Below are 144,179 nucleotides of genomic sequence, written 5' to 3' on the forward strand. Positions count from 1 at the left end.
TTTATTTCTCAGGTTGTAATGTTTGGTTTGCAGATGTCTTCATAATTTTGCAGGATGGCTCAATACTTTTTAAACATTTACTACGTTTAACATTTACTACATCCATTTGATTGTGTCTTGACTGACTATAAAAAACCAAAGTTGATAAAGGTCTGATCATGTTTCCATTTCTTACTTGTGGTTGAGCTTAACTTGTGCCATAAGAAGCAGCAACACCAACAGCATTGAAATCTGTTTTAGGTTTTTCTGTTTTCACTTTTTTCCTGTATCCTCTGCAAGTAACTAGTGATCAATATTTTTAAAAAGATTAGGCCTAATTTTAAAAGAAAGCCCCATGTATCTAGGATGAAGGTGGATTTTGATGGCATGGATTTCTTCCATTGTGATTGTGTGACTGAAGCCACTTAAGCATCCACCTTCCTGTTGCCTGTCTCAGCAAACACAATTCTGTATGTTTACTCGGGAGGAAATACCATTCCATAGTGATTTCAGGCATACATGCATTGCAGCCAAACAGTGTAATCCTACATTTCTTTGCTAATTCTTGTAGAGGGGCTTACTAAGTAGGATAGGATACCCCCTTGAACATTAAACATACTTCTTGGAGATATGCACATACACAGATGAAAGTACCATCTATAATGTGAAACATGATGAGGGAGGGACTCGCCACAATCACTCTTGCAGAATTAGAAATGTTTTTTGGAATTTGAGTAAGACAGGGAGTCAAATTTTGTGTGTTCACACAGGTGGAAATGGAAAGGCAGCTGAACACTTCTTGTGCAGTGCTTTCAGTGCTTTGTAATATACAGCCAGTGTCAAGTTGAGATTGGCTGGCAGAGTGTTAAGAGGTTTCTCCCCGCCTTCCTTGTGGAACACATTCAAGTCTTCTCAGAACCTAGTATGGAAAACCAACCAGATACTAATTGGAACAGATGATAAACTGATAAAGAAATTATATTGTTATATACTAAGTATTAAACTTAATTTTATTTAATTTTTAAAATGTGTTATATAAATTGGGTTTGTTTTTTGGACTGTTTCTAATTTCCTTTTAACTTTTGTACTATGTGTTTTTTAATGCTGTACGCCGCCCTGAGTCCTTGGGAGAAGGGCGGCATATAAATCCAATAAATGCAATCCAATCCAATCCAAACTTGAAAGTGAGCAGGTAAAGGAGACAATGATTGCCTGGGCCAAAAACTTTGGATATGTAATAGAATTAGATAAATGGCAGAAACTATGGGATAGAAACGTTAAATTGACTATTTCAACTGCATATAAAGAAAATCTGTATAAAATGTTTTAGAGATGGCATTTTGCACCAGCAAGATTGGCTAAAATGTATAAAGATAGATCTGCCATATAGTGGAAGTGTAATCAACCATTAAGTTCATACTATCATACTGTATGCGGTGGACTTGGCCAAAAGCTAAAATATATTGGACAAAAATACATACCTGGTTGGAAAAAATGATAAAGCAGCATATTGACTTGAAACCTGAGATATTTTTGTTGGGCATTCTACAGGAAAAATATGATTAAAAGACTACATATCTAGTTTCACATATACTAACTGCAGCCAGAATTGTATTTCTACAACAATGGAAAAATGAGATTCTGTCAGATGAGAATGTAATTGAGAAAATATTAGAATGTGCAGAAATGGACAGATAAGAATAAAGAAGAAACTTAATATTTTTTGATGTGGGATGTATTTTATCAATGGTTAGACAATAGAAACAGAAGTTAGAAAGGAGGAGATATATAAAAGAGGAAATGTTAAATTTGATGTTATGTATTATTGTAATTATAATGGTATATAGTTATATTAATATTATTATGACAAATATAACAAATATGTGGATTATGACTGTTTAAATAATTGCACTTAGGTCACAGTTTGATGGAAATGGAAAGTAATATAAATAAAACAAATAAAACACCGGGGGGGGGGGGGGAGAACCTAGTATGGAAAACCAATTTTATTTAACCATCCAAAACCAAACTACGTTATGGCTTTGGGTAATATGTGAAGCATTTTTGCAATTTGCATAGAAAATCATTGTGGCTCAATGTATTTCTAGGCACTTTTTTCTAGATTGGAACCTACACACCAAAAAGGTGCTTCCAATTCATGTATTTTTAAATTTAGTTCACACTATTATCCAGGCCTGTATTTATTTCCTCCTTTGGCCATACAATCTTTGGAGGCCTTTGAGGGATGGAAGTACCCAAACGAGTTAGATGCTACATGCTGCCCTGGGACCTGTTATGTGCATTTCGTATGCACGTTTCTTGTGCCATTTGAATTTTGCAATTAAGGGATGAAATGTTTAGAATGTTATCATTCTTTACCCCCACCACCTTTGGAAGAACAGAGTTTAGAACGGTTTCAAAATCTCAGGCTGGAGTTGAACAATCTAGGCTTCCAGTAGGAAATTTCAGCATTGCAAATCTGGTGATGAATGTGGAGAAATAAGATATATTAGGCATGTTGTACACACCTTGAGGGTGGATAGCAACTGTTCTAGCTTTCAGATATGACACAGATGAACTTTAGATCCTGCCAAACCAAACTTTATTGCACCAAAAAAATCCTTATGTACAACTGTATATAAACAAGATTTCTTTATTTGAAGACCCTTGTGCATTTGTTTGTTTTTCTTAAGCCTGTTAGGTCTTAATTTTATGTCACTAACTTTTGTCTAGATCAGTCGTCTAGGATTGTCACTTCTTGAAATGGAAGCATTCAGAATACAAATGATTATGGACAGCTACAAAATCAGATTCCTGTGTTGTCTTCCACCCACATGCGAGCCACAGGAGAAAAAAAATCACAAGGCAGTTTTTGTGTTTTGTTTTAAATAAATGTATGTAATGGCTCAACAGCCAGCATGCATATGGAGTTAAGATGTCTTGAAATCAGTGCTCTAACCCAGAAGCACTGCTAGCCCTAGTGAATAGCATGGGGAAGCCCACATTTATTAACTTGGCACAGAGTGCATAAAGCCTAAGTGTCACTGATTCCAGGACTTAATAATTAACTGTGCACCCCTTTGATTTGGGGAGAGGTGAGAAGATAAGTAAATCTGACGTTTGTTAGCTTGTACCTAATGAGATTAAAATAAACATACAATTTGCTCCGCCTCTTGAGGCCTTCCTTTCACAAGGTGTCTCCATGTAAGCCTGCATTTGAATGGCTTTTTCAGATTCCACCAGCTATTCATGTCCCTTGGAGAGACTCTTTTGGGGCAGAGGGAAGACAAAGAACAGTTCCATCCTGTTCTCAGATGTAATCAGTTTTTCCAACACACAAAGCTGCAGGATACTTTGAGCAGCAGACTCCCCTCTTATATCGCAAAGTTAGTGCAAGAACAGCTGGAAAGATAATGCCTATGAGCATAAAGGATCTTTAAAGAGAGAGGTGGGATGAATGGTGGGTACAAGCCACCATGTATATTACTGGTGGTGGGTACAAGCTCCATGTATATTACTAAGAGTTAAACTTTCCACACTTAAAAAAATCAGAAGTCTGGAACCTTTTTCTATATCATTGATGCTATCTGGAATAATGGATTTATGGCAGATTTTATAGAAAGACTCGTCTACTATCGTGCAACAATTTTAGTTTCAACAAACTATTAAAATAAGACCCAATCCTTCGACAGGATAGTTCAATTTACTCCCCAGGCTTAACAGTCTATTAGACACTGGTCATGTTTCTTCTTTCTCTGTCACCAAACTCCTATGTTCCTCTCCCCCCACCCCACCCCCCAAAAAAGCATGGGAGCCAGAGCTACTTCAGATAAGCATGCTAATCTGTTGGTGATGCTGCACTTATTTGTACTTTTCTTCTGCAATCATTATTTCTCCTAAACTATAACCCAACCCCCAAATTATATCCATTTACCAAGGGTGAGAAAAATTCTCCTTTAGAGCCATCAAAGATGGCCATTGAAAGGAGATAAATTTTACTTTTAAAAGCTGAATGAGTTGCACAGTAGGCTGAAAACATGAATTTTAATTATTTTCCTGGGTTGCATTTTATTCCTTTCTTACCAGAACTCTGGATGAAAGTCAGGGAAACAAGAATTTAGTAAAGTTGTGGAAACTTTTTTTAACAAAAAAGAAAACCCAATACAAAGCCCAGTTTCAGTAGAAATTCTTCCTCTTTGGTCAGTCTACGACAGGTAATATCAACCTAACTGGGAAACTAGAATGCACCAGATCTGAAGAAATAGGATGTGATGTACAAATGATCAAAAAGTGTTTTAACAGACTCAATTGCTAGGAGCCTATCAAGGTGTAAAAACAAGCTGGGAGGGAGGTGCTAGGAATATGCAGTACATTTATGAAACAAGAACAATGGAACAAGTAGCCATGTTTTATCTCATGCTTCTTTTGAGAACTGGAGGAAAGGGGGACATAAACCTGCCTACCACAGGTTTTTCCAAAATGCTTTTTTGTGTGTGTCGTTCACTCAAGAGGTCTCTAGCAGAGGGAAGGGTCATTTCCAAAATGCAGCCTGTCTGTCACATGCCCAGATCAGTTTTCGCATCAAATCCTCTTTTAACAGGATGTACCAGAGCACTTGATGGAGATAACAAAAAGCCCTATCTCCACTTGATTGCTCACTCTGGAACCTAAACCAGTTCCTTAGGTCTCTCTGGGGTCCTCCATAAAACCTGGAGTTGAAAGATCCCACCCCCACGTTTTGGATTCCCAAGTGATCAGATGGGAGGTATCTAAATCTTAATGCTCCCCTGAGTGTCCATCTCAGTTTCTGAAGAGCTGCTTTCCGACTCTATGTCTGGATTCTCCTTCTGGTGCTTCTCCTGCACCTTCAGGCGGATTCCTTGCAAACGTGCTAGAAGGGACTGGTAGTCAAAGTGTCCTCGCTTCTCCCCAAAGGGGTCCTGGAAGGAAAAAATGCAAATAAGGTAGATCTCAAGGTCACTGGCAGATCAGTCAATCAGAAAGGAAATTGGACATGCATCAAGTTAATTATTCCAGCAATAAAATAGCTCTTCCCCAGCCACTCTAAATTGTATTAACAAATGAAGAGAGCCTGGAGAAATACCATGTATGTAAATTCTGTGAGCAATATGCAGTTTTGGTACTAAAAAACTAATTGGTGGGTTAAGAATTCTTTCATTCTAATGGTACATCTTCTGTTTTGGGCTTCAATTTAGGGACCAGTTCTGGTTCCTCAGCTGCATTGGCAGTCTTGATGATATCCTTGCTCCTACAGTAGAACACTATCTCTGATATCCTCTATTTATTCACCCAGTGTTTTCTTCTGCATGGACAATTACAATTTGTTATGGACAAAGTGGAGAGCTGGTTTTGGCCATGCTGCCCTGCCTCAAGTATCTTCATCCATCTTCTGCTTTCACCCCAAAAGGGAAAATCCAACTGAAACCCCTGCAGATTTGCTGTTTCTAAATTGGGTTGCATCATACTGTCTCCTTCTGAACCAACGTTTTACTGCAGAGGAGGAGGAAGAGGGAGGAAAGAAACAGATCTGGGAACAGAGCTTTTGGGAGAGGAAAAAAAAAGCTAAACTGTTTTATGGAATTAACTTGCATAACACACTGAACTTCAATGGCATCCTGTAAACCTCAATGGCAACCTGTAAACAAATATAGCTTATCTTATGCACACTGAATCTTTGACTATATATACAGCATGCATTTTAAGATGCTGTTATGGTATAGAAACAGAATTCACCAAAAAATATCTTGTGCTATAAATTTCAGATGAACTTGCATAGAACTCTGAGCTGGACCACAGCCAGTGGATAAAGCTACTAAAAATTGTCAATATCAAAAATATGGAAGCCTTCATTAACACCAATATAGTAAAAATCGTCAGTCTAAATTTCGGAATTTGTACTGAGAAAATAAGGTGGCTCAGTGGCTAAGACGCCGAGCTTGTCGATCAGAAGGTTGGCAGTTCAGCGGTTCAAATCCCTAGTGCCGCATAACGGAGTGAGCTCCCGTTACTTGTCCCAGCTTCTGCCAACCTAGCAGTTCGAAAGCACGTAAAAAATGCAAGTAGAAAAATAGGAACCACCTTGCTGGGAAGGTAACAGTGTTCTGTGTGCCTTCAGCATTGAGTAATGCCGGCCACATGACCACGGATACATTTTCGGACAGTGCTGGCTCTTTGGCTTTGAAATGGAGATGAGCACCACCCCCTAGAGTTGGGAACGACTAGCACATATGTGTGAGGGGAACCCTTTACCTTTACTGAGAAAATGTGTTCAGTAAAAAATTAGTGTAATGAGTGTAATGCCTGTGATGGGTCTTCTGTGAAGAAAATGGGCATCTCTAAACAAACGTCTTACTCCAGAGAAAAGTGCAGCGATCAGGTTCATTTAGGGCTTAGGTTGAGCAACTTTTTTGGAGGGCATACCTACATATTTTACATGTGTGTGGGGGAGCAAAAGCAATAGCCCAAAGTAGGCAGGGTCATCTCACATATATGGGAAGGCCAAGAACCCTGGTTTTTTTTGGGGGGGGGGGGAGGTTCTGATGTTTTTAGGAAGCGGGAGGGTTTCCCTCTTTTTGAAAAAGGATTGTACTAAGGTAAGCTAATTTTTCAGGCAAACCCTACACTTTTGTGTTTCTTCTTCAAAATGGTTTGAAAAGGAACCACTAATTTTCAGCAATCCTGCCACTATAATTTAGCAGCTCAGCCCCAACACCAACAAGAAGGAATCTGGTCCTCCGCATAGGCTTAGACCACATGAAGTTAGAATAGAACAGAAAAACAGAGTTGGAAGGGACCTTGGAGGTCTTCTAGTCCAACACCCTGCCTAGGCAGGAAACCCTACACCACTTCAGACAAATGATTATCCAACATCTTCTTTAAAACTTCCAGTGTTGGACCATTCACAACTTCTGGAGGCAAGTTGTTCCACTGATTAATTGTTCTAACTGTCAGGAAAGTGTCTCCTTAGTTCTAGGTTGCTTCTCTCCTTGATTAGTTTCCATCCACTGCTTCTTGTTCTACCCTCAGGTGCTTTGAAAAATAGTTTGACTCCCTCTTCTTTGTGGCAACCCCTGAGATATTGGAACACTGCTATCATGTCTCCCCTAGTCCTTCTTTTCATTAAACTAGACATACCCAGTTCCTGCAACCGTTCTTCATATGTTTTAGCCTCCAGTCCCCTAATCATCTTTGTTGCTCTTCTCTGCACTCTTTCTAGAGTCTCCACATCTTTTCTACATCGTGGGGGACCAAAACTGAATGCAGTATTTCAAGTGTGGCCTTACTAAGGCATTATAAAGTGGTATTAACACTTCAGGTGATCTTAATTCTATCCCTCTGTTTATGCAGCCTAGAACTGTGTTGGCTTTTTTGGCAGCTGCTGCACACTGCTGGCTCATATTTAAATGGTTGTCCACAAGGATTCCAAGATCCCTCACACAGTTACTACTATTGAGCAAGGTACCACATATACTGTACCTGTGCATTTCGTTTTTCTTGCCTAAATGTAGAACCTTACTTTTTTCACCACTGATTTTCATTTTGTTTGATAGTGCCCAATGTTCAAGTTTGTCAAGATCCTTCTGTATCTTAAGCCCATCTTCTGGAGTGTTGGCTATTCCTGCCAGCTTGGTGTCATCTGCAAATTTGATGAGTTCCCCCATTTATCCCCTTGTCCAAATCATTGATGAAGATGTTGAAGAGTATTGGGCTTAAAACAGAGCCTTGGGGTACTCCACTGCATACTTCCCTCCATGTAGATGCAGTTCCATGGAGGACGTTGAGCGTGGTTGGTCAGCCAGTTACGAATCCATCTGGTGGTGATGCTGTCTAACCCACATTCTTCTACTTTATCTAGTAGTAGGTTATGGTGTACTTTGTCAAATGCCTTACTGAAGTCCAAGTAAATTATATGGACGGCATTCCTCTGGTCCACTAATTTTGTCACTTTGTCAAAGAATGCAATAAGATTAGTCTGGCATGATCTGTTTTTGACAAACCCATGTTGGCTTTTGGTTATTACTTTGTTTGCTTCTAGGTGTTCGCTGATTCGTTGCTTGATTACCTTTTCCAGAATCTTCCCTGGTATTGAGCTCAGGCTGACAGGTCTGTAGTTTCCTGGATCTATTTTTTTTCCTTTTTTAAAGATGAGAACCACATCTGCTCTTTTCCAGTCCTCTGGCAGTTCCCCGGTGTTCCAGGATCTCTGAAAGATATAGTTCAGTGGTTCTGAGATCTCGTCTGCCAGTTCCTTCAGAATCCTGGAGTGTAATCCATCCGGTCCTGGTGATTTGAACTCGTCTAGGGTAGACAGGTGCTCACTTACCATTTTCTTCCCTATTTTAACTTGTGTTCCTAATCTGATTTTTGTGGTGCTGTTTTTGATAGGTTGGACTGTTTTATCCCTTTGTGTAAAGACAGATGCAAAAAATGAGTTAAATAGTTCTGCTTTCTTCCTGTTGCTTGTCACCTTCTTGCCACTTTCTCCCAGCAATGGACTAATTGTTTCCTTGACTTTTTTTTTGTTTTTAACATGTTGGAAGAAGCTTTTTTTTGTTATTTTGTTACTTTTGTGGCAAGCCTTTCTTCATTGTGAGCCTTAGCTTTCCTCACTTCATCTTTACAGGCTCGGGCTATTTGCTGATATTCTGCCTTAGTTATGTCCTCCTCTTTCCACTTTTTATACTTAATCTTTTTTGTCTTTCAATTTGTCAAGAGAGTTCTTTATGCAGCCATGCTGGTTTCTTTTGAGAGCTTGCCCCCAAGGTTCCTGTAGCTTCAACACCTTCCATCATTTCCTATTAGTGAGAATATGGCTGATCCCCTTGTTCCCTTCTCTACTTTTTGAGAAACAAAGTTGTCTCCTAGGTTTGTTAGGAACCTGTTGGACCTTCCATTTGGTGCAGAGTTTGTCTTCCAGTTGATGTCAGGGTAGTTAAAGTCCCCCATTGTGTGTTTCCTTCACACATTAGTTAACTGATTAGCAAAAAGCTCATCTATCTCCTCCGCTTGGTTGGGTGGTCTGTAGTATACACCTATGGCAATGTCATCCCCTCCCCCTTTAATATTGACCCAAATGCATTCAAGATAATTTTCATTGTTGTTGTGCTTTATTTCTGTAGAAATGTAGTTATTTCTTATATATAGTGCAACTCCACCTCCTCTTTTATTTGGTCTATTTCTTTTAAATAATTTAAATCCTTCTAGCTGTATGTTCCATTTGTCAGTTTCATCCCACCAAGTTTCTGTAATGGCAACAATATCATACCTGCCCTCATTTACTTGAATTTCTAATTCACCCGGTTTATTCCTCATACTCTGTGCATTGGTGTATAGACATTTGAGTCCATTTTGATTGACCCTGTGTTTACTGTCTACATAACCTGTGTTATGCCTGACTGCCCCTATTTTCTTGCCACTTGTATGATTCATGCACATGGTATTGCACTCACTATTAAATGCTTGGTTTTGCTTGACAGCGGGAGTGATAATCTTACCCACACAAACATCTGTGTTACATGCACTGATAACCCTATGAATTTTAGATTGCTGGGGACAGAAATGTTCTGTATCAATTAATTCTCTGTCCCCGCTGTTCAGTTTAAATGTTTATCCAGAAAATCTGTGAATTTAATGCCAAGTAACTCAGTCCTTTTCTTGGATGGGTGCAAACCATCTCTTTTGTACAGTTTTTCATTGGACCAGCTGCAGACATCATGACTAATAAAACCAAAGCCTTCCCTTTTACACCACTCCTTTAGCCACACATTAAACTCTGCTACACGCTGGCCCTTCCCTTTTTGTTCCTTATATACTGGTAAAACCTCTGAAAAGATAAGCCTACAACCTATACTACTAAGTTCATACCCCAAGCTCTGGAAACCATTCTTCACAGAAAGTACATCTTTTTGGGACAGATCATTTGTGCCAAGATGTATAATAGCATCAACATCACAGTCCTTACTGGCAATCTTGACTATCTTAACAATATGTCTCTTGTCTCTGCTAGCAGTAGCACCTGGCAGACACCTGACCTCTTTTAAAACCTCCATATCCTTTCCTAAATTTACATCCCTTACGATTGAATCACCAACCAGAAGGTGACTTCTCTTTTTGGATACTTTGCTCTTCTTGTGTGACTGATGTGTGATACCTGGTTCCCCATTTCGCCTTTCCGAAGAAAGTTCTTCATTTTGGACCATGATCCCCTGTTTATTTGAGTTATTATTATCACAACTACCTTGACCTGTCACTTTAGTGTCTCCATTAATGTCAGCAAGGGCAGTATATCTGTTATGCTGGGACACAGCAAAAACTTTGTGTTTATGGTTCACAGCTCTCACCCTGCCAGATCCCACGGTTTTCCATACTGCTCTTCTCCTGCGGGATCTTTGTGGTATTGGGTGTCTGATAGCGTGGCATTTCAATAGAGTGAAATGGCTGAATTGGGCACCCACTCTCAGACTCCCCCCTCACAGTCAATAGCTCCTCCCACCAATCTCAGGGAAGTTCAAATGAAATGGAGGCAATTTTACTCTACCTTTGTCCTCTGTACTCTCTCTGACTCCCCCCTCACAGCCAGCAGGTCCTCCCACCAGCCTCAGGGAAGTTCAAATGAAATGGAGGCAATTTTACTCTACCTTTGTCCTCTGTACTCTCTCTCAGACTCCCCCCTCACAGCCACAATTCTCTTGTGCTTTGAAATTAATTTGTGCTTGTAGAACAGACAACTTTTATAAACTCTGTTTTGGAGAAAAGCTTTCCTGAAATCATGTAATAATTCCTGTTCCACTTGAATGAAACAATCCTGCATTTTAAAATAACATGCTAAATTGTGCCAAATACAGATGGAATCACATGCTTAAACGCTACCCAATTTTCCTTAATATATAAAACCCCCTCTAAACACACAGAATGTTAGGATAGTGGAGAAGGTTACTCTAGACCCCTTCTTTATTGCTTGACTTTTTCTGTCTAGATATTTATATTTTTAAAAAAATCTAAGGAAGCATTGAAACTAAAGTACCATGTTTCAGAAACATGATCATCATTCAGGTTTGTTGATTGAATACCTCAGATCTTGCATCCAAAATTTGTGGCAGTTTTTGAAGTCCTGACATTAAAAAAAAAAAAGGAAACACTTATTTGGTCCCATCTACTTTTCTAACTGGAGGTAGAACATGAACACAATTACACCTCAGGTTTTGTGAGGTTGTCAAATTATTTGTGAGGTTATGATAATGTGGTTTTGATGTCTTTCCGTCTGCCTTCATAGTATTGGGGTGACATTTGAGAGGAATACAATGTGGGCTGCCCTTCCTTCTGGTACACCGTGCTAATTTAGGCTAGCAAAGGCATGTTTATTCAGACAATAAGAGTTATGAAGTTAGTTTTCATTTGGTGAAGTTTTTTATTTCTTACTTATGCATGGAGGAAGATTAATAAGTTGCAGAGGTTTACCTTTTATTATATTATTAGTATTTTATTTTACCCACTGATACATTTGGTAGGTGAAGTGACAGGATTTATTTTAATAAGTATATGAGTTAAAATAATTAAGATTCCCCCAACGTAAAGAGATAAGAATTTTTGTCCAACAAGTCAAGACAGATTCAAATTGCCACCATTCCATTACCTAATAGCCACTTCCTGCTTGCACTAATATACTAGCAGCCCATTCCTCTAACTTCTCTGAACACTTTGAGGGTTTCTAACTCAGGTTTCCATATTCGTATTCAGAAAAAATATCTGCTGAATGAAAAAGTTATTTTCTCAGATCAGAAGATGAGAAATCAATCCCCAATTATTGCAATTGTTTTAACAAGTCTGTGAGTCAACATGTACACATCATCTCATCCTTACCTGCATGGACTGTCCCTGGAGGTGAAGCCTCTCTTTGCACACACCCTCATAAAAATCATAATATTCCATGAAGGACTTCTCCATAACTCCACTAGCAGAAAAGAAACAAAGTGTGAGATCACCCAGCAATAATGCCAAGTTTTTTTCCTATCAAGGAGCGAATGCCTGGTTTTAAAAACTGTATTTTTTAAAACCCACAGAAATAAGTTCAACAAGTACACCCTCATTATACATAATATTCCAAAATCCCTTAATACAAGGGCAGACTAGATTTTCACTTATGTTTATTACATAAAACTAAATATCCATATAGACCACACTATTTTCTTCTCTAAGAGTAAAAATAAGAATTTTTGTCCCTATATGAAAATAATTTCAAACAATATCTCCTTAGCATCTATTTGTAGCTGTGCTTGTACAAATTAAAAAGGCAAAATTCTGAAAATCTTTATCACTCAAAGCAAGTGTGCCACTACATGCTACCCTATTAGTTCGACTTGAGTTGAAGAAACAAAAAAACCCATAGTGTTAGGTCCTCGTATGTTGCTTCTTCAATATACAAAAATCTAAGGTGCTTGTTTGGGAAACAAGAAGTCAGGAGCTGATTTAGACATGTCAAGAGCTAGGTTTGAAGAACTATATGAGTAATAAAATATAAACGAATACATCTCAGAACTCAAAATAACAAAGTTGGAAGGGACCTTGGAGGTCTTCTAGTCCAACCCCCCGCTCAAGCAGGAGACCCTATACAATTTCAGACAAATGGCTTGTCAGGGTGTAAATTCAGCCCTGTATTTAATGAGGGATGAACTGTGGCTTCTCCTTGAAGTATACTTGATAATTAAGCAAAATAAACCTGAGATATATTCTAAGAAACACATTTTATTGTAAAGAAAGTAAAAACAAAACTTACTAGCTAAATGATTACATTTTGGCAGAGTTCCTGTCTACCACCTTGGCAGGTGAACAAAAGACAAAGAACAGTTTGTCTACATGCTGACCTAGATGAAGAGATCTACGTAAGAGGACCTCCAGGATTCCGACAGCAAGAAGGGGAAACCTGGTTTCTAAACAAAAGTCTTTATGGTCTGAAACAGTCAGGTTTGATGTGGTACTTATGTCTTACTGACAAACTAAATTCAATGGGCTTTATTAAGTCCGAAACTGATGAGTGCGTGTTCACGAAAAGATCTAACGATACATATGAGATAGTTCTTGTTTATGTTGATGATATCGTTTATATTGGTCCAAATAAGAAAGTGAAATAATAATGATGAAGGAATGTGTACATGCGCAGTTGGGTTTAGTGATAAGAGTCAGATCAGTCTACCGTATTGAAGCACAGCTGGCAAACAAAAAAAAAAAACACAGTGACATGGCTGTCCAATCTCTTCTTAAAAATCTCTAGTGATGGAGTACCCACAACCTCTGGAGGCAAGCCATTCCACTGGTTAATTGTTCTCACAGTTAGGAAATTTCTTAGTTCTAGGTTGCTTCTCTCCTTGGTTTCCATCCATTGCTCATTGTCTAGCCTTTAGATGCTTTGGAGAACAGGTTCACCCCCTCTTCCTTGTGGCAGCCCCTCAAATATTGGAACACTGTTATCATGTCACCCCTACTCCTTCTTTTCACTAGATTAAAGATACCCAATTCCTGCAACCGTTCTTAATATGTTTTAGCCTCCAAATAATCTTTGTTGCTTTTCTCTGCACTCTTTCTAGAGTCTCAACATCTTTATTATATCATGGTGACCAAAACTGGATGCAGTATTCCAAGTGTGATCTAACCGAAGTATTATAAAGTGGTACTAACACTTTATGTGATCTTGATTCTATCCCTCTGATAATGTAGCCTAGGAGAGCACACTGCTAGCTCATATTTAAGTGGTTGTCCACTAGGACTCCTAGATTCCTCTCGCAGTTATTGCTATTGAACGAGGTACCACCTATTCGGTACCTGTGCATTTTGTTTTTCTTGCCTAAATGTAAAACCTTACTTTTCTCACCACTGATTTTCATTTTGTTAGATAGGGCCCAGTGTTCCAGTCTGTAAAGATCCTTCTGGATCTTGAGCCTATCTTCTGGAGTGTTGGCTATTCCCGCCAGTTTGGTGTCGTCTGCAAATTTGAGGAGTTCACCTCCTATCCCCTCATCTAAATCCATATGAAGATGTTGAAGAGTACTGGGTCTAGGACAGAACCTTGGGGTAACCCACTGAACATTTCCCTCCATATAGGTGCAGTTCCATTGAGGATGTTGAGCGCAGTTGGTCAGCCAGTTACGAATCTGGTGGTTATGTAGTCTATCCCACATTTTTCTATCTTACCAAGAACAAAGGTTGTGGTCTAACTTTGCTGAACGCCTTGCTGAAGTCCTATGTCCACAGCATTTCACTGGTCCACTAATTTAGTCATTTCATCAAAGAATGCAATAAAATTTTGTTTGGCATGATCTGTTTTTGACAAACCCATGTTGGTTTCTGGTTATAACTTTGCTTGCTTCTAGCTGTTCACAGACCTGCTGCTGGATTATACTTTCCAGGATCTTCCCACATATTGATGTCAGGCTGATTGGTCTGTAGTTTCCTGGATCCATTCCCCACCACCACCACCTTTTTTTTAACCTGGGAATGTCAGCTCTTTTCCCAGTCCTCTGGTAGTTCCCTGGTGCACCAGGATCTTTGAATACAGTATATAGTTTAGGGGTTCCAAGATTATGTCTGTCAGCTCCTTCAGAACTCTGGAATGTAATCCATATGGTCCTGGTGATTTTAACTCATCTAGGGTGGACAGGTGTTGTCTTACCATTTTCTTGCTTATTTTAACTTGTATTCCCAGTCTGCATTTTGAGTTTCTGCTTTTGGTAGGTTGGGCTGTTTTTTCGTTTTGCGGGGAAATAGATGCAAATATTGAATTCAGCAGCTCTGCTTTCTCCCTACTAACAGTCACTTCCTTGCCATCAGTAGACCAATAGTTTCCTTGACTTTTTTCTTGTTTCTTACATATTAAAAGAAACATTACTTTTGACATTTGTTGCAAGTCTTTGTTCATTCTGAGCCTTAGCTTTCCTGACTTCATCTTTGCAAATTTGGGCTATATGCTGGTATTCTGTCGTAGTTATATGTCCCTCTTTCCATTTTTTATACTTGTCATTTTTGTCTCTCAGTTTGTCAGATAATTCCTTATGCAACCATGCTGGCTTCTTCTTGGATCCCTTTTCTTTTTCAATGCTATTGTGCTGGACTGGACTTTTATAATCACATTTTTCAGTTTCCCAAGCTTCTTGAGTTGTTTTCCCCTTTAAGATTTTTATCCATGGAATCCTTCCCAAGCTTGAAGTTTGTTGAAGTCAGCTCTTTTAAAGTCTAAGACACTCGTTTGGTTTTGTTCTATTTCTTGTGTTGAATTCCAATATGACATGGTCACCCTCCCCCAAAGTTCCTGCAACTTCAACCCCCTCTGTCAGCCTCGGTTACATGGAGTGCCTGAGCGCATAATTTTGGATAGGGGGGTCCAATTCACCTCCCTCTTTTAGAAGGAGTTTCTGAAGTTGATTGGCTCCACCCAGGGGCTAAGCTCCACCCACCATCCTCAGACTAATGGGGCTTGTGAACGGACTAATTCTGTTTTGGAACAGTGCCTCCGGTGTTTCATCACTTATCAACAAGATAATTGGGCTGAACTTTTACCACATGCTGAGGTGGTGCACAATAACTCTGTGCACAGCAGTACCAGCTTGACCCCTTTTAGAGTTGTGTTTGGCCAGGACTTTGTACCAATTTCTGAGTTACCTCAACAGAGACCACAAAATTTGTCCCTCTGTGAGTGGAGTGATCAACTTCGCCAACTTTGGCCCATGACCCGCAAGGCGTTGGAGGCTGCTCACCAGGCGCACAAGAAACAGGCTGATAAAAAGAGGGTGAAGGCGAAAGAATACAAAGTGGGGGATCAAGTGTTTTTGAGGAATGCCGTCGATATAGTTTACTTGGACTTCAGTAAGGCTTTTGATAAGGTAGACCATAACCTACTACTAGATAAAGTAGAAGAATGTGGATTAGACAGCATCACCACCAGATGGATTCGTAACTGGCTGACCAACCACACGCAACGTGTAGGCCTCCATGGAACTGCATCTACATGGAGGGAAGTATGCAGTGGAGTACCCCAAGGCTCTGTTTTAGGCCCAGTACTCTTCAACATCTTCATCAATGATTTGGATGAGGGAATAAATGGGGAACTTATCAAATTTGCAGATGACACCAAGCTGGCAGGAATAGCCAACACTCCAGAAGATAGACTTAAGATACAGAAGGATCTTGACAAACTTGAACATTGGGCACTATCTACTAAAATGAAATTCAATGGTGAAAAGAGTAAGGTTCTACATTTAGGCAACAAAAACGGAATGCACAGGTACAGTATAGATGATACCTTGCTCAGTAGTAGTAACTGCGAAAGGGATCTTGGAATCCTTGTGGACAACCATTTAAATATGAGCCAGCAGTGTGCAGCAGCTGCCAAAAAAGCTAACACAGTTCTAGGCTGCATAAATAGAGGGATAGAATCAAGATCATGTGAAGTGTTAATACCAGTTTATAATGCCTTGATAAGGCCACACTTGGAATACTGCATTTAGTTCTGGTTGCCACGATGTAAAAAAGATGTGGAGACTCTAGAAAGAGTGCAGAGAAGAGCAACAAAGATGATTCGGGGACTGGAGACTAAAACATATGAAGAACGGTTGCAGGAACTGGGTATGTTTAGCTTAAGAGAAAGAAGGACTAGGGGAGACATGATAGCAGTGTTCCAATATCTCAGGGGTTGCCACAAAGAAGAGGGAGTCAAACTATTCTCCAAGGCACCTGAGGGTAGAACAAGAAGCAATGGGTGGAAACTAATCAAGGAGAGAAGCAACTTAGAACTGAGGAGAAATTTCCTGACAGTTAGAACAATTAATCAGTGGAACATCTTGCCTCCAGAAGTTGTGAATGCCTCAACACTGGAAGTCTTTAAGAAGATGTTGGATAGCCATCTGTCTGAAACGGTATAGGGTTTCCTGCCTAGGCAGAGGGTTGGACCAGAAGACCTCCAAGGTCCCTTCCAACTCTACTATTGTATTGTATTGTATTGCATTATAAACCTGCACACCCAGCTCCTCTTCTTATTGAGGGAGAGCAACATTTTGAAGTTAAAGAAATATTGGACTCCAGGAAACATAGGAGTTGAATTCAGTATCTGGTGTCCTGGAAACATTTCCCCCCCTCCCATACTGAATGGGTTGACAAATCTCATGTTAGGGCTCCTAGACTTTTACAAAAGTTCTACGGCAAGCACCCCGATAAGCCTTGAAATTATTTGAAATGTACATATTTATGTTGTCTTTTCTATTGTTTTCTGTTTTTCCTGCAGGGATGATTTCTCTTCCTGAAGGAGGGCCAGATGTCAGCCTCTGTTTCGCTATTCGCTTTTGGCTGCCATTGAAACAGGGGGGGGGGGGCATGGTATTTGGGAGGGGAATATTTGGTACAGGAGAGATTGTTAAGAGGGAGTTTTGTTTTCACCATCTACTGCGCATGCTGATGGCTGGTGTTTAGAGTTGGTCAAGGCCAACCGTCCTGCATACCAACCTGATGATGCTTCTTGGAGATGCAACCCACATGACACCTGAGGGATTTGCAGATTGGACAATGGGGGTTGCCGGGAGAGGGGGTTGGACAAATATTGATATGTATGATTTCGTGCGCTTCTGCCTCAGACCTTGCTTTACTTTGCTGCTATCTTTTCATAACCAGTAAAAGTACTCTTAATTCTGCAAAATGGAGTTAAGTGGTTTCTTTCTTGGTTGCTGAAGGAGGCCGGCTTGACACCCTCTATCATTTCATCTCTGTTAGTAAGAATTAAGTCCAGTACACCTGACCCTGTAGTTCCCTGCTCTACCTTTTGGATGACAAAGTTGTCAGCTAGGCTCGTCAGGAAACTGTTCGATCTCTCACTTGATGTAGAGTTTGTCTCCCAGTTGATGTCAGGGTAGTTAAAGTCCCCGATTACTACTGTGGTGTGTTTCCTTCACACATTAGTTAAATGATTAGCAAAAAGTTCATCTATCTCCTCCGCTTGGTTGGGTGGCCTGTAGTATACACCTATGGCAATGTAATTCTGTTTTCCTTTCATATTAACCCATATGCATTCGAGGAGGTTTTCATCCTTGATTTTGTGGATTTCTGTAGAGATGTAGTGATCTCTTACATATAATGCAACTCCACCTCCTCTTTTGTTAGGTCTGTTTCTTTTGAACATTTTATATCCTTCCAGCAGTATATTCCAGTCGTGAGTTTCATCCCACCAAGTTTTGGTAATGGTAACATCATACCTGCCCTTGTATACTAGTACTTCAGGTTCACCTTGTTTGTTCCTCAAACTTTGAGCATTTGTGTATAGGCATCAGAGTCCTTTATGGTTGACCCTGGGTTTGCTTCCTACATCTCCTGTTTTTATATCTGTTTTTTCCTTCCTTGTCACCACTCCCTACCTCGTTTGATTGGTTGTCTTGGGGTTTTTGCTTGGAATTACCGTATTTTTCGGACTAATAAGACGCACTGGTGTATAAGACGCACCAAGATTTCGGAAAAAGGGGCTGACGTCGCGAAGGCACGACGTGCGATCTTCGTGCTCCGAGATCGCAGTCTATATTTCTGCCGCTGGACAATCCATTCGGACCTAAACCGTCCCACAGAGACGGTGATTGAGAAGGGCACCTCCTGCTGATCTCAGGGACACAGCAAAGTCCCTGAAAGATCCAGGAATAGCCTTTTTTTCCAGCGACTGAAACGCAGCTAATGAAGCTGCTGAAGTTGGGACAGCTCTGGAATGGGAAGAAAGCAGAAAGCGAAAAGAGAAAGTGTGTCGAATTGGTGAGGAAATTTTATTATTAGAAAAAGAGACTACCCCCCCCCAAAAAAAAAATTAAGTTAAATTAAAATTGAAGATAGAAGACTGTAAGCGGCGAAATTAATCTACATTAAACTTAGTGTGTTATCCTGTTTCTAATTTTTTTTTTCATGGATGGAAATTTTGCAAAGGCTCCCTATTTTTTAAACTGAATGGATTAATTTTTTCTTCTTCTTTTCTCACTTTTGCTTACACCTATGGATTAATTTTTTTCCTTCTTTTTTTTACAATGCTTGATTGGATTGATTGGATTGTTTTTGATCTCCATTTAAGGGTTTTTTTTCTTTCTTAAGCTTGGAATATAAAGAAGATAATAAGAAGGATTATAAAGAGGGTTGTAACAACAGGAGGAAAAGCAGTTACACTGCCACTTAGAGGCTGGAGGCTGGATACATTGTTTTTTCTTCTTTCTCTTTGATCACTTGAGATTCAAGGTTCTTTCAGTTTGTTTACTGACAGTGATAGTAGGAAGAGCACAAGTTGTTTATACAGGTGCTTTTTGGGAGTTCTATCACTAGCTACTGGAGGGAAGACAACATTTTGACTTGAAAGATAATAAATGAACCTATTTGAAGTTTATTAAAATAGCCTTGAATCCTATGGTGGCAGTGCATGTAAAATTGGAAGAATGGCGCAGCAGGAAAAAGAAACTGTAACATTGCAAATGATTATGTTTGAAATTCAAAATCTATTAGTTGTGACAGAGAGAATTGAAAAGAGATTGGAGAATATGGAATACAAAAAATTCATGTAGGTAATGCAGACTATGGTCTAGGAATATGAAGTTCTCTTGATGGCACCATCACTTAAGCCAGTGATTTATTTCTAAAATCCTTTGTTCCCTCATTGGATGTTGACCTTTTGTTGGAAGTACAAATGAAAACACTATCTGCGCTCTTTTACTTTCTTGCCAAGCTGCTTATCGTCTCTTGATATGGTTTACAGGTTCATTGTTGTATCATTTGTCCCCACATGAAAGAGGATACTAATCTGTGGGCTTGATTATTTTACTAAGGCTCTCAGTCACATCTCCGTAGATTGATTGTCTGGTCTACAAACTGCTGATTCCGTTCCCCTGAGAAGTAAATCTCCTACCACCACCACTTTTTCTTCGGAAAGCCTGGGCAACTTTTATTCCTGTCACTGGAACACTGGAACAATGTCCCTTCTCTACAGGGATCTGCATGGTTTCTTCCAGGGGGAGGATATGAAATCAATTGCTCAGCTCCAGAGGGGCTGTACTGACTGCACTAGACAGCAGGGGCACTGCTCTTGGTTATTGTTTTCTTCTATGAGTGACATGTAGGTTGAGTCTCAGAATGGCTAGAGTTGCCTCTAGACCAGAGGTGTCAAACTTGCATCATCACATGACGTATTGGGACTTTTTTCTCCTTTGCTAAACCAAGCGTGGGCATGGCCAGTGTGTGATGCATCTGGGCTGCAGGCTGTGAGTTTGACAGCCCTTCTCTAGACCCTTTTTCTTCCAAGTAATTCATTTAGTTTACATTTGGTACATATACTGTATAATTTGGGTCTTCTATGGGCATGGGCACAGACATGGAACATATTTTGCAAATCACAACAGCATCAAACTCTTTGTCCCTGATTATGTTTCTTTTCTTGACTAGTTCATTTAAAAATTAAACATTTCAAAAATTTTCAAAATGCTCAAAAAATGCAAAATGTTTTTCAAGATGTTTTAAATTCTAAAAGATCATTTTACAAATTTCAAAAAAATCATTTTTAAAAAAGAAATTAAGGTTTTTTCAAACATTAAAAAAATTCTACAAGTTCAATCTAAAAATTAAAAAATTCAAACATTTTCAAAAAAAAATTTAAACTAAAATTTTTTATTCTTAAATGTTAAGTCTTTTGGTCCTCTTGTGGCTAATGTTGAAGTAGAATTTAAATGTAAGTGAGGTTGCCCTCTATATATAGTTTGTAATCCACAGATGTATAAAAGAATAACAGATTAATAAAAAGATGAAAAAAAATCTCAGATGAAAATAAAAAATGAAATATCAGCTTGTAGCTTGTGTAAAAGTTTATAGAAAAATACCCTGTTGAGTTTGATCTGTGCTAATACTACTTTTATTTTGTTTTGATACAATATGTTATATTCATAGTAAGAGAAGTGTTTGTTACTTTAAATTAGCCTAGCATCAGAGGAGCATTTTGCTTTTTCCCATTAGTTGCATTAAATGGTTATCCCTGAAAACAACTTGCACCCATACTCAATTGATGAGCTCCAGATATACTGCAACTCTCAGAATTCCCTGCCAGCATGGCTATGGTGACTACATCTGGAAAGCACTAGTTGGAAAAGACCAACACACTGGCAATGCTATCATCAGTGAAGGATCACAAAATGTATTCCATACAGTATACACATTCCTTACTATCTTGTTCTATAAATTGTTCAAAATCTTTGAAGATAGAAGCACAGTGAAGATCATAAAGTGAAGGTACTGGTGCAGCCATTAGGAAACAAAAAAAATGAACTTAATGATTTTACTACATCTGTATTAGAAGATTGGAGTGTGGGGCAGGGAGTGAACAGCTTGGCTAAAGACCTAAGATTGTGAAGGAGAGATATGAACATGGCCCTTCAAATTCTGTGCCACAGGACATCTGAATTTTTTAACTCATGTGAAAAGGAAAAAAACACACTACCTATTGAAAAGTCAGAGATTAAGTGATGGGATTTCTTTGGTCCCTATCAAACTTTTTGTCTATATCCAATCCTTTGTCCCATCTTGACCAAAAGAAAAAAGAAACAAAATGCCACATCTAAATAGTGCAATCTCATTACTTACCTAAGCCAGGCTTCCTCAGTCTGGTACACTCCAAATATGTTGAACTAGAACACCCATCTTCCTTAGCCAGCCCAGCATTCAACAGAACTGGAAGGTACAAGGCTTGAGAAGCCATATTATAAAACTAAAAAGTTTTTCTAGGGTGGCATGCAGAATCTGCCAGACTATTAACTATGCAGCTATAAAAAGGAGTGAAGATTGAACACTCAAATGATGAAATATACATTGCCAGTTTTCCCAGAAATGGGCAAAGCCTAGCTAAGAAATATATCCAGTTTCTCAATGGAGTACAGAAGGTGAATCTGCAAGTTAAACCATGATGTCTCTCCACACATACCGTAAAGGCTCTGGAGAAGGGTATTTCCCTTCCAGCATGTCACATACAGCGATGCGAATAGTCTCATGTTGAATGCACTCATTGTAATTTTTACTGTCTCCTGGATGTCTTTCCTACAAAACAACAACAGCTGAGTACCTCTCCACTTAAAATGTAGAAACAAACAGAAAAATAATTATTTATAACATACTCCACCACTAATATAGTCCAACTATTCAGCTAAAACCAAAGTAAAAATTGAATACAATAAAATCAATATATTTGAAGATATATTCCCCCATATGTCCAGCTTCCTCCTTTCCCATCTGGTATGAATTATTTGTCAGTGATTTTCTTTGTTGTGTTCTATGGTTGTTGATTTTAATTTTTTTAAAAATATTTTAATGTTTTTATGCTGTAAGCTGCCCAGAGTCATTGGAAACGAGATGGGTGGAAAATAAATTTCATAAATAAATATTTACAATCACCATAAAATAACATACAATCTTTCATACAGCAATATAAAAGCTCACACCTATAACCCATTATCAGCCTTCACAAATACACTTACAACAGGATGGCCCTATCTTCTAATTTTATTAACTGTCAGTCTCAACATCTATTCATGATTGAATAGATCATTGGACTGATCTACCAATCAGTCTAGATTACTAAATAGATACATTTTCAAGTATGTCTCAAATACATCCAACTCTTAGTGGGACCAGAGTAAGAAAGGAACATAATTTCATAATAAATGACCCATGCAAAGGGTATGCCGCATCATAAGAAACAACAGAAAAGAAACCCTGTCCTGCTGATCATATTGTATATTTAGGAGCATGCCAAGATAGGAGCTGAGACAGGTAAATGAATGGCTAGCCACAGGGGCTTAAACACTAGTGTGAAAAGTTTTAGTGGGGTTCCAACCCTAAGAGGAAACTACAGGCAGTCCTCAATTTATGGCCAGTTGTTTAATGACCATTCATAAGTTATGGCAGCCTCTGAAAGGGTTGTAAAGTGTTGCACTGTACCCCCCACTCGCCACGATCTGGATGCTTGGTAACCTGTTCATATTTACAACCAGCTGCCAAGCTCCTTGCAATGTGATCACCCTAACCCTATTTTTTTTAAAAAATGAGACCGTAATATGCTGGAAAAACGAAGCACCATATTTGAATGGCATCCTCCTGCCAAGAGCACCTCTGGATACCACAGGCAATCTTAAAAAATCAGAACAGTAAATGGCTGTAACAATTTTTGCTTGGAAATGTGCCCCCCCCCCCCCAAAAAAAGGAGGATAAAAGTAAGCTAGGATAGTAAGAGTACCTTAGAATTTTAAAGGACATGACAGGGAGCAACATCACCTCTTGGTAAATGGGTATTTTGTAACAGGTTATTCTCACTATGGAGTCCTTGGTGCTTCCTGAACTTGGTTGTTTTCTTGGAGATGTTTCATTACCAAACTATGTAACACAGTGCTAGAAAGGAGTGGGCTTTGCTCTTTTTATAAACTAGTGGCTTGTCCTGTCAGTGCTGGTGGGAATGTTCTTGGTGGTCCCTTGATTAGGCTGTTGTTTACTGTTACCTTGTTTGTCTGAGTTGGTAGTTCCTTTTTTTAAACAAAGTTTTATTGGTTTTTTTAACATTTTACAAGGGAAAAAGGTAAAGGAAAGGTTGCAAATTTTGGCAGTTGCGATGTGCGGTGGGTGCCCCCTCCCTCCATACTCATAGTATACATTTACACAAAATTCATTACTAAGTAGTAACATATAGTCAGCATATAAATTCAGTTAGTAATTTCGATCAGTTTATATCAGGTGGATTTTCTTGCTCATTTTTGTGATCTGAGCTTTCTCGGTATTGCCCCATCTCCCCCCGCCGACAGAGCTCCGGCCCCTCCCGTGTCCTGTATGTCTGTTGAAGGATCATCTGGTTTTTCTAGGAGTACTTTGTTTTTTTCCATAAAAGCCTGCGCCTCTATGGGTGTATTAATTCTAACTCTTGTCTCCTCCCAGAATATTAACATACCTTCAGGCATCAGCCACCTGAACCACACCCCCTTCTGGTATAATTTATTTGCTAATTGCGAATAGCTTTTTCTTTTTTCCCTCACTTTCTTGGGGATCTGCTTCAGAATGGTTATCTCCCTATCTTGGTATGTCAAGGCTTGCCCCCTTTGTGCACTCAGAATTTCATCTCTTGTACTTTTTCTGAGAAATTTAATGTGTACCTCCCTGGGTACATTATGTGTTCTAGCGTAGGCTGAGTTCACTCTATAAACCAGATCTATTTCCCACCCCATCTGTTGTTTCTCTTTCTGGATGTATTCAGCCAAAATACTTGTCATGATGTCCCTTATATTTTCATCATCTGCCTCCATCACGTTTTGAAATCTAAGGTAAAAGGACATTCTCTCAAACTCTATTTTCATCTTACCTTACCTTTACCTTTATTTCGATTTTTATACCGCCCCCTCTCCCCAAAGGGACTCGGGGCGGTGTACAGTCAAATAAAACAGATAAAATGGAATACAAACATACAAACATAAAAACATAGAAGAGGAGTCACTACGACACTGTACAAAGTAAAGTAGATAAAAACAGTATATCAACAATCCTAAAAAATACCCAATTAAAATTACCCAGTTAAAATATATCTGCCAGGAGGTATAATAAGGTTACGAATGGTCCAGGCCGGCTAAACGGAACAGGTGAGTCTTCAGTTTTCGTCGAAAGGAGAGAAAGTCGGTGGTGGTTCTGATATCGGGGGGGAGGTCATTCCAGAGGGTTGGGCCCATCACAGAGAAGGCTCTACTCCTAGGTGCCGCCCGTTGGCACATCTGTTAGGTGTCAAGTTCTTTGTTTCCCTTCTGCACCCCTTCCATCCCCTCCCTCATCTCAGCCGTCCCACCCTCCAAAAGATCCAGTCTCTGTGAGTTCTTATTAATTTGGGCCTGGTTCTCTTTAATTTCTTCTTTCATCTCCTTTAGTTGTTTCTTTATTTCCTCTTGTCCCTGTAGGAGTTGCTGGAACATTTGTTGAAACTCCGTCTCTGTAGTTTTAGGTTGCATCAAAGCTGTTATCGTTGATTGTGTACTAGGACTGGAGGTTGCAGATGTCGGGGCAGAGGCAGCAAAGCCAGGCTTTCCAGGAGGTGGTTTTTTAGGTGACATTGTTTATGGAGTAAAGAGTTCAATCAGTATAGAGAATGGTCAGTCAGAGAGGCAGAACAGCCAGGAGAGTCCAGGAGACAGAAGGTCCAGGCAGAAGAGGATTTTTTTCTAATCACCCTGGCAATAGAGCAAAGTTTTTCACTCCAGGGAGTTCAAAGGAAAGCAATCAACAAGAGGTTTGTCTGAGTAGCACGGAGACAAAGACCGGAAGCCTGAAGTTTTAAAGGTGGAGTCAGATTTCACAGTTCATAAAGACAACAGAAGGGTGCCATCTTGCCCTGCCAGCTTCGGGTTTAGAGGCAAAAACAAAGTTTTCAAAGTTCAAAGTTCCCAAAGTTTCCAGATCATCATTATATTATGGGATTAAATCCGAAAATTCACTTAGTAAGGGCGTGACATCATGGGTTGGTTCTCCCCCTCCTCCTTCCCCTGGGGCTGAGAGAGAATTGTTTCAAACCGCCTGTCCGAGGGGGGGGGGAAATCCCCCTCCCTCCAGCCGCGCCTCTCCAAATCAAGCCGAAAGGAAAAAACTTAAACTGCTGACAGTTTCTTCAACTTGGTAAGGGGAATGGAGGGGAGTTTACGCCTCACCGCACCGCAGCCGCGTCCTTCTGCTCTCTTTTTCTCCGCACAGCCTCATAGCGAAGATGCCGGAGTGTCTCCCCATCGTGCTCCCCAGTGCCTGGAGCGAGGCGGGGGGCCCCCCGCCGGCCGCCGGCGATCCAGGGATCCCCTGCGGTGCCGCCCCTCCGGCAGGAGCCTCTACGGGGCGTCCTGTGCCCCCCAAGGAGTGGGGGAGCCCACCGGGGAAGTGCGGGGCGAGCAAGACTTGCCCGTCGCTGTCAGCCGCCGGAACCGGAAGTCCAAACTGCCCTGAGTTGATAGTTCCTTGATTGGGGTATTGTTTATTTTTTGATTGTTGGTCTAGTATTAATCTTATGAATGAAGGCAAATATATGTGTCCCAGGATAATGTTGCAGGATCCAATCTGGATCGGTCATTGAGACCAGAGGTCTAGTCTTCTGAGTTTTTGGACTCGTGCTGGAACCCATCCTCAGGGAACTTCTCTCTACCAGAATGCACACATTGTACAGATTGGATCTTCGTATTAATCTTAGTGTTGATCTCTGCTTATCTGGGTGTTGATTGTTGTTGAGGTGTTTTGGCTTTTTTGTTTCCTTTTTGACTTGATTACCTTTTTTCAATGGTACCTAGATGTTGTTTATCTCTGTGTGCCTGTTGATGGATGTTTTGTGTGAGTGCCAGGCTTCCAAGAATTCTCTAGAGTTTTTGGACTTGGTCTAGGATGGTGTCTCCCAGTTGAAACTATGGCTAAGTCTGTCTAAGTCTGTGTTGTGAAATTAAGGAGCTTTCATCACGCCTTCTGACAGCTAGTTGGTGTTCATGGATGCACTATGCTAGTCTTCTGCCTGTTTGTCCTACATAGTGGCTGTTACAGTCCTTACATTGTATGTTGTAGATTAGGAGTCCCCAACCCCTGGTTTGCAGCCCGTTAGGAACTGTGCTGCACAAGTGAGTGAAGCTTCATCTACACATGCGTGGGATCTAGGTAGTGCATGAAACTACACCCTCCCCACTCTGTGGAATTCCTCCCCCCTCCCCCGGAACCAGTCCCTGGTGCCCAAAAGGTTGGGGGCTGCTGTTGTAGATGATTTGTTTTTTCCGAGGCTGCTGGGTCTTTGGGTTTACTTAGGATGTTTTGGAGGGCTTTAGTTGGTTTGTGTGCTACAGTGAGGAGGAGGAGGAGCTTCAGGAGGGAATGGCGGCCAGCTTGTGAGCTCCGCATGATTGCGGGGGGCCTCCCTGATGGGAGGGGCGCTGTCGGCCCTCTGTTCCATCCTGAGGGCCGGAAATTTGTCGACGACCACCCCAACTTCGCCCTGGCCTTGGGCTGGACCACCAGGGTGGTCGGATAGCCAGACGGAGAGGCAGAAACGCGCTAGCTGGTGCTGGGGCTGGCGATTGCCAGCTCGTGTGTAGAACGGAACGGAGCAAAGCAGAATGGAGCAGAATGGAGCAGTGCGGCGGCAGCCCGAGGAGGAAAGGAATGCCAGACAACCCATGCAGCCCAGGCGGCGAAGGTTTGGCAACGGCGGTGGTGGAGGTGGTCAGAGACGCTGAACGCCAGACCTTTCGGCCGCCATGAATCCCGGACCAGCGGGGGGGCCGCGAGAGGTGAGAACGAGGCCCGGGGCGCCAAAGAACGCTAGCAGATCAGCGGGAGGACTGCAGGGAAGCTCAGGGAAGCCGAGACGGCCTGCGGGCTCGGGAACAACAGCCCCGGGCAACCGGGTTGCCGAGGAGACAAATGGCCACTCATGTCTGAGACTGGATAGAGACGCTTGGGAGACTGGTGGCCATTTGCTGAAGGTCTGACTTTTTACCCTTCCATCCTTGCTGACAACTTCCCTCCCCTGTTCAAATTACTATCTTGACTATGGCTTACCTTAACGCCCTGCTACAAACTGCTCCCTAGTACCACCTTGTTACAAACTGCTCCCCAGTACTCCTTGAGACTCCACCTGTAGACCATTCTGGCTAGCCGGCTAGCTCACCAACCTACCCTTTCCATCCAGGGTAAGGACAACCATCATCTGCATACCCCTTTTGTGGGGAGCCCTGGCTTACGAACAAACCTATGATTTTAACTACAGCACCCGAAAATGAGCTCGCCCCTATGACAACTTATGAACTCTATACATTCAAGGTCAGACCTACTACTACTGCGAGAGTCCCCCCTCTCGCAGGTATGGCCCTCAGACCTTTCAAGGGCCCACCTTGATGACGGGTTTGTTAACCCAGAGAGGTGGAGGAAGCGGAAATTAAGGGGGCTTTTAATCAATCGTTTTTTAACAGTTTTAAGGGGTTCCAGGGCAGGGAGGAAGGGGATTCAGGCCAGGAGGGAAAGTAGAGCCAGGCAAACAGGTGTGGTCGGGAGGGGAGGGAGCGGAGTGGGGGAGGAGGGGGAAAATAGCATTTCAGTACAGGGCTCTGTCATACCAACGGTCGTGGGGAGGGGTGGGTGCGAGGACAGACTAAGAACCTGCAGTCGGTTGGGAGACCGTGGTTGTTGGTTACACCCGGTCGCTTGTACCAACCCCCGCACTCTAGGTGGCCAGGATCTACAGAGCCAGGGCCTGAGGCTGATGTTATGCAATGCGAGGTCCGTTGTTAACAAGGCCCCCCTCATTAATGATCTGCTCTTGGAGGGGGAGCCGGACCTCGCAGGAATAACAGAGACCTGGTTGGGCCACGAGGGAGGTGTACCCCTCATGGACATGTGCCCACCAGGCTATCGAGCATTCCACCAGCCACGGGCCCAGGGTAGGGGCGGTGGGGTAGTGGTAATTATCCGGGAAGACCTGGAGCCGAGAGAGTTCACTGTGCCACAGACATCCGGGTGTGAATCTCTTGTCGTGAGATGGGGCCCAGGGAGACAATTGGGCCTGCTGATTGTATACCTGGCTCCTCGCTATACATCAGCTGCCCTGCCTGAGCTCCTCGAGCTGATCGCAACGGTGGCAGTTGAGACCCCCAAACTTTTAGTTATGGGGGACTTCAACTTGCCATTGGTGGGAGAAGCATCCGAGGTGGTTCGGGAGTTCATGGCTTCCATGACAGCCATGGACCTGACTCAATTAATTCAGGGTCCCACACACGAGGGAGGCCACACACTGGATCTTGTTTTTGTCTCTGACCAGTGGACGAGTGATCTGGGAATAGGGGACTTAGCCATTACTCCCCTGTCATGGTCAGACCACTCACTTCTCCGACTTGACTTCCCTGGTGCTACCCCCCGCCGCGGGGAGGCGGAACCGGAATATCCTAGATGGTTCCGCCCCAGGCGCCTGATGGAACCGGACAGGTTCCAGACGGAGCTTGGGCCACCTCCTGTAGACCTGACCCACCCCCGGATAGAGGACCTAGTAGCCGCCTGGAATAATGCGGCCGCCGGGGCCTTAGACCGGGTGGCGCCTTTGCGGCCTCTCCTGCGGCAATGAACCACCCTGGCCCCTTGGTTTACCGAGGAGCTAAGGGTGATGAAACGCCACAAGAGACGCCTAGAGAGCCGATGGAGATCCTCCCGTTCCGAACTTGACCGAACACAGGTACGAACCTACTTAAGGACATACCTTGTGGCAATAAGAGCGGCCAAACGTCGACATTGTGCCGCCCTTATTGCGTCCGCAGATCACCGCCCTGCCGCCCTGTTTCGGGTGACCCGCTCTCTTCTATCGCAGAGGCCGCGGGAAGCCCCTCTACAGGGCAGGGCAGTGGAATTTGGGAAATATCTGCAGGATAAAATCGCTCAAATCCGGAGGGAATGGGTCTCCCTCAGTGGGCTAGGGGGGGACGCCCGAGGCGAGTCTTGAGAGACCATCCTGGGAAGAGTTTGACTCTGTTGCCATCGAAGATTTGGACAGGTTGCGTGGGCGACTACGAGCTACCACATGTTCATTGGAACCGTGTCCCTCCTGGCTTGTACTGGCATCCTGGGAGGTTACACGAGACTGGCTCTTGGGACTAGTGAACGCTTCATTGGGTGAGGGGTCCTTACCGTCTGCCTTGAAAGAGGCGGTTGTGAGACCCTTACTCAAGAAGCCTTCCCTGGACCCAACGGAGCTAGCCAATTATCGTCCTGTCTCCAACCTTCCCTTTTTAGCGAAGGTTGTAGAGAGTGTGGTGGCCCAACAGTTCCCACGTCACCTGGAGGAAAATGATTATCTAGACCCGCGCCAGTCCGTCTTCCGACCCGGGCACAGCACAGAGACGGCCTTGGTCGTGTTGGTAGATGATCTCTGGAGGGCCAGGGATAGGGGTTGTTCCTCTATCCTGGTCCTATTAGATCTCTCAGTGGCTTTTGATACCATCGACCATGGTATCCTACTGCACCGGCTGGAGGGGCTGGGAGTAAGGGGCACCGTTGTACGGTGGTTCTGCTCCTACCTCTCCGACCGGACGCAACGTGTGTTGGCAGGGGAGCAGAGGTCGACCCTGAGGCCTCTCACCTGTGGGGTGCCGCAGGGGTCGGTCCTCTCGCCTCTCCTGTTCAACACATATATGAAGCCGCTGGGTGAGATCATTCGTGGTTTTGAGGTGGGATATCATCTGTACGCTGATGATACGCAGCTGTACATTTCCACCCCGAACCACCCCAACGAGGCCGTCGAAATGATGTCCCGGTGTTTGGAAGCCGTACGGGTCTGGATGGGTGACAACAGACTCAAGCTCAACCCCTCCAAGACGGAGTGGCTGTGGCTTCCGGCCCCCCGGTTCAACCAGATGATCCCATCTCTGGCCATTGGGGGCGAGCAACTGGCCCCCATGGAGCGGGCATGCAATTTGGGCGTCCTCCTGGATGCCCGGCTGTCCATGGATGACCATGTGGCAGCCGTGGCAAGGGGGGCGTTCCACCAGGTTCGCCTGGTGTGCCAAATGCGCCCCCTATTGGACCCTTCGCACAGTCACTCACACGCTGGTGACGTCCCGCCTAGACTACTGCAATGCTCTCTACATGGGGCTCCCCTTGAGATGCACCCGAAGACTACAGTTGGTCCAGAATGCGGCCGCGCGGGTGATTATGGGGAGTACTAGATACTCCCATATAACACCTCTCCTGCGCGAGCTGCACTGGCTCCCTGTGGTCTATCGGGTGCGTTTCAAGGTGTTGATTACCATCTTCAAAGCGCTCCATGGCACAGGACCTAGCTACTTGCGGGATCGGTATAGGTATAGAAAATTTTGACAGCTACATCATGCGAAAGGTGGAAATCCCCCCAAATCTCACAACTTTTACAGAAAAGAAAAACATCAAGAATTTAAAGATAAACATTAGCAGATTTGTTTTACATTATATCATCAATATATTCAATCATCTTTTATGTCACTTCCAACAATTACATTATAACAACAATTGCAATAATGTTTCAAACTCATTTTTGCGACCTGAGTCTTTTCACTGTTGCATCCTCCCCCCGTCTCCTGGCGGAGCCACGGCCCCTCCCTCCTTCATGTCTTGTGTACTGTCCCCTATTTCATCTAGGAGGGCACTATGTTTTTTAATGAAGGCCTCCGCCTCCGCAGCTGTATTGATTCTAATTCTTCTGCCCTCCCAGAAAATCAACATTCCTTCTGGCAATAACCATTTAAACCAAATTCCTTTATTATATAATTTCTTTGATAAAGAGGAATATTTCTTCCTCTTATCTCTTACTTTCTTCGGAATTTGTTTAAGAATGGTTATTTCTTTGTCTTTATATTTTAATGGTCCCACCCTAGTCTTTCTAAGAAATTTAACATGTATTTCCCTTGGAACATTGTGTGTTCTAGCGTATGCTGAGTTGATCCTATAAATCAAATCAATATCCCACCATAGCTGTTGTTTATCTCTTTTAATATATTCTGCTAAAATTGTAGTCATAATCTCCTTAAGGTCTTCATTCTCTGTCTCTGGCAAGTTTTGAAATCTAAGAAAAAAAGACATTCTTTCAAATTCCATCTTTATCATATGATTTTCAAATTCTATATTCCCCTTCTGAATTGTCTTAACCTCTTCCCTCATCCCAGTCGCGTCTTCCTCCAACACACCTATTCTCTGTTTATTTTGTGTTGCTTGTTGTTGCGTTTCTCTGAGCTGGTCGTTTAAGTCTGCCAGTTGTTTTTTCAGTTCGTCTTGTCCCTTCATAATAGTTTGAAACATTTGGGCAACAGATAAATCCTTTGAACTGTTTTCAGTTGTTTTAGGTTCTAAAAATGAAGCCAATTGTGTCTGTTGCGTAATCGGGCTGGACGTAGAAGATGTCGGGGCCGAAGATGCCTTACCAGGCGGTGGCTTTTTAGAACCCATATTAAGTTCCGCGATAGCTATAGTCTATACAAGAGAAATGGCGTCTGTGGAGAAATACAGCTGGGAGAGATCGTGAGGCAAGCAAGCCCAGAAGAGAAAGTTAGTCTTCCTATACAGCTCCACGCCAGGTGATAAAAATCAAATGTTCCAAATCCAAGGGAGACACGTGAAATGAGAGGCTCCTGGAGATCTCTAGGGTGTGGAATAATACAAAGCCAGAAATTCTTTCAAAAGGGAAACTTCATTCATAAAAGCAAAGGAGGAGGAGGAAGTTGGCCATCTTGGCACCGCCTTCACAGGAGATCAGAAAGCAACATGTCCAAAGTTTCCATAAAATAGTTTAAAAGAGTCAACTCAGCAGTCATCTCTTGCAATTGTAGCTAAAAGTCATTCTCCCATTGCTTAGAGGAGGTGAAAGTAACTTTTAACTCTCTCTCTCTCCTCCGAGAGAGAGGGATATTCCGAATGCCGCTTTTCCGAGGGGGGTGGTGGAACCCCCCCCTCCAATCTTAATGCTTCGAAGGATTGAAACCAGAATTTAAAGAGGCTGCTGTTCATAAATTGAGTAGCTTAGAAAGAGATTGGGGGAAACTTCCCACCTCACCGCATTTCTGCTGTAACATCCAATTGATTATTTCCTTCCAGGCTCCGCTCGGCGAAGGCGCGCAGCGACATGACAGTGCCGCCGCGCACCCCCCATGCTCTCCAGCTCCTGGGGCAAAGTTGAAGACCCCCCTGTGGCTGCCGCCGATCCAGGGGGTCCCAACGAGCCGCCCTGCGGCAGGGAGCCCCTCCAAGACCCCCTGTGCTCCTAAAAGGAGCCCACCGAGAAGACGAGCAGCGGATGCACACGTCCGTCACCTTCGGGGACCGGAAGTCGTCTCCATGTTTTGTTTTCTTCCCTTGTGAATTTTATTCCTTTGAAGATGTTGATAGTTTCATGTGTCTTCTTTAGTTGTTCCTTTTTTATTATGACAAAGGTGTCATCTACAGACCAGATCCATACTTTGGGTTATATGTGTGGGAACACTACAGGTCAGTGATGGCTAACCTTTTTCTAAAGGCGTGTCAAAATTGTGCATGCACACACTATTGCGTGTGCACACATACCCCACCCCCCCTACGCATGCGAACCCCCCCCCTGCACATGCACACACAACACCCCACACACCGGGGGGGGGGAGTTTTCACCCTCCCCAGGTTCCAGAGGCTTTCCTGAAGCCTCGGGAGGGCGAAAACGGACTCCCCGGCCCTCCGGAGGCCCTCTGGAAGACAGAAACGGATCATTTCCAAACTTCCAGTTGGCCCATTAGGCCCGTTTTTTGCCCTCCCATTACAGTCTTTGCTGTGATTCAGAAGCAGACAATGATGGTGAAAAGGTGGATTTTAATTTGGAACCTAAAAGGAACAGGTTAAGAGATCAAAGTCTACTGTACACCCAGAGGAGAGTGCAAAGCAATTTCCTCCCTCGCAGGAAGTACTGAATGAAAGACATGCAAATCATAACTGTTACTTATAGCCAAATCAGATCACTCTACAAATCCAAATAATAGTGTAAATAGAGGAAAATGGGGATCCACAAATGCAGTCATCTTTTCCCTCAGCCAGCTTCTCCATTGCAAAAGGCAATTGGTGGATTTGCAAAAGGTTGAATGGCTCCCATCCTGGAAAGACTCTAAATGTATCCTTTTCTCTTTCAAAAGTTCTACTATTGCCAGCATGCGGTTCAAAATGAAGCCTTTTTTGTGCAAATGTGAGATCTTCCTATTGTGTGTGTTTGCTGGAGAGAGCAGACATGCACAACTGGGGCTGTCCTGAATAATCTCATTAAAATCCTAAAAAAAAAAAAAAAGCCATGCACAGAATTGCAGCCACAGGGGGAAAAAAGTGAATGGAGGAAAAGACTGGACTTGGAGAGAAGAGACATTATTTGGATGCAAATAAATTGATTCTGATGAGTTCTGCTGTGTAGCGCAAACAGACTGCAATTCCTTTGTTCTCCTGATGACATTGAGAAAATACAAGCATTGGCAAAGTTTTTCAGCATTGAGAAAATTGTCTTTATATAGACCAGGGGTGTCAAACACAAGGCCCATGAGCCGTATCCAGCCCGCGATGTGGTCGGATCTGGCCCATGGGGCTGTCCTGGAAAATGTAAGGGGCCATCCTGTGTCGCTTCAGCCCAGTCTACCCAATGCAAAGAGGAAACATGCAGCACTTTTGGGAGTGGCGTCAAAGTGGACACTCCCACCCAGTTGGCCACTCCCACCCATCCAGCCACGCCCAGTGAATGACATCAAGCTGGCCATGCCCACCCAGTTGGCCACATCCACCCAGTCGGCCATGCCTGCCCGGCCCCCCGAGGTCAACCAGAGCCCTGATGTGGCCCTCAATGAAATTGAGTTTGACACCTCTGATATAGACTGAACTGTTTTTCTTCAATGCTGACTGCATAGTACTTTTTACCATTAACAGAGCATACTTACACAGACATAATTGCAAAATGAATTACACACAGATCTGATTGCATGAGTGTTCTTTTTCCCTCTCTCTTTCTCTAATGAATGAAATGGAGATGTGTTTGCAAGGGTGTTCTTTTTCCTTTGCTTTTTCTCTCTGCATATTCATAAGAATGTATAAGGATTCCAGTCTTTTTTTAATATATAAAGTTTTTTTATTTTTTCATTTTCATAACATATAATCACATGTATACTATTACATAGCCAACATCGTACTGTATTATTAAATGTTTACATCAATTCATCTTACCATCAACTCCCAAAAACAATTATTGGCTCTTCTGCTCTCCATACACCATATTTGTCACTTTCTTCTCCCTCTCTCCTCCCCCTCCCTACCTCCTTTCTTCCCTCTGTCATCCTTCTCTTCTCTACTTCCCTTTCCTCTCTCCTTCTCCTCTCTCCCCTTTCCACTCCTCCTTTCTCTCCTCCTCTTCCCCCTCCTCTCTCCTATCCCTCTCTTCTTCCCTTACTTCTCTCCTCTACTTCACATTCTTCATCTCATTTACTTGGTGTATTTCAGCTTCTGAGCAAGCTCCATTTTATGTTGATGGTATTTATAATTCCTTTTCAATATGCATATTTAATTTTAACATATATCTTCCTCCTTCTTTAAAAAAAAATAGAACAAAAAAGTATACATATATACACACACACACCCAGCCTAATTTTGGCCGAGATGTAGATCTGGTTACAGTCTTTACCAACTAAATCATGAATGAATTGAATACATTTTTAAAAAAATATATTGAATGATCCTGAGACAACTGAGTAAACATTTTAAAAAGTTCTTTATAACTATTGTAAAGTTTTACAGCAAGATCGTAAAATTTTATTACCTAGATCATAAATTGCCCTGAACTGCTTTTATTACCCTGAACTGCAATTATCATTCTACCTTCTTTTGTGGATCACAAATAGCCAGAGTGCAATATTTTTTATTTTTAAATTTCTAATACTTCTAAATATTTTGTGGATTTTTGTGGGCTACCTTGTATTATCATATCATATCATATATCATATATATCATTATATGTTATGTTATGTTACGTTATGATATATTATTACAATCTTTTTTTACACTAACAACAAGCTGACATTTCTTTCTTTTTTTCTTTTACTCTCAGCTGAGATACTATTTTTATATCAAAAGGGCACTATCAAGATTAGCTACAGGAGGGATTAAAAAGAGAACTTTTTTTTTTTAAACAAAGTTTTATTGTTTTTTTAGGAAATAAAAAAGGAAAGGGGTAATGGAAAGGTTACAAATTTTGGCAGTTGCAGTGTGCGGCAGGTGTCCCCTCCCTCCATACTCATAGTGTACATTTACACAAAATTCAGTACTCAATAGCAATGTATAGTCAGCATATAAATTCAGTTAATAATTTCAATCAATTTATGTCAAGCAGATTTCTTACTCATTTTTGTGATCTGAGTTTTCTCGGTATTGCCCCTTCTCCCCCCGCCAGCAGAGCTCCAGCCCCTCCCGTGTCCTGTGTGTCTGTTGTTAGATCATCTGGTTTATCTAGGAGTGCTTTATTTTTTTCCATAAAGGCCTGCGCCTCTATGGGTGTATTAATTCTAACTCTTGTGTCCTCCCAGAATATTAACATACCTTCAGGCATCAGCCATCTGAACCACACCCCCTTCTGGTAAAGTTTCTTCGCTAATTGCTAATAATTTTTCCTTTTCTCCCTCACTTTCTTGGGGATCTGCTTCAGAATGGTTATTTCCCTATCTTGGTATTTCAAAGCTTGCCCCCTTTGTGCACTCAGAATTTCATCTCTTGTGGTTTTTCTGAGAAATTTAATATGTACCTCCCTGGGTACATTATGTGTTCTAGCATATGCTGAGTTCACTCTATAAACCAGATCTAATTCCCACCCCATCTGTTGCTTCTCTTTCTGAGTGTATTCAGCCAAAATGCTTGTCATAATGTCCCTTATGTCTTCATCATCTGTCTCTACCACATTTTGAAATCTAAGATAAAAGGACATTCTCTCAAATTCTGTTTTCATCTGTTGGGTCTCAAGTTCTTTGTTCCCCTTCTGCACCCCTTCCATCTCCCCCCTCATCTCAGCCGTCCCCCCCTCCAAAAGATCCAGTCTCTGTGAGTTTTTGCTGATCTGGTCCTGGTTCTCTTTAATTTCTTCTTTCATCTCTTTTAATTGTCTGGATTAAATTTTTTTACTTTTATTCTCAGCTGAGATACTATTTTTTCCTTTTAAGCTGAGTTTTTGTTTTACTTTGGAAATTTTATTCATCTGCCATTTTGAATACATGTGTGGTTTACAAACTATATCAAAAGGGCACTATCAAGATTAGCTACAGGAGGGATTAAAAAGAGAACTTGAACTCCTTGAAAAAAGAGGTGGCTCAGCAACCCATCTGAGAGAAGGAGAGACAGCCGAGCTGAGAGACAGAGACAGCCCAGCGACCCAGCCTGACACCTGAGCAGAGCCAGTGCAGTGTAAACCAAGGCCACTGAGCAGTGGTGAAAAGGAGCTAGGTGGCAGCAGACCAGCAGCTTTGAGCAACACAGCAGACCTTGAGCAGCAGTAGTGCAGAGTTATGTGGCAGAAGAGCAAAGCGCCACGAGCAGTGAATAAGACCAGCGTGGTGGACCAGCAGTAGCTGAGAGCAGAGCAAAGGACCAACTGAGAAGTGGTGCCCAACTACCAATGCTTATGAAGGCTATAATAGCTACAGAACTTTTTCAATTTTTCAATCTTTTTCAATTTTAAAATTCTTTTTTCAATTTCTTTTTTCAACTAAACATTTGAAAAAAAATTAATTGTTTAGAATTAGGAGCACAAGTGGTGTTTTCATCTATACTTCCAACAAAAGGCCAACATCCAATGAGAGAGCAAAGGATTTTAGAAATGAACCACTGGATTTAAAAAGTGGAGCCATCAACAGAACTTCGGCTTCCTAGACCATGGTATGCATTACCTACATGAAGGGCTACTGGCAAGGAATGGACTGCACCTCACAAGAACTGGAAAGAATATGTTCAGAAAAGACTGGCTCATCTTATCAAAAGGGCCTTACACTAAAATTGAGGTGGAAGGGGGGGGCAATCTTCATGACCTTTAGAAATTAATTCCAAGCAAAAACCACTAGATAACCAATCACATAAGGAGGAAAGGAGGAAAGAGAAAAAAAGAAATAAAAAAGAAAAGAAAAACATAATGAAGTACAAATTGATGGGAAGGATGAAAAACCTACCATATTTTTCGGAGTTTAAGACACACCTTTCCCCCCCCAAAAAGAGGGTGAAAAACTGGGTGCGTCTTATACACTGACTAGAGCATTTTTGGCCTCCCGAAACCCTGTCACCTTCACAAAAATGGATGTGCATAGGGTTTGGGAGGCCTGCAAAGTGCTCCTGGGGGCTGGGGAGGGCAAAAACGGGCTGTTTTGTGCTCTTTTATGCCCCCCCAGCCCCCCAGGAGCGCTCTACAAGCCTCCTAAAGGCTATGCATGCCCTTTTTTTGGCAAAACAGGCCCGTTTTCACGAAAAACTGACATTTTTTTCTCATTTCCCCCCCCCAGCCCCCCCCCCCCCCATGAGGTGTGCAGAGGGTTTGGGAGGTCTGCAGAGTGCAAAAACTAAGGACTAAGGTAGGGGCCCTTTAACTCCATTTCATTTGAACTTTCCTGAGGCTGGTGATTGGAGCTGCTGGATACAAGGGAGAGTCAGAGAGACAAAGAGGACTAAGGTAGGGGCCCTTTTGAACTTTCTGAGGCTGGTGATTGGAGCTGCTGGATACAAGGGGGGAGTCAGAGAGACAAAGAGGACTAAGGTAGGGGCCCTTTTGAACTTTCTGAGGCTGGTGATTGGAGCTGCTGGATACAAGGGAGAGTCAGAGAGACAAAGAGGACTAAGGTAGGGGCCCTTTAACTCCATTTATCATCATATATCTATAAACCAAAATAGCAATAATAAATTCTGGATTAGTATGCTTGAGATTGTGATTTTATTTTATTTCAAAATGACCGGCTTACTTCAATGTAATAGCTGTTTTGCACCTGTCTTTCGCAGTACTCTTTTCAAATTTGGATACTGTCCCCCTTTGTAAACAAATTACTAGTCTACATAGACAAGATTACCTATCTAGAATCTCTAATCTGTGCTCTCCAAGCAGAAATTAGGTGTCCAATTTGGCCATTCCACTCTACGCAGATGCCATGCTACCAGCCCCCTCTACCGCAAAGATCCTGCAGGAGAAGAGCAGTCTGTACAACCGTGGGATCTGGCAGGGTGAGAGCTGTGAACCATAAACACAAAGCTTTTGCTGTGACCCAGCATAACAGATATAGCGCCCTTGCTGACCCTAATGGGGACACTAAAGAGAAAGGTCAAGGTAGTTGTGATAATGATGACTCAAATAAGCAGGAGATCGTGGTCCAAAATGAAGAACTTTCTTCGGAAAGGCGAAATGGGGAACCAGGTATCACACGTCACACAAGAAGAGCAAAGTATCCAAAAAGAGAAGTCACCTTCTGGTTGGTGATTCAATCGTAAGGGATGTAAATTTAGGAAAGGATATGGAGGTTTTAAAAGAGGTCAGGTGTCTGTCAGGTGCTACTGCCAGCAGAGACAAGAGACGTATTGTTAAGATAGTCAAGATTGCCAGTAAGGACTGTGATGTTGATGCTATTATACATCTTGGCACAAATGATCTGTCCCAAAAAGATGTACTTTCTGTGAAGAATGGTTTCCAGAGCTTGGGGTATGAACTTAGTAGTATAGGTTGTAGGCTTATCTTTTCAGAGGTTTTACCAGTATATAAGGAACAAAAAGGGAAGGGCCAGCGTGTAGCAGAGTTTAATGTGTGGCTAAAGGAGTGGTGTAAAAGGGAAGGCTTTGGTTTTATTAGTCATGATGTCTGCAGCTGGTCCAATGAAAAACTGTACAAAAGAGATGGTTTGCACCCATCCAAGAAAAGGACTGAGTTACTTGGCATTAAATTCACAGATTTTCTGGATAAACATTTAAACTGAACAGCGGGGACAGAGAATTAATTGATACAGAACATTTCTGTCCCCAGCAATCTAAAATTCATAGGGTTATCAGTGCATGTAACACAGATGTTTGTGCGGGTAAGATTATCACTCCCGCTGTCAAGCAAAACCAAGCATTTAATAGTGAGTGCAATACCATGTGCATGAATCATACAAGTGGCAAGAAAATAGGGGCAGTCAGGCATAACACAGGTTATGTAGACAGTAAACACAGGGTCAATCAAAATGGACTCAAATGTCTATACACCAATGCACAGAGTATGAGGAATAAACCGGGTGAATTAGAAATTCAAGTAAATGAGGGCAGGTATGATATTGTTGCCATTACAGAAACTTGGTGGGATGAAACTGACAAATGGAACATACAGCTAGAAGGATTTAAATTATTTAAAAGAAATAGACCAAATAAAAGAGGAGGTGGAGTTGCACTATATATAAGAAATAACTACATTTCTACCGAAATAAAGCACAACAACAATGAAAATTATCTTGAATGCATTTGGGTCAATATTAAAGGGGGAGGGGATGACATTGCCATAGGTGTATACTACAGACCACCCAACCAAGCGGAGGAGATAGATGAGCTTTTTGCTAATCAGTTAACTAATGTGTGAAGGAAACACACAATGGGGGACTTTAACTACCCTGACATCAACTGGAAGACAAACTCTGCACCAAATGGAAGGTCCAACAGGTTCCTAACAAACCTAGGAGACAACTTTGTTTCTCAAAAAGTAGAGAAGGGAACAAGGGGATCAGCCATATTCTCACTAATAGGAAATGATGGAAGGTGTTGAAGCTACAGGAACCTTGGGGGCAAGCTCTCAAAAGAAACCAGCATGGCTGCATAAAGAACTCTCTTGACAAATTGAAAGACAAAAAAGATTAAGTATAAAAAGTGGAAAGAGGAGGACATAACTAAGGCAGAATATCAGCAAATAGCCCGAGCCTGTAAAGATGAAGTGAGGAAAGCTAAGGCTCACAATGAAGAAAGGCTTGCCACAAAAGTAACAAAATAACAAAAAAAAAGCTTCTTCCAACATGTTAAAAACAAGAAAAAAGTTAAGGAAACAATTAGTCCATTGCTGGGAGAAAGTGGCAAGAAGGTGACAAGCAACAGGAAGAAAGCAGAACTATTTAACTCATTTTTTGCATCTGTCTTTACACAAAGGGATAAAACAGTCCAACCTATCAAAAACAGCACCACAAAAATCAGATTAGGAACACAAGTTAAAATAGGGAAGAAAATGGTAAGTGAGCACCTGTCTACCCTAGACGAGTTCAAATCACCAGGACCGGATGGATTACACCCCAGGGTTCTGAAGGAACTGGCAGACGAGATCTCAGAACCACTGAACTATATCTTTCAGAGATCCTGGAGCACCGGGGAATTGCCAGAGGACTGGAAAAGAGCTGATGTAGTTCCCATCTTCAAAAAAGGAAAAAAAATAGATCCAGAAAACTATAGACCTATCAGCCTGACCTCAATACCAAGAAAGATTCTGGAAAAGATAATCAAGCAACGAATTAGCGAACACCTAGAAGTAAACAAAGTAATAGCCAAAAGCCAACATGGGTTTGTCAAAAACAGATCATGCCAGACTAATCTTATTGCATTCTTTGACAAAGTGACAAAATTAGTGGACCAGAGGAATGCCGTCAATATAGTTTACTTGGACTTCAGTAAGGCATTTGATAAGGTAGACCATAACCTACTACTAGATAAAGTAGAAGAATGTGGGTTAGACAGCATCACCACCAGATGAATTCGTAACTGGCTGACCAACCACACGCAACGTGTAGGCCTCCATGGAACTGCATCTACATGGAGGGAAGTATGCAGTGGAGTACCCCAAGGCTCTGTTTTAGGCCCAGTATTCTTCAACATCTTCATCAATGATCTGGATGAGGAGATAAATGGGGAACTCATCAAATTTGCAGATGACACCAAGCTGCAGGAATAGCCAACATTTGACAAACTTGAACATTGGCCACTATCTAATAAAATGAAATTCAATGGTGAAAAGAGTAAGGTTCTACATTTAGGCAAGAAAAACGAAATGCACAGGTACAGTATATGTGGTACCTTGCTCAATAGTAGTAACTGTGAGAGGGATCTTGGAATCCTTGTGGACAACCATTTAAATATGACCCAGCAGTGTGCTGCAGCTGCCAAAAAAGCCAACACAGTTCTAGGCTGCATAAACAGAGGGATAGAATCAAGATCACCTGAAGTGTTAATACCACTTTATAATGCTTTGGTAAGGCCACACTTGGAATACTGCATTCAGTTTTGGTCACCACGATGTAGAAAAGATGTGGAGACTCTAGAAAGAGTGCAGAGAAGAGCAACAAAGATGATTAGGGGACTGGAGGCTAAAACATATGAAGAACGGTTGCAATAACTGGGTATGTCTAGTTTAATGAAAAGAAGGACTAGGGGAGACATGATAGCAGTGTTCCAATACCTCAGGGGTTGCCACAAAGTAGAGGGAGTCAAACTATTCTCCAAGGCACCTGAGGGTAGAACAAGCAATGGGTGGAAACTAATCAAGGAGAGAAGCAACTTAGAACTGAGGAGAAATTTCCTGACACTTAGAACAATTAATCAGTGGAACAGCTTGCCTCCAGAAGTTGTGAATGCCCCAACACTGGAAATTTTTAAGAAGATGTTGGATAGCCATTTGTCTGAAACGGTATAGAGTTTCCTGCCTAGGCAGGGGGTTGGACTAGAAGACCTCCAAGGTCCCTTCCAACTCTGCTATTGTATTGTATTGTATTGTAATCCAACCAGTGTCATAAACTTTAAAAGAGCTGATTTTAACAAACTCAGAGAGAGCCTAAGAAAAACTCCATGGATAAAAATCCTTACTCAAATCCAACTCAAGAAGCGTGGGAAACACTGAAAAATATGATCATAAAAGGCCAGTCGATCACAATACCACTGAAAAAGAAAAAAAAGAAATCGAAGAAGAAACCAGCATGGCTGCACAAATACCTCTCTAATAAAGTGAAAGACAAAAAGGATGAGTACAAAAAATGGAAAAAGGAACACATAACTAAGGCAGATTATCAGCAGATAGCCTGAATCTGCAAAGATGAAGTCAGGAAAGCAAAGGCTCAGAATGAACAAAGACTTGCAACAAAAGTCAAAGACAATAAAAAAGTTTCTTTCAACATATAAATAACAGGCAAGGGAAATTTTTAAACAGTGTTCTAGATATTAGTGTTCAAACTGACATGGAATTTATTGACTAAAAATAGATTCCTAGGTTGGTTCGCTAAGAATAAAAATACCTGTCATTGAGTCTGACAAAATTTTTAAGAAGGGCCTACTCTAGAGCAACATTTGAGTTATTGAACTCAATGGTCAAATAGAGGTAGTCCTCGAGTTATGAATGTAATGGGGCCTGTCAGTTAAATTCATAACCTGAGGATTCATAAGTTTGATTCACGTACCTTAAATGTGATCACTCCCGGCTTTCGCCCACGCATTCGCTAATCGAATGCGCAGGTCGTTAAGTGCACTTGAAGCAGGGATGAAATCCTCGCGGTTTGACCCGGTTCGGCCAAACTGGTAGGGATGATTGTCCTTGGTTCTGTGAACTGGTAGTAAAAAGAAAGCTTCCGATGATCATGTGGCTCAGCTGTGAGCCGCATGATCGTTGGAAGCTTTTTTCTGCTTTTTAAAGCATTTTTCCCCTACTGGTTTGCCCGAAAAAATGGGGGGAAAATGGTTTAAAAAGCTTTTAAAAAAGCTGAAAGTGAAAAGAAAGTTGGCCATGCCCACCCAGTCACATGACCCCTCCCCCACCAAGCCACACCCACAGAACTGGTAAGGGGGGAAGGGGAATTAGATTTCACCACTGACTTGAAGTATCTCAGGGTAGGGAAGGCCATGGGGGGGCCTAGTGTTTTCTCCGACCCACTGAGATATCTCATGCTTCCCATCCTGCCTGACCGGGTTCACTTACCTTACATAGATCTTGATGATAAATGGAGCTGTTTCTTCTCCAGTCTCTCTGTCACGTTTTCACCTGGAGCAAATGCTTGCCAAGGCCTACAGGGACGAGAGATGGCGTCCCTGTAGGCTCCGGTTGTTTTCGCAAAAAGCCTTTGCCGACAAGAACAAAGGTCAGGATCGTGTGCGTCCCTCCGGGCCTCTGTTCTCAGCGGCAAAGGCCTCAAGCCCTTTGCTGATGAGAACGGAGGCCGGGAGGGACTCATACATCCCTCCGGAGCTCCATTCTCGGCGGCAAATGGCTTGAGGAGGCCTTTGCTGACGACAACGGAGGCCTGGAAGGATGGGCGTGCCCCTCCCGACCTCCGTTCTCAATGGCAAAGGGTTTTGCAAATACAGCAAAAGACTTTGCAAATGGAGGGAAGGCTTCATTTGAGGCCTTCCCTCCGTTTGCAAAGCCATTTGCTGTAGATCTCATCCAGGCCTCCATTTGCAGAGAAGAAAGGCCTAATGTACTGTTATCTCACGCTACTGATCTGGCATGATGTTGAGGTACTTTAGGCCTCCATTCTCTGCAATCGCACTGAAAGCCTGAAGCACCAAACAGGTCAAGAAACCGAAGGCTCCCTAGATCTTTGCAAGGTAAGTATCCACAGGCCTAGTTCCTGTAGAGACCCAGCCGGGGGGCAGGAAATAAGCAGGGCAAATGTTGCAGAGCCTCTGCGGTCATTCGTAAGTGTGAATGACTGCCATCGTGCTGCAACACTCGTAATTTCAGAACTGTGTCGTAAATACTCCAGAGGGGTTTAGGTCGTAACTTTGAACGGTCACTAAGTGAACTGTCGTAACTTGGGAGCTTCCACCACTTACCATATTACAGTGCTTCTCAATTATTTTCTGTCATGCCCCCCCTAGGAAGAAGAAAACATTCCCCCCCCCCCCCGCGCGACTGTAAATAGTATCATTTGTCTATAAAATTGTTATAAGTACACCTCTGCATAACATAGCACACCGGTCTTTCCTCGTCTCCCACCGTAGTCACATGCTTTCTTTCCTCTTTCCCTCTTACTTGTCTATCCTTCCTTCCACCCTCCCTTCCTCCTTCCCTTCCTTCCTGCCTCCCTTCCAGTTCCCTCCTTCCTCTTTCCCCCTGCCTGCCTGCCTTCTTTCCCTCCTGCTTATCTATGCTTTCTTCCTTCCTTGCACCTCCCTCCCTTCTGCCTGCCTGCCTTCTTTCCTCTTTCCCTATCCTCCTATCCTTCCTTTCTCCCTCCCTCCTTCCCTGCCTCCCTTCCAGTTCCCTCCTTCCTCTTTCCTCCTGCCTGCCTGCCTTCTTTCCCTCCTGCTTATCTATGCTTTCTTCCTTCCTTGCACCTCCCTCCCTTCTGCCTGCCTGCCTGCCTTCTTTCCTCTTTCCCTATCCTCCTATCCTTCCTTTCTCCCTCCCTCCTTCCCTGCCTCCCTTCCAGTTCCCTCCTTCCTCTTTCCTCCTGCCTGCCTGCCTTCTTTCCCTCCTGCTTATCTATGCTTTCTTCCTTCCTTGCACCTCCCTCCCTTCTGCCTGCCTGCCTTCTTTCCTCTTTCCCTATCCTCCTATCCTTCCTTTCTCCCTCCCTCCTTCCCTGCCTCCCTTCCAGTTCCATTCTTCCCTCCTTCCTTCTGCCTCCTTCCTGCCTGCTTGCCTTCTTTCCTCTTTCCCTCCGGCGTGTCTGCTTTTCTTTCCTTCCTTCCACCTCCCTTCTGCCCTTCTTCCCTCCCTCCCTGCCAGCAGCTCCTCCAGCATCCCAGCTGGAAGCAGCAGCACAACAGTCGCCGTTACCAGGGGCGAAGGGGTGGCGGTGGCAAGATCGGGCGACCGCCGCCCCTTTGTCCCTTCCCCAACAGCGGCTGTTGCGGTGGAGCTTCCAGACGGAATGCTGGCGGTGGAGCTGCTGGCGGGGAGGCGAGCTACGCGGTGGCGAAGACGGGCGGTCCCATGCTTCCCTCCCTCCCACCCCCGCCCGAGCAGGCTTCTTGTACAGCTCCAGCCCGCGGCTCCAATGAAAATCCACAGTCCGAAGTGCTGCCACTTCCAGGCGGGATATATTATGCCTCGCCCACGCCTTCGCCGCTGTTGCACCCAGATGGAAAGGGAGCCTTCGCGCCCCCCTTTACGGAGCCTCGCGCCCCCCCAGGGGGGCGCGCCCCACTATTTGAGAACCGCTGCCATATTATAACAGAACCTGTGCTGTCCCGCTCTCTCACACACACACTCCACGGGTGTAAGGAGTTTTTATTAAGGCTTCCAAGCCTGAATTAGTGTAGAATTATAGAAAGAATAGCCCACTGGGATCTGAACCACAGATCGCCATATTTCCTCCTGGGCTCTGTGTACTGCATACAGTTTTTCCTCTGATATATGTTATATGCAGAACTGCTAAGTTTATAACTACCGTGTTTCCCCAAAAATACAACATGTCCTGCTAATAAGTCCAGGCCTGGTTTTTGCCTGGTTTTTGAGGTGGGTGTAAATATACCCCCCCCCCCCGAAAATAAGCCCTAGTGAAAGGGTGTCGTGGCAAGTACAGGAGGAAGCCCTTCCCTTCCCTGGTCACCTCAGCGCTTCTCGGCTCCTTAATTGGATCAGTTGAGCCGATCCGGCTGCCATTCAAAAAACAGCTGATTTGCAGGTGCTGCTCAGGCCATGGCCTCCAGCAAGTGTGGCTGCTTTTGCCATCGATTACAGCCACAAAAGCAGCAGGAGGCCAAGCAATGCACCCCACGGGCCTCGCACCGGCCTTTCGAAGGGTACTGTAGCAGCAGCTATCCACAATTTTTTTATCATTATTTCGTCCCGAACCACGTGGATCGGGACAAAATAAGGGTAAAAAAATTGTGGATAGCTGCTGCTACAGTACCCTTCGGAAGGCCAGCTTGAGTCTCCTGCTGCAAAAGTGGCTGCGCCAGAGACTGCTTTTGGGAGAGGAGGCAAAGGGGAAGCAATCAGCTTCATCTCTCCCTTGCCCTCAGCCCCCCCTTCAGCTGAGCTCAAGCAGAGAAGTGGCCCGCAGGGTTTCAGGAGCAAAGTTGAGGCTGACAGGAGTCAGGGCAGGGGGGAATGTCCAGTGTGGCCCCAGCGCTCTTCTTTCCTTGGAAACGGAAACTTGGGAGTGGGAAACGGCATTCCCAGGAAGGGTGGGTATGTCGGTATGTGTATAAAAAACACAAAGCGAGGGAGCCAGCAGCCGCGGATTAAGGAGCTTTGTGAAACGTTACGCCTACATGCAAAGTTTGGCAAGGAAGGGAGAAGAGATACTTCCCTCTCTTGGCAGTGTTTTCCTTGAAAATATTTGAGAATCAGCCAAAGAGAAGGAAGAATGAGACCTGCGAGGAGATGCTGCCGACACTGCTGCCTGCAGAGACACAGACAGAGCAAAGTTCATTGAAGACTTCTCCGGCCAGCCCACAAGACTATCTGAAGGGGGAGGGGGAGGAGATTTCCTGTACATTGGCAGCGGCGTCTTCTCACAAGGCTTCTTCTGACATCCCCAGTTATATGGATTTCCATGCCTTCCTTTACAGGATGTTGCTTCGCACCTGGGGTATCGGGAGAAGCCCTGTGAGGAGATGCCGCTGCCAATGTGTAGGAAATCCGCCCCCCCTTTGCAGATCATCCTTTCAAAACGTAGTTTCACCAGGATGAAGAGGTGGCTGGAGGCGGCATTTGCATTGGGTTGGGCTTTCTTTGCAAGGCGGACAATCTGGGGAGCAAGAGATTTAGGAAGCCTGTGCTGGCGTGGATCCGTTTCTCCAGTGAAGCATCTGATTCATCCCCAGGGGTGAACGTTTCACCCTTCGTCATCTCTCTGCCCTGGCTTGGAAGCTGCAGAGGAAGCCTGCTATGCCCGGTGAGGGGAGGGAGAAGTGACAGCAAGAGGAGAAGGTGAACTCGCGAGATTTTTTTTTACAGGGTACTTCCCTGGACAAAACAGCGAGGAACACGACGGAGCTGCAAGTCTTGGGTAGGACGCATGTCTCGCAGCCCAACTCCTCCCACCCTGCCCCAATGCTAACAGAATCCAGGCTGCTTCCCTTCCCCACCGTCTCTTTAGCGATAGGGGTGGCAGGTGGGGTGGGGGAGAAGTGAGAGGCGTGGAGCGAGACGTGGCTTCTCTTGCTGTCTCTTCTCCCCCCCTCGCGGGACATGGCAGGCTTCCTCTGCAGCTTCCAAGCCGGGGCAGAGAGGAGGCAAAACGCTCACCCCTGGGGATGAATCAGATGCTTCACTGGAGAAACTGCCCCACGCCAGCCCAGGCTTCCTAAATCTCTCACTCCCCAGATTGTCCCCCTCCCAAAGAAAGCACAACCCGATGCAGGGCGGTGACAGGACACGTCAGAGCAGTGCCGGCCAGCCGCTCGGCCGACACAAATAAGACCCCCCCACCACCGATAATAAGACCAAGGCCATATTTCGTGGGTCAAAATTTTTGGGGAAACACGGTAAAGCAGTGGTCCTAAGAACCCAATATATTGAACAAATTGGGTTAACCTTTAAGGAAGATTCATTTAGCTGATTACTGACTCCTTGTATTACCACATATGTATTTTACCACTCTATTTCCTCCTACCTATTTTATTCTGAAATTTGACTATGTACTATATTTTATTGATAAGGTTGCAAGACTAATCAATTAATAAACTACTACTACTTATGAAGGCTATAATAGCTACAGAACATTTCAATAATACTATATTTCTGTCATAACATAATGTTTAAACATAATTGGGAAGTAGATATGTTTGTGGAAGTCACATTACTTTTTGGGATTGGAATGTTTGTTTAAATGGATATCTAGACACTCAATAGGTCCAGCTGCTTTGCCAGTTTTCTTTGCATTTTTTCCAACCCAATGAAACATTTGAGAAAAATCAGGTAAAAGGACTCAGGACTCCAGTGTATCAGCAGGATAACTCTCTGAAAATAAGAGAATGGGCCCACTTTTTGTGGTAGAGGAAAAGCTAGCAAAAGAAAATGTGTCTGAAAAAGGGACTGAGATATAGAGAAAAAAATACAAGAAATATTTCCCTGCTGCATCTCTATCATATCATAGTCCCAAAGGTGCTTTTTCCAAGAGGCAACTGAACTTTCTGGTTTTTCTTTGAAGAAGTTTCGCTTCTCATCCAAGAATGAGAAGCGAAACATCCTCAAAGAAAAACCAGAAAGTCCAGTTGCCTCTTGAAAAAGCACCTTTGGGATAACCATGACCTGGACGACTGAGAAGCTCCATAGACAGCTATCATATCATAGTTCAGCAGTGGATTACAACATTTATGATTCCTCCATTCTAAACCCTTCTCCATCCTCCTCCTTGGTCATGTAACCCAGAATGGAGCTGTTATAAAGGAAATGAAAAAAAAAATGTAGAATCCATGCTCTGCATGCTTTCTCTCACTTTAAATCTGCATGTTATACCAATCTTTTCAATTACCTAATTGGAGAAAGTGCCATCAGCCATACAATTCAAAATCAGGGTCCTTACCTGTTCAAATCCAGGTTCGTTGTGATAGGGATTCTCAGTCATTAAAGACTGTATAGATATAAGCACCGAAGAAATGCTCTGTGCAGGACTCCAAGCTGGACCAGTCCATGTGCTGCCAGATAGCAAGAAACAGGAGCTTATTTTCATACATGCAAGCAAAAAATAATTTCTTAATGGACACAGATGGACTTCAACATATTTTGATGTAGCTTGTCACATTCAAGATTCCAGTTTTTTAAAAAAAGATGCATCTAGTAGGGAGAAATAGTCCTTGGGATTCAAGGGCAAAAAGGTACTTCAGAGCATTCAGGGACACATAGGTAATACCTGTGTACAAGTCTTTGAGTAGTTGTGCCTTTTCCTGGGATCATGTGGCCCCTGTAAAAGACACCTAACAGATGCTGGGAAAAGATGCAGCTTTATTAAAGAGTTTCAGACGAGTGCCATGTGAATATTCCAAGAGGCTCAACCACCTTTTTCTGCTTGAATCAAAAAGCATTCTATCTAGGTCCATAAAATGGTATGTCAAACTGAAGATTATTGTCAAGACTTAGAAACAAAGAAGAAAAATGTTACATTCATGAAATGTCTAGCTGTATGAAGAAAAACTCCAATGTTATAAAGATCACTATTCATTGTCCAGCAATAATATTCATTGCCCAGGAATAATAAACTTACATTCATCTCTGGGGAAGAGAAGGTATTTTTTGGTCAGGGCTACATTGTTTCAGGTTACTATGTTGATTATTGCAGGCCTATAAGTAAGTTGTCCAAAGTCAGCAACAGGTAAGGCTAGACCTTAATGTGAATTATGCCTCCTGTTCTCTGATTTTTCTAAGCTGTTCAGGAAGGAAACACTACCAGAGATCTGAACTTACTGCAGGAGTCTTCAGAAATTATTTCTAGGTCCATATTCAATCCTAGGATTACAGGTTATCCACCCACTGTAGAGATTAGAATGGATTTGCAATTTCACAAAAGCACTATAGTGCATGCAAATGTTCAGAGCAGTCATAAAATTCAGCATCTTAAGAACTCTTACCTGGAAACTACATTGCAATTGTTGATACAATGAAATGCTTAGAAGTGATACAAAGTAAATGATTGAAGATGTTAAAGAATTTGAGGTAAACTTTAACTGCTAATATGTATGTAATAATGATATTTTGATATATATAAAAGTAAGAGAGAGATATGAGATCCGGGGGGAGCACCACCTTCCGTATGATGTAGCTGTCAAACTTTTCTCCATACTTATGTACCCTTTTCCCCAAAATATTTGTAAAAATCAATAAAAACTTTTTTCCAAAAAAAAAAAAAAAGAACTCTTACCTAGAATGCTCTTAGTTCTTACGATAATACAGAAGCTGGCTGGGGCACCAAAGAAAATACCCAATGGTCAGCACACAAGTCTCCAATGCCCTACTTAGCTCCTTGGCTTCCTGTATTGGCACCATGGAAGACTGCTGAGAAGCTAGTGGTGTGGACTTTTTCCCTTTGTATGTGTAAGAAATAGCTGTGCAGAAAGGGTTATTTAGCAGCAGAGACAATTCGTCTGCATATTGCACATTCCCCCACAGGTGCATTTGGAAGAAATTACTTAGCAAGCTTTGTGGATTCCAGAATTATATTGTTAATCACACTTGCCTGCATCTTATCTCTATTCTTATTTATCACCATTAAGATAAAAGAGGACATCAGCTCCCTCATCTAACACCTACCAAGGGGAAGGGGAACAATAGATGCTAAGAACCAGGGTGGATAAAAATCAATGATTTTTTTTTAAAAAAATCAGATTTTGAAAAAATTAAATCATTTTTTAAAATTGAAACCGGATTTTTTAAATCAAATTTATTTTAATAAAATGCATTTGGAGTAAAAAACTAAAGATAGATTTCTATTTAAGATACATTAATAATTTAGTTTATTCAGCATGAAATGGAGCTTAGTTATGTAGCATGAGGCTGTATATTCTGCAATATTGGGACTGTCCGTGAGTCAACAGTGGGTCAGAGGAGGAGCTGCTGCGGAACAGACATGACAGTTGCTCTTTAAAAATTATGATTTAAATTGAGTTGATTTAAATCAAGCCTTTTTACTAGTGATTGAAATCATGATTTTAATCAACTTGATTTAAAACAAATCCACCCTGCTAAGAGCAATGTTCTCATAAACAAAAGGATTTCTTATTTGGAGTTTCAAGGTATTCACCAGACAAATCATCACACCATCTCCAGATGCTGTTTATTAGAGACCCTGCCTTTCCTAAAAAATATACTTAGTAGGAGTTCCAGTATCTAAAGTTATGATCAAGTTCCTGATGTGTCACCAAACCAACCCAAAGTGCTATTTTTATATCCCCCCCCCCTTTAAGTAAAGTATAAAAAAAGGTACCCAAAGCCCCCAAACAGGGTGAGAATTCGGATTTGGAGAGCCTTGCTGGGAATTATTTTCTGCAACAACCTCCTGTCAAAAGCCATTTCAGTCACAGTAACAGTATATAGGGTTTATTAAAGGTGAACATGGATGATCAGATAGCAGTCCTAGACAGAAGTGTTAAAGGTGGGCAATGCAACCATACCTCTAGGGAAGCAGCCGACAATTCTGAGTGGGGCACGCTTGTTCTATATCTTGATCCATCTGGACACCACAGTAATGTAAGCCTTGCAGCCCAGGTGGAATGCTGAAGTCCTTGTTTTTTTCAGTCAAAACCAAGACCAAAATTCACCAGGGCTATAAAAGTTGGCTCCAGGTATAGAATGAGTATGTCTCACTGGATGATGCACAGCTCCTTCTTGGTAGAGACATCTAATTCTGACATTCCTTTGGCTGAACCTATGGCACAAGGACTGATCTGGGCTCCAGATAGGATTTGGAGATTCGTGAATTGTAACCATACTACAGAAGAGACTTCCCCACAAGGAAAAAGGTTCTACATACTATTTAACATAAAAAGAACAGTTAACGGGGAGGAGGAGCCAATGTCGCAACAAGACGATGTGCAATCTCAATGCTCTGAGATCGCCGTCGATACTTTTGCTGCTGGGTGGTCCAAACGGACCTAACCCATCCCACAGAGACAGTGAACAGGAAGAATACGTCTTGCTGATCTCAGGGACATCGCAAAGTCCCTGATCGATCCAAGAGAAGTTCTTCAAGCTGGTGACAAAAAATCCAGCCCTTAGGCTGGGGGGAGGGACTTGCTGCCAGCATGAATGGCTGCTCGGACAGAGAGCTCTGTAAGTAGCAGCCAAATCTAACGTCCGGAGGAGGTTTGCTGAAAAGATTTTGATAAGCCAAGCCTTCCTGGAGGGAAGACTGAAGAGAGAAGGTTGGTTTGACACGACCATAGGACGGCAATCCATGGTCTGTGCTTGAAATCTTCTTCATATCCCTGGACGTGGAAGAGGGCGACAGTAATGACCGTCCCAAAATGCTGACAAGAGTTCAAAGCAAGCGAGGATTTATTACAGAGAGCTGTCGGAGTTGCGAGTGACCTAACAGCTTCCGGATCTTGGAGAAGGTAATTCTATCCCAAAACAGCTCAAGAGATTAAGGGCTCCAAGAAGAAGGGGGGGGGGGGCTGCTTTCCCTCCATTACCACAGCGGCGAAAAGTAATACGCTGAGTGAAAAATGGAGACTTTATCTTTTTACTCTCTGAACTGTCTGATAAGCTGAACCTAAACATAATCTGTTAACATAACAAAGCCGGCTGTAAATAACTCTGACTATACAATTCCTTCAGGGGGTTTTGAGTTAATTATACAAGTCTGGAAGGCTCGAAGGGAAAAATATATTTTAGCAACATATATAGGTGGAGTGATTGCAGTTGGTCAGCGTTTGGACAAGTGGAAGAGCGACATCTACTGGCGAAATCTGGAATTTCCCCCCTCTCTTAATACCCTAAGAGTAAACAGGATTTTTGCTGACTATATTCTCTGGACAACCTTTGGATACTACTATCTGGAGAGAGAGAAAGAAGATCTATCGGAGCAGGGGAACTTAGAACATTTTCATATAACTATCCAACACAGGAGGGACGCATCTAAGGTTGCACTTAAAACCTAGGAATTAATGTGATAATACTATCATCAAAGGAATATATTGTTTTTGCTATTGTTATTGTTGTAAGATTACTAACCCTAACTTCTTTCGATATTATTGGCACTAGTACTGATTAATCTAGGACAGCGATGGCGAACCTTTTTTGGCTCGCGTGCCATAAGTGGGGGGAGCGCGGGGGGGTCGTGTGCGGGCGTGCCGCACCCATAATGCAACGCGCCCCCCAGTGCGCATGCGCGCACAACGCGCCCATTTTTGCACGCTTTTTTCGCCCTCCCCAGGCTCCAGAGGCTTTATAGGAGCCTGGGGAGGGTGAAAAGAGCCTCCCCCGGCCCCCGGAGGCTTCAGGGAACGTCCGGAGGCTTCCCTGAGGCCTTCAGAACACTTAAAACCACCCTCCGAGCAACCCGGAAGTGACTTCCGGGTTGTTCGGATGGTCGTTTTAAGAGCTCTGAAGGCTTCAGGGAAGCCTCCGGACGGTCCCTGAACAGGCACGAGACGTGCGTCTAGATTGCCCGGGCTCGGATCGCCTCCGCCGTGTGGCGCCTTGGGCCCGGCGTCCTTGTACCGCTCTGCCCAGCCTCTGCGCACTCGCCAGCCGCCTCGATCCCTTGCGCCGCTCCGCCCAGCCTCTGCGCGCTCGCCCGGCCTTCACATCGCTGCCGCCGCAGCCAGGACGGGCTCGGCCGAAGGGAAGTCCGTCAGGCATCGCCGCCGCGGAGGCCTGACGGACTTCCCTTCGGCCGAGCCCATCCTGGTGGCGGCGGCGGCAGCAGCGATGTGAAGGCCGGGCGAGCGCGCAGAGGCTGGGCGGAGCGGCGCAAGGGATCGAGGCGGCTGGCGAGTGCGCGCTCACCCGGCCTTCACATCGCTGCCGCCGCCGCCGCCGCCAGGACGGAGCGGCGCAAGGGATCGAGGCGGCTGGCGAGTGCGCTGGCGAGTGCGCAGAGGCTGGGCGGAGCGGTACAAGGACGCCGGGCCCGAGGCCCACGCGGCGGAGGCGATCCGAGCCCGGGCGATCGAGACGCACATCTCGTGCCTGTTCAGGGACCGTCCCGAGGCTTCCCTGAAGCCTTCAGAGCTCTTAAAAGGACCATCCAATCACCCGGAAGTCGCGCCGCCCTCGCCTCCTCCTCCTCCTCTAGCCGCGCCACGCCAGGCAGGCCGCGCAGCCGCCTCGATCCCAGCCTTAGGCGGCGCCGCGCCACGCTCAATAGTCGCAACTCAGCTGCCTGCCGCTTTTCCCCTCCTTTGTCTCCCAGCCGGGGCGGCCCGCCGCCGAGTTGCGACTATTGCCGCCGCTGCTACCGCCATTCACAGGACCCGCCTCTCACCCTCTTCCTCCAGTCGGCAGGCTCCGATTCATTTGCTGCCTGCCAGGCCCTGGCGCCGCGTTCGAGCCGGAGGGGGAAAGGAGGAGAAGGAGAAGGAGGACAACAAAGCCCCCTTCGCTTTCCCCGTCCCCCCCCCCCTTTCGGCTTAATCCTTGCGACGCCCGCGCAAAGCCCCGAGGGGACGGATTCCTGTGCGGGACACATGGAGCTAATCTCAGAAGTGAAGGAGATAGATATAGAACCCAATCTATGGGCTGACCACAATCTCATTAGGATTATTTGGAAAAAACAAAAGGGCAGTTATCGTTGGTCACTCAATAGGTCAATTCTAAAAGACCAGGAATATATTAAAAGAGTCAACCAAGAATTAATATTCTTCTTCAAAGAAAACGGACCAGGAGACACATCCATACAGAACCTATGGGATACGACTAAGGCATTTATAAGAGTGGTCACAATATCAGCTACAGCCAGGAAGAAAAAAACTGAGAATCTAAAAATAAGAGAGCTGAAAGAAAGGTATAGAAATTTAGAGAGTGAACTGCAAAAGAAACCGCAGAACAGAAGTATAAAAGGAAATATGGAACTGATTAAACATGAATTGGCTATATTTGAAAAAGCAAAATTGGCACAATCTATAAAAAAAGCAAAACAAAACTTTTTTGAGAATGCAAATAAACCGGGGCGATGGCTATCCTATAGGTTGAGGAAGCAAAAACAAGAGAACTAGATCAATAAACTACAAGATGAAAAAGGCAAGATCTGCTACCAAATAGAGGAAAAGAAAAAGATTATCCAAGAGTTTTATGATCAATTATATAAAGAAAACCGAGATTATACAAAGGAAGGAATATTACAGTATTTGGAAAAGTCAGATCTGCCAAAGGTACCAGAGGAGATTAAGGACATGTTCAATGAAGACATTAAAACATCAGAGATAACCGAGGCCATACAAAGACAAAAGAATAATAAAGCTGCAGGGCCGGATGGGTTGCCAGCGGAAATTTATAAAGAATTCCAGGATATACTTGTCCCAACGTTGTTGGAAGTCTACAACGCTGTGTTGAAAGAGGCGAAGACACCATTATCATGGACGGAGGCTAACATTGCACTATTACCTAAGGCGGACACAGACCAGGTGCTTATACAAAACTACAGACCAATATCACTGCTAAATGCAGACTACAAAATCTTTGCCTCAATAATAGCAGAAAGGCTGAAAAAATTTCTTACATCGTTCATCCATACAGATCAAAAGGGATTCCTCCCCAGAAGACAAATTAAAAACAATATGAGAATTATGTTGGACATTCTTGAATATTATGAAGTGCACAATGACAAACAGGTTGCACTAATCTTTCTCGATGCCCAAAAGGCATTTGATAATGTCAACTGGGAATTTTTGCACCAACAATTAGAATATATGGATTGTGGGGATAAATTTATAAACACGATCAGAGCAATTTATACAAACCAAAAAGCCAAAGTAATCATCAATAGTGAACTAACACAAAGCATTGTAATCCAGAAGGGTACAAGACAAGGTTGCCCCCTATCCCCCCTGTTGTTTATACTAACCCTAGAAGTACTAGCCAGGAATATACGTAAAGAGGTACAGATAAAGGTACTAGAAATTAAAAAGGAGCAATTTAAGTTACAGGCCTTTGCGGATGATCTAGTGTTTGTGCTAGAAGACCCTATGAAGTCTGGCACGAAACTCATTGAGGAACTGACAGAGTATGGGAAAATAGCGGGTCTAAAGATAAATATGACAAAGACCAAAATGCTGACTAAAAATATGAAATCAAAAGCAAAAGAGGAGTTAACGAAGAAATTGGGTATCCAAATTGTCAAAAAAGTTACATATCTTGGTATACATTTATCTGCGAGGTGTGTGACCATCAAAGAAGACAATTATACCAATCTGATTAATAAAACTAAGAAGGATCTAGAAAGATGGAAAAACCTACAACTGTCCCTGATGGGCAGGATTGCAGTTATAAAAATGAATATATTACCAAAATTTCTTTTCCTATTTCAGAATATACCCATTAAATTAGAAAAAGGTGTCTTCAAAGATTTGAACCAATTGGTTTCGAAATTTATCTGGCAGGGAAGAAAACCAAAAATAAAACTTAAGGCTATGCAAGACACTAAGGAAAAGGGAGGATTTGGCGTACCAGATTGGGAACTCTATTATACTGCGGCCATATTAACATGGCTAAGGGAATGGATAATGCTGAGAAATAAAAGATTACTCAAATTGGAAGGTCATGACCTCCAAGCAGGCTGGCATGCCTTCCTCTGGTATGAAAAAGGATCTGCACACAAATATTTTAGTAGACATTACATTAGACAATCTCTGTTAATAATATGGAACAAAATTAAACATGACCACTATACCAAAATACCTATTTGGCTATCTACGATGGAAGCATACATACACGCAAATTTAATTAATGTGGAAAATATAGTCACATATAAAGAGCTATTGAACAGGCAGGGGGAGATCAAAACTAGATCAGAATTGACATCACAAGGAATACAATTAGAAAGGTGATCTTATTTACAGATACAATCAAGGTATGCACAGGATAGGAAGAACAAAGGTATTGCCAAAGACTACACAATATTAGATAAACTGTTGATACAGACAGAAAACAGACTGATCAAAGTGCTGTATAGATTTTTCTTGGAATATAAACTAGAGGAAGAACATGTCAAAGAAACCATGGTCGCCTGGGCGAAAAATTTTGGTTACAATGTGGAATTGGCTAAGTGGGAAAAACTTTGGATACTTAATCAGAAATTAACATTGGCTACGGCGTATAAAGAAAACCTTTACAAGATGTTCTACAGATGGCATCTCCCGCCAGCACGGCTTTCTAAAATGTTCAAAAATCTGGCCTCAAATTGTTGGAAGTGTAAAAAAACACCAGGCACTTTCTACCATATGTGGTGGACGTGCAATGAGGCAAAAAAATATTGGAAAATGATCCAATCATGGTTAGAACAAATGGTGGGAGAACAAATTATGTTTAAACCAGAAACTTTTCTCCTAGGCATAATACCGGAGGGTTTTAAGAAAGATACACTCTATCTAATTATACATATACTGACTGCAGCACGCATAACCTATGCACAGCATTGGAAAAAAGAAAATACACCATCAGAACTAGATATAATCATAAAAGTGTTGGCCTGTGCAGAAGCAGATAGGCTCACTTTGGAACTTAAAAATAAAGGGGAATCAGAATATTTTGAGGTATGGAATAGATTTTATGACTGGTATAAGTTAAGATGACAAGACTGGAACAAATGTATATATTGTGATCGAACAGAAGGACAGACAATGTATTAAGTAGAATAACTGTTAATGGTTGAAACTAGCTGTACATAATGTGAATGTATGATCACCCCGACTCCGCGGCATTGCATTGTTTTAAATGTAAAAACAATAAAAATATATATATTTTTTAAAAAAATCCAGCCCTTAGGCTGATGAAGTCGGGGCGGCTCCAAAACGGAAGGATGCGAAAAGAGAAAGTGTTTCCAGCTGGTGAGGAATTTTTACCGTTTTAAAAGAGACTGCCTATAAAAAACTTAAAACTAATTTAAATTGGAGAACAGAAGAAATAAGCGACAGAATTACATTTGGAATGGTTTTGGACAGTGGGTTATCTTACTTTTTAAATGCTATCTTCATGGATGGAATTTATGCAAGCCTTTTAAAATGAATGGATTAAGTTTTCTTCTTCTATTTTTTTTTCTTTTATTATTCTTTGTAACCTATGGACTAAAATTCTCTTTCATTACCGTGGGTGTTCTTCTAACTCATTCAAGAACTTGAAATACAAAAAAGATACAAAAAGTAACAAAGAAGATTGCAACAATAACACTGCTACTCGAAGGCTGAAGGTTTGTGTATTGGAAACGAAACACTCTTACTTTTCTTACTGATTATCCTGGTTTGGCACTCCAAGGTCTTACTGCTTGTTTATAGAGATTGATAAGACCTCCTGTCTAAGCTGCTGGAGACCAGCACTCCTCCCCCACCCCCTTGTCCCGAGGCGATTCACTGAGGGACACTTGTCCCTGGGCGATGTTGTGGCCTGCCAGTTGCCAGCATAGCTGGCATCAGACTCAGATGATGAGGAGGTTGGGGAAGAACTTGGGCCAGTTCTGGAGCCTGGGGAAGGCTTTGATGGATGCTCAGTGTTGGACACAGAGATGCAGCCAGAGCTGTCCGGCATTTCCCAGCCACCGGAGAGGCAGCTGCCTTTGGAGTCAGAGATTAGTGAGGAGAAAGAACACCTGGGGCCTGTTCCAGATGAACGTATGCGCAGAGCAGATAGGAGAAGTGAACAACGGAGGACAAGGAGTCAACTCTGGAAGCAAAACAAATGTGGATGCTGAATGGCCCTTCCCTGGCTGGGGAATAAATAGGAGGAAAGGGGAGTGGTAGTCGTAGCAGACAACCGTTCACATTTCTGGAGATTTTGCTCATTGTTTCGTGCGACAAAGACTGCCTTGCCAGAACTGAGGTTTGTTTATTTGAACTGACTTAATTTGCAGCCTTTTGACTGGGTGCTCCCAACCTTGCAATTATTGTAACAAGTTGATAAGGCTAAATTTGCTGCTTGGGACAATTAGCCACACCTCCTGGCAGCCGGGTGGGGTGTGCAGCAGCCTTGGGACCTGGGCCTGGAGGCACGGTGGTTGCTGTGTGGAGAAACCAGCCATGGAGAACCTCTAGCCAAAGGCCCTTTGAAGCAGCAAAGGGGACAAAGAGTAGGAAGCAGGACAGCTCCCTCCGTCCCAACCAGGCCTTCCAGGGCTCCCTTGCCCGTTGCAGGATGGGGAGAGGAGGGCCTGTCCCTGCCCAAGCCAGACCACTGCAGGAGGCGACATGTGCCTGGCACACCCCCTTAGGCAGAGCGTAGCACCAACAGTGGCAGTAGCAGTAGCCCAGCCAGCGATTGCTCCAGCTGTAAACTGCATTTGTAGCTGTGCAGAGAAATCTATAGTAATAAAGCTTCTCTTGTTCAAGGTCTTATTGAAGAGGAACAAGCCAACCTGGCATGCATTACTGAGACCTGGCTGACCCCAGAAAAAAAAAGGGGGGGTGTTTCCCCTCTCAGAGATGTGTCCAACTGGGTTTCAGGTTTGGCACCAGGCAAGAGTCCAGGGCAGGGGAGGTAGGGTGGCAGTCGTTATCAGAACGTCTTTATTGGCTTTTAAGGGCTTTGCTCCACAAATCTCTAGTTGTGAGTCCCTGTTCCTGAAGTTGGGATCAGATGGGATTGTTAGTAGTATACCGGCCTCCCTGCTGTGTAGCAACCTCCTGTCTAAGCTGCTGGAGACCATCTCGGGGCTGGCGGTGGAGTTTCCCAGACTAATTGTTCTGGGGGACTTCAATCTGCCATCCCTGGGTGCGACCTCAGAAGCAGCCCAGGAGTTCATGGCAACCATGGCAGCTATGGACCTATCTCAAATTATAACTGGCCTGACTCAGGACAGTGGTCACATGCCAGACTTGATTTTTTTTTTTATCAGAGCAATGGCAACATGACCTGGTGGGGGATGTAAGATTATCTTCTTTGTCATGGTCATGCCCTGGTGTCCCCTTGAGGCTCTCGTATGCTGTCTCCCTCCACAGGGAGGCTGGACCCATTTGGATGGTCCGCCCCCAGTGACTGATGGACCCTGATGGGTTCCAGAGGACACTGGGGGATGTCCTGGAGGTGTTGACCACCTGTCAATTAGATCCTTGTCCCTCCTGGATGGTGAAAGCATCCAGGATGGTGTCCAGGGGGGTGTCCAGACAGTGATTACTACATCATTAGAGGAGGGGACATTTCTGGATGTTTTTAAGCAAGACCTGGTTCGCCCCCTCCTTAAAAAAACATCACTGGATCCCACGTGCCTGGACAATTTTCGCTCAGTTTCCAACCTCCCATTGTTAAGGAGGTTGGTGAAAAGGTGGTGGTCTCGCAGCTGCAGAGGGTCCTGGAGGAAATGGATTATCTGGACCCCTTTCAGTCAGTATTCAGGCCTGGATATGGGACGGAGACATCATTGGTTGTGCTTGTCGATGATCTCTGGCAAGAGTGAGATGGGGGTAGTGCAACTTCGTGTTGTGCGCCAGTTGCAGCCTTTCCTGGACCAGGATTCCCTGTGCTCAGTCATTCAGTCTCTAGTTATCCCATGAATGGACTATTGTAATGCGCTCTACATGGGGCTAGCCTTGAAGAGCATTCAGAAGCTACAGCTGGTGTAGAGTGTGGCAGTTCGGGTAGTTTTGGGGAGCCCAAGAATGGCCCCTGTAACACCACTGCTCCACAAGCTGAACTGGTTACCAGTCTGCTTCCGGGTGTAATTCAAGATGTTGGTGATCACCTTTAAAGCCCTTCATGGCATGGGTTCATGTTACTTGAGGGACCATCTTGCCCCACTGGGATTGGCCCGTACCACTTGTGCTGGCAGAGGAGGCATGCTGCGGGTCCCATCAGCATGTTTATTCCATCGGGCAGTGTCCAGAAGGAGGGCCTTCTCTGCTGTTGCTCCTGTCCACTGGAACATCTTGCCCTCCAATGTGAGGTTGGCCCCAACCCTTTTCATAAGGGTCTAAAGACGTGTCTTTGCCAGTCAGATTGGAGCACCAGTGGGGGAACAGCACAATGAAGGTGGTGGTTGATTGAGTAATAACCTCCCCCCACTCCACCCACTCCCCAAGGTTTACCATTTTATGTTTTAACTCAGATGTAGCTGTAACCTGCCCAGAGGTACCCTATGGTAAGATGGGTGGGAATACATTTTATAAATAAATAAATAAGTAAATAAATAAGTAAATAAATAAGTAAATAAATAAGTAAGTAAATAAATAAATAAATAAATAAATAAATAAATAAATAAATAAATAAAAAATACTCAAATGAGGTGTTAGTTCTATATCTCTCCACTGTGCCACCCCTTTTAATACTGACTCAGGGTGGGCTTTTTAACAGCTGTGTCCCAAACAATCATTTGGTCAAGATGGAAATTCAATGAAGTAGTTTAACCTGTTGGATTTCTCTTACCACTTCCTAGGGTGGAGAGGCATGAAGGCAAAACCAGAACACCTGTTCTTGTCTTTGTAGAAGTCACTGGGGAAATGATTGGAAGCAGGCTAAGGTGAAAACCTACTTGGCATCTTCTACAAAAGACTTCTACAAAACTTAGGGAAAAGGCTTTGAAGAGCAAGTAATCCTTTTTTAGTGCTTATAGATACAGCTATCAAAATCAGCTGCGCCATGCGGAGCTGGAGGTGGTCCACCTGGTCATGTGGCTTCCTCTATGCCCCCTGCCCGCATCTCTTTCCTCCCCAGTGGGCACGCCCCATGTGGCACCTCCTGTGACCGTCAGCGATGCCTCTACTAGGCGGTAATTCCCTCTTGATGCCCAAAAAGGTGGTTCTCGCCTGGCAGGGGCATCCCTGGCAGTCGCAGGAGGTGCCACCGTGTGCAGCCCATGCAGCGAGGAGGAAACACGGGCAGGTGGAGGTCCATTGAAGGCAAAATGGGAACATCTGTTCTTCTCTTTGTGGAAGTCACTGGGGAAAGGATTGGAAGCACGCTAGCTGAAAACCTACTTGGCATCTTTGAAAATGCAAGTAGAAATCCAACAGGTTAAAATACTTTATTGAGCTGGACGACTTCCGGCAGCCGAAGGAGACGGACGTCCGCGTCTGCCTTCTCGCTGCTCCGGTGGGCTCCCCTGAAGTCTAGGGGGAGCACAGGGTGCCTTGGAGGGGCGCCCTGCCATAGGGGCGGCTTGCTGGGACCCCCTGGAACGGCGGCGGCCGCGGGGGGGGTCTCCAGCTTTGCCCCAGGAGCCGGGGAGCGTAGGGAGCGTGCGGAATGCCACCGCGCGCTTCTCCGGACGCAGCCTGGAAGAAAATAATCAATTGGAACGAAGCAGCTGAAGAGCGGTGAGCCGAGGGGTCTCCCCAGGTCTTTTACTATTTTTACACTCCTGACTGTTTCGCAGTTTTCCTGCCTTGCTTGTTTCAACTTCTGGAGGAGTTTAGATTGGAGGGGGGGGGGGAAATTCCACCCCCCTCGGAAAAGCGGCGCTTGAAAAATCTCTCCCCTTCATGGGGGAGAGAGAAAGTTTGAACACCACTTTCACTTCCCTTAAATAATGGGGAAATCTTTTTTTGGCTACAATTGCAAGAGAAAGGATGGTTGAACTGATTCTTTTTTAAACTACTTATGGGAACTTGGACTTTGTTGTTTCCTGATCACCTATACTGGCTGAGCCAAGATGGCCAACTTCCTCTTTCTTCTTTGTCTTTATGAATGAGACTCCTCCCTTGGAAAACTTTATGGCTTTCAACTAACTTCCACCCCAGAGACTTCCAGGAGCCTCTTCAAACACATTATTCCCCTGGATTTGGAATATTTTGACCCACCTATCTGCTCTAATTTTTTTGCTAGAGGACTTGTTCTCCTTTGGACCTGCTTGTTTGGTGATCCTTGCCGGCTGTGCTCTCCCACAGACGCCATCTCTTTGTATAGAACAACAACTATCTCTGAGCCTCATGATGGGTCCAAAGAAATTGCCACCTGGTAAGGCCTCGTCGGCCCCAACATCTTCCACGTCCAGCCCTGCACACCAGTCACAAATGGGATCTTTTCTACAACCTAAAGCCTCTGAAGAGAGTGCAAAAGACCCGTCTACTCAACAGATGCTTTAAAACATCTTAAAGGGACAGGACGAAATTAAAAAACAACTGCAGGACTTAAATGAACAGCTCAGAGAAAGGAACCAGCAAACCACACGGAATGAACAGAGGATTGGTGTGCTGGAGGAGGGGGCGGTTGGGATTAGAGACGAGATGAAGACAATCCAGAGGGGGAATGCAGAATTTGGGAATCAGATGTTAAAAATGGAATTTGAAAGGATGTCTTTTTTTCTTAGGTTCCAAAATTTGCCAGAAGTTGAGAATGAAGATCTCAAGGAGATTATGACCACAATACTAGCAGAATATATTAATAGAGATAAACAACAGCTCTGGTGGGACATTGATTTGATTTATAGGGTTAATTCAGCCTATGCAAGAACACACAACGTTCCAAGGGAAGTTCATATCAAATTTCTTAGAAAAACTACAAGAGATGAGGTTCTAGGAGCTCAAAGGGGAGGACCACTAAAATATAAAGATAAAGAAATAACCATTCTTAAACAGATCCCAAAGAAAGTAAGAGATAATAGAAGGAAATATTCCTTCTTAGCAAAACAATATATATAATAATGGGGTCTGGTTTAGATGGCTATTTCCAGAAGGCATGCTGATTTTTTGGGAGGGCAGCAGAATTAAAATTCACACACCAGTGGAAGCAGAGGCTTTCGCTAAAAAACACAGTGCTCTTTTAGGTGAAATGGGGGATGTTACACAAGAAACAAAGGAGGGAGGGGCTGAGGCTCAGCCAGTGGATGGGAGAGAGGATGCAACAGCTAGAAGACTCAGATCACAAAAGTGATTTGGAACACTATTGCAATTGTTGCTACAATGTACTTTCATGGAAGTGACATAAAACAAATGATTGAAACATACTGATGATTTTGTGTTAAATTTAAAACTGCTAATACTTAGGTAAACGTTGATACTTTTCTATCATTGTTTGTAAAAGTTGCAAGACCTGGGGGGGGGGGGGGGCTTCTCCCACCCGCACGATGTAGCTGTCAAAATGTTTTATAACCCTATAACCCTTTTTCCTTGGAAAATTTTTAAAATCAATAAAAATTTGAACAACAACAAAAAATACTTTATTGAATTTCCACCTTCACCCAAATGATTGTTTGGGACACAGCTGTTAAAAAGCCCACCCTGAGTCAGTATTGCATGTCACCTCCTCCAGTGGGCTGGCTCAGCAAAGGGATGGGGTGTACCCTCTTCTTCCCATCTTGTGAATGGTAAGGGAGCCCCAGAGGGCTGGGCTGGGAGGGACGGAGCTGCCCTGCTTCCCACCCCTTTGTCCCATTTGCTGCTTCAAAGGGCCCTTGGCTGGAGGAGCTGCATAGCTGGTTGCCCCGCACAGCAACCACTGCATCTCCCGCCTCAACACCAAAGGCCACTGCCCACCTTACTCGGCTGCAAGGAGGTGTGGCTATTTGTCCCACACAGCGAATCACTCGGGACAAGGGGGCAGGGGAGGAGTGCTGGCAGAGGGCCAGCCAAAGATGAAAGCCCGCAGTGGGTCAGCTGCAGTGGGGGGCCTAGAGTGAAGTGGGTGCAGCAATGTGGCAGCTGCCAATTGTCATACACCCTTACAGGTAGCCCTCATTCAGCAACCATTCAAAGTTACAATGGTGCTGAATGAGACTTATGACCAGTTGCTGAAGTCACAAGTGTGCCTATGGTCACATAATCATGATTTGGGCACTTGGCAACAAGCTCAAAATCACATCATAACATCTTGCAGTCACATGATCACCATCTGAAAACTTCACTGCTGGCTTCTCACAAGCAAAGGCAATGTAAGCCACCAGGGCATCACAAATGGTGATCAATGACTTCACACCTAACAACCATGCAGGATTCACCTAACAACAGCAAATGGAACTGCTGTTGTGTGGTCATGTGATGTGGTGCTTTACGACCTTGTTGCTTAGCAATGGAGTTCCCAGTTCCAATTACAGTCTTTCAACAGGGACTACCTGTAATTACCTTTAGAACATTCAAACCCTTCCTCTCCAGATATACCTTTCAAACAAGCAAGTTTGTTTGACATAATATTGCTAGAAGGGATCACAAACTTAATGGTTACAAGGATGACCACTTTTGATTCCTGGTCTCATTTTTGTCAAGGACACTGATATACTATCTATATTCAACTAGTTATTTTTTTCTTTATAAAAAATAAGAAAAAGAAAAAAATCAGAATTGGATTTATAATACAAAGAAGAGGTTTCTTCAGCCTTTCTCCTCTACTGGCCCCACACAACCCTAAGTAACTGGAATTAAACTGGATGGCACACAGGAACAATCTTTCAAAGGAATTGCTTTGTGGTTTCAAAAAATGCAATACATGTGCATTCTTTCTAAATGTATACACCAAACAGATGCACACACTTTCACATACCTACAGAAAAGTTACATAATATTCATTGCTGAGTTGGAAAAAAAACAGCTTAGAAAGTTAAAAGAAGCCCCACTGACCACATGCACAGCTGTCTCTAGCATAGAACTGGGGGTGGGGGGGGGGTGTATTCCTTCTTTTAATGCTCAAAACCTAAAAGTTTGTAGAGAAAAAGTATGGGAATTTAATTGTCCCAAGCTTGCCTCTATATTACAAGCTGGTAAACAGCAGATTCTGGCCATGCATGGCTTGCAGTTATGTGGCTGGTTTTGCCCTAGTGTGTTGTAGATCTCATGCTTTCCCTCTGCCCTATTCTGTTGAAAAACACACATCCACACACGATTCTTGAGAAAAGAACTACATATAAGCCTTTCCAAAGCACCCACCTGGGCTTCCCCTGCAAAAGAACTTGAGCTGAGCTACTCCTTACCCTAGAATACTGAGGCAGACCTTCCCATTTCGGTAGAAGTTAGGGTTAAACCTCACTGTATTATTCCCAGTTGTCATCAGTTTGACCCGCGGCGGATGGATAGGATAATCTGGAGGACAGCGAAACAGGAACAAGAAGAAACCCCCTTCGTAAGGCGTATCAAAGGGACCTGTGATCAACGCATGAATCTGCAAGAGAAAAGCCCAGGCTTGCGCAAACACGTCTGACTGGAAGCATCACTGGAAGCACCTGCTCAAATGCCAATGGCTGCTGACATGAGTCAGGGGAGGCAGAGAAGGCTTTCTCCAAGCAGTTAGAGAAAACTCACAACACTTCTTAAACAGTTCAAGACTCAGAATTCATTCCTACCTATTGAGTTGAAGCAGTAAAAATATTACTGCTTTGCAATGCAGTGGAAAACTCCATAATAGCTTTTCCTGTTTTATTTTTCTTAGAGATAATCCTTGACTTATGATCATTTGTTCAGCAACAGTTTGAAGTTACAGCAGCACTATATGAAGGGACTTGTGAACCATGCCAGAAGTTACGGCTGTTGTTGTTTCCCCATGGTTACATGATCAAAACTGGGGCACTCCCACTAGAGCAGGGAGGCAAGGAAAGTTGCAGGCCCTAAGGCAGCGGTCCCCAACCTTTCCGGCTTGGTGGACTGGTGCGTGTGAGTGGCAGGTGCACACATGAGTACATGCAACTCCATTTGCAAGAGCAGTGGGCATGTCACTCATGCAAATAGAGCTTCATACGTGAGCACGAGTGCCCATTGCTTGTGCAAGTGGAGCTGCGCACAAACTCACCACTTGTGCGGCCCTGGGTTTGGGGACCCCTGCTCTAAGGAGGTACATCTGTTGAGACCCAGAAAAGGGCCTTCTCTGTAGTGGCTCCCTCTCTTTGGAATATCATCCCTGCAGAAATTAGACTGGTCCCCACTTTGACAATCTTTGGTAAGGCCCTGAAGACTTGGGTCTGCCAACAGGCCTGGGGAACCCAGAGTGGGATGGAGCCAATCAAGTGACTCATTTGACTGTGTGTTCTTACAAAGGGGGTAGGGGCCATTTATTTTTTACACTGGGTTTTTACTGTTTGTAAGCCACCCAGAGTCACTGTGAGTGAGCAGTCATATAAATCTTCCAAATAAATAAATACATAAACTTGGCAGCCCACCTATACTTACAACCAAAAGGGTGCTGCAACTTCCCCATCTATTGTTCTCCCCCATCTATGCCCTTTTGGCCCTCTGCTACCCTGCAGTCTGCTGTCCCTGCTGACCTTTGCCATCTTCTTGTTCTCACTGCTGGGCCAGGCTGCGACTGGCTTCATGTTGCAAAAAAGGGGGGGAAAGCCTTCTTCCTTCTTTGCAGTGTGAAGCCAGTCCCAGCCTAGCAAGGCGGTCAAGCCTTAACAGCAGTAGAAGCAAGAAGATGGTGAAAGTGAGATGGGGCAGCAAACCGTAGGGTGGCAGGGGTCTCAGAGTGCAGAGTGGCAAAGGTAACTGAGACTGGGCTAGGGTGGCTGTGGCTTTCTGGGGCATGGCATGCACCTGTAGAGCCATGCAGTTCTGGGGCTGCTTGCCACCCTGCAAGACAGAGTGCAGGGTGACCAAAAGGGCTGAGATGGAGAATAGGTGGGTGTGGGGAGTGGAGGCAGTACCTTACCTTACTGAGACTCAGGAGTGGGAGGGACCAAGCCTGAAATGGTTTGAATTGGGATGGGTCCTTGGCTAACAATGGTAAAATTTCCTTAATGACAGTAATGGGAACTACTGGGATTGCGGTTGCTTAGCAATGCGGTCACATGACATCTCATTTTACGATTGTACTGCTTAGTGACTGAAATTCCAGTCCCAAGTGTGGTTGTAAGTCAAGGACTACCTGTAATTAAACTGAACCAGTAGTTTTGAATGTGTAGTTGCCTCACAGGGCTGTCTACTGGACCCTAACTAAGACCTGATTTTGAAGTGTGAAAGGCTCATTTCCATCCCTGCTGGTTAATACAGCAAGTGTTTACCATAAAGAAGCAATGTTTTAATTCTTGTTAAGTTGCAGTGAAAGACTTTCTAAATGAAAAATGGGACAATAGTCTTTTAAAGTAAGTAAAAATTTCCTTAAATTCCAAATTTGCTTGAAAATCTGAATGCTTACTAAAATGTCACAAACTCATGTGTGTGTGGGGGGGGGGGGGGTTCTCAATGAGAATTTCAATTTCCAAGAGAGCCTTGGGGCTATATATTAACCTTGGATTGACACACTATTCAGCTGAAATATCAATTATTGTAACTGACTGATGAAGTGATCATTATTTGACTCTAACTAAATGTACTAAAAATATCATGTGAATGACAACTTTTAAAAATATAGTTAGCAAAGCTTACACTGAGGCTTGCTGCATGCCCTTAGTCCTACAGCATTTAGGAGAAAATCCAGAGATGCAGCAAAAAAATTTTTTTTACTAGCCATCTGTTATAACTGCAGGCATGCCCAGACAAAAATACTGTCACCAGAGCTGAAACTCAATGTCCAGTGCTTAAAACAATGGACTGTAACAATTTTTCAATTCTCATTCAACCATGATCTTGTTAGAAAATATAGGTTCATTAAACACTGTTAGCCAAATTTCCCTCATAGGGCAGTTTTGAGAGGGGAAATGGGAGGGAGACTATGCACCCTGAAGAGCTTTTGAAGTGAAAGACAGAATACAATTGCACTAAATCAATGATATTGGCTCATATTTACCACTACCTGGTTTATTTTATTTTATGTATTTATTATTCCAAGTTAACCAGATTCACAGATTATTTTTTTTGCAGTTCCAATGGCTGTGGTTAGAACACTTGATAAAATTTGATCAGTCAAATGGCTTAACCTAGCTAACCCACAGCTAAAATAAGAGAACTAGGTAAACAGACCCAAATATATGCATATATGAATAACATACAACTTAGATGAGATGTAGAATTTTCTTCTCTTCTGTAAGGGACTCAAATCAAAGGAAGTCTCTGTAAGTTTGACACATTCATGCATTAAAAAATGCTATGTTCACACCTGTCTTTTCTTTAATAAACACAATATTTTCTAACTGAAAAATCAAGTCTACAGGACTAAAGATGTCTGCCTAAAGATCCAATAGCAAAGGAAAAATTAGCCCAGTTCTATTTCTATGTGAACAACTTTTAACAATTTCATCTCCTCATCATCAATTTCCTAACCTGCTTCTGTCTTTTTGACTGCAAGCCTGAAAGGCAGAGCCTGTGTCTTATATTTTATACAGCAATCCACAGAACATAAACATTAGGAATAACAATCCAATGGTTATATACTGCTTTTTAAAATATCATCACTCCCTTTGTTTTTTCTCATTTCAACTAATTTCACCAACCAAGTTATTATATTATGAACTACTTCTTTCTAAAATGGTTAGAAAAACCTCTTGGTAGAACTACAGAGCAAACATTTGAATACCACCTACCTTGGTCATATCATGGGGGTCAGGCACAACAAACATTCCAGGAGGTGGCTCCTTATAAATTGACATGATGTCTCTGGGAAAGAAAAAACACAAATACATTTCTGTACTTCGCATCCCATTAAGTTTCCTCTTAAATTGCTGACAAATAAACTTGCTTAAAAATGCAAAAAGAAATTTAAAACATGTCCAAAGTCTGCCCTAAACAGTGCTGAAAATAAATATCCTTGACCTAAATTTAAGAATCATCTGTATTGTTAGGTAAATATTTCCTCTGGTCACACAGTACCTCATGTTAATCATTATACTAATACTATACTATTTCTTATTTGCAACTTGTTACTCACATCTCTTTTTATATCGTGTACACCTATGGATAGCCACAAAACACAATAAGAGAAAAAGGGACCTCCCCCCCCCCCAAAAGGGGGGGACAACACATGAGGAATCTAACATGAAAGGACTTATCACTGTCCACACCTGTCCATAAAGAACTGTTCCTTCATGCTTTCCTCAATCTGACAGCATACATTTATCAACAAAAATGTCTATGCTGAACAACCTACAGAGAATATAAAAAGTCTACACAAAATTTAACCCCCGTTAAAATGCCAGGTTTTTGAGATGTAAAAAACAAAAATCAGACCAAGATAAATCACTTTGGAATTTTTTCTACCTTTAATATAAATTATAAGCATTACAATTAAATTGAAATACAATCTAAAATCTTTTAGGGGGAAAATAACAATAAAAACATACATGATTGCATAGGTGTGCACACCCTTTTATAACTAGGGATATGGCTGTGTTCAGAATTAACCAAGCACATTCAGACCAATGTTCAATAGTACTCAGTACACACCTGCCATCAATTAAAGTGACTCTGATCAAGCCTATATAAAGTCCAGCTGCTCTAGTAGGATTGTTCTGACATTTACTCAGTTGCCTTTTACAGCAAAAGACAGTCTGCAAATAGCTTATAAACCATGAAAGGAATCTAAAGCATCAGGGTAGAGAACATGTAACCCCTCCTGCGCTTCATGCCAAAACCTCAGAAAACTGGCTTTTCTTCTCTTTTTTTCATAAAGAGTTTTTTATTTTTGGACATAGACAAAAAGACATAAAACACAAAACCATCTTCAATTACATACAGTGTGTCGATTGGTTACAATTTTTTTTGCATCCTTTCCATAGTCCTCACATTTGAAATCACATGGAGGAAGCGGAGACTCGGGGTTTTTATGTAAATGTTTTTTAACTGTTTTACGGGGATCCAGGGTAGGGGGAAGGGTTAACCAAGCCAGGAATGGGGGCAGGGCCAGGCGAACAGGTGGGGTCGGGAGGGAAGTGAGCGGAGTGGGGGAGGGGAAGGAGAATGACATTCCTTTAGAGGGTTCCTTTATTCCAACGGTCGTAGGAAGGGGTGGATGCGAGGACAGACGGAGATCCTGCAGTCAGTTGGGAGACCATGGTCGCTGGACACGCCCGGTCATTTGTACCAACCCCCGCATTGTAGGTGGCCAGGGCCTACAGAACCAGGGCCTGAGGCTGATGTTGTGCAACACAAGGTCCGTTGTCAATAAGGCCCCCCTCATCTACAATTTGATTTCTGAGGGGGAGCCGGACCTTGCAGGGATTACGGAAACAGAACGTTGGTCTTACCTGAACGTTTTTTTCGGTTGAGTGGAGGGAGGGGTCACAGAAGGGTTAACACAGCCTGATTGGTCCATTTGACTGAGAGAAAACTTCTTAACCTTCGCCTTCTCCCGTTGGTTCCCAGTTTCCGCGATGTCGTGGTATGCACCTGTAACAACAAACACAGACAAGGGCAAGCCCCCCCGGGGCCCCCCGATCCTACGCCACCCGGACCCTGTCTATCTAACTAGGGCGGGAATGTGACCCCTCCCTCCACTCAACCGAAAAAAACGTTCAGGTAAGACCAACGTTCTTTTTCCAGTAGAGTGGAGGGAGGGGTCACAGAAGGGACATACCCAAGCTACGTCCCCGGGAGGGCAGACTGGGTCCCAGGTGAAGGATCGGCCACCACCCTCTGGAGGACCCTCCGCCCAAAGGATGCTTCAGCAGAGGCATAGGCATCCAAACGGTAATGCCTAATAAAAGGTGTAGGGGAGGCCCATGTGGCCGCTCTGCAAATATCCTCGAAGGGTGCCTTGGTAGCCCAGGCCGCAGTGGTAGTGGCACTGCGGGTGGAGTGGGCAGTAATCCCAGACGGGGGAACCTTCCCCGAGGCCCCGTAGGCCTCAACTATGGCCAACCTAATCCATCTTCCAATAGTGGAAGAGGACACCTTACGTCCTAACGAGCCCGGCTGAAAGGAGATGAACAATGCCTCAGTTCTCCTAACGCCTTCTGTCCGCTTCAGGTATATGCGGACGGCGCGGCGGACATCTAGCCTGTGCCACACAAACTCCTGATCCCGTGAAGGATTTGGACAGAAATTAGGAAGTACAACCTCCTGGGCCCTATGGAATTGAGAATTCACCTTCGGAATAAACGAAGGATCCAAACGCAGGACCACCCTGCCCTGGTGGATAATACACAAATCACTGCGAGAAGAAAGAGCCCCCAATTCTGAGATGCGCCTGGCCGATGTAATGGCCACTAAAAACACCACTTTAAGAGTGAGAAGACGCATGTGCACTGTCCTGAGCGGTTCAAACGGGGGGCCCGTCAGAGCCTTGAGGACCAGGGTAAGATCCCAGGTCGGGAATCTATGAACCGGAGGCGGACGGATGTTAGCCGTCCCCTTCAGAAAACGCTTAATCAGGGGAGAACGGGAAAGGGTGGGGGAACCCTCCCCCCCCAGAATGGTGGCCAAAGCCGCCACTTGACGTCGGAGCGTATTATGCAACAAACCGTCCTCCAACCCCCTCTGGAGGAACTCCAAAACATTCGGGACGGTAGCCCTAGAGGGATCCAACCCCAAGGGAATACACCACTTCGCAAACGCCTTCCATGTGGCATTGTAAATCCTAACCGTGGACGGCCTCCTGGACGCCTCTAAGGTGGCTATAACTCCCGACGATAGTCTCTTCCCCCTCAGGATCCCCCGTTCAAGAGCCAGGCGGTCAGATGAAGCCACTGAGGCCCTGGGTGATGCAAAGCCCCCTGACTCAGAACGACCTCCCCCGGGGGAATCCTCCAGGGGTCTGCTACCGACAGCTGGACCAGGTCCGCGAACCAGGGTCTCCTCGGCCAGTACGGGGCTAACAGGATAACGAGAGCCCTCTCTGTGACTATCTTCCCTATCGTACGGGGAACGAGGGGAAGAGGAGGAAAGGCCTAAAGAAGGCCCGGGGGCCACCGGCTCCTGAGAGCATCCGCTCCTTCCGCCGACGGAGACTGGAACCGGGTAAAGAACCGCGGCAGCTGAGCGTTGTCGGGGGAGGCCAACAGATCCACCCGGGGCGTGCCGAATCTGCTGCATATCTTCCGAAACAACTCCGGGCCCAGTTGCCACTCGCCATCGTCCAGGGTTGTGCGACTCAGCCAATCCGCCTGAAGATTGGACACTCCTGAGATGTGCTCCGCCACTATCGATGCTAAGTGTCTCTCCGCCCACAAGCCCAACAACTGCGCCTCTCGCCAGAGGGAACGGGAGTGGGTGCCCCCCTGGCGATTGATATGGGCCTTCGTCGCCACATTGTACATGAGCAGGAGGACATGGCACCCCCGCAGGTGATGACGAAAAGTCCGAAGGGCAAGTCGCGCGGCTTTCAGCTCCAGCCAATTGATGTTGTGGCGGAGGTCCGAGGCAGACCAACGCCCCTGGGTCATGTCGGAGTCCATCACGGCCCCCCAGCCGAAGAGGCTGGCATCCGTCGTCACGGTGACTCTCTCGGGCTCCCAAAAGCAAGCCCCCTGTTGTAGCGCTGGGGACAACCACCACCGAAGAGAGAGTCTCACCTCCGCTGGTAGAGGAACTGGCCGCAAGGAGTTGCTCATCATCCTTCTCTGGACTGGAATCAAGGCCCACTGGAGAGGTCGCAGGTGGAGCCGGGCCCAGGGTACTATCCCTATACAAGAGACCATCTTCCCCAGGTGTTGAGACAAGGTCAGGATGGAAACAGACCTTCTTTTTTGTACGGAGGAGACCAGCTGGCGTAGGCTGGACAAGCGGTCTGGGGATAGGCGGACCCTCCCTGACTCGGAGTCTATCACTGTCCCTAGGTGTAGGATCTGCCTGGATGGGGACAGGTGGCTCTTGGGAAAGTTCACGGAAAACCCCAACGCCTGAAGCCAACGGATCGTCAGCCGAAGATCCGACGTGGCTCTGGGGAGGGACTCCGCCTGAACGAGGACGTCGTCCAAGTAGCACTGAAGTCTCACCGGGATGGAACGCAGGTAAGCCGCCAGTGCTGCCAGGACCTTGGTGAACGTCCGCGGAGCTGAGGCCAGACCAAACGGGAGAGCCCGGTACTGGTAATGCCTGCCCCGGTGAGAGAACCTGAGATAACGCCGGTGAGACTGAAGGATGGGGACGTGGAGATAGGCCTCCGTCAAATCTACTGAGGCCATGTAATCCCCCTTCCGAATGCCCTGCAGGATTGATTTTAGGGACGCCATCTTGAACCGCCTGTATACTAGGTAGCGGTTCAGGCGTTTCAGGTTGAGGATCGCCCTCCAACCCCCCGAGGATTTTGGGACTACGAACAGATGTGAATAGTAGCCCAGACCCCTCTCCGGCTCCGGAACGACCTCCACAGCCCTGATTTCTAGAAGATGGGCGACCGCGAGGTCCATGAGACGACGTCGCTCCGGATCCTGAGCTGGGGGAAAGACTTTGAAAAAACTTGGGGGTTTGGAGAGGAATTCTAACCTTAGGCCGTGGCGAACGGTCGCCCTGACCCAACCGTCTGACGTGATCCGATCCCACTCGTCCGCATACAGTGCCAGGCGGCCTCCGATGGGATGACTCGGGTTCGAGTCATTTCCCTCTGCGGAAGGGACGGCCGCCCCCCCCTCGAAAGGGCCGCTTGGACTGCGGCTGATACCTAGAACGGTCCTGAAAGTTCTGCCTATTGAACGACCTGTCCTGCCTGTACGGTTGGTATCGCTGATCCTGATCCCTGTCATAGGACTTGAACTGGGGCCTGCGATAGGGGTGACTACGGGACTCCGCCTTCTTGGTGGATGTAGGCATAACCTTCTTTTTATCTTTGTTTTCCACCAAAATCGGGTCTAAGGAAGCCCCGAACAAATTTGGACCTGCAAAGGGGGCAGCCACCAGGTCCCACTTGGCTTTATAGTCCATCTGCCAGTTCCTGAGCCACAGGAGCCGACGGGAGGCCACAGAGGTGGCCAAAGCACTCGAACCAAATCTAACAGCGTCTAGGGTCGCATCAGCCGAATACTGACACACTGCCATTATTTTAGCCAAATCCTGGTGTACGCGCTCATCTTGGATCGGAATGCGATCCTGAAGCTGGCGGAGCCACATGATCGTTGTGCGGTTGAAGTACGAGGCGGCAGCCGCCGCCCGCACCGCCCATGCTGAGGCCTTATAATTTTTACTTCCCAGACAAAATTTGATTTATTTGTAATTAGAAATAAGTATTTCACAATATATAATTACATATTGTTTTTGTGATTAATCACTATGCTTTAATTATGTTCAATTTATAACAATAAAAATACATCCTGCATATCAGATATTTACATTATGATTCATACGTCCGGCTCTCCCTCCGAAACCAAATCATTAATGAGGGGGGCCTTGCGTTGCACAACATCAACCTCAGGCCCTGGCTCTGTAGGTCCTGGCCACCTAGAGTGCGGGGGTTGGGACAGATGACCGGTCGTGTCCAACGACCACGGTCTCCCAACCGGCAACAAAATCTTTGTCTGCCCTCGCACCTACCCCTCCCCACGACCGTTGGGATGACAAGACCCTCTACTGGAATATCGTTATTCCCCCTCCCCTCCGTAGCTCCGCTCACTCCCCTACCAACCTCACCTGTTAGCCTGGCACTAGCCCCTCCCTCGGCCTGACTAACCCCACCCCCCACCCTGGGACCCACTAAAATATGTAAATAACATTTCATTAAAAACCCCCTAAGTTTTCGCTTCCTCCACCTCTCTGGATTGATAAATCCCTCATCAAGGTGGGCCCTTGAAAGGGCGGAGAGCCATACTTGCGAGAGGGGGGACTCCCGCAGTACGATCAGGTCTGCCCTCGAGAATATGATAGTCCATAATTCAGCAGGGCCTCAGATCGATTAAGGGTGCTACAGATGTTAAAATATATAGTACATAATGCACTGAATCCAGTAAGATGCCTGAATCCTGCCTGAACTCCTCGAGCTGATCGCATCGGTGGCGGTTGAGACCTCCAAACTCTTAGTGATGGGGGATTTTAACCTGCCATCGGTGGGAGAAGCATCTAAGGGGGTTCGGGAGTTCATGGCTTCCATGACAGCCATGGACCTGACTCAATTGATTCAGGGCCCGACACACGAGGGAGGTCACACCATGGACCTTGTTTTTGTCTCTGGCCAGTGGTTGAGTGATCTGGGAGGAGGGGACTTAACCATCACTCCCCTGTCATGGTCAGATCACTCACTCCTCCGACTTGACTTCCCTGGTGCTACCCCCCGCTGCGGGGAGGCGGAACCAGAAAACACTAGATGGTTCCGCCCCAGGCGCCTAATGGAACCAGAGAGGTTCCAGATGGAGCTTGGGCCACCTTCTGTAGCCCTGACCCGCCCTCGGGTAGAGGACCTGGTGGTCGCGTGGAACAATGCGACTACCGGGGCCTTGAACCGGGTGGCGCCTTTGCGGCCTCTCCAGTGGCAACGATCCACCCTGGCCCCTTGGTTTACCGAGGAGCTAAGGGTGATGAAGCGCCGCAAGAGATGCCTAGAGAGTCGTTGGAGATCCTCCCGTTCCGAATTTGACCGAACACAGGTACGAGCCCATTTAAGGACGTACCTTGTGGCACTGAGAGCGGCCAAACGTCAATATTGTGCCGCTCTCATTGCATCCGCAGAAAACCGCCCTGCCGCCCTGTTTCGGGTGTCCTGCTCCCTCTTGTTTCACAGGCCGCGGGAGGCCCCTTTACAGGGTAGGGCAGAGGAATTTGGGAAATACCTGCAGGATAAAATCGCTCAAATCCGGAAGGATTGGGTCCCTTTCAGTGGCCCAGTGGAGACGTCCGTGGCGAGTCTTGAGAAATCAATCTGGGAGGAGTTTGACTTGGTTGCCATCGAGGATTTGGACAGAATGCGTGGACGACTGCGACCTACCACATGTTTACTGGACCCGTGCCCCTCCTAGCTTGTACTGGCATCCTGGGAGGTTACACGTGACTGGCTCCTGGGCCTAGTGAACGCTTCGTTGAGTGAGGGGTCTCTTCCGGCCGCCTTGAAAGAGGCGGTGGTGAGGCCCTTGCTCAAGAAGCCTTCCCTGGACCCTACGGAGCTGGCCAATTATCGTCCTGTCTCCAACCTTCCCTTTTTGGCGAAGGTTGTAGAGAGTGTGGTGGCTTATCAGTTTCCACGACATCTGGAGGAAAATGATTATCTAGACCCGCACCAGTCCGGCTTTCGCCCCGGGCACAGCACGGAGACGGCCTTGGTCGCGTTGGTGGATGATCTCTGGAGGGCCAGAGATAGGGGTTGTTCCTCTATCCTGGTCCTATTAGACCTCTCGGCGGCTTTTGATACCATCGACCATGGTATCCTGTTGCACCGGCTGGAGGGGTTGGGGGTCCGGGGCACCGTTTTGCGGTGGTTCACCTCCTACCTTTCCGGCCGGACGCAACGTGTGTTGGCAGGGGAGCAGAGGTCGACCCTAACCCCCCTTACTTGTGGGGTGCCACAGGGGTCGGTCCTCTCGCCACTCCTGTTCAACACATACATGAAGCCGCTGGGTGAGATCATCCGTGGGTTCGGGGTGGGATACCATCTGTACGCTGATGATACTCAGCTGTACATTTCCACCCCGAACCACCCCAACGAGGCCGTCGAAGTGATGTCCCGGTGTGTGGAAGCCGTACGGGTCTGGATGGATGACAACCGACTCAAGCTCAACCCTTCCAAGACGGAGTGGCTGTGGGTTCCGGGCCCCCGGTTCAACCAGCTAATCCCATCCCTGGCCATCGGGGGTGTACAACTTGCCCCCGTGGAGCGGGCGCGCAATTTGGGCGTCCTCCTGGATGCCCGGCTGTCCATGGATGACCATGTGACAGCCGTGGCAAGGGGGGCGTTCCACCAGGTTCGCCTGGTGCGCCAATTGCGCCCCCTACTGGACCGGGACGCCTTGCGCACAGTCACTCATGCACTGGTGACGTCTCGCCTGGACTACTGTAACGCTCTCTACATGGGGCTTCCCTTGAAATGCACTCGGAGACTGTAGTTGGTCCAGAATGCAGCCGCGCGGGTAATTATGGGGAGTACAAGGTACTCCCATGTGACACCTTTCCTGCGCGAGCTGCACTGGCTTCCTGTGGTCTATCGGGTGCGTTTCAAGGTCTTGATAACGATCTTTAAAGCGCTCCATGGCTCAGGACCTAGATACCTGCGGGATCGTATTCTGCTCCATACATCCCTGCGACCAATTCGCTCACACAGAGAGGGACTTCTCCAGGTGCCATCCACCAGACAGTGCCGGGGGGCGGCGCCTAGGAGCAGAGCCTTCTCTGTGGCGGGCCCAGCCCTGTGGAATGACCTCCCCCCGGATATTAGGATTACCTCTGACCTCCGCGCCTTCCGTGTAAAGCTCAAGACCCACCTATTCCAAGTAGCTGGCCTGGCTCAACCATAGTTTGATGATATCGCTCCTGACGGGTTTTTTAATTTTGTGATTTTATTTAGGGGATTTTAAACTGTGATTTTAATTGTTTCCATCCATCTGTCTACCTCCTCCACATATATGTCTATTTTGTGTATGTATTGTCCATATTTGTATTTTATATGTTTTTATTGTACGCCGCCCCGAGTCCTTCGGGAGAGGGTGCGGCTAACAAATAAAATTTTTTTATTATTATTATTATTATTATTATTATTATTATTATTATTATTATTATTATTATTATTATTATTATTATTATTATTATTATTATTATTATTAAGATGCAGAAAACCAGAGCTTGGGTACAGGTGGTAAGCTGGACCAGTCAGGTGCCGAAAGGCCAAAGTCCTAGGTGGGGATGGTGAGCTAGTCAGATAGTCTGCAGATGGTAAATGGTAGGTGGTCAGTAGGTGGTCAGCAGGGGGCAGATGGTCAATAGGTGGTAGCAGTGTTCCAATATCTCAGGGGTTGCCACAAAGAAGAGGGAGTCAAGCTATTCTCCAAGGCACCTGAGGACAGAACAAGAAGCAATGATGGAAACTAATCAAGGAGAGAAGCAACTTAGAACTGAGGAGAAACTTCCTGACAGTTAGAACAATTAATCAGTGGAACAGCTTGCCTCCAGAAGTTGTGAATGCCCCAACGCTGGAAGTCTTTAAGAAGATGTTGGATAGCCATTTGTCTGGAACGGTATAGGGTTTCCTGCCTAGGCAGGGGGTTGGACTAGAAGACCTCCAAGGTCCCTTCCAACTCTACTATTGTATTGTATTGTATTATTGTATAGTATGCCTTTTCATTAAGGGGGGGAATAGCAAGGGGTAGAATGTGTTGTTTTCAAAACAAAAAATTCATTTCTAGAAGCTCAAGGTTATTCTTTGTCTCCGCACCTCGACACCTGACCGGAACCAGCGGGGTGGAGATGCCAGCGTGGAAGAAGAAGATTGGACCATGTGATGGATTGGTGGGTGGGGGACAAGATCATGAACTTTCAACTGGGTGAGAATCCCAGGTAACTTCCAGAATTGGGATTCCCACAGATGTGCCAACATGTCTGTATTATTAAATTGGAACTTTAGAGATAGCTCTGGCGTGGACTCTGATTTAATTCTGCATGATATTTGGAATGCTGACATTATCCCAATTCTCCCTTAAAAATTATTTTTTCAGCTATCCCAAGCTGGGAAGCTGTTAGAGGTATTGAATCCCAGTTCTGACCCAACCCTGGGCAGTACGAAATTTCAGTGAAGATGGAGGAAGAAAAGAATGCAGCAGAGAAGGCCAAAGCTATCGCATCGCCTGTATTTGTCGATACTATGTATGTGCCTTCTAAAGAGATAGTCGAGGCTGCAGAAGCTAAAGAAAAGGAGTTTCAGCTGGGAGCCCGGCGAAAGGAACCAACCCCCAGACTTCCCTCGCAGACGGAATTAGACCTGCAAGATGAAGCCTCAGGATTTATGGCTTCTAAAGAATGCCTGCTAGAAGGAGAGAGGGCCGCCAGGGAAACTCCAACAAATGACTGGATGATGGCCAGAAGGTCTGAGGAATGGAGATCCCAGCCACCCTCACGCAGTCATTCTCTGATGGGCCTCCCAGACCAATTCGGATGGCTAAACGTGAGTGGAATCAACCCCCTCGCCCCTTCAGGACCACCTAAGTGGAATCTGGCACAGTCCACATTCTCCTTTCCTAGCAGAGAATCTGCTACGCAGTGGAGTGGAGATCTTGGCTCCTTCCACACAGCGACCAGCGAATCAAACCAACCCCTTGCTGCTGGGGTAAAGCCAACATTAGTCACATCAGCACCCCTCCCTCCTGGAGTGCAGCCAGGCCCCCCACCAAATTGGGGAATTCAATCCAACCAGCAGAAAGGGGCCTGAAACACATTCACCTCCCCCCAGCTGCAAAGGGGTGGCTCCGAGCCCATGAATCAAGCAACCCCAGGGTGGGCTTTCTTCCCGGGTCATGGATGGGCTCAATACCAATGGACGCCTCCCCCTCCCAGCAGATGGCGCCATTCCAGATATCTGCCCCTGGGCAGAACCAGGGACTGGGACCGCCACCGGGTCCAGCCCCCGTCCAGCAATGCCTCAACAGGCTTTGGCCCAACCGATGGGTGTGGCCCAACAAAGGGGCTTACCACTCCAGGGGGCCAGCCAACAGGGTGCCCCTGTTCAACCACCACCGGCCTCTCCTCCCACACCACCACGGTTTCGAGCAACATTCAACGGGACCCCAGATAAGCTGGCTTATTTCCTGAATCGAGTATGGGCGTACGTTGATCAAGTAGGCCCACAATACCCGTCTGATCGAGAGTTGATCCAAGAAATAGGGGATGAATGAAGGGGAGGCTGCACAATGGAAAGCGGAGCTCCATGAGGAAGCGGATCCTGAGCTAGATGATGTAACTGGGTTCATCCAACTGATGCACGCCCAATTTAGCGATGTGGCCCAACACGTGGATGCTGAAGACCAGATTCAGGCATTGCGACAGGCTGGTCGTCCCGTGAAGGAATTAGTTTCGCAGTTCCGGAAATCATTACCAACAAAACAGCTCTTGCCTTAAAACAACTTGCCAAAGAAAGTGCTCTTTCCCGCACATACATTATGCAAAATCGTCTTGCCTTAGACTATTTATTAGCCAAAGAAGGGGGAGTATGTGGAAAGTTTAATCTATCCAATTGTTGTATCCAGATAGACAACAGTGGAAAAGTAATTGAACAAATAACATCAGACATGGTAAAAATTGCCCATGTTCCCATCCAGACATGGTCTGGGTTAGATTTCAGAGATATGTTTGGTTCATGGTTCCCCAAATTGCCTGGCCTTCAGGCCATTGTTGCGCTCATTGGTATGATTGCTTTAGGATGTATTGTATTGCCTTGTGTCTTGCCAATTTTTGTAAAAACTATTTCCAATAGTCTATCACTGATTGCTGAAAAGCGTGCTGTCGCTCAGGTAAATGCATTATGGCACAACAAGGGATATTCTTTGATACCTCAGGATGAATCTATCCAAAGTGAGCTCCCGGATGCCTTTAAAGGCAGCGAGGAAGAAATAGACAATAATATCATCACCATTAACTATGATAAAAAACCTCCCATCACCTTAAGTAGTGATGAGGAGACCATTTCAACATGTCCCACCTTTTAGCAACAAGTCTAAATATTCTGCCTTTTAAAACAAAAAACAGAGGAGATGTTGCAGTAGTATCTGATCCACCATTAAGGGCTAAACAAAAAACATGTGCTCAGAAGAACTATCTCTGGTAATTTTCCACTACGTGCAGGCCCCTGAAGGAGGCTGAACCACTTTAGGAGGAAAAACAAAGGAGACAAAAGGATCCCATCAACACAATGCCAGGATGAGCAGCCAATGTAATCATGACCAAATATGGTAGTGATAAACCTATGTATGTACCCTTTACTCCGCCCTTCATTGTTTACCAATAAAAGAGGTCCCCAGAGGCAACTCTGGGCGCGGCTTCATCCCGAGGAATCCTGTGTGGTGTCTTCACTCTCCATCTCATGAAATCGGCCCCCGGAGAAGGCCTCTGGCCTAACCGGGAAGATTGAGCCCGTTTTCCACAGCCTAGAACTGTGTTGGCTTTTTTGGCAGCTGCTGCACACTGCTGGCTCATATTTAAATGGTTGTCCACTAGGACTCCAAGATCCCTTTCACAGTTAGTACTGTTGAGCAAGGTACCACCTATACTGTACCTGTGCATTTCGTGTTTTTTTTTGGGGGGGGGGGGGAAAGTTTTTATTGATTTTTACAAATATTTTGGGGAAAAGGGTACATAAGTACGGAGAAAAATTTTGACAGCTACATCATACGGAAGGTGGTGCTCCCCCCGGATCTCATATCTCTCTCTTACTTTTATATATATCAAAATATCATTATTACATACATATTAGCAGTTAAAGTTTACCTCAAATTCTTTAACATCTTCAATCATTTACTTTGTATCACTTCTAACCATTTCTTTGTATCAACAATTGCAATGTAGTTTCAATTCACTTCTGTGACCTGAGTCTCATTGCTGCCTCCTCTCCCCTGTCTGCTGGCAGAGCCATGGTCCCTCCCCCTTTCATGTCTTGCGTACTGTCTCTTGTTCCATCTAGGAGAGTCTTGTGTTTTTCCATGAAGGCTTCCGCCTCCGTCACTGTATTAATTCTCACTCTACCACCCTCCCAGAAAATCAACAGCCCTTCTGGTAATAGCCATCTGAACCAGATATTTTTTTCATACATTTTTTTAGCTAAAGAGGAAATTTTTTTCCTCTTATCTCTTACTTTCTTTGGTATCTGTTTCAAGATGGCTATTTCTTTATGCTTATATCTTAAAGATACCCCCCTTGGAAACCTCAGAATCTCAACTCTTGTAGACATTCTAAAAAATTTAACATGAACTTCCCTTGGAACATTGTGTGTTCTAGACCGTGCTGGTGACGTCTCGCCTGGACTACTGTAACGCTCTCTACATGGGGCTTCCCTTGAAATGCACCCGGAGGCTACAGCTGGTCCAGAACGCAGCCGCGCGGGTAATTATGGGGAGTACTAGGTACTCCCATGTGACACCTTTCCTGCGCGAGCTGCACTGGCTTCCTGTGGTCTATCGGGTGCGTTTCAAGGTTTTGATAACTATCTTTAAAGCGCTCCATGGCTCAGGACCTAGTTACTTGCGAGATCGTATTCTGCCCCATACATCCCTGCGACCAATTCGCTCGCACAGAGAGGGACTCCTCCAGGTGCCGTCCACCAGACAGTGTCGAGGGGCGGCGCCTAGGAGTAGAGCCTTCTCTGTGGCGGGCCCAGCCCTGTGGAATGACCTCCCTCCGGATATTAGGACTACGTCTGACCTCCGCTCCTTCCGAGTTAAGCTCAAGACCCACCTATTCCAAGTAGCTGGCCTGGCTCAACCATGATCTAACTATATCGCTCCTGACGGGTTTTTATTAGTGTAATTCAACTGAATTTATTTATTGGGGCTTTTAAATATTGTGACTTTTTAATTGTTTTTTATCTATCAGCCTACCTCCTCCTTGTATACGTCTTATATACGTCTTTGTTATATGTATGTCCTGTCCAGATTTGTATTTGTATTTTGTATTTTATTTGTTTTATTGTACGCCGCCCCGAGTCCTTCGGGAGAGGGTGCGGCTAAGAAATAAATATTCTATTCTATTCTATTCTATTCTATTCATTCTCCGTCTGCCTCGTTTGGGCTTTCTCGCACACCACTAAACCGCCCGCTCGCCCACATTCAAACCAGCCCGCCCCCTCCTGTCTTTCGGCATAGGCTCTCTGGAGGGGGAGGGAGGTTCTTTTTAAAGACTGGCTTCTTTCCTTCCCTCCTGCGGCTGGAAAACAGACATTTTTACAGCGGCGCAAAAACAGTCCCGGGCAGTCAGTTCCGGCTCTCCCTTCCCCAAGCATGTCCCGTTGCTGCTTGAGCCACTTTGCTGAATCCGGTGTGGCAGCGGGACTCTTGCCATCGCTGAGAGCTTCGCTGGCAGCCGCTTCTTGTCTTCGGAGAGCTTTGGAAAGCCTCGGAGAGCAGCTTCTGCAGAAGCCCGGGCGACTGAGAAGAATTTCCCGCCATTACGAAGTCTCCAAGGCTGTAATTGTATGGGGTGTGCGCGCGCAGCTATGTTTTCCACGGCGTGGAGCCGCAGCAACGCTCTGCGCAGCCAGCGATGACTCCGGAGCCCATCCGTGGGGGATTTCGAGGAACGCGAGTCTAAAGAGTCTAAAGTTTAGAGTTCCGATGGTCTTAGCGACCCCTGTGAAAAGGTCGTTCGACCCTCAAAGGGGTCGCGACCCACAGGTTGAGAACCGCTGGCATAAACTATATCAATAGTGCAGTAAAATTGAAGGGACATAATAATAGAATAGCAGAGGTGGGATTCTGCTGGTTCACCCCAAATCAGGCGAACTGGTAGTGGCGGAAGACTACGCCCACCCACCCAGATGCTTCTACACATGCGCAGAAGCATCGTGCGAGCGCGCAAGTGAACCAGTAGTAAAATAAATGGAAACCCACCACTGTAGAATAGGTAGAATTAATGCTAAGCACTCAGCCCCCGTTCCTTGCTACACTGCCAAAGGCAGGCCTGGACTGGAGGGAGGGGGGAGAATTGGGTGCCATGCTGATGTCTCTGAAGGTATAAAAGGATGCCATACCTTCCCCAAGGGGTGGCCTTTCACTGCATGCTCTGTGGAATGGTCTACCCAGCTCTTCTTTGGACAAATAAAAGCTGTTATTTTTTCCAAGCCTCTTCTTGGGTCTCTCTCTTTGGCATTCTGGTGAATCAAGTACATTTTGGGACCTTACAAAATGATAGTTTTGGTTGAAAAGAAGAGCTTCCCTGGCATGAAAGCACTATGCCCTCCCAGGAGGCATTCACTCACACTTCTGAGAAATACTGTAAATAAAACTCCTGCAAGTTGCTTTTCACTTTGATGTTCTTGTATTTGTCCCAACAATAACACTTTTGTTGCTGGGGTTATATAAAACTCGTGTTAACCACTCCTGAAGAATTTGTGTGTTTAATTATGGGAATAACCTCAAACTGTCCCTTATAGCTAGTCCTCACTTTTCTGTTTTAAAGCAAAGTCAGTGTGTATTTGAATTATAGGAAGACACACAAAATCATCTGTCTAGCAAACTTTGTTTAGGAGCATTTCTGGTTTTCATCATCTTCCCTGCAAGTCTCACCTAGTTGCCCAAACAGGAAACAGGCAAAGATTCAACTTGTGGCCTTGTTTGTACTAAGGAATCTGTTAACCACTACATAAGCAAATAACAGAAGAGCCTCCCCTTCTACTGTGCTTTTTGACAAGATCTAGTAAGATTAAGAGACTATATGCACAAAAAAATCCTTGTTTACCTATACCAGTGGTCGGCAAGACGCGGCTCGCGAGCCACATGCGGCTCTTTACACATTTTAATGCGGCTCTTCTGTGTGCCGGGCGCCCGCTCCCCTCCCTCCCACTGTTCCCTCTAAGGTGCGCGGCTGCGCGCCCGCGCAGGTGGCAAGAAAACACCGTGCAGCAGTTTCCAACTGCCGCGCAGTGCTTTCTGCTGTCACAGGCGCCGGAGGCTGGGGAGGTCCTTTGCAGACGGCTAGAACTGGCCGCCCGCAAAGGACCTCCCCGGACTTGTTTTGGTGAGCGCGGGGCGACTGACGCCAGGAAAGCAAGCCCGGGGAGGAGGTCCTTTGTGGGTGGCCAATCCTAGCTGCTTGCGCCCGGCGCTGCAGCTAAAGTAAAGCCCCTGCCGCTACAGGTTTTAAGGAGGAAGACATGGGGGGGGGAGTGATTCGCTAACAAACTGTACTTTCGCTTTATCTCCTTCGGCCTTAATCTGTTTAAATCGCCCTCAGTATTGGGGGGGGGGGGGAGAAGACACAGAAGATATTGCATTTCAATGACACTTTGTGGCAAGGACACGTGTTAGTTGCTCCCTTTCAGCCTCAAAACGACTCCGAAAGCGGCAAGCGGGGAACGGCAGCCACTTCCCTCTTCCAACAGCCCCCCCACTCTGGGAAAGTGTCTTTTGTCGGTTGCCTTTTGAGCGGCCAATCCTAGCTGCTTGCGCCCGGCGCTGCAGCTAAAGTAAAGCCCCTGCCGCTACCGGAATATCTGCTGCCGCCTCCTCCTCCTCTAACAGCACCCGACGCTGCGGCAGAGGTGAAGCCGCCAAAGCTCCCGCCGGCGTCCCCGCCTATGGCAGCGGCGCCTCCCCCTCCGTTCCGAGCACCTGAGCTGGGCCCCGCGTTACCCTGCCCCCTCCTCCTCTGCTGTGCTTTTGAGGAGCCATGAGGCCCCGGGAGGCAGTAGGAAGGCGGCGGGGGGGGGGGGGGCGGGAGCAGGGAAAAAAGGCCTCATGGCTTCTCAAAAGCATGGCGGCGGCGGAGAAGGCAGCAGGGGTAATGCGGTGCTCCGAGTGGAGGGGGGCGCCAGCGGGAGCTTTGGCGGCTTCACTCCAAATGTAGTGGTGCTGTTGGAGGAGGAGGAGGAGGCAGCTGTTGTTCTGGTGGCAGCAGGGGCTCGTCGACATCTTCAGCAGCAGCCCTGCCCCCTGTGAAAAAAGCCGAAGATGGATCCACGCAGATGACGTCGCCGCAACATGACTGGAGGAGGAATTCTGGGAGTTGAAGTCCACAAGTCTTCAAGCTGTCAGGTTTGAAGACCCTGGGTTTTTTCTTTTTTCTAAAGGGTTAGGGGTGCAAGTGTCTTGCAACTTGACAGCTTTAAGACTTGCATGCTTCAATGCCAGAGTTCCTGAGCCAACATGACTGGAGGAGGAATTCTGGGAGTTGAACTCCACAAGTCTTAAAGCTGTCAGGTTTGAAGACCCCTGGGTTTTTTTTTTTCTAAAGGGTTAGGGGTGCAAGGGTCTTGCAACTTGACAGCTTTAAGACTTGCATGCTTCAATGCCAGAGTTTCTGAGCCAACATGACTGGAGGAGGAATTCTGGGAGTTGAAGTCCACAAGTCTTAAAGCTGTCAGGTTTGAAGACCCCTTGGGGTTTTTTTCCTAAAGGGTTAGGGATGCAAGGATCTTGTAACTTGACAGCTTTAAGACTTGCGTGCTTCAAATGCCAGAGTTTATTGAAACTAAAAACAGTGTACCATCCTATGTATTTTCGGTTTTAAAAATGTGGCTCTCAAAATAAATTTCAATCGTGGTTTTGGCGAGATTTGGCTCAGTTGAAAAAAAAGGTTGCCCACCACTGACCTATACCTTTCACCTACACCTGGATATGTACGTTGTATGTACTTTTAAACAGATACATCTGTTTTCTATTAAGAGTTCTGAAATATTTGAGTAAGAACTCCACCAAAACAAAAAGCACACAAAAGAAATGAACTGAAGGCTAGAATCCAGATCTATCTCTACCATCAATTCAACATATGCCTTTGGTCAATAACCTCCACAACAAAATAATGCTGATTGGCTTGGCTTTAAAAAGGCTTTTGAGCCAAGATGATATGCATACACAAAAGACTACAAAATGATATGCAATTGAAGAAAGATATAGCACTGTTTATAACTGTACTTCCCTGGACAGCTATAAATACACAGAACATATTCTACTCATTAGTATAAATTTAACTCTAGATTGAAATATGTTAAATACCAATTTCTTTTTGATGCAAAATAAGAAAGTTAGCTTTAGAATGGCAGTAGTCTTTGTTCAGTGTCTTCATTAAGGTTCAATTGACAATGGATTTGTGTATTCAGGGACTCTGGGTATTGCCTGGTGTAGGGAAGTAAGAAGGCATTTATAATCAGAAGCGCATTACATTTGTATTTAACACATGTTTAGAGACCTGTATTTTTACAAGAAAATGCAGGAATGAAAGAGATGAAGCTGTCCCCACCCTATAATCTATCACCAGCAAGAATATAAAATAATGCTTCATAAAGGGTTGAACTTTGGAAGCCTGATCCCACCTCATGCCGAAATACTAGGGACAGAGGGAAATGCCTGGGTGTAGAACGGAACTACACTCTGCACATGCTCAGAAACACCGCGCCCATTCTTAATAACTCGCGTTTTGCCAGGTACTGGCTAAATTCTTTAATGGTAAAACGGGATATCTACTTCCTTCTTCCATTTTCCGGAGCTCCTTACCGTTTGATGCGGAGAAGGCAGGCAGCGCTCGGCCTCTCTTCGTCCCAGTCCCCACTAGTCGTGGGGTCCCAAAAGGCCGAATGTGAAAGTACTCCGCCGGCGGCCGGAGGAATTCCTGGCACCGAGTCTCCCGCAGACCCGACTCCGTATCCCGCTCCAGATTCACCCCCCGCCGAACCCAACCCCGCCACCGCCCACAGGTTGGCTGGCAGGAAGACGCCCGCGCCTCCGCCACCCGCTTCAGATCCTGGCCCGCCGCCTGTCGAGGCCGCCAGCATCGCGGCCGAAGCTACCTCCTCAGCACCCTGACTCTCCGCCATCATCACCAATAGTCCCGGCTATGCTTCCGGGACCTCCCACCCCATCGCCATAGAGGCGGGCAGAGCAGATCACGACGCACCACCCACTATCAACAGCGGTGCCGGAGACATCAACCATTGAGGTGGAGAGTCCCAGAGCGCCTTACGTTGTTCGTTCCTGCAGTCGCAACTAGTGGAACTTTGATTGCATAAGAATGCTAGAGCATTGTCCTTCACTTCCGATTCTGAATATGTATTAAATTCCAATAAAGGAGAATATTTGTAGCTCAGGGTTAAAATGAGGGGTCCTTGGTGTTCTCTTGAGTTTGGTTGTTTTCTTGCAGACGGTTCATTACCCAACTAGGTAACACCATCTGTGTTAGATGACATCACTAGCACTGATGTTACCTAGTTTGGGTAATGAATCGTCTGCAAAAAAACAACCAAGTTCAGGGAGCACCACAGTAAGTTCTTTCTACTTGGGGTGGGTGAAAGTTCTTCGGAAAATACTAAGAGAAAGCTTAGAGAAATGCAACATGCGTGTGGTGTTATTGCCAAAAACAAAAGCAAGACTAGCTAACAGCTATGGTATTTCCTCGTGGTCATCTGTCCAAATACTAAACGACTCTGATCCTTCTTAGTTTTGATGAAAAAAATATCCTTCTGGGTTCGGCTCCAAGTGGGGGAAAAGACACTGGAGAGATGGAGGCTGCTTGGAAAGATGGTTTATTGGTGGACAGGACCACATGGCTTGAGTCCTGGACAGAAAAGGTGATCACATGCTTCAATGTTTGGGAGAAGAAGAGAAGGCAGGACTGAGATGCTGAGTCCCTGGTTTTATGCCCTCTCTGGCCTTTCATCTTGAGCTTGTATTCTGATTTGTTGTCAGACTCCCATGGGGCCATGCAGGGGCAACTCTCTAGGCTGCGTTTTGAATCCAGGTTTGTTTGAGTGCTCAGATGCCATGTAGCGAGTTGGGTAAAGGGCCAATATTATCATGCCTTAATCCCATCACTCTGGAGCTGAAGGGGAGAACTCTTTATTATGTAAAGTGAACTAGCTCAGGCTTTAATGGCTCATTGACAAAAGGGGATGGGCAGGAAGCTACAGGGAGCTAGTCTGTCTTTATAATGTTTCTTCCTTTTTTTACATCCAGAGAAAATTTCTGCCTTTTCAGTATTTCCTAGGATATTTCATTTTTTTCCTGGGAGAGGGCTGGGTGATAACTTCCTACAATAACTACAGATGTCAGAGCAACTGGTCTGTAGTCATTCAGCTCCTTGATGGTTTCTTGGGCACTGGGATGATAATAGAGCATTTGAAGCAAGAAGGGACATACTATAACACCTCTCCAGTGATTTATTAAAAATGTGGGTGAAGATGAGGGCTGGTTGATCAGCACAGACTTTCAAGCAAGGAGTTACCCTATCTGGGCCTGGTGCTTTTTCAGGTTTTTGTCTGTGAAATAGACCATTTCGAAAAAGAGAAGTTCATTTTGGAATGTTACAAACAGAGAAGTACATAGGAAAAATACAAAAAGAGAAGTTCCTGTCATGTCTTAAGCTATCGGCAATTTCACCTCTGTTCTATCTTACACTCGCACTTGGCTTCCTGTGCCCCTCCTTTACAGTGTCTTACCACACTGTTCCAGTAAAATTTGTAACAATTTTGAGGAAGAAAGAGATCAGAGTTTAATCAAAGTGCTTATTAAGGACATATTACTGATTTAAAGTATAGAGTCTGGGGGCTCCTATACCCAGGTGATATGGTGAGATTTTGGCCGTTCTCTCCCAGCTGCCTCATTCCCCCCTTTTGAAACTTCACCCTAATCAAAGGATTAATGTGTAGTTTCATAAATGTTAGGGTTTTGTTCATACCTACTCCCTTTCAACCAATATTTCCTTTTTTGGACCTCATAGAGAGTTAATTAAGTAGGGGTATTATGCAAAGGAGAAAGGCTTAGCTTGCGATCCCACATACCAAAAGAAACAGCCTTTGTTTAATCCAACCTGTTCCCGGTAGCCAAGAGAACCATTCATCTGTCCCTTGCATACTTTGACCAACTGAGGAAGCTCGGTCTCGTAGTTCTTTAACCACCACCCCGGACTGCCCCTGATTTATTCATATAGATACAGCAATTTTCTCCCAGGAATACACATAGCCCACCCTCAATGGCCATTTTTAGGATAAGATGTACCAAAGTGCATGTCCCCGTCCAGTTCCCTGGTAGGCATAAATATGGATCTTTCCCACATAAGAAGAAGACTCCATTCTCCCCTACACACACTCCTATGTCAGGGGCTGTAATGGAACTTCTTGGTTAGGGTCCATTTGCCTATCCCTGAGAACTGGTCCTTCAACGAGATAGTGGGAACTGGTGTTTCCCGGGGGAAACTGAACACAAAATGCCATGGTGGATTGTATTGAAAGCCATACGGGAAGGCAGGGTGGCTGGAATGGCCTTGGGCACCTTCCAGTAGTCAGATTCCCCTCCCAATGGTTAAAAATAAGTAGGGGGCAGGAGCGAGAAAGTGACCTCCTGTTGGAAGAGCTTGTGAGCAGAGGGACACATGCTGCGAGTTAATTTCATATCCACAAGGGTTTTCCTAGAGGCAAGGTACATTTCAGATGGGCATTGTTCTCTGACAGTGACCCGACAGGAATGCCAGGTTCTGATAGTGTTTGATACACAAGGAGGGTGACCCTATGATTTCTACACCAATGGCTATGGGCCAACGATGGGGAGACGACTCATCCCCAGTCTTTTGAGTGCCTCATACAGATCACCATGCAGCTGTGCTTCTGCCATTCTGGTTCCCCATCTACCTCCCTTGTCAAAGATTATCACAGCTTTGGTCTTTTCCCAAAAATGTAGCTCAACTTGAACAGCATTGTAAGATGAAGGGGTTGCAGACAAGCACAACCAGCATTTTTGGCCTAGGCCAGGATCAGTCTGATTAATTAGGCTTTGACCTAACTCCAGCACTCTTAACATATAGTTCCCTTTTCTCAATTGTTGCAGGGGCCCGTTTTCCCTATGCTCTGCCCTGTTTCTTACAGGGTTTGTCAGATAATTGACTTTAGGTGGTGGGATTGGCTTACAGTTCCATCCCCAAGCATAAATGACGCGCTGTTGACAGGAGTGGACCTGTTCCACATCCTGTAACTTGATTCCACCCTGTTCTCCAGGATTTTTGACATCCTCGGATCTTTCTTCAGGAGCAAGGGGGGTTGCTCGGGTATTTTTGCAACATTGGGAACTACTATTCAGGATGTTATCACTTAGCAAGTCCTTTACCAATAACAGCCAGAGCCACAAAAAGCTCATAATCATCCCTCCCGCAAAACTTCTCCTAACACAATTATTTTAGTCTAGTGAATCACCACGTCAGGGAGAAGGCAGGGGTTATGTATAGTTTGAGGAAGGGCAATATCAGCTTTGGGCAATCCACAAAACCAAATCTTATTTGCTAAACATATCACCCACAACCCAAAAACTCCTATTATACTGCAAAGAACCCATTCTCACGGTTTCTCAAACATAAGTCCTCACAGGATTCACACTCCTCTGAGGTTTCTCACTCCTCTTTGTCACAGTCAATGATTTTAGCCTCAGCACCTGTCTTTTTCTGAAGGGGGCAATTCCTGAGGGATGAATATGCAATACAATAAATAAGTACATTCACTAAAGTGGGAGATAGTGCAGTTATGACTATGACTATGAATACTTAGCTTGCCATTTCCTGACAGGTGCTCAAACTTTCTAATACCTCTTATATCTAATAAATAGAACGTTGTCTTCCTCCTCCAAATCTTCAGCCTTACGTCGAGAAGTCAGCTTCCAGGGGGTGACTTCAGTAGGGCCTCTTCTGCCCCGAATATCCTGCCCGTTGCCGGTAGGGCAGTTTTTAGGGGGCATTTCTTTAAGCATATCACTAGAGGATGGGCTTCATCCTGGTCTGCCTCCCAATACTCAGCAGCAGCTGGGTTAACTCGAGTCCAGTGAATCCAAAACTGGGATTCCACACTTTTACTGCAAGTGGAGAACACATGACCACAGTATACGGGCCTTTCCATCTAGGTTTCAAATTCTTCTTCTTTCCAGTGTTTTACCTATACTTTTCTCCCACCTGAATATTATGACTAGGGGTGGTCAGAAATAGAAGACCTCCAAGGCCACTTCCAGTCCTAGGATTCCATGAGAAAGAACCAGAGGTCAACACCCACTTCCTATAGAGAAAGTCCAAGGACCAATGCTCAGGAGATCTCCAGCTCAAGGATTCACCACCAATGATGAGAAAGAGTCCCAAAGGTGCTTTTCCAAAAGGCAACTGGACATTCCTTGAAGACATTTTTCTTCTGACCCAAGAAGCTTCATCCGTTCCAAGAAACTTTTTTGCTTCCCATCTAAGAAGCTTCTTCAGGTGTGAAGAAGCTGAGGGACACACAGTATTGCTGGATTTCTTGTATTTGCTTGTTTAATTCTCTCACCATCTGACTTACCCATGAGGCCCCTATTTGGCCTAGGTCCCCTACATGGTTTCTCAAATTAGTACTTATAACTGGGGGGGTCTCCCAAACATCATTTCAAAAGGAGATAACCTAATTCCCTTTCGTGTAGTGGATCACACAGACCGAAGTGCCAGTGGCAATGCATTCACCCATTTATGACTTGTTAATAGAGTAATTAGCTGCCTAAAAGTCAATTTGCTAAGCTGTGGGGTGTTGCCACTTCCCTTTTCTGGAGTCAGGACTCCAAGTGCTGCATTACTCCACATACAAATTGAAAGATTTCTCAAGGTTGGTAAGTTGAGACAATGCTTACTTTAAAATTTCAAATGCCTGTTTTTGTTAATGCTTGTAGTAGAAAATATGACTGCTTGTTCTTTTATTCTATCTATGTCTCTTTTGTGGATTCATACAGTGGTTTAGCTAGAAGGGCAAAATTCGGTATCCATATTCTACAATACCTTGCTACAACCAAAACCCCTCATAATTGTCTCCTATGAGTTGGTTTTGTCGTTAAATCAAATCATTAAATTTTTCAACACCACTACTCTGTGGAGAATAGACAGCATGAAGTTTCCACTTAATTCCAAAAGCCTAGGAAACAGTTTGTGTCACCTGAGCTGTGAAGTATGGGTTCACATGCTTCAGGAGCGAAATCAACACCTAAAATCATTTAAACACACAATAACTGCAAGGATGAAACTTTTCTCGTAAATGAACTTAAAACATTTCCTGAGTTATTACTTTAAGGTGTAGGGAAGGAAGGAAGGGAAAACAAACACAAAGTAAAGACTCCCCTCCCCCTTCACTCAGTTTTCTGGGCCCGACAAACTGAGCAAAGGCAATTTCTGCCAGTTTAAAATTCTTGTCTTTTTGGATTGGAGACATCTCAGTTACAATTAGCTTGAGGGTGCACCAAGACTTAGACCAGGGACGTGCGGTCAGGAGAGGCAGAGGAGGCAGAGCCTCACCTCTCTTCATGAAATAATAGTATATAATATTATATACTATATATATATATATATATATATATATATATATATATATATATATATATATAAAATAAATATTATATATATATTATAATATATTATAATATATAATATAATATATATATATTATATTATATATATAATATTATAATATTATATACATCCGTCCGGCTGCGCCCGGGAGCTGGGGAGGGCGGAGGCAGAAATGTTGACGGCGCTGCCGGATGACGAAGGCACGAAAGCGACTGTCAACATTTCTGCCTCCGCCCTCCGCAGCTCCCGGGCGCAGCCGGACGGATGTATATAATATTATAATATATATATAGTATATCCAGCAGAGGCAGGAAGGTTCTCGTCGTTCCCCAGTCGCTTTTGTGCCTTCGTCATCCGGCAGCGCCGACAACATTTCTGCCTCCGCCCTCTGCAGCTCCCGGGCGCAGACGGACGGATGTAGCCACAGCGATGCCGAGGTGGTCCGGGCGGACGAAAGAGCGAGCGAGGCAGCCTGATCCTCGGTCGCTCGCCCGACGGACTGCCTAGGTGCCATTCTGGCTACCTCCGTCCGGGCGCGCCCGGGAGCTGCGGAGGGCGGAGGCAGAAATGTTGTCGGCGCTCCCGGATGACGAAGGCACGAAAGCAACTGGGGAATGACGAGAACCTTCCTGCCTCTGCTGGATTTCACGAGCTCCTCCGCGACTGCAATATGCAGTCGCGAGGAGCGCGCAAAGTCCAGCAGAGGCAGGAAGGTTCTCGTCGTTCCCCAGTCGCTTTCGAGGACTGCGGAGTGCGAGCCGGCGGAGCACGCTCAGGAAGGCGGGGAATGGGATCACGTGTGCTGGAGGCTGAGGCAGCCTGAGCCTCCAGCACACGTGGTCCCATTCCCCGCCTTCCTGATGACGTCACCAGCCTCACCAGCCATAAACCTCACCGCACGTCACTGACTTAGACACACATATACACAAGGACAAGGAGCAAGAAACTTTTTTTCCCCCACAAGCCATCAGGTTTGGAAATGATAACACATATGCATACACACACATACCATTAAACAACCTTGCAACTTACTGTTTCTTTATATGAAAGGTAATCAAAGTACATTCACATACATCAACTTTTACCATCAACATACTCACATTTGCACCGCAATCAGACTGCTTGTGTAAATTAATTTCACTTACAAAAATCCCATTTCATTCTTTCTTCATACAAAGCAATTATTACAATTATTTCAGGGAGCTATACATTAAGCCAATGAGCTCTATTTTCTATTATTAAAGGATCTCAACCTCCCTCCAGGTCTGGAAATGATTACACCCACCCACATACATGAACAAATACCATGAACCAACACTTTCAGGCCTGGGGGAGGTTCTGTCTCTTTAAATCTTCAATTTTCTTTCCTTGGGAAACATGTGGGTCATTCTCCAAGCATGGGAAAACTTAGAGAGCAGTTTAAATCCTAACTACACTACCGTTCCCCACAACTTCAAGTCCAAGCTGAGAAGCGTACTTATTTTGCCCATGGTCAAACATATCAAAATCAATTCAATGCCATTCAATTTTACACGTAATTAGTATAAATACACACCTAAGAATTTCAACAGACATCAAATTAATCAAGTCCAATTACCTAGGTCTTCCCATGCAATAGGCTTGACCTTTTTATTATGACCTGCTAAATTTCTTACTTTTGCTCTAAGTTATGCCCGTTGTTCTATCTCTTTAAGCACTAGATTGTTAATACCTGTCTCTGCCCTAGGGTGTTCCATTTCTAATTTGGATATGCCAGCTGGCTAATTTTTAAAGACCTAAACTCTTCTATCTTGAACTGGGAGAAATGGAACACCCCAGGGCAGAGACAGGCTGGGAGCATGTGCTGGCATATTTTTAAAGATCCAGATGTATGGAGACTTTCATTAACACATCGTTTGCATCTGGGTGGGGCTCTTGATTCATTTGATGGTGGCCAGAATCTGAGGCCCTATTCAAAGGCACCCCAAATCTTGGCACCATGCCTTTTAGTACACACAAAACCAAGAGATCTCTAAGTCCCAATTTCTGGGAAAATTGTGGGGAAATCTATTTGCCACACAGCACCTGGGAGCCCTGTAGAAGGACTTCCAAAGGATGTTTCCATCCTGTCTTTGGGTTGTTTTGTCACAACAGAGACAGGCTGCAGTAACCTGATTAACAACAGCATATGTGCCTCTAACTACCGATCCCCACAAACAACCTCCTCGACAATTCTTCCGGCAGGTCCCCTTGCCTCCCACTCTGTCTAAGAGCCTTGGTGAGAAAAAAATGTGTTTCCTCTTGCCTTTTGAAGTTCCTTCTTCTCTGAGGTTTTGAGCCCTAAGTAATCTATGCTTTTTATGCTCATTCCTGTCAGGCCTGTAATTCTGTTCCTTTTAGGATCTTTGGCCTGCCACATAATTAAAACATATATATATTATGCTGTTTCATTGGTATAGTAGTTGGGAGGGGGAATAGAAAGGAGTAGGATTGTGGAATGTATTGTTATGAATTTCTTAGAAGCTCAAGGTCGTCTTTTGTCTCCGCACCTCGACACCTGGCCGGAAGAAGAGGGGTGTACATGCCAGCGTGGAAGATGAAGATTGGACCATGTGATGAATTATGGGGTGTGGGGAAAAATGATGAACTTTTAACTGGGTGAATTCACCGGATGTACATTAGAGTTGAAATTCACCAGCTTAATGCCAACATGCCTGTCTTATTAAATTGGAGTTTTAAGGACTACTTTGCCTTGGACAATGATTTAATTCTGCATGATATTTGGAACGCTGACATTATTTCAACTCTCCCTTAAACATTTTTTTTCTTTCATCGGGGTACTGAATCCCAGCTCTGACCCAACCTTGGGCAGGACGAAATTTCAGTGAAGATGGAGGAAGGAAAGAATGCAGCAGAGAAAGCTAAGGATGATGGATCGCTTATTTTTGTCGAAACCATCTATGCACCTTCTAAAGAAATGGTTCAACAAGCAGAGGCGAAGCAAAGGGAGCTTCAGCAGGGCGCCCGGCGAAAGGAACCGAAACCAAGATATCCCTCACAGACAGAGTTTGATCTGCGGGAGGAAGTTTCGGGATTTATTGCTTCTCAGGAATGCTTGCTAGAAGGAGGGGGCCCCCCCAAGGGGGCTCTGACAGACGGCTGGAGCATGGGGAGAAGAGCAAATGAATGGAGATCTCAGTCGCTCTCAAGCAGCCAGTCTTTGATGGGCCTTCCGGACCAATTCCGACGCCTAAATGTGAGTGAACAAAAACCCCTGGGGCCCCCAGAACCACCCGGGTAGAGCCTAGCAAAGCCCACATTATCCTTTCCCAGCAGAGAAACTGCTGCGCAGTGGAGCGGAGACCTTGGGTCTTTCCACACAGCCATCAGCGAATCAGCACCCCCCCCTCCTGGAGTGAAAAAAAGTTGGGAAGTAAAACTTAACCAGCCGAAAGGGGCCTGGAACACTTTCACCTCCCCCCCTCTGCAAAGCGATGGCTCTGGACCCATCAATCAAGCCAATTCAGGTTGGGCTTTCTTCCCGGGTCATGGATGGGCTCAATGCCAGTGGACGCCTGCCCCTTCCCAACTAATGGCGCCACCCCAAATAGCTGCTCAGAGGCAGAGCCAGGGACTGGGACCACCACAGGGCCCAGCCCCCCCACCAATGCCTCAGCAGGCTTTTGCCCAACCGATGGGTGTGGCCCCACAAAGAAGCTTACCACCCCAAGCAGCAGGCCGACAGGTTGCTCCGGTTCAACCACCAGCACCCCCTCCTCCTCCCACACCCCCAAGGTTCCGTGCAACCTATGATGGCAGCCGAGACAAACTAGCTTACTTTATGAATCGAGTGTTGGCATACGTTGACCAAGTAGGCCCACAATACCTGACGGATCGAGAACTGATCCAAGAAATAGCAGAGGGGATGAATGAAGGAGAGGCAGCACAATGGATAGCGGAACTCCATGAAGAAGCAGCTCCTGAGTTAGATGACATAACGGGGTTCATCCAACTGATGCGGCCCGATTTTACGATGTGGCCCAACAGGTAGATGCTGAAGACCAGATCCAGGAATTACGACAGGGGGGTCGGCCGGTCAAGGAATTAGTTTGGGAATTCCGGAGAATAGCTGGAAGACTACGTTACTGGCCAGAGAGACTATTGGTCTATACGTTCAAAAAGGCCTTAGATCCCAAACTGAAACAAGCTTGTGCCGTAAGGGGGACCCCAGATCGTATCCAAGAATGGTACACCACTGCAATCATACTGGACCACGAGATTAACACCTATCCAAAGCCAGGTACCAGAACCCCTGAAAAAAAACCGTTAGCCCACCGAACGCAGAGGCAGCAAACTGAAAAGCTCCCGCCAACCCCGCGTTCCTGGGGCCCCAAAATAAAGTGCTACCGTTGTGGTCAGCTTGGCCACCGGGCATCTACATGCTGGGCTCCAGCCCCAGTTCCACAACCACGCCAACCACCTGCCAGCACAGTCAAGAAAACCCCCAGAAAACCACCAGAAAAAAGTCGTCTGGCACAACAGCCAGCAGGGGCAGAGAGCGGAGCCACTGAAAACGCCCTGGCCACCTCAGAGGAGGAAGAGGAAGGAAACCCAGAAGACGACCCAATGGTGAGTGCACCTATCCGCCCCTTCCAAATAAAAGCCAAACTCCAAATACCGAAAACGGGGGTAGAAGGGGAAGTTGGGGTGATTATAGATACCGGCTGCACCCGATGCTTAATCAGCATGTCAATAGTGGAGCAACTAGGTATACGCACCAGACCCCTGAAACAACCCATTCCGTTTGAGCAAGTGGATGGAACCCTAATTGGGGGAGCTCCAGCTACAAAGATCACTGAGTTAGTAAAACTGGTGATAGGCCGCCACTATGAGTTCCTCAGATTCATTGTGGCCCCCGGAATGCAGGAGTCAGTTATCCTAGGGCTTGCATGGTTGGACAAGTGGGAACCTACAATAAAGTGGGAGGATGGTGTTAGAAAGGTGACTATTGGACTTGGGCCGTTACCACCGGTGGAACCAAAAGGCCACCCAGGAACATTGGAACCTAACAGCCCAACCCATCCAGAACCTGCAGCAACCGCAGCAGACACTAAACTTCCGGGAATCCAACAAGTCCCAAAGATCTATTGGGATCTGGCGGAGGTGTTCAGTGAGGAAGACGGAAACTACCTTCCACCTCACCGCGCCACAGATTGTGCCATAGAGTTCAAACCTGGGGTAACCTTACCAAAGCCCAAAATGTACTCTATGACGCCTAAAGAGATGATAGAATTGAGGAAGTACATCGACACCAATTTGAAAAGAGGGTTTATTGAACCAGCAAAATCAAAAGTAGCGGCCCCAGTGCTCTTCAGGGAAAAGAAAGATGGGGGGGGGGGTTCGCCTCTGTGTGGACTTACGAGCTTTGAATGCGGTATGCGAAAAGAATACCTATCCCCTCCCTCTCATGAAAGATATGTTGAACCACTTGGCTAAGGGCAAGATCTTCACCAAGCTGGATTTGAGAGAGGCGTATTACCGTATACGAATCCGGAAAGGGGATGAGTGGAAGACCGCTTTTAATACTCCCTTAGGCAGCTTCCAATATAAAGTCATGCCTTTCGGACTACAAGGAGCACCCGCAGTATTCATGCAGTACATAAATGAAGTGCTACACGACCACCTGTACCGCGGAGTACTCGTTTATTTAGATGACATCTTGATCTTCTCTGAGACCATGGAAGAACATGTGAAACTGGTACGGCAAGTCCTGAAAAAACTTCTAGCTGCCAAACTTTATGCAAAATTGTCAAAGTGCGAATTCCACAAGACCTCGCTAGATTATCTGGGATATCGTATCTCCAATGAAGGAGTAGAAATGGACCCAGAAAAAGTGAAAGCGGTGTTAGATTGGAAACCTCCAAGCACTCGCAAACAATTACAAAGCTTCCTTGGATTTGCAAACTTTTATAGGCAGTTTATTCCAACCTTTGCTGAAATTGCCCTACCATTGACTGACCTATTAAGAACGGGGCCTTCTCCTACTAAACCAAAAGCAAACCAACCATTAAAATGGACAATCGACTGTCAAAAGGCTTTTGAGAAATTAAAACAGCTCTTTGTCCAAGAACCCATATTGCAACACCCCGATCCAGAGCGACCTTTCATAATCCAAACGGATGCCAGTGATGTCGCGATAGCCGCGGTGCTACTACAAAAGAATAAAGAAGGCCACCTCTTACCATGCGCTTACATCTCCAAGAAACTCACCACTACGGAAAGAAGGTGGCCCATTTGGGAGAAGGAGGCATTCGCGATCAGGTGGAGCATGCTCACCTGGAGGCATCTCCTGGAGGGGGGGGATATACCGTTCGAGGTATGGACTGATCATAAAAACCTCGAAACTCTCCTTGCCCATCGAAAGTTATCCCCCAAACAGGTCCGTTGGGCCCAATATTTCCAAAGGTTCAAATGTGAAATTAAACACATCCCCGCAGGGAAGAACTTGTTAGCAGATGCACTGTCGAGAAAACCCCAGTTTGACAGTAAGAAGGAAGAAATTTTCCACCCCATCATATCTCCTTCTCACCAAAAGGCAGCTCAAGTCACCAGTCGAAGCCAAGATAAACTGAGAACCGAACTGAAAGCAGCCCTCCAGACAGACCCATGGTTCAACAACAACAAAGACATCCTAACGATTAATGATGGCGTAGCCTGGAAGGGATCCAAACTGTACGTCCCTGCAGAAATGAGATTGCAAGTGCTACAGCGGAGTCATGATGCGAAACTAGGAGGTCATTTCGGATTCCTGAAAACTCTCCACCTCGCTAGACGTCAATTTTGGTGGCCAAAGATGAGGTCGGAGGTGGAAGATTATGTAAGAAGCTGTGCTACTTGTGCAACAATGAAAACCCGTCCGGGAAAGCCCCCTGGACTACTACAACAAGTGGCCAACCCTAGCCGACCATGGGAAGAGATAGCAATGGACTTCATCGTCGAACTTTCAGATAGCAGTGGTAATAAAGTAATCTGGACAGTTATTGATTTGTTTTCCAAGCAAGCACACTTTATCGCTTGTTCAGGCCTACCATCCGCAAAGAAATTAGCGAAAATGTTTGTGAAACACATTTATCGCCTACATGGGGTACCAAAAAGGATCATTTCAGATCGCGGAGTTCAATTCACCTCCAAGTTCTGGAGAGAATTCCTAAAATCGATCGGGTCCACGCAGGGACTCAGCTCAGCATTTCATCCCAGCACAAATGGGGCAGCAGAGAGGGCCAATGCAATGGTGGAACAGTATATCCGGTGTTATGTGGACTATCAGCAAGACAATTGGTCGGGCTTGCTACCTTTCGCTGAGGTAGCATATAATAATGCGGTTCACAGCAGTACCGGATTAACTCCTTTCCAGATTACCAGTGGCATGGAATTCGTTCCCATGCCTGAACTACCTAAGGAACCTCCCTCATCCATGTCCCTGAATGAATGGCTGGAGGCACTAAAGAGGGATGGGAGAATACCAAAAAGGCGCTAACAGATGCGGCAGAAGCCTACAAGAAGCAAGCTGATAAACATCGTTCCCTACAACCCCCCTTTCGAGTGGGGGACAAAGTTTTTTTGTCTACTAAATACATAAGATTAAAGATGCCTAGTAAGAAATTAGGTCCAAAATTTCTAGGTCCTTTCCCAATAGAAAAGATAATTAACCCAGTTACAGTTCGACTCAGCCTACCCAGACTCTTAGGGAAAATTTACCCGGTATTCCATTGTAGCTTATTGAAGCCGGTAAGGGAGTCTAGCACGAGACCATCCACCCAAACTCCACCTCCTCCCGTAGTGGTAGAAGGGGAAACACATTATGAAGTGAAAAAAATATTAGATTCCAGGCTGTATAGAGGTCGTTTACAATATTTAGTGCATTGGAAGGGATACCCTTTGTCAGAAGCTACGTGGGTGAAAAGTTGGGATCTGAAAGCAGATAAATTAGTGAAGCAATTCCATGAGAAATTCCCTGATAAGCCAAAGGGTCCCCCTGGGGGAGGAAGAGGTGGTTAAAATTTGATGGTTAACATTTATGTTATTCTCTTTTCAGGAAACGTTTTTCTCTTGAGGAGAGGCCGCCTGTCAGGCCTGTAATTCTGTTCCTTTTAGGATCTTTGGCCTGCCACATAATTAAAACATATATATATTATGCTGTTTCATTGGTATAGTAGTTGGGAGGGGGGAATAGAAAGGAGTAGGATTGTGGAATGTATTGTTATGAATTTCTTAGAAGCTCAAGGTCGTCTTTTGTCTCCGCACCTCGACACCTGGCCGGAAGAAGAGGGGTGTACATTGCAGCGTGGAAGATGAAGATTGGACCATGTGATGAATTATGGGGTGTGGGGAAAAATGATGAACTTTTAACTGGGTGAATTCACCGGATGTACATTAGAGTTGAAATTCACCAGCTTAATGCCAACATGCCTGTCTTATTAAATTGGAGTTTTAAGGACTACTTTGCCTTGGACAATGATTTAATTCTGCATGATATTTGGAACGCTGACAATTCCACAAGTTCAGAGATGCCTTTCCTGGGGCATACATCCTGCCTTAAAATTCTTTAACATACATTGTAGGGGGGTAAGGGGAACATTTCCACCCATACTCCTCCCGGGGCACCAGACACAACAAATAACTGTTCAATCAAACACACGTTCGACCCACCACGGTCTCTGATGAGAACTGCGAACCCCACAAACACACCTTTATTTATTCCATGCACTTGCTACTGGCCCAGGGTGCCGGATAACCACGGCCACCGTAGGGAGCCACAATAGCCTCACAGAGTACTCGTGCTTAAACAACCCTCACAGAGGTTCAGTAAGCGTCAGGGGATCAGGCTGCGCCTCCGGCTCGACAAGGAGTCCGGGTCTACTGGTCCGGCTCACGAATGAGTCCAGATCTACTTTGGGGGTCCCACAATACTTGCCTGTCTGGGTCCCTTAGTCTCGGCCGGCCGGCTTTCTGAGTTCCTGGTCTCTGGTCCTTCTTCAGTGGTTCTTGGACTTGTCAGCCGCTGCTGCCAGAGCCCTTGGTCCCCAGGAAGTCCCTCGGAACAAGGGTCCGTTGGCGCCAGGGAAATTCCTTTGGACCAGCTGGGCCCCGACACCGGGGTGGACACTCCAGAGGGTCCCAAGACCCCTCAACATCCCATCTGGAGTCGCCAGAAATGTTGCAGCAGGTTGAGGCTTGTACCACAATGCTCAATAAAAATGGGACATGAGACCACGAAGGTGAAAGAGAAACAGGTTTATTGATGCATCGAGTTCAGCGTGTTCACACACCAAAATCTGAACTGCCTTGTTTCCGCCCAGGACGCTACTTTTATGCCGTGTTCCACACTGAGCATTCTCAAAGCGTTTCCATACACAAGACAAACATGACATTTCGAAAAGGAGAAGTTCATTTTGGAATGTTACAAACAGAGAAGTAGATAGGAAAAATACAAAAAGAGAAGTTCCTATCATGTCTTAAGCTATCGGCAATTTCACCTCTGTTCTATCTTACACTCGCACTTGGCTTCCTCTGCCCCTCCTTTACAGCGTCTTACCACACTGTTCCAGTAAAATTTGTAACAATTTTGAGGAAGAAAGAGATCAGAGTTTAATCAAAGTGCTTATTAAGGACATATTACTGATTTAAAGTATAGAGTCTGGGGGCTCCTATACCCAGGTGATATGGGGAGATTTTGGCCGTTCTCTCCCAGCTGCCTCATTGGAATAAATGTCCTTCTGGGTTCAGCTCCAAGTTAGTAAAAAGACACTGGAAACATGGAGGCTGGTTGGAAAGATGTTTTAATGGTGGACAGGATCACATGGCTTGAGTTTCTGAACAGAAAAGGGGGGTCTCATGCTTCCACAATTTGGGTAAAGAAGAAAAGAGGAAGAAGCTGAAAGTTCCTGGCTTTATACTCTCTGTTCAGCCCCACCTCTCTGTTTCCTGTTCCTGTGTAAGAAATGTATTGTGATTGGTTGTCAGACTCCCACGGGGCCATGCAGGGGCAACTCTCTAGGCTGTGTTTTGAGTTCAAGTTTGGTTGATCATTGATTCTTCCCAGGTGCCCTGTAGTGAGATGGGTAAAGGGTTAATACTATCATGCCTATCAAGCCTGAAAAATATTACTGGCTACAGCAGACCTCGCTCCCTTGCTCTGAAGGGAAATGGCAACTGGAATGAGAAGGAATGGAAAGTTTCCCTTCCACCTTCGATTGAGGTCCGGACCGTCGCCCCTCCTTGTTAGCATATCTCCAGATAAGAAATAAAATAAGACCCGAGAACATGTTCTAATGAAAACAAAATTTAATATGAAAATGAAAAATAAAACAAATCTTACTATCTAAATTAATTACATCTCTGCAGAGCTATGTGCCTGCCTTGGCAGGCGAACAGAAGATCAGAAGTCTCTGGAATGTGTGATGTATTAAGAACTGTGTTAAGAAGCATGCACAGTAAATCACTTGCTGATAAGGCCAGTGACCTGCGCAATAACTCTTCAGCTCGGCTAGCAAACAATTAACGCAGTGACACCCCTTCTTTTGCTAGTTGGGCTGATGTCATCAAATCATCAAATAAGGCACATCTTCTTTCGCAGATACTCGTGTTGAGCTGCTGGAAGTGGTTTGTTGAGCATGTCAGCAATCTGATCATGTGTAGAAACATATTGCAATTTAACAAAACCTTGCTTAACTAATTGCTTTGTGTTTTGATAACGAATGTCAATGTGTCTGGACCTAGAACCTGTGAAATGTGACTCAGAAATATAAACCAGCGATTCATTATCTTCCATCACTGTGATTGGTCGAATTGGACGTGTCCAGATATCTGTGATCAAAGCATGCATCTGAAACACAAGCATATTCAGCTTCAGTAGATGAACATGAAACAAAACTCTGTTTTCTCACTTGCCAGTAAACAGGACATCCATTCAGGAACATCATGTAACCTGAAGTACTTTTGTGTGATTTCTTATCACTTGCCGAATCAGAATCAGCATAACAACATAATTCTGTATAATGAGTGTGTGTTGGTTTTAGCAATAACTTCATGTGTTTTGTGTGTTTCAGGTATTTCAATAACTTCTTAATGCATGTCCAATGAAATTGTGTTGCCTTACCTACGTGTCGCGATAAAAGATTAACACTAAGTGCAATGTCGGGTCTGGTCCAACTACTAATGTATAATAGTGAACCAATGACTGAACGATAAAGTGTTTGGTCCTCGAACTCAGGACTTGGTTCATGTGTTAAGTTGTGAAAATCTGTTTGCATGGGTGTCTTTGTTGTGTTAGCATCTTTCATGTTGCAATGATGCAAAATATGGTCAATTTTCTCCTCTTGTGAAAGACTAAACCCCTTCTGTGTTTTTTCAATCTGAACACCTAAATAAGTGCTAATGTGTCCTAAAGATTTCAGTGTGAAGTATCTCTGCAAACTTTTAGCAAAAATCTCACTCATTTTCTTATTTGGACCAATATAAACAATATCATCAACATAAACAAGAATTATCTCATATGCATTGTTAGATCTTTTTGTGAACACGCAGTCATCAGTTTCGGACTTAATAAAGCCCATTGAATTTAGTTTGTCAGTAAGACATAAGTACCAAATTAAACCTGACTGTTTCAGACCATAAAGACTTTTGTTCAGGAACCAGGTATCCCCTTCTTGCTGTCGGAATCCTGGAGGGCCTTTCACGTAGATCTCTTCATCTAGGTCTGCATGTAGATAAGCTGTGTCCACATCAAATTGGAAAACTTCTAAACCAAGAATAGTTGCAGTGGTTAAAGCAATTTTTACACTTTCAGTTCTGACTGTTGGTGAGTAAGTGTTTGTGTAGTCCTCAGGATAACGTTGAGCGAAACCCTGAGCTACAAGTCGGGCTTTGTACAAAGACTCACCATTCGGTTTCTTCTTGATTCTGTAGACCCATCGAGTGCCAATGACTTTCTTGTTTGCTGGAGGTTTTGCAGGTGTAAATACATTAAGTTTCTTTAAACTGTCCATTTCATCCTGCATTGCATCATACCATTTGTCTTGCTCCAAATCAGGAAGCTGTTTGATTTGTGTGAATGTCTCAGGAGGAAGAGTAACATTGCAAATCAAAGGCAAGGGTGTTTTTGTCAGTTGCCACGAATATCGTTGTGGAGGGATTCCTTTTGTGACCCTCTTGGAACGTCTCGGAACAACAGTCCATTCTTCTTCTCCTTCATCCTCGTCCTCACGTTCGTCGCTAGCATCAGCATCTGCGGCTTGCGAAGACGGAACATCAGGTTGTGAAGAACTGGTAGAAGGAATATCTGCCTGTGAATCTTGGTCATCAGGCTGCGTGGCATCTGCAACATCATCTCTAGGAAAATAAACTCCAGGATCATTGGAATGAATTCTGGACCAGTCAATATCTTCCTCAAAATTAGCAGATTGTGAAATCACAATTACATGTTTAGGTTCAATAAATTTGCTCCATTTCGAGTTATCATCAATACCCATAAATCTCAGTCTCTTTGCTACTGGACCTCCCTTTCTTCTTTGAGCTAAGGGAATGTTCACCATAGCGTATGAACCAAAAATGTGGAGGTTCTTGAGATCATGCTTGTAGCCATACATCATGTAGAAAGGAGTTTGATTGATTACACTGCTCCAAGTACGGTTGACAATGTAATTTGCATATTTGATTGCTTCACCCCAGTATATGCTACTGAGATTGGCATCTTCTAGGAGACAACGCATCATGGTTTGTAGAACTCCTTGTCTTCTTTCTACGACTCCATTATGAGCCGGTGTATATGGAGCGGATGTCTGATGAAGAATTCCATTCTTACGCATCCAGTCCTGGAAACGCTGAGACATGAATTCTGCACCACGGTTGCTCTGTATTCTGGCGATGCGAACTTGGTATTGTGTAGAAACAAAAGCTGCAAAGTCTTTAAAGATCTGAAAGGTTTCACATTTCTCTCTCATAGGATATACAAATCCATATCTAGAATGATTATCTACAATTGTTAGAAAATACTTTCTACCACCAAATGATGGTGGGAAAGGACCGGCTATGTCAGTGTATACCAAATCAAAAATGTGTGTTGACAGGCTTGTAGCATGTTTGGAAATTGCAGCTGCTTTGGATTTAGCTTTCCTGCAAACTGCACAATCCAAAAACACCTTACACCCCTTTAGATCCAAACCTTTTGCGAACTCTGGCATCTTTCTAAGAACACGGAAACTGGCATGCCCCAATCTTCTATGCCACTTGTGGATACACCTGGAATGCAAAGGTTTACCAGTTAGTGAATTCTCAACATTAACAGTTTCATGAGGAACCTCAGGCTTGCTCTGAGCAACCTGCTTCCTTTTTCTCTGTTTGTTGGCTTTAGGAGCCTTTGGAACAGTAACGGGTTCTCTCTCTGAACCAACTCTCTCTGGGCCCGTGCTGTCCCTTTTTGGAGTTTGCATACTTGCCTGTGCTTTTGGCTTTAAGTAATAAACACCACCAATCAGCATGGTTTCAGCAACAATATCTCCATCTTTAACTATGTAACTTGCTTTCTCGAGGTGGTGAACCTGGAACTTTAACTCTCTAGACAAGTGACTTTGACTAAGCAAATTACTGGTTGCTGAAGTTATGTAATAAACATCAGGGATGAATGTATCGAGCTCTTCAATGTAAACAGTTCCTTTTCCCACGACCTTACAAGTGTGGTGGGAGAAGGAGTACAATTCTCGATATTCGGGCTCCGGCTCGCCCATCTCTGTGAAAAGTTCCTTTCTGTAGGTAACGTGTACAGCTGCTCCACTATCTAAAGTCCACAAAAGACGTCTGTCGTACTTTGGATCAGGTTGTGGAACATTGGTTATGGCCAATGTTGCGAGTGGAGCTTGTGGATCATGCCTTGGACCACGACGACCTTGTCTTCCGCCTCTACCTCTGCCTCTGGAGTCTGTTCCTCTGGGCTGGTATGTGACGGGAGCTGGAACTCGTTGGGGACAATCCCGGGTGTCATGTCCCATACGGTTGCAGATGTAGCATCTTGGCATCCTTGGAGCGTAGCCTCTTCCTCGGAAGGGACGTCTAGCTGGAGCTTTTGACGCTGGTGGTCGTTGCAGATGTGGTGTAGCTAATTTGATAGCTTCCTCCTCAATTAAAAGTCTGCATACATTATTAACAGTGTGTTGAACAATAGGCACGTGGTTAATCTTTGCAATGGCATCTTTCCATTCATAATTCAATGAGTTAATGATAATGCTGATCATTTGGATATCATCAATAACATGGCCTCTTTCTCTCAATTCACTTCTCATTCCTTTCAGTTTGGTCAAATGTCCACCAATTTGTTCACCAGGTTTCAACTTCGAACCATGGAACTCAGACATGAGCAAACATGAAGATTCAATTGAAATGGGCCTGTAGCAATCTCCCAAAATGGCCCAAATTTGTTGGGCTGTTGCATCAGGTGGAAAGGTAACCTGCAATTCAGTATCCATGGACATCAACAATGTTGTGCAAGCCCTAGTCTCTAGGTCTCTTATTGCAGGAGTCCATGGTTGGGCAGGAGGATTAAACACCATACAATGGGTACCTTCTCTGCGAAGCAAGAGTGCAATTTCACTGACCCAGGCTTTATAATTCTGTCCTGACATCTTTAATTTTGACTCACCAGTCAAAGGAGTGACAGAAAATGCCTGTTGAGGGATATGCATTTGAACAACTTGCTGTGCAGGTTGAAAAGCTGGTTGTTGAATCAGGGGTCTCTGTGTTACAGATGCAGTTGGACCTTGAGCAGTAAAATTAAATTGGCTTGCTTGAGAGGCTGGCATTTGCTGGATGAAGTTTTGCCTTGTTCCATCTAGGGAAAATCCAACACCACCAGGGGGAGTTGAAGATTTAACCTTTGGAGGCATTTGCATTGTTGCTTGGCCATCTGGACGGGCTACAGATAAATTCAGCCAAGTCTGTTGCAATTCCTTTAATTGTTGCTCTAATAAATTACTTCCGCCATGAGATGGCAGTGCAGCATCACTTTTCAGCTGTAACAGACCTGTGTGCGTGGCAAAATCTGAAGAACAAAGAAGATCACGTGGCCTCTGTGACGTGTACATATCTCTCTGTTCTGATTTGCCTGACACTTTATCCTCCAGGGGGTGTGTCTTAGGTTGTGGAGAAGAAGGCAAGATGGCGTCCTCAGACATTTTGGAAATGGGGAAACCCCTCCTACTTGCCTCTAATCTATCATAGTGTTTTCTAGCTTGAAAAAGCTGTTTTTCAAAAGAGTCTATCTGGTCACGATAGTTTTTCATATCTTCCCCAGGGCCTGGGAAGGATTCATAAGTTTCTCTTTCTGCGTGGGGGTGAATTTGCTGAGCTGGCGAGGGCTTTGGCCAAGCATCAAGCATTTCATAATCTTTAAGAGATATTTGAGGGTGAATTTGCTCTGGCAAGGAACGCTTTGGTTTAGCCCCGAGCATTTCATAATCTCTTGGAGATATTTGGGAACATGCATAATCAGAAGGAAGATTGACTGACCTCAGTCTGTTTGTTCCATTCTTGAAAGCATCTTTATCTCCTGTGTGAGATGTTCCTCCCATGGCAGATTATCCTTTCGGCCCGGCTGTTGAAGAAATTCGGAGATTTGGAAGCCAGCTTGAGAAATCTTCCAATTCTGTGTCAGAGGGAAGGGACCCCTCAGAACGTGCTTCATTTCTGCCTTTTTTCTTTTTCTTCGTCGGCATGGTTAGGAAGTTATCTCTGTTAGAGATAGCTTAACAAGGAAGAAGGCTGTTAATTAAAAGAGCCATCCGTCTGCTGCCAAATATGAGAAGGAATGGAAAGTTTCCCTTCCACCTTCGATTGAGGTGCGGACCGTCGCCCCTCCTTGTTAGCATATCTCCAGATAAGAAATAAAATAAGACCCGAGAACATGTTCTAATGAAAACAAAATTTAATATGAAAATAAAAAATAAAACAAATCTTACTATCTAAATTAATTACATCTCTGCAGAGCTATGTGCCTGCCTTGGCAGGCGAACAGAAGATCAGAAGTCTCTGGAATGTGTGATGTATTAAGAACCGTGTTAAGAAGCATGCGCAGTAAATCACTTGCTGATAAGGCCAGTGACCTGCGCAATAACTCTTCAGCTCGGCTAGCAAACAATTAACGCAGTGACATGGCAGATGACCTGAATGTGTTCTACTGTAGGTTTGAGAGGAAACCACTGTCAGCTACTGCTACCCTTTCCATCTCAGATATACCAACAATAGCCAAATCTACACCTGACTCCATCCCTCTGGCCCCCACCTCTGGTCATCACAGAAAAATATGTGTGAGGTCTATTTCACAGACAAAAACCTGAAAAAGCACCAGGCCCAGATAGGGTAACTCCTTGCTTGAAAGTCTGTGCTGATCAACCAGCCCCCATCTTCACCCACATTTTTAATAAATCACTGGAGATGTGTTATAGTATGTCCCTTCTTGCTTCAAATGCTCTGTTATCATCCCAGTGCCCAAGAAACCATCAAGGAGCTGAATGACTACAGACCAGTTGCTCTGACATCTGTAGTTATTGTAGGAAGTTATCACCCAGCCCTCTCCCAGGAAAAAAATGAAATATCCTAGGAAATACTGAAAAGGCAGAAATTTTCTCTGGATGTAAAAAAAGGAAGAAACATTATAAAGACAGAATAGCTCCCTGTAGCTTCCTGCCCATCCCCTTTTGTCAATGAGCCATTAAACACTGAGCTAGTTCACTTTACATAATAAAGAGTTCTCCCCTTCAGCTCCAGAGTGATGGGATTAAGGCATGATAATATTGGCCCTTTACCCAACTTGCTACATGGCATCTGAGAACTCAACCAAACCTGGATTCAAAACGCAGCCTAGAGAGTTGCCCCTGCATGGCCCCATGGGAGTCTGACAACCAATCAGAATATAAGATCAAGATCAAAGGCCAGAGAGGGCATAAAACCAGGGACTCAGCATCTCAGTCCTTCCCTTCTCTTCTTCTTCCCAACATTGAAGCATGTGATCACCTTTTCTGTTCAGGACTCAGGCCATGTGGTCCTGTCCACCATTAAAACCATCTTTCCATGCAGCCTCCATGTCTCCAGTGTCTTTTTCCCCACTTGGAGCCGAACCCAGAAGGACATTTCTTCCAATAATTGGCACCCCCCAGATGGGACTCCAAGCTAGCCTAACCAATGGATATGGTCCAGGTAAGCCTCCCATGCCGGCACAGACCCCATTGAGTCTGTGGGTGGACTTTATCTTGGCCTTAACCATTTGGATGTAGGTTTTAAAGGGGTTTTGAGTTTGAGCTCAAAGGCTGCTTGGAAAGAAGGTGAGTACCTCTAAATTTTAATTCTCTAAAATTTAATTTTAAAGCGTGGGAAATGTGTGTATGCCTGCATGTGTGTGACTAGTGTGTGTGAAAATAGATGGAAAGTGAATGAATTTTTTTTAATTTTGTTGTTGCTGTTTTTGTCCTGTGAGAGAAAAAAGCAAATACCCATTGTGTGTAAAGAGAGAGGAAAAGAGGAGGTGCGCATACCCGCTGACGATAGGACCCCTCCTGGGTAGCTGTGCAGCTGGTCCTCTCTCCCCAAGACTTGAAAACTGTCAGAAAGTCCCTGCGAGTAAGGGCGCGAAAGAAGGTTCCCGCGGTGAGGAACGCGAAAAGTCCCTCTGAAGGGCGTGAAAAGTCCCTCCGAAGGGCGCAAAGAGTCCCTCCAAAGGGCGAGAAAAAGTCCCTTTAAAAGGGCGTGAAAGGTCCTCTAAGGACACAAATTTGAAGCAGGGAATACGAAGCGGCAAGCCCGGCTAGGACGAAGTGAGCCCCACATCTGAGCGGGATCATGGGAAGCGGTAGCTCACGGGTGGCCATGGAAACCCCCCTAGGGAAGCTGTTGGGGGCCTGGGATGAAAAGCAGATGCCCGTCCTGGCCGGAATGAAAAAAAAAGGAAAGCAAAACAGATATGTAGAGAAATGGGCTTTGCTGAAAGATGATGCAGGAAAACTTATTTGGCTACATAAAGGTACTTAAAAGAAAAGGGGAAATGGTGGGGTTTCTTTTTTTCTCTTGTCTGTCTCTTTCTCTGTCTTCTATGCAACCACGTGGTTTGTTAAGATTTGTGCCTTCCCTAATTTAACAGATTTGTGCTGGGAATGACTAGGATGTGTAAACCTGAGAGTTCTCCTCCCCCCCCCCTCTTATTTTCTCCTTGTCCTTGTGTAAATCTGTGTCCAAAAGACAAGAATTTTAAATTGTTCAATGAAAGAGAAGAGTAAACTGGCAGAAATTGCCTTCGCTCAGTTTGTCGGGCCCAGAAAACTGAGTGAAGGGGGAGGGGAGTCTTTACTTTGTGTTTGCTTTCCCTTCCTTCCTTCCCTACACCTTAAAGTAATAACTCAGGAAATGTTTTAAGTTCATTTACAAGAAAAGTTTCATCCTTGCATTTATTGTGTGTTTAAATGTGTGGAAAACCGGGGCTCAATCTTTCCGGTTGGGCCAGAAGCCTTCTCCGGGGGGCGATTTCATGAGATGGAGAGTGAAAAAACACCACGCAGGGTTCCTCGGGATGAAGCCACACCCAGAGTTGCCTCTGGGGACCTCTTTTATTGGTAAACAAGGAAGGGCGGAGTAAAAGGTACATACATAGGTTTAACACTACCATATTTGGTCATACTTCCTGTAATAGGTTTGCTACCATATTTGGTCATGCTTCCTGTAATAGGTTTACTACCATATTTGGTCATGCTTCCTGTACTAGGTTTAACACTACCATATTTGGTCATGTTTGCATTGGCTGCTCATCCTGGCATTGTGGTGATGAGATCCTTTTGTCTCCTTTGTTTTTCCTCCTAACGTGGTTCAGCCTCCTTCCAGAGGCCTACACGTAGTGGAAAATTACCAGAGATAGTTTTTCTGAGCACATGTTTTTTGTTTAGCCCTTAATGGTGGATCAAATACTACTGCAACATCTCCTCTGTTTTTTGTTTTAAAAGGCAGAATATTTAGACTTGTTGCTAAAAAAATGGGAGATGTTGAAATGGTCTCCTCATCACAACTGAAGGTGATAGGAGGTTTTTTATCATAGTTAATGGTGATGATATCATTGTCTATTTCTTCCTCGCTGCCTTTAAAGGCATCCGGGAGCTCGCTTTGGATAGATTCATCTTGAGGTATCCAGGAATATCCCTTGTTGTGCCATAATGCATTCACCTGAGCGACAGCACGCTTTTCAGCAATCAGTGATAGACTGTTGGAAATAGTTTTTACAAAAATTGGTAAGACACAAGGCAATACAATACATCCTAAAGCAATCATACCAATGAGCGCAACAATGGCCTGAAGGCCAGGCAATTTGGGGAACCATGAACCAAACATATCTCTGAAATCTAACCCAGACCATGTCTGGATGGGAACATGGGCAATTTTTACCATATCCGATGTTATTTGTTCAATTACTTTTCCACTGTTGTCTATCTGGATACAACAATTGGATAGATTAAACTTTCCACATACTCCCCCTTCTTTGGCTAATAAATAGTCTAAGGCAAGACGATTTTGCATAATGTATGTGCGGGAAAGAGCACTTTCTTTGGCGAGTTGTTTTAAGGCAAGAGCTGTTTTGTTGGTAATGATTTCTACCACTGCTTGGAGTCTTATGATGCGATTAAGCATATAAATGGGTGTGCGATAGCCCCAAGTGCCATCTTGGGCCCATGTAGCAGGGTCATAATAATTGATAATGCGCTCGGGGGGCCAATCATTATCTTTCCAGTGACATCAATACCAAGACCAAATCCATAATAATGGGTTGAAGGGGAGTGCGTAGTAGGGGCTGATAAACAAACAGTGTTACAGTGGCCGGTGGAACACGTGGTGGCAGCCGGGCCTAAGGTAAAGTTAAAACCCTCAGGGCCAGATTGGATGGTTCCAATCGGGCCTGTGTACCAATAGTTATAAGCCTCTTGAAAACTAGCGTGCCCAGTGGATTGCACCTTGCGAAGAGTAAAAAGATATTTTTGTACAGTTAAGTATGATTGCTCCCATGAAAAGGAGCCACAGGTGACCCCCACAGCCCCATCACCCTGCCCCTTAGTTATGGCTGTGCAAGCGTCAAAACAGAAACTGAGCCCTTTTGGTTATTTGAGGGGCGATTCCGGGAGGTATTGTGAGCAACATACCCCGATCGTTGTTGGGCAAGTGAAAAGAGAGTTGAGGGTATTTGAAATTTGGCATTCGGATGCCAACTACCCCCTTTATACCCATATATGTGAATAGAAGCATGAACAGGGCCCAGGGCATGTGGGTGATAACACTGAGTTCCTGACGAAGTGGTGCAGCGGGCATACACAGTGTTGTTTCGGGTGCAAGAGTCTAGGTCTTTCGTACAGTCTGGCTTCAGTGTGTGGTAGATTAATGTCTGACGAGTGCGAGTGCCTGATTTTGTGGTCTGGATGCATTCCACACAATCCTGAGAAAGGGTGGTTGCTCGCTTTCGTCTTGGCAGGTGAGAAACTTTAAGAAAAGCGTCAAGTGAAGATATGACTTGGCGAGTGGGAAGGCAAGTACGAAGCAGCCGGCACCGGTAAACACCAGAGTCTGAGAGTTGGGCATGATGAAAGGTCAGCATAGATGAGGTAGGGTTGACACGAGAGGTAATTGTGATGGTAGAAGAGTTGGACAGCTGATGTTCCTCCTTGCCTTTCCGGGCCCACATTAAGATCATTGGTCCAGGGCCACTCATGGTAAGGATGCAGGTGAAAGATGTGGTCCCATTAACTGGAGCGGTGGCAGTCCGCGGCATCAACATCAATGGAGGTGGTGGTTGGTTGATCGTGGCGGCCGACACATTTCGATTGTGTTTTGCAGTCCAGATTGCCATCAGGGCGAGGATCATAAGCAATTAATCCCCAATAAAAGATAGTCTTATAGTTCGAACCAATGAAGTGTTGAATTACTGCAGGCAAGATTCAAACAGGATCCAAACATGTAGAAAGCAAATGTTTCATGTACAGTTCAGGTCAGTGTGTGTGATGTTAGTTGCACCCATAGATTTTTACTTCAGTCACTGTTCAAATGAGTTTTTGGGTGAGATGACAGAACAAGTAAACATAAACAAATAATGACTAGGGAATTGGCAAAAATGGCAGCGCATTAGTTCCACGTCAGCACTGCTTTGGTGGTTTTGGTTTTTCACATCACTGGACAGCTGTTTTGGCAAGATCGTATTGGCCACTGTGCTGTCTGTAAAGTCATCTTGGTCATCTCTGGAACTGGATTTGGGAACTGGTACGACAATATTTTTGGCTGGACAAGCATCACATGCTAGAATCCACAAAGATCTGTAGAAGCAAGCACAGCATATCCTCGTCCCCCTTGCGGGGGAGGCAAACAAACTTTTTTTTTAATCTATTATGTTACCTATGCCAAATTAGCCAAATTGGGGTACACCAAATTGTTAGGTACCCAAAATCCCTCCATTTTTATTTGTTTGAGAAAACAGTCCCTAAAGGACCAATTAACACATTCCACAATGGCTTAACCTGTGGAATTGTAAGGGAAAAAAACCCCAAAAATTAAAACAATGTTCCAATTAGTACAAGATTACAAAAAGGCCAATGAAAAATAGGCCAAGCCATTATCAGTCTTTAGAAAGAAAAGTTTGCCCAAGGCAGTAAAGGCTGAAAAAAGGTGAGAAAAAAGCATGATTAGCTGTTTCTTCTCATTAAAATGTGGCCAAAAAAAAATTAGATAAATGAATTTACTTCTAAGGAGCCAAAAAAAAGGAAACATAGGTGACATCCATTTGCCATAGTAATTAGAGGCCAAATCATGGGGATTAACTTCCGTGTCCCCAGAGGGGGATGCCCAGAACACTGGGGGCAAGATGAAACAATTTGCTTGACCTGGTTGAGTGGCATATGGCAAAATTGTGCCAGTCCCCAGACATTTTGATGAAAAAATTATCAAAAAAAATAAATCTGAAGAAAAAACGTAGTTAAAAAAAATACCTAGAAAATTAAAAATAAGTTGACACACATAATGAAAGTCAGAAATGTAGTTAAAAGGTTTGTTAAAAAAAGATGTGAAAAGTTAAAGAAGCAACAGACAATTTTTAGTGTTGCAAGAACAACGGTATTGCAAGGTAGGAAAAGAGAAGTCGTTAAACAAGCAAGCCAAAGATCTTTAAGCAAATGATAAGAAATACAGACCACATAGTCAGTTAAAGCACACTGAAGAAAGAAGTTATTCTGAAAACAAAATTAAAATTCAGATTTTGGAATAGGAAAAATAATATTAATTAAATCAGTCCAATTTCTACAACTGCCTAAAAAAAATAATAGCAAAACATTTTAAAACGGAGTCTGTTTATCTTAAAAAAAAATCAAAAGGGTTAGCTTAGAAGTTACGCAAACCACAAATGGAATGCTCAAAATCTCATTAATCTTTTCAACTGTGGCAAGGGCACGAAAAAGAAAAAAAAATAAATCAAATAAAAAACTTTAAGTACCGGCAGACACAGACGGACGAACCCAAACAAAGGTTCCCCGATAGCTGCCATAAATTAATTAGCAAAATACCTCCGTGTTCATTTAAACAAAGAAATTTGGAGCAAAAAAGATTGTAACATTTCATGCAGTTATGCTTTTTTTCTGGAACAATCTGCAATACAATACAATACAATACAATAGTAGAGTTGGAAGGGACCCTGGACACAAACTCATTCAAAAGAAAAAAAAATGTGTTTGTGTGTGTGTGTGGGAAGCAGCTAGCAGAAGCCAACACAGAGTCTTTCTAAAGAGGGAAAAGTGGGGGGGGGGGGGGGAAGCAACAGACATCCTGGTGGGGGGGAGGGGGGGAGGAGATAAGAAGCAGACCCACAAAAAATGGACTTTTCTTGCAAAGCAGGGTAAGGAAGGATAGAAAAAAAGTAATCCTTTAAACCAATTACTTCATGATCTTGTGGAATCAATTTAGGTGGAGAGACAGAAAACATATGTTCATTCCCCTCCTCTTTTGCTAATTGTTACTCTAACCGTGGAGGAGAAGAAAAATTAACCTCTCCATGAGACCAATTGAAGATAATTTTGGAGAAAGAATTTTTAATTCCTTCTTTTTTAATTGGGGAAGAGTTTTACCCCCTAGAGAAGCTATTTTTATAGAAGATTCGGTTAATTCCCTTAGCTCACGCAAATGTCCAACTTGCTGCTGAGAGAATATTCTACCCATACTTACGGAATAACCACGTCGTGTTTCAGACAGGTCGAATGCGCAGGCCTCTTCCAGGCGGGTAAGCATGGGCAGTCCGAGACGTATTCCGCGGAATCACATCGGGGTCACCAGTTGTGGAAAACCGGGGCTCAATCTTCCCGGTTGGGCCAGAGGCCTTCTCCGGGGGGGGCGATTTCATGAGATGGAGAGTGAAAAAACACCACGCAGGGTTCCTCGGGATGAAGCCGCACCCAGAGTTGCCTCTGGGGACCTTTTTTATTGGTAAACAAGGAAGGGCGGAGTAAAGGGTACATACATAGGTTTAACACTAACATATTTGGTCACACTTCCTGTAATAGGTTTAACACTACCATATTTGGTCATACTTCCTGTAATAGGTTTGCTACCATATTTGGTCATGCTTCCTGTAATAGGTTTACTACCATATTTGGTCATGCTTCCTGTAATAGGTTTACTACCATATTTGGTCATGCTTCCTGTACTAGGTTTAACACTACCATATTTGGTCATGTTTGCATTGGCTGCTCATCCTGGCATTGTGGTGATGAGATCCTTTTGTCTCCTTTGTTTTTCCTCCTAACGTGGTTCAGCCTCCTTCCAGAGGCCTACACGTAGTGGAAAATTACCAGAGATAGTTTTTCTGAGCACATGTTTTTTGTTTAGCCCTTAATGGTGGATCAGATACTACTGCAACATCAATGATTTTACGTGTTCATTTCTTTCCTGGAGCATGTGAATCCAGACCCCATTTCTCATCTGTGATATCCCCATAATGTTACCAGTTTATCTGTTTGGTAACTGATGGTTTTATTTTTCAAACTCTACCTGCAAGCTATCTACCCTCCCACGCCCCTCCCTTACCTCTAATCCTCCAACAATGCCTTTTCTGTGGGGGAGGGAACCTTGTTCTCATGTCTTTCAGCCCTGGAAGATTGTACTCTTCAGGTGAGCATAGATTTTTTTTCCTTTGGGGGGGGGGAGGAGAGTGTTGCCTTGTGTGTGCATGTATGAGATGAAGGAAATTCCTATTAAAGGTTTGCCTTCAACCTGAGTAAAAAACCCTCTGCACATTTGTCTGGCCAACCTACTCTATTGGTCCTAAAGTAGAAACCTGGCCTCCAGAAGGCAGTTTTGATTTAGATTTTGTCAACAAAATTGCTAATTTCTGGCCACCATCAGATGAATCAAGAGCCCCACCCAGATGCAAACGATGTGTTAATGAAAGTCTCCATACAGCTGGATCTTTAAAAATGTGCCAGCGAATGCTGGGAGGTCCAACCTAGAACCCTGGCCGAATGCAAACAATGTGTGGACAAACATCTCTATACATTGTCTCTATACATCTTGATCTTTAAAAATATGCCTGCGCTCGCTGGGAGATCAATATAGAAGAGTTTGGATCTTTAAAAATTAGTCAGCGTCCACTGGCAGATCCAAATTAGAAATGGAACACCCCAGGGCAGAGACAGGTATTAACAATCTAGTGCTTAAGGAGATAGAACAACATCGAGCAAAAGTAAGAAATTTAGCAGATAATAAAAGGTAAAGCCTGTCTGAATGGGAAGACCTAGGTAATTGGACTTGATTAATTTGATGTAATATCTGTTAAAATTCTTAGGTGTGCATCTATACTAATAAAATGTAGAATTGAATGGCATTGAATTGATTGTGATATCTTTGACCAGCTGGCAAAATAAGTAAGCTTCTCAGCTTGGGCTTGATGCTGTGGGGAAGGGGAGGGTAGTTAGGATTTAAACTGCTCTCTGAGTTTTCCCATGCTTGGAGAATGAGCCACATGTTCCCCAAGGAAAGAAAATTGAAGATTTAAAGGGACAGGACCTCCCCCAGGCCTGAAAGTGTTGTTCCATGGTATTTGTGCATGTATGTGTGTGTGTGTAATCATTTCCAGACATGGAGGGAAGTTGAGATCCCCTAATAATAGAAAATGGAGCTCATTGGCTTATGTACAGCTCCCTGAAATAATTGTAATAACTGCTTTGCATGAAGAAAGAATAAAATGGGATTTTTGTATGTGAAATTAATTTACACAAGCAGTCTGATTGCAGTGCAAATGTGAGTATGTTGATGGTAAAAGTTGGTATGAATGTACTTTGATTCCCTTTCATATAAAGAAACAGTAAGTTGCAAGGTTGTTTAATGGTATGTGTGTGTATACATGTGTGTTATCATTTCCAAACCTGAAGGGAGGGTGAGATCCTCTAATAAAAGAAAATGAAACTTGGTGGCTTGTGAAAAAAAAAAGAAGCTCCCTGAAATACTTATAATGATTGGTTGGCATGAGCAAGCATGAAGGTCTGATTGCAGTATGAATGTGAGTGTGTGTCCCCGATGCCCCAGGGAGTGATAAGTGATGGGATCCAGAGACCTGTGATTGCCTCCTGTATTTCCCCCCTCTTCCTTCTGGGTCATTCCTTGCAGGGAAGCAGGAAAGGCGGGAGAGTGTGTCTGCTCATTTTTATCATGAGTGTGTGTATGACAGTGACGTGCGGTGAGGTTTATGGCTGGTGAGGCTGGTGACGTCATCAGGAAGGTGGGGAATGGGACCACGTGTGCTGGAGGATCAGGCTGCCTCAGCCTCCAGCACACGTGATCCCATTCCCCGCCTACCTGAGCGTGCTCCGCCGGCTCGCACTCCGCAGTCCTCGAAAGCGACTGGGGAACGACGAGAACCTTCCTGCCTCTGCTGGACTTTGCGCGCTCCTCGCGACTGCATATTGCAGTCGCGGAGGAGCGCGCGAAATCCAGCAGAGGCAGGAAGGTTCTCGTCGTTCCCCAGTTGCTTTCGTGCCTTCGTCATCCGGGAGCGACGACAACATTTCTGCCTCCGCCCTCCGCAGCTCCCGGGCGCGCCCTGACGGAGGTAGCCAGAATGGTGCCGAGGCAGTCCGGCGGGCGAGCGACCGAGGATCAGGCTGCCTCGCTCGCTCTTTCCTCCGCCCGGACCGCCTCTGCATCGCTGTGGATACATCCGTCCGTCCGCGCCCGGGAGCTGTGGAGGGCGGAGGCAGAAATGTTGTCGGCGCTGCCGGATGACGAAGGCAACGACTGGGGAACGACGAGAACCTTCCTGCCTCTGCTGGATATATATATATATATATATATAATATTATAATAATTTATATTTATATTATTATAAAATCTACGAAAACAAATATTATAATATTATATACATCCGTCCGGCCGCGCCCGAGAGCTGCGGAGGGCGGAGGCAGAAATGTTGACAGTCGTTTTCGTGCCTTCGTCATCCGGCAGTGCCGACAACATTTCTGCCTCCGCCCTCCACAGCTCCCGGGCGTGGCCGGACGGATGTATATAATATTATAATATTTGTTTTCGTAGATTTTATAATAATATAAATATAAATTATTATAATATTATATATATATATATATATATATATATATATATATATATATATATATATATATATATATATATATATATATATATATATATGGTATATAATATTATATACTATTATTTCATGAAGAGAGGTGAGGCTCTGCCTCCCCTGCCTCCCCTGACCGCACGTCCCTGGTGTATGAGATGCCCCCAGTGATACCTGTGAATGCTTCTGTGCATTTTGGCCTCACTAAAATAAGAGCTAGGTCAAGTTCAACAACCATCCCTTGGAAATGGGCAGCCTGTAGGTATTTAAAAGGCAAAACCTGTCTGGAAGTTCACAGAAAGTGATATCTGATATTAATTGGCATGGAAAATTGGATACTGTAAATCTCTTTCCAGAAATTGTGCCCTGGTTGCTAGACCTTCATGGTTGAAAGCTCTCTGGGAACCACTGAAGGGATTGTTTGCTGTCTCTCTCAATGCCTTTCCATCAGAAAAAATTAAATCTCCCTGATCTAACCAATTTTGATCTTTTGTCAAGAACATGTGCATTCCACTCACATGTTTTGAAAAAAAAAAGGAGGGATTGTAGGAAGTTATCACCCAGCCCTCTCCCAGAAAAAAATGAAATATCCTAGGAAATACTGAAAAGGCAGAAATTTTCTCTGGATGTAAAAAAAGGAAGAAACATATTATAGAGACAGAATAGCTCCCTGTAGCTTCCTGCCCATCCCTCTTTGTCAATGAGCCATTAAAGCCTGAGCTAGTTCACTTTACATAATAAAGAGTTCTCCCCTTCAGCTCCAGAGTGATGGGATTAAGGCATGATAATATTGGCCCTTTACCCAACTCGCTACATGGCATCTGAGAACTCAACCAAACCTGGATTCAAAACGCAGCCTAGAGAGTTGCCCCTGCATGGCCCCATGGGAGTCTGACATCCAATCAGAATACAAGATCAATATTAAAGGCCAGAGAGGGCATAAAACCAGGGACTCAGCATCTCAGTCCTCCCTTCTCTTCTTCTCACCAACATTGAAGCATGTGATCACCTTTTCTGTTCAGGACTCAAGCCATGTGGTCCTGTCCACCAATAAACCATCTTTCCAAGCAGTCTCCATGTCTCCAGTGTCTTTTTCCCCACTTGGAGCCGAACCCAGAAGGACATTTCTTCCAACATTATGAAAACTTTTGAAAGGTTAGTGCTGGTGAAGGATCAGATGATGGAATGTATGTCCAGATGAGGCCCTGGGGATCAGAGGAAGGGTCATATGTGGCGATAAGACCCAGGTGTGGATGGAATGGACATGAGAGTGAGGAATATGAATTCTGATAAAATATTTTTCTTTTATATTCATTTCTTTGCCATGACAATTGAGAGTTTTGCTCCTTTTCTGTCTCTCACTGAAGAGGGAGGGGGGGTCGCGGGGGAGCTGCCTCAGAAAAAACTTTGTTCTTTTATTCTGGTCTGCAATAGGAAGGGGGGCTGCACATTAACAGCAAGACAAAAGTTAGCACCTTAATGGGATGGCATGCTTTTCTATGGTACAAGGGAACTAAAATGCAGGGGTATTTTAGAAGACATTACATACGTGAGGCTTTGTTATTAAACTGGGAAAAGATTAAAAGGCAACATTATTTTAAAATTCCAGTCTGGTTATCAACTATTGAGGCATTTTCATATCCAATAACATACAAAAAGGAACAAACAGTTAGATATGGTGAAATATTGAATGCAAAGGGTGAACTTAAATCTATGCAAGAATTGGAACAGCAAGGTATAAAGATGAATTGGTTTTCATATGTACAAATACATTCTAGATATGATAAAGATCTAAAAATGGAAGGTTTCTGTTAAGTAATTAAGCTCCCCGGTAGGAGAGCGAGTATACAGAGAAGCGTAATGAGAGTGATATGGAGTAACACGCACAAACCAGCATATAGAGACACTGAATAGTATAAAAATATAGTAGTTTACTATGTAGAAATATAGAAGTATTCAGAGTCCGATTAACAGTCCAAGTCATACGCGGTTCAGTAATTCAGTTCTCAAATAGTCAGTCTAACACACAAAATATAGCTAACAGTTGCAAACCACAATACCTCAGTATCTACCGATCAGCTTCTAACAAAACAGAGAGCTAACAGCCATTCTGGCTCCCTCTTATAGCTGCTTGAGGTAACAAACCAATTACATCTCTTAAGCATTTAAAGTAACAGTAAAGTAATCATAGCTTATATACATTGCCAAGCCAAGCCTAGGGTTACATCCCTAACAATCTCCCCTCTTGGGTTGTCAATGTATTTACACACAACTTCACATTCTCAATCCATAATCATCACAATAATGATTTATGTTTTTCTTTAACACACAATACAGTACATAATGTAGTTTCAAGATACAATGCATAATGCATCCCTTATCAAACATAGAACCTTTTATATCAACATCATCTAACTCATCGGGGTTTACATAATTTCCATCCATAATGGTTTACATAATTCCCATTCACTCCAGTTTTACGCTTATATACCCGTTTGCTTCCCCTTGCATATTTACTTGAAGGTAAATCAGTCTTGTCAAGCACTCCCAAATCCTGCAATGACTTAAACTCTCTATTCATTGCGGCTTGCCCTACTTTATTATCCTCAGTTGGATACGTAGTCAGCTCATGGTATGCAGCAGGTACCTTATCCACCTTACATGCAACAGATGCCTGACACCTATCAGGTGGCCGCGTTACACGGGTTGACCTTCTGGGTAAACTCAGGGCTCACTATTGGACTCTCTTGTTGCATCTGTTCCCGTTCTTCTAATTCCTCCTGACTTTGCACGTCATCCTGACTTTGCACTTCCTCCTTAATTTTTACTTCCTCTTTAATCTTTATAGCTGGTCTTTCTATTTCACTACTAGGAACTACCTGGGTTTCAATAACTACGTCTGTCAGGCCTGCAGAGGTTCCTTTAAGAATCTTTGGCCTGCCACACTTTCTTATAATTTCCTATGCTGTTTCATTAGTGTAGTAGTTGGGAGGGGGGAATAGAAAGGAGTAGAATTGTGGAATGTGTGTTGTCATTCCTTTCTAGAAGCCAAAGTCATCTTTTGTCTCCGCACCTCGACATTTGACCGGAAGAAGCTGGGTGGAGATGCCAGCGTGGAAGAAGAAGATTGGGCCATGTGATTGATTTATGGGTGTGGGGATAGATCATGAACTTTCAACTGGGTGGAATTCCAGGATGTAAATCAGAGTTGGAATTCCACAGATGTGCCAACATACCTGTATTATTAAATTGGAACTTTAAGGATGATTCTGCCTGGGACTTTGATTTATTCCTGCATGGTATTTGGAACGGTGACAACGTCATTGTTTAATTCCAGTTTATCCCAACCAACATGCTCTAAAAACTTCGCATTTGCACTGTGATAGATCTTAATTGTCCCTAGTTCCCAGAACCTATAAGATCTATGGTTTGAGTCATAACCTACAAATATTAACTGCCTTGCCCGAGTTTGTCCCTTTAATCTGATCTGTGCTGGAATATGCACCCATGCAGGAACTCCAAACATGTGCAAGTAGCTCAAATCAGGTTTCATACCATGCCAACGAGTAAATGGTACCTCTCCAGTAGAAGCATTTACAACGTTGTTCAGTAAATGATTAGCACACATCATGGCTTCACCCCATAGATTATCCGGTAAACCTGAATCGGATAACATGGTTCTAGTCATGGCTTGTAACGTTTGCCCCCTTTGTTCTACAAACGAATTATGTTGAGGTCTATAAGGAGCAGAACGTTTATGCTCAATACCAGCTGTTTTAACATAATTTGGAACTTATAATTTGTAAACTCCGTCCCGTTATCAGTAACTACAGTAATAACCTTGGCTTTTATCTTTCTTTCCGCAAATCTCAGCCAATTAAAAAATTGTTGAAATGTTTCTGTCTTGTCTTTCATTAAGTAGCAGACACCGTATCTTGTGTAATGATCCATGATACTCAAAACATAACAGGCACCTCCCAAACTGGGTTTTATAGGTCCAATTAGATCAGCAAAAACAACTTCTAAAAGTTCCTTCGTTATAAACCCATTAAGTCTGTTTGCTGGAGTAACCCTGCTCTTTTCCTTACTACATACATTTGTCAGCGTTCTAAATACCATGCATGAAATCAATCAGAGACCAAGGCAGAATCATCCTTAAAGTTCCAATTTAATCATACAGGCAAGTTAGCACGTCTATGGAATTCCAACTCTGATCTTCTTCCTGGAATTCCACCCAGTTGAAAGTTCATGATCTTATCCCCACACCCACAAATCCATCACATGTTCCAATCATCATCTTCCACGCTGGCATCTACACCGCTCTGCTTCCGGTCAGGTGTCGAGGTGCGGAGACAAAAGATGACCTTGAGCTTCTAGAAAGAATGACAACAAAACATTCCACAATTCTACTCCTTTCTATTCCCCCCTCCCAACTACTACACTAATGAAACAGCATAGGAAAATTAATAGAAAGTGTGGCAAGCCAAAGATCCTAAAAAGAACATAACTACAGGCCTGACAACATTACAATTTAAATACTTACTGCAAGGTTTTAATTTCACTCCCTCTGACAACTTTACAGTTTGTTGCAGCGTCTTGAAATTAATGTGCCCCATACGCCTATGTAGCAGATGTATGCATTCATCATGTGGCTTCACATTATCATACACTGAATTAGCAGTATGGTCATCAGTTATAATATATAAACCATTTGTTAATTTTGCAGTAATCCTATTACCTTCCTTTTCTATGATACATTTATCTCCCCTAAAGGTTACTACGTAGCCAATGTTAACTAGAGCTCTTACTGATAATAAATTAAATTTCAGTTTAGGTATATACAACATGGATAAATGCTCATTTACAAATGAACACCTTGCCATACCTTCACCAGATGCTTTCACCCTCCAACCATTTGCCAAAGATACATGTTGCTTGCTGGCAGACATTTTTATAAAACAATTCTTATTTCTAGTAATGCACTGTGATGCTCCACTATCAACAACCCATGAATCATGGCTTATTGGTGCATTTCTAGAGATAGTCAAAGTAGACATACCTAAGTTGACATTATCATTTTTCTTAGCCTTTCTAATATTCTGTCGTTTTGCATTTTTACAGAATCTAGCTATATGCCCCTTTGCCCCACAAGAAAAACATTTTCTAACAGTATAGGCAGTTGAAGACTCTTCATGTTGTGGTGGTTTCTCTCTCAGTTGCTCTCTTTCCAACCTTCTTCTGGACTCTTCAAACAGTCGTGCAGTTATGTCAGTCAATGTTAGTTCAATTCGGGTTAGGACCTCGAGGGACAATACAAAATCATCATAACTCTCATCCAGTGATGACAGAATGATGTAAATTTGATGTAACTCTGAGAAAATAAGTTCCTTTTCATGTAGCTCTTGGAAAACTCCTTTTATAAAGTTTAAATGAGCTAACATATCTCCACCCTTCAGAAGACGTGCCCTAAACAGTTTGCGGATAAGATGTATATGTGCACCTACAGTGTCACGTACATATATCTTCTTCAAATTCTCCCAACATCTTGCTGCAGAATTCTCCCCACGAATATGAACTAACTGTTGGTCAGTCAACGTTAGACCAATTATACACAATGCTCGTTCATTGCATCTCTGAAACTCTGCTATCTTCTTGGCATCATCCTCGTCATCTGGATCCCAAGAAGTCACGTCCGGTGGATTCTGTACTGCATCCCACAATCCTTCAGTACGCAGAAGTAAGCTGCACTTCATTGACCAGGAAACATAGTTTGTTCCATCCAACTGGGTTATCAGTGATAAATTTGCTGATGGTGCGTGTGCCATCTTCTCCATAATAGTAAACACTTATAAACTAAACAGCTATCTGTATACGGTATTGCGTATCAACGCCAACTCTCTCTTCAGCTACGTCTGGTACAATCTGGGCCCATAACCAGTGTTAAGTAATTAAGCTCCCCGTTAGAAGAGCGAGTATGCAGAGAAGCGTAATGAGAGTGATATGGAATAACACGCACAAACCAGCATACAGAGACACTGAATAGTATAAAAATATAGCAGTTTACTATGTAGAAATATAGAAGTATTCAGACTCCGGTTAACAGTCCAAGTCATACACGGTTCAGTAATTCAAAATAGTCAGTCTAACACACAAAGTATAGCTAAACAGTAGCAAACCACAATACCTCAAAATACACCGACCAGCTTCTAACAAAACAGAGATCTAACAGCCATTCTGGCTCCCTCTTATAGCTGCTTGAGGTAACAAACCAATTACATCTCTTAAGCATTTAAAGTAACAGTAAAGTAATCATAGCTTATATACATTGCCAAGCCAAGCCTAGGGTTACATCCCTAACAGTTTCCATGATAAAATGACCGTGTGAGATAAACCTTTGACAGGTACTGATGAAAAGGTGATTAAAAAACTATACGGATATTTATTAGAAGTTAAATTAGAAGAAGAACAAGTTAAAGAATCTATTATTGCTTGGGGGGAAAATTTTGGATGTGGGATTGACTTAGAGAATTGGCAGAAATTGTGGTCTCAAAATTATAAAATGAGAATGTCAACTGCATGTAAAGAAAATTTGTATAAGATGTTTTACATGTGGCATCTATCCCCGACGAGAATAGCAAGAATGTTCAAGAATAAATCGGAAAAGTGTTGGAAATGTCATCAGATACCGGGTTCATATTACCATATGTGGTGGAGTTGCATAGAAGCTAAAAGATATTGGACTAAAATCCATACTTGGTTGGAAAAAATGATACAAAAACATATTGACTTTAAACCAGAGATCTTTTTGATGGGAATCATGCCGGAAACATACAATACAGAACTGAAATACTTGATTGTAAATGTGTTAACAGCAGCTAGAATTGTATTTGCTAAAAACTGGAAGAATGAGAAAACACCAACACAGGAGGAAGTTATTCATAAAATAATGGAATGTGCTGAAATGAGTAAGTTGACATTTGAAATTGAGAACAGGAAGATAAACGATTTTATAAGATATGGGATCTATTTTATCAGTGGTTAGATAAAAAAAACATGGAAATGAAAATTATTGAAGAATGTCACCAATATTAGAATAATAGAATGATTTAGAATAAGACATAAAAATACTTTATTATTGGATACTGTATATTGAACATGATGTAATGAATTATTATAATATAAATGAACCCACACTCAGCATATCTTGTTTAAGATGAAGAAATAATAGTGATAGTCAAACAAATGCAGTATTATAATAGTGATGTATATAAATATATTTGACTGAAAATATGTAATTCTATATAAAATGTAAGTGATGACTATGGAAAGGATGCACAAAAACTCTGTGACCAATCGACACACTGTATAATGGAAGATACTTTTATGTTACATGTCTTGTCTGTCTATGTTTGTTGAAAAATAAAAAATGTGTGTATATCTATATCTATATCTATATCTATATCTATATCTATATCTATATCTATATCTATATCTATATCTATATCTATATCTATATCTATATCTATATCTATATCTATATCTATATCTATATCTATATCTATATCTATATCTATGTTGTATTTGTACTGATAAATAAATAAAGGGAGACTAGTATAGATCTATTTCAAGCTAATTAGCTCTCATCAGCTAGCCATACCCTTACTGGGATTTGAACCCGGGCTGTATATATCTTAGGCAGGAGTTTTAGCCACTAAGCCATCTATATCTATCTCTATCTCTATCTCTATCTCTATCTCTATCTCTATCTCTATCTCTATCTCTATCTCTATCTCTATCTCTATCTCTATCTATCTATCTATCTATCTATCTATCTATCTATCTATGTTGTATTTGCTGATAAATAAATAAAGGGAGACTAGTATGGATCCATTTCAAGCTATTTAGCTCTCATCAGCTAGCCATACCATTACTGGGATTCGAACCAGGGCTGTATTGCATGTTAGGCCGATGTAATTGCCACTAAGCCACAGGCTCTCCTCCTTTATCAGCTAAGCCAGGGAAATAGGTATGTATTTGTGTTACAACCCCTGGTATGCCCAAATATGGGAGGGAGCTCACTACTCCCTCTTTCTGTCATTCGGCTCATCACAGAAAACCATCCAGACAGAAACCCATATTTTTATTTTTAATGTTGCCTTTTTATATTTGTGTTGTATTTGTGCTGATAAATAAATAAAGGGAGACTAGTATGGATCCATTTCAAGCTATTTAGCTCTCATCAGCTAGCCATACCCTTACTGGGATTCGAACCAGGGCTGTATTGCATATATATATAAAGTTAGCACCTTAAAACCACTAGCCAGGATGTTAGGAACAAGAATAGCTCGCTTATAAGAAAAACCCCAAAACCCACATAGAGGTGGCACACTTTGCAAGATCCCCGTGACCTGGGGTGAAAAACAAGTGACGTGAAATTCAAATAACCAATCAATATTATCTGTTATGCATGCATTATTAGGGCAAGGGCAAAGGGTTGAATGCGACCATCCCTTCACTATAAAAACTGCTGTAAGATTCTACTCTTGGCCCTTGGTTAGCTTTTCAAACCAGGGTCCTTATATCTCGGTACCAAAATAAAACTACAATTCTATATCACACCTTGTGTCCAGTGACTTATCGGCTTCGACACCAAGCAAGAGCCCAGTTTTGGGGACAACAGTGGCCCACCAGAAAGCCATCACAGATCCACTGTTAGATCCCTTGCAATTTGCTTACCTTGCAAATAGATCGGCAGATGCTACTGCCAATATGGCACTGCACTACATCATACAATACCTTGAATCCCCAAAGGCCTATGCAAGGGTTCTTTTTGTAGACTTCAGCTTGGCATTCAATACCATCATTCCAGAAATCCTTCCCTCCAAACTGACTCAACTAGCTGTGTCTGACCACACTTGCAGATGGATCATAAGCTTTCTAACAGACAGGAAGCAGCAGGTTCACATTGAATACCTGTTCAATTCTCCATTACTCTGTTCTCTCTGTAACAATGACTGCATCTCAAAGGATCCCTTTGTAAAAGTATTGAAGTTTGCAGATGACACAATAGTCATTGGTCTCATTCAAGATGATGACACGTGGTGCAGCTGGAACAATCTGGAGCTGAACACTCTTAAAACTGTAGAGGTGATAGTAAACTTTAGAAGATGCTCTCCTATTCTAACAATTTCTAACAATATTAGACAACACAATCTTTTTTTTATTGTCCAAATTTTATTGATTTTAAAAGTTTTACAGGGAAAAAGGGGTTAAAAGGTTATAGAACATTTTGACAGCTACATCGTGCAGGGGGGAGAAGCCCCCCCAGGTCTCGCAACTTTTACAAAAAAAAAAAAATAGAAAATTATCATTTACATAGATATTAGCAGTTTTAAGTTGAACACAAAATCATCAGTATGTTTCAATCATTTTGTTTTTTATCACTTCCATAAAGGTACATTGTAACAACATTTGCAATAATGTTTCAAATCACTTTTGTGATCTGAGTCTTCTAGTTGTCGCATCCTCCCCCCCCCCCGTCCACTGGCAGAGCCTCAGCCCCTCCCTCCTTTGTTTCTTGTGTACCATCCCCCATGTCACCTAAGAGAGCACTGTGTTTTTTAGTGAAAGCCTCTGCTTCCACAACTGTGTTGATTCTAATTCTACTGCCCTCCCAAAAAATCAACATGCCTTCTGGTAACAACCACCTAAACCAAACCCCATTATTGTATAATTTTTTTGCTAAGAAGGAATATTTCCTCCTCTTATCTCTTACTTTCTTTGGGATCTGTTTAAGAATGGTTATTTCTTTATCCTTATATTTTAATGGTCCTCCCCTTTGAGCTCCAAGAACCTCATCTCTTGTGGTTTTTCTAAGAAATTTAACATGAACTTCCCTTGGAACATTGTGTGTTCTTGCATAGGCTGAATTAATCCTATAGATCAGGTCAATATCCCACCAAAGCTGTTGTTTGTTAATATATTCTGCTAACATTGTGGTGATAATCTCCTTAAGATCTTCATTCTCAACTTCTGGCAAGTTTTGGAACCTAAGGAAAAAAGACATCCTTTCAAATTCCATTTTTATCACATGATTCTCAAATTCTACATTCCCCTTTTGGATTGTCTTCAGGTCATCTCTCATCCCAACCGCACCCTCCTCCAGTACCCCTATCCTCTGTTCATTCCGTGTGGTTTCTTGTTTCGTCTCTCTGAGCTGATCATTTAAGTCCTGCAATTGTTTTTTCGTTTCATCCTGTCCCTTTAAGATGGATTGAAGCATCTGATGACTGGACAAATCCTTTGAACTCTCCTCAGGGGCTTTAGGTTGTAAAAAAGATCCCAGTTGTGACTGGTGAGCAATGGGGCTGGATGTAGAAGATGTCGGGGCCGATGAGGCCTTTCCAGGCAGTAACTTCTTTGGACCCATCATGAAGCTCAGAGATAGTTATTGTTTTGTACAGAGAAATGGTGTCTATGGAAAGCACAGCCGGTAGGTATCACCAGACAGGCAGGTCCAAAGGAGAATAAATCGTTTAATACAAAACTAGAGCAGATAGGTGGATCAAAATATTCCAAATCCAGGGGAAAAACGTATTTGAAGTGGCTCCTGGAGGTCTCTGGGGTGGAAATTAGTTCAAAGCCATAAAGTTTTTCAAGGGAGGAGTCTCATTCACAAAGACAAAGAAGAAGGAGGAAGTTGGCCATATTGGCTCAGCCAGTACAGGTGGTCAGGAAACAACAAAATCAAAGTTCCCATGCATAGTTTAGAGAAGAATCAGTTCAACCATCCTTTCTCTTGCAGTTGTGGTCAAAAGAGAAAAAAGAAATTTTCCCCATTATTTAAGGGAAGTGAAAGTAGATTTTAAACTTTCTCTCTCTCCCATACAAGGGAGAGATTTTTCAAGTGCCGCTTTTCCAAGGGGGGTGGAAATTTCCCCCCCCCCTCCAATCTTAACTCCTCCAAAGGTTGAAACAAAGTCCCAAAAAACTGCAGATCAGTCAATAGAGTAAAGAACAGTAAAAGACCTGGGGAGATCCCCACCTCACCGCACTTCAGCTGTTTCATTCAGATTGATCATTTCCTCCCAGGCTGTGTTCGGCGAAGCGCACGGTGGCATTCCGTGCACTCCCTACGCTTTCCGGCTCCTGGGGCAAAGCTGGAGATCCCCCACGGCCACCGCAGCTCCAGGGGGTCCCAGCAAGCCGCCCCTACGGCAGGGCACCCCTCCAAGGCACCCTGTGCTCCCCCTAGGATTCAGCGGAGCCCACCAAAACAGCGAGAAGGCGGACGCACGTGACCGTCGCCTTCAGCTGCTGGAAGTCGTCCTCCTAGACAACACAATATTAACAGTAGAGACCTTCACGTTTCTGGGTTCTATCATCTCCCAGGACTTGAAATGGACAGCTAACATTAGAACCATCATTTAAAAGGCACAACAAAGAATGTTCTTCATCTCAGATTGCCCAATGATCTGATACAGTTCTAACCTAACCCACCCTAACCTCTATAACTATCTGGTTTGGCACAGCAACCAAACAGGACAGGTACAGACTATAATGGATAGTTAGGACTGCAGAAAAAACAATTGCAACCAGCCTGCCTTCCATTGAAAACCAGTATACTGCATGAACCAGAAAGAGGGCTGAGAAAATATCTACAGACCCCTCACATCCTGGATATAAACTGTTTCAACTTCCCCCCTCAAGATGCTGCTATAGGGCATTACATACCAAAACAACTAGATACAAAGATCCCCCATGCCATCACTCTGCTAAAAACAGCACTGTCTTATGCCTAAATATATTTACCCATGTACAAGGCTGTATTTCTATTATCCTTCCTATTGTCTCATCTTCTCACCTCTCATTTTTCGTTCTCCTGGGAAGTGTGATTGGAGGGAGGGGGATCCCCCCCCCTCAGAAAAGCGGCTTTGGACTTATCTCCTCTCTCTCGGAGGAGAGAGAGAGAGTTTTAAAAGGAATCACACTCGTTATAAGCAATGGCAAAATGACTTTCTTAATGCAATTGTGAAAGAAAAGTGATGATCTGACTTCTTTAAAAATTTTGAAAAATTTTGACTTGTTGCTTCCTGATCTCCGGGGCTGGCGAAGCAAGATGGCATACTTCCTCCGTCTTTATGCTCTTTGAAATTAGACTCCTCCTATGAAAATTGCTGGCATTATACTTTTGCCTCCGTGACTCTCAGAAACATCTCTTGCTACATAATATCTTGGATTTGGAACAACTGAGTTAATTGACCGGACTTGAACTATATAGAAGGTCTCTATTCTTGTCTGGACTGCCTGCCTCGTGGTCTCTCTTGGTTGTGCTTTTCCACAGTCGCCATTTCTTTGTATGGACATAAATATCTCTGAGCTTTTTTTTTTTATGATGCCTCCGAAGAAACCACCTGGGAAACCAGGATCTGCCCCAGCATCTTCAACATCCAGCCCATTTGGACAGCAGTCACTAACACCGTTTCTACAACCTAAAGCCCCTGAAGAGGAATCAGTAACTCATCAGCTGCTCCAAAAGATTTTAAAAGGGCAGGATGAACTGAAAAATCAATTGAGAGAAATGAATGAACAACTCAGAGAAAATCAAAACCAAACTGCACAAAACAAACAAAGATTGGACGTTCTGGAGGAGGGCACAACTGAGATGAGGGGGGAGGTGAGGGTGGTCCAGAGAGGAAATTTAGAACTTGAGAACCACATGATAAAAATGGAATTTGAAAGGATGTCTTTTTTCCTTAGATTTCAAAACGTAATTGAGACTGACAATGAAGACTTGAAGGAGATCATGACAACAATGTTAGCTGAATATATTAAAAAAGACAAACAGCAGTTAGGATGGGATATTGACTTGGTTTATAGAGTTAATTCAGCTTATGCTAGAACACACAATGTTCCAAGAGAGGTTCATATTACATTTCTTAGAAAGGCTACAAGAGATGAGATTCTGGGGGCACAAAGGGGGCAAACATTAAAATATAAGGACAAAGAGATAGCCATCCGGAAACAAATCCCGAAGAAAGTAAGAGATAAGAGGAAAAAATATTCACTACTAGCAAAAAAATCATTTGATAAGGGATTTTGGTTCCGGTGGTTTTTGCCAGAAGGTATGTTGATTTTCTGGGAGGGCACCAGAGTTAGAATTAATACAATTATGGAGGCGGAGGCCTTCATGGAAAAAAACAAAGCTCTCCTAGACAAAGCGGACAATACACAAGAGACGAAGGAGGGAGGGGCCGAGGCTTTGCTGGCAGGCGGGGGGGAGGAGGCAACAATGAGAAAACTCAGATCACAAAAGTAAGTTAGAAAAAACATTGCAATTGCTGATACAATGAATCCTTTTGTTAGATACAAAGTAAATGATTGAAATTATTGAAATATTTAATGTAAAAATAAGCTGTCAATATCTAGTTAAGCAATAACATTTTGTTTATCATTTTGTAAAAGTTATGAGACTTGGGGGGAATACCATTTCCTGCACGATGTAGCTGTCAAAATATGTACCCATACCCATTACCCTTTTCCTTAAAATTTTGTAAAACCAATAAAAAAATTTTTTTTTAAAAAAAGGAAAAAATAAACTCCAAAGCAGTCTACTTGGATGAAGAAGGCAGGATGCTAATGATTGAATTAGAGATAACAGAAAAACCGATATTATTAATAGTCATATATGCACCAAATCAGAAACAATAGGAATTCTATAGGAAATTACACAACAAAATAAACGAATTGGAATATGAAAATATTTGCTTAATTGGGGATTATAATGCAATAGTGGATAAAAAATGGACCATGAAAGCAAAAAGAAAAATAAAAAAAAATGTTACCCAAATCCTTTTTTGAGATAGCAATGGAATATAAACTACGATGTCAGCCTCTGCTTTGCTGCTTCCTTTCGGCTGCCATTGAAATGGGGAGGGGGGGGGATGACATGGTATTTGGGAGGGGAAGCTTTAGCACAGAAGTGAATGAAGAAGGGAGTGTTTTTCTCACCATCTACTGCGCATGCTGCAGATAGTGGAATTGCCGGCAAGGCCAACCGTCCGGCATACCAACCTGATGATGGGTTTTGAAGATGCAGCCCACGTGACACCTGTGGGGTGTGTGGATTGGACTGGGTGATGGGGTTACTAGGGGGAGGGAGTTGGGTCACATATTGATATCTATGATTACGCGCGCTTTTGCCTCAGATCTTGCTTTTGCCTCAGATCTTGCTTTGCCTAGCTGCTATCTACTCATAACCAGTAAAAGTACTCTTAATTCTGAAAAATGGAGTTGAGTGGTTTCTTTCTTGGTTACTGATGGAGGCTGCCCTGACATACATGATATTTGGAGAGAAAGGCACAAAACAAGAAAGCAATATACCTTTTATTCGAACCCCCATCAGTCCCTATCAAGAATTGACATGTCTTGGATTTCATCTGGTCTATGTAATAAATTAGACGAAATTGAGATAGAAGAAATGAGTGGGAAGATCATAATCCAATAAAATTAAGATGGAAAGGTCAAAGAAGAAGAAAAAGATGGATGATGAATTCAAATATTGTAAATGAAATAGAATACACTCAAATGCTGGAGAAAGAATTAAAACTATTTTTTAGAATAAATAAAAAAGAAGACACCTCAATTCAAAATCTCTGGGACACTATGAAAGCATTCACAAGAGGCCTCACGATTGCCTACATGATGAGAAAAACTAGAAAACAAAAAGAGCAACAAGAATGTATGCAAAAAAACTTATGGAAGCCGAAGCTGAACTACAGAAAGACCCAAAGAATAAAATTTAAAAAGAAAAAAGAGAGATGATAAAACATAAGATCAACTTAATAACTCAAAAGGAATTAGCACAGAAAATTAAAGCGGCGAGACAAAATTACTTTGAACAAGCCAACAAACCTGGATGATGGCTGGCATACAGATTGAAGAATGAAAAAGAAAAAGGATGATATACCAATTAAAAGATGATGAGGGAAGAATTCAATACAAAGCAGAAGAAAAGAAGCATATTGTTCATAAATACTTCGCATAATTATACGCGCAAGATAGTATGGAGGAAATCAAGATAAAACATTATTTAAACACAGAAAAGATAACACCAATCTCAAAAGAACAAAGGGAGGCGATAGGCCAATAACGTCAGCCGAAGTGGAATTAGTCTTGAAAAACCAGAAAAATAATAAAACCCCAGGACCAGACGGAATACCGGTGGAGCTATACAAATATAATAAAATAATATTGGAAGAACTAGGAGTGGAAATGTTTAATGAAGTTTTAGGAAAAGCCAAGATGCCTGAATCATGGACGGAAGCAATAATATCGCTAATCCCGAAAGAAGAAACCAATCTACAAGAAATCCAAAACTACAGACCAATTTCATTACTAAATTCTGATTATAAAATATTTGGAGCAATTATGGCAGGAAGAATTAAACAGGTTTCAAATGAACGAATACACCCGGACCAAAATGGATTTTTACCTCACAGACACATTAAAAATAATACGAGAGTCATCTTAGACATAATAGAATATTACGAGGCGCATCCAGAAAAACAAATGGTACTGGTTTTCCTTGATGCACAAAAAGCATTTGACAACGTAATTTGGAAATTTATAATAACACTATTAGACAGGATGAAATTCGGAGGAAAATTTCCAAAAATGATAGAAAAACTTTATAACAGTCAGACAGCCAACGTTCCCCTCGTTCGCTAGCATCGCACTCCCAATTACAAATCTCCTAAAATCAAAGGGGGAGGCTAAACCTAGGCCGGGTAAGCCTCTCAACTGGACTATGGAATGTCAAGCAGCTTTCGAGAAATTAAAGTGACTTTTCGCAGCTGATCCTGTTTTGAAACACCCAGACATGGATACACCATTGGTGGTTCAAGCTGATGCCAGTGATGTGGCAGTGGGGGCAGTATTACTCCAAACAAACGCAGCGGGGAAATTACAACCTTGCGCTTACACCTCATGTAAACTTACAGAAACTGAAAGGAGATGGGCCATATGGGAAAAAGAAGCTTTCGCTGTCAGATGGGCCTTGATGACCTGGTGACATTTCCTAGAGGGAGCGAAACACCCTTTTGAAGTATGGATTGATCATAAAAATCTGGAAGCATTGAAGTCCCCACGTAAGTTATCTGTCAGCGTTCCAAATATCATGCAGAATTAAATCATTGTCCAAGTCAAAGTTATCCTTAAAACTCCAATTTAATAAGACAGACATTTTGGCATTGTGCTGTGAAATTTCAACTCTGATGTACATCCTGTGGGTTCACCCAGTTGAAAGTCCATCATCTTCCCCACACCCCATAATTCATCACATGGTCCAATCTTCATCTTCCACGCTGGCATGTACACCCCTCTCCTTCCGGTCAGGTGTCGAGGTACGGAGACAAAAGACGACCTTGAGCTTCTAAGAAAATCCATAACAATACATTCCACAATCCTACTCCTTTCTATTCCCCCCTCCCAACTACTATACCAATGAAACAGCATGAGAATTTATTAAAAAGTGTGGCAGGCCAAAGATCCTAAAAGGAACAGAATTACAGGCCTGACAGGCGGCCTCTCCTCAGGAGAAAACATTTCCTGAAAAGAGAATAACATGAAAGTTAACATATTAAAATTTAACCACCTCTTCCTCCCCCAGGGGGACCCTTTGGCTTATCAGGGAACTTCTCATGGAATTGTTTCACTAATTTATCGGCTTTCAGATCCCAACTTTTCACCCACGTAGCTTCGGACAAAGGGTATCCCTTCCAATGCACTAAATATTGTAAGCGACCTCTATACAGCGTGGAATCTAATATTTTTTTCACCTCATAATGTGTTTCCCCTTCTACCACTACGGGAGGAGGTGGAGTTTGGGTGGATGGTCTTATGCTAGACCCTCTTACCGGCTTCAATAAGCTACAATGGAATACCGGGTAAATTTTCTGGTCTGGGTAGGCTGAGTCGAACTGTAACTGGGTTAATTATCTTTTCTATTGGGAAAGGACCTAGAAATTTTGGACCTAATTTCTTACTAGGCATCTTTAATCTTATGTATTTAGTAGACACAAAAACTTTGTCCCCCACTCGAAAGGGGGGTTGTAGGGAACAATGTTTATCAGCTTGCTTCTTGTAGGCTTCTGCTGCATCTGTTAGCGCCTTTTTCGTATTCTCCCATCCCTACTTTAGTGCCTCCAGCCATTCATTCAGGGACATGGAGGAGGGAGGTTCCTTAGGTAGTTCAGGCATGGGAACGAATTCCATGCCTCTGGTAATCTGGAAAGGAGTTAATCCTGTACTGCTGTGAACCGCATTATTATATGCTACTTCGGCGAAGGGTAGCAAGTCCGACCAATTGTCTTGTTGATAGTCCACATAACACCGGATGCACTGTTCCACCATCGCATTGGCCCTCTCTGCTGCCCCATTTGTGCTGGGATGAAATGCTGAGCTGAGTCCCTGCGTGGACCCGATCGATTTTAGGAATTCTCTCCAGAACTTGGAGGTGAATTGAACTCCGCGATCTGAAATGATCCTTTTTGGTACCCCATGTAGGCGATAAATGTGTTTCACAAACATTTTCGCTAATTTCTTTGCGGATGGTAGGCCTGAACAAGCGATAAAGTGTGCTTGCTTGGAAAACAAATCAATAACTGTCCAGATTACTTTATTACCACTGCTATCTGAAAGTTCGACGATGAAGTCCATTGCTATCTCTTCCCATGGTCGGCTAGGGTTGGCCACTTGTTGTAGTAGTCCAGGGGGCTTTCCCGGACGGGTTTTCATTGTTGCACAAGTAGCACAGCTTTTTACATAATCTTCCACCTCCGACCTCATCTTTGGCCACCAAAATTGACGTCTAGCGAGGTGGAGAGTTTTCAGGAATCCGAAATGACCACCTAGTTTCGCATCATGACTCCGCTGTAGCACTTGCAATTTCATCTCTGCAGGGACGTACAGTTTGGATCCCTTCCAGGCTACGCCATCATTCATCGTTAGGATGTCCTTGTTGTTGTTGAACCATGGGTCTGTCTGGAGGGCCGCTTTCAGTTCGGTTTTCAGCTTATCTTGGCTTCGAGTGGTGACTTGAGCTGCCTTTTGGTGGGAAGGAGTTATGATGGAGTGGACAACTTCTTCCCTTTTACTCTCAAACTGGGGTTTTCTCGACAGCGCATCTCCTAACAAGTTCTTTCCTGCGGGGATGTGTTTTATTTCAAATTTGAACCTTTGGAAATATTGGGCCCAACGAACTTGTTTAGGGGATAACTTCCGATGGGCAAGGAGAGCTTCGAGGTTTTTATGATCAGTCCATACCTCGAACGGTATATCCCCCTCTTCCAGGAGATGTCTCCAGGTGAGCATGCTCCACCTAATCGCGAATGCCTCCTTCTCCCAAATGGGCCACCTTCTTTCCGTAGTGGTGAGTTTCTTGGAGATGTAAGCGCAAGGTAAGAGGTGGCCTTTTTTTTTCTTTTGCAGTAGCACCGCGGCTATCACAACATCACTGGCATCTGTTTGGATTATGAAAGGTCGCTCTGGATCGGGGTGTTGCAATATGGGTTCTTGGGCAAAGAGCCGTTTTAATTTCTCAAAAGCCTTTTGACAATCCATTGTCCATTTTAACGGTTGGTTTGCTTTCGGTTTAGTTTGGGAAGGCCCCGTTTTTAAGAGTTCAGTCAATGGTAGGGCAATTTCAGTGAAGGTCGGAATAAACTGCCTATAAAAGTTTGCAAATCCAAGGAAGCTTTGTAATTGTTTGCGAGTGCTTGGAGGTTTCCAATCTAACACCGCTTTAACTTTTCCTGGATCCATTTCTACTCCTTCATTGGAGATACAATACCCCAGGTAATCTAGCGAGGTCTTGAGGAACTCACACTTTGACAACTTTGCGTACAGTTTGGCAGCCAGAAGTTTTTTCAGGACTTGCCGTACCAGTTTCACATGTTCTTCCAGGGTCTCAGAGAAGATCAAGATGTCATCTAAATAGACGAGTACTCCGTGGTATAGGTGGTCGTGTAGCACTTCATTTATGTACTGCATGAATACTGCGGGTGCTCCTTGTAGTCCGAAAGGCATGACTTTATATTGGAAGCTGCCTAAGGGAGTGTTGAAAGCGGTCTTCCACTCATCCCCTTTCCGGATTCGTATACGGTAATACGCCTCTCTCAAATCCAGCTTGGTGAAGATCTTGCCCTTAGCCAAGTGGTTCAACATATCTTTCATGAGAGGGAGGGGATAGGTATTCTTTTCGCATACCGCATTCAAAGCTCGTAAGTCCACACAGAGGCGAACTCACCCATCTTTCTTTTCTCTGAAAAGCACTGGGGCCGCTACTTTCGATTTGGCTGGTTCAATAAAGCCTCTTTTCAAATTGGTGTCGATGTACTTCCTCAATTCTATCATCTCCTTAGGAGTCATAGAGTACATTTTTGGCTTTGGTAAGGTTACCCCATGTTTGAACTCTATTGCACAGTCTGTGGGGCGGTGAGGTGGAAGGTGGTTTCCGTCTTCCTCACTGAACACCTCCGCCAGATCCCAATAGCTCTTTGGGACTCGTTGGATACCCAGAGGTTTAGTGTCTGCTGCGGTTGCCGCAGGTTCCGGACGGTCTGGGCTGCTGGGTTCCAACGTTCCTGGGTGCCCTTTTGGCTCCACTGGTGGCAGTGGCCCGCAGCCGATAGTCAGTTTTCTAACGCCATCATCCCACTTTATTGTAGGTGCCCACTTGTCCAGCCATGCAAGCCCCAATATAATAGCTTCCTGCATTCTTGGAGCTACAATGAATCTGAGGAATTCATAGTGGCGCCCTATCACCAACTTTACCAACTCAGTAACTTTAGTGGCTGGGGCCCCTCCAATCAGTGTTCCATCCACTTGTTCGAACCGAATGGAATGGGTTAGGGGTCTTGTACGTATGCCTAGTTGCTCCACAATCGACATGCTGATTAAGCATCGGGTGCAACCGTGTCCACAACTGCCACAACTTCCCCTTCCACTCCAGTTTCTGGCACTTGGAGTTTGCCTTTTATTTGAAAGGGGCGGATGGGTGCACTAACCATTGGGTCGTCTTCAGCATTTCCCTCCTCCGAGGCCTCCCCCTTGGTAGGACTCTTTGTCACCTTAAGTTGGGGATCCTTTTCTGGAGGTTGTTGGCCCAGAAGGCTCCTCTGTGGTAGCTTCTGGATCCTTCCTTTTATCGCTCTGGCAGTTGGTGCACACGGTTGTGATATTGGGGCTGGAGCCAAGCACTTTGACGCTCTGTGGCCAAATTGATAGCAACGCTGGCATTCTATTGGCTTCCCTGAGGGACGGAACCTAGTTGCATCTCTAGCCTTTGGAACTGCCTCATCACATTGTTCTGTTACCCATCCTGCAGTAATCCCCTCATTCACCTCTTCTTCCACTTTTGAGAACTCTTCTCTGTAGGAAGGTGGGGCAAGAACCTGTTGGGGCATTGCAGGGGAGACTAGAACTGGTGGAGAGGTCAATCCCTCAGTTGGCCACTGCCCAGTTATCTGCCATGGTGCCATCTGCTGAGGGAGGGCAGGTGCCCACTGGCATTCCTCCCATCCATGACCTGGGGTTAAGACCCATCCAGGGGTTGCCTGCTTCACAGGTTGCAGCTGGACCAATGATGGCTGGCTAGGGGGGGTTATGTGCCAAGGATCCTCCTGCTGGCTTGAAGGAGTTATGGGCCAAGTAGGTGCCCTCTGTTGGCTTGGTGCATTTTCCCATGCTGATGGCAAAGGAGGTGGCCAGTGGCATCTCATCCATCCAAACTCTGGGAAGAAAACCCAATCTGATTTTGCTTCATTTACTGGTTGCAGCCCAATTTGTGGTGGCTGGCAAGTGAAAGATGCTGGCCAAATTCTTTCTTGCTGCCAATGTTGAAATTCCCATTTTGAAAGGGAATCTGTCTCCCACTTAGTTGCTGGGTAATAAGTCATTTCATTTATTGCCGTTTGGAAGGAGTAATTATCTCCATTCAAGTCCTCCAGCTCATTGCAGCTTTTACTAGTGAAGGGGGGGGAAAGATTGACTCACGTTTGGTTGAAGAAGTCGGTCTGAGAGGCCCCTCCAGCCATCCCCCTCCAGCTGTGCGTGCATCTTCCCAGAGGCTATACAAGTGAAAATTTCCTCCCACGCAAATTCTTTTGCACTTCGGAAGAACTTCAGAGAAGCAACTCATCATTAGCTGCTTTATCTTAATTGTTCACTGATATTTTACGCTGATGTGGTCAGCATTGGGAGATCAGTACCCCTCACCAGCCCCCCCGTACGATGGGGGGGGGTGTCTGGTGGTTTATTTTAAAGGGAGAGTTGAAATAATGTCAGCGTTCCAAATATCATGCAGAATTAAATCATTGTCCAAGTCAAAGTTATCCTTAAAACTCCAATTTAATAAGACAGACATTTTGGCATTGTGCTGTGAAATTTCAACTCTGATGTACATCCTGTGGGTTCACCCAGTTGAAAGTTCATCATCTTCCCCACACCCCATAATTCATCACATGGTCCAATCTTCATCTTCCACGCTGGCATGTACACCCCTCTCCTTCCGGTCAGGTGTCGAGGTACTGAGACAAAAGACGACCTTGAGCTTCTAAGAAAATCCATAACAATACATTCCACAATCCTACTCCTTTCTATTCCCCCCTCCCAACTACTATACCAATTAAACAGCATGAGAATTTATTAAAAAGTGTGGCAGGCCAAAGATCCTAAAAGGAACAGAATTACAGGCCTGACATTATCACCTAAACAAGTACGCTGGGCACAGCATTTCAACTGTTTCAACTTTACCCTCAAATACATCCCAGGAGGGAAGAACTTTATGGCTGATGCCTTGTCCAGGCTTCCCCAGTACAATAGTTCCAGGCCTACCGTGGTTCATCCAGTCATCCCAGCTAAGAATCTGGCTGCCCCAATGGTTACTAGGAGCCAGCACCCAGTAGACTTGGATGTGACCACTGACTTGATGGACAAACTTAAGGAAGATCTTGGGTCCGATTTCTGGTTCAAAAAACATTCTGATGAATGCACCATGAAAGATGGACTGGCTGGGGTAGGAGCGAAATTGTATGTTCCTGCCAGCCTGAAACCTGTTGTTCTTCAACGAGCCCATGATTCAAGAATGGTAGGCCATTTTGGATTTGTAAAAACTTTGCATTTGATTAAGAGGCAATTTTGGTGGCCTTCCTTAAAAAAAAACATTGAGTCCTACATAGCCAGTTGTCCCGTCTGGCAAGCAGGTCCATTTTGTGCCTTGTTCCAAGATCCCATCAGCGAAGTCATTGGCTAAATTGTTTATTTTACATGTATATAGGTTGCATGGAGTGCCTCAACGCATTATTTCGGACAGGGGGGGTCGAATTCACCTTCCACTTTTGGAAAGTGTTCTTGAAATTGATTGGCTCTGCCTAGGGACTAAGCTCCGCCCATCATTCACAGACTAATGGGGCTTGTGAACGGGCTAACTCGGTTCTAGAGCAGTACCTTTGATGTTTTATCAATTATCAACAGGATAATTGGGCTGAACTTTTACCACATGCAGAGGTGGCGTACAATAATTCAGTGCACAGCAGGACTGGAATGACCCCTTTTAAAGTTGTGTTTGGTCAGGACTTTGTGCCGATTCCTGAATTGCCTCAAGAAAAACCACAAATTTTATCCTTATCCGAGTGGAGTAATCAACTTTGGCAGTTTTGGCCCATGACCCACAAAGCTTTAGAGCAGGGCACCAAGCTCACAAAAACAGGCAGATTAAAAAAGGGCTAAAGAGTACCAAGTTGGGAATAGGGTGTTTTTGTCCACCAAGTTTCTGCAGACTACCCAGAAATCAAAGAAGCTGGGCCCAAAATACGTGGGTCCGTTTCCCATTGTGAAAATCATAAATCCTGGAGATGACTTCCGGTTCCTGATGGCGATGGACGTGTTGTCCGCCGCTCGTCTCCCCGGCTGGCTCAGTGAGGAGCACAGGGGGCCCTGGAGGGGTCCTCTGCCGAAGGGCGGCTTGCTGAGGCCCCCTGGAATCGGTGGCAGCTGGCGGGGGTGCTTTTCAGCTTCGCCTAGGAGTCGGGGAGCGGGGGGGGGCAGGGACAGCATTGAGCTGTCCGCCCCTTTGCCAAATGGTTTCGGAGGAAAGAGTGTACCTGGAGAAGCGCGGTTGGATCCTGGTGTGTTTCTCTTTCCTAAACCACCCCCCCGGATTAAGCGGCATTTGAACAATCTCTCTTGAAGAGAGAGAACAAAGGATGACTTGTCACTTGAGCTAGTTAATTGAGAAAGATCGTGAACAATTGCTAGAAATAACTGCTGAGCCGTTTTTCCTTTAAAAGTTTTGATAGAGATTTCTGCTTTCTTTCTCCCTGTGGAAGGAGGAGCCAAAATGGTGCCCTCACTTTTGTTCTTCTACTTATAAATGAAGTCTGCCCTTTGAAACTACCTTCAAAAAAAAGCAAGAACAAAAAACAAAAATCCCTTTTGGAGCTGCCTTATTACTCTCTCTAAGGGAAACAGAGCCTCCACCCTGCTACGTGGCTCTTCTGAACTTTGAATATTCGACCCCCTCCTTTTGGTTTGCCTCTGCCTTGGAACTGTGAACTGTCCCTACCGGCTTTGTTTCTGGGATCAGCACAGCTACGAAATCCTCAGACGCCATCTTTCTGGGAAAATACTCACATCTCTGAACTTTAAACAAATGGGGCCTAAGAAACCACCGACAGGCAAGTTATTTTCGGCCCCCTCATCTGCCTCTTCCAGTCCCAGTATGCAACAAACAAAAATTACC

At 44.2% G+C, this 144,179-nt stretch overlaps 1 protein-coding gene across 3 annotated transcripts; it reads right to left on the reverse strand.

The window, feature by feature from the left end:
- Window positions 1-2,564: 2,564 nt before the first annotated feature.
- LOC309400473 (ubiquitin-conjugating enzyme E2 Z-like) lies at window positions 2,565-88,259 on the reverse strand. 3 transcript variants are annotated; one of them, XM_081968990.1, is made up of 8 exons: window positions 87,888-88,256; window positions 69,438-69,510; window positions 65,958-66,145; window positions 49,008-49,119; window positions 21,959-22,071; window positions 11,860-11,950; window positions 11,024-11,110; window positions 4,788-4,919 (listed from the first exon to the last, which is right to left on the reverse strand). In XM_081968990.1, the coding sequence occupies exons 1-7, from the start codon at window positions 88,208-88,210 to the stop codon at window positions 11,045-11,047; spliced, it is 966 nt and encodes a 321-aa protein (XP_081825116.1). In that variant the 5' UTR covers window positions 88,211-88,256; the 3' UTR covers window positions 4,788-4,919; window positions 11,024-11,044. The 3 variants fall into 3 exon arrangements, with proteins under 3 accessions (XP_081825115.1, XP_081825117.1, XP_081825116.1); XM_081968989.1 differs by lacking the exon at window positions 11,024-11,110 and having other exon boundaries at window positions 2,565-4,919; window positions 87,888-88,238; XM_081968991.1 differs by lacking the exons at window positions 11,024-11,110; window positions 11,860-11,950; window positions 21,959-22,071 and having other exon boundaries at window positions 2,565-4,919; window positions 87,888-88,259.
- Between the last annotated feature and the right edge of the window lie 55,920 nt (window positions 88,260-144,179).

Source organism: Natrix helvetica, assembly GCF_964273705.1.
Source record: "Natrix helvetica genome assembly, chromosome: W".
In the NCBI taxonomy this organism is placed as follows: Eukaryota; Metazoa; Chordata; class Lepidosauria; order Squamata; family Natricidae; genus Natrix; species Natrix helvetica.

What these genes read in the sequence shown, in the direction of transcription:
- LOC309400473 (XM_081968989.1), bottom strand. Translation starts at nt 88,210, where the DNA reads ATGATGGCGGAGAGTCAGGGTGCTGAGGAGGTAGCTTCGGCCGCGATG. An exon ending in GTCTGCCTCAGTATTCTAGG is followed by an intron (nt 49,120 to 65,957) that starts GTAAGGAGTAGC and finishes GCTATCTGGCAG; the next exon opens with CACATGGACTGGTCCAGCTT. An exon ending in CCTTCTCCAGAGCCTTTACG is followed by an intron (nt 11,951 to 21,958) that starts GTATGTGTGGAG and finishes CTTTTCTGCTAG; the next exon opens with TGGAGTTATGGAGAAGTCCT.